Source organism: Neoarius graeffei, chromosome 1 (genome assembly GCF_027579695.1).
Source record: "Neoarius graeffei isolate fNeoGra1 chromosome 1, fNeoGra1.pri, whole genome shotgun sequence".
Classification (NCBI taxonomy): domain Eukaryota; kingdom Metazoa; phylum Chordata; class Actinopteri; order Siluriformes; family Ariidae; genus Neoarius; species Neoarius graeffei.
In genome coordinates, this window is record NC_083569.1 from 25042797 (window position 1) to 25186975 (window position 144179).

The 144179-nt window shown below is 41.9% G+C and overlaps 1 protein-coding gene, 24 non-coding genes, 2 pseudogenes and 1 gene segment (V, D, J or C); 13 read left to right on the forward strand and 15 right to left on the reverse strand.

Moving 5' to 3' along the window:
- Positions 1-2597: 2597 nt before the first annotated feature.
- Positions 2598-2670, forward strand: trnar-acg (transfer RNA arginine (anticodon ACG)). Its single transcript has one exon. It is a non-coding gene; the product is annotated as a tRNA-Arg (tRNA).
- A 21688-nt stretch (positions 2671-24358) lies between these two features.
- LOC132896628 (U5 spliceosomal RNA) lies at positions 24359-24475 on the forward strand. Its single transcript, XR_009656115.1, has one exon. It is a non-coding gene; the product is annotated as a U5 spliceosomal RNA (small nuclear RNA).
- Positions 24476-29935: 5460 nt separating this feature from the next.
- Positions 29936-30126, forward strand: LOC132897640 (U2 spliceosomal RNA). Its single transcript, XR_009656353.1, has one exon. It is a non-coding gene; the product is annotated as a U2 spliceosomal RNA (small nuclear RNA).
- A 1468-nt stretch (positions 30127-31594) lies between these two features.
- trnar-ucu (transfer RNA arginine (anticodon UCU)) lies at positions 31595-31667 on the forward strand. Its single transcript has one exon. It is a non-coding gene; the product is annotated as a tRNA-Arg (tRNA).
- Positions 31668-32986: 1319 nt separating this feature from the next.
- trnar-ccu (transfer RNA arginine (anticodon CCU)) lies at positions 32987-33060 on the forward strand. Its single transcript has one exon. It is a non-coding gene; the product is annotated as a tRNA-Arg (tRNA).
- Positions 33061-33067: 7 nt separating this feature from the next.
- On the forward strand, positions 33068-33139 carry trnam-cau (transfer RNA methionine (anticodon CAU)). Its single transcript has one exon. It is a non-coding gene; the product is annotated as a tRNA-Met (tRNA).
- Positions 33140-37027: 3888 nt separating this feature from the next.
- Positions 37028-37099, reverse strand: trnaq-uug (transfer RNA glutamine (anticodon UUG)). Its single transcript has one exon. It is a non-coding gene; the product is annotated as a tRNA-Gln (tRNA).
- A 1324-nt stretch (positions 37100-38423) lies between these two features.
- On the reverse strand, positions 38424-38612 carry LOC132898582 (U2 spliceosomal RNA). Its single transcript, XR_009656557.1, has one exon. It is a non-coding gene; the product is annotated as a U2 spliceosomal RNA (small nuclear RNA).
- A 5068-nt stretch (positions 38613-43680) lies between these two features.
- trnaf-gaa (transfer RNA phenylalanine (anticodon GAA)) lies at positions 43681-43753 on the forward strand. The gene has a single exon. It is a non-coding gene; the product is annotated as a tRNA-Phe (tRNA).
- Positions 43754-47825: 4072 nt separating this feature from the next.
- Positions 47826-47897, reverse strand: trnap-cgg (transfer RNA proline (anticodon CGG)). The gene has a single exon. It is a non-coding gene; the product is annotated as a tRNA-Pro (tRNA).
- A 3122-nt stretch (positions 47898-51019) lies between these two features.
- On the forward strand, positions 51020-51132 carry LOC132896643 (U5 spliceosomal RNA). The gene has a single exon (XR_009656119.1). It is a non-coding gene; the product is annotated as a U5 spliceosomal RNA (small nuclear RNA).
- Positions 51133-51325: 193 nt separating this feature from the next.
- LOC132898226 (U2 spliceosomal RNA) lies at positions 51326-51493 on the forward strand (annotated as a pseudogene).
- Positions 51494-53926: 2433 nt separating this feature from the next.
- Positions 53927-61071, reverse strand: LOC132884347 (carbamoyl-phosphate synthase [ammonia], mitochondrial-like). The gene is made up of 3 exons (XM_060918191.1): positions 60864-61071; positions 59263-59420; positions 53927-53932 (listed from the first exon to the last, which is right to left on the reverse strand). The coding sequence occupies exons 1-3, from the start codon at positions 61069-61071 to the stop codon at positions 53927-53929; spliced, it is 372 nt and encodes a 123-aa protein (XP_060774174.1).
- trnat-agu (transfer RNA threonine (anticodon AGU)) lies at positions 57413-57485 on the reverse strand. Its single transcript has one exon. It is a non-coding gene; the product is annotated as a tRNA-Thr (tRNA).
- On the forward strand, positions 58030-58101 carry trnah-gug (transfer RNA histidin (anticodon GUG)). The gene has a single exon. It is a non-coding gene; the product is annotated as a tRNA-His (tRNA).
- A 7500-nt stretch (positions 61072-68571) lies between the features above and the next one.
- On the reverse strand, positions 68572-68750 carry LOC132898380 (U2 spliceosomal RNA; annotated as a pseudogene).
- A 124-nt stretch (positions 68751-68874) lies between these two features.
- Positions 68875-68989, reverse strand: LOC132895547 (U5 spliceosomal RNA). The gene has a single exon (XR_009655767.1). It is a non-coding gene; the product is annotated as a U5 spliceosomal RNA (small nuclear RNA).
- A 3210-nt stretch (positions 68990-72199) lies between these two features.
- On the forward strand, positions 72200-72363 carry LOC132896849 (U1 spliceosomal RNA). The gene has a single exon (XR_009656186.1). It is a non-coding gene; the product is annotated as a U1 spliceosomal RNA (small nuclear RNA).
- A 2673-nt stretch (positions 72364-75036) lies between these two features.
- trnag-ucc (transfer RNA glycine (anticodon UCC)) lies at positions 75037-75108 on the reverse strand. The gene has a single exon. It is a non-coding gene; the product is annotated as a tRNA-Gly (tRNA).
- Positions 75109-75195: 87 nt separating this feature from the next.
- On the forward strand, positions 75196-75268 carry trnav-uac (transfer RNA valine (anticodon UAC)). The gene has a single exon. It is a non-coding gene; the product is annotated as a tRNA-Val (tRNA).
- A 1546-nt stretch (positions 75269-76814) lies between these two features.
- On the reverse strand, positions 76815-76886 carry trnag-ucc (transfer RNA glycine (anticodon UCC)). The gene has a single exon. It is a non-coding gene; the product is annotated as a tRNA-Gly (tRNA).
- Positions 76887-84617: 7731 nt separating this feature from the next.
- On the reverse strand, positions 84618-84731 carry LOC132895913 (U5 spliceosomal RNA). The gene has a single exon (XR_009655878.1). It is a non-coding gene; the product is annotated as a U5 spliceosomal RNA (small nuclear RNA).
- Positions 84732-89689: 4958 nt separating this feature from the next.
- trnat-agu (transfer RNA threonine (anticodon AGU)) lies at positions 89690-89762 on the reverse strand. The gene has a single exon. It is a non-coding gene; the product is annotated as a tRNA-Thr (tRNA).
- A 7941-nt stretch (positions 89763-97703) lies between these two features.
- On the reverse strand, positions 97704-97776 carry trnat-agu (transfer RNA threonine (anticodon AGU)). Its single transcript has one exon. It is a non-coding gene; the product is annotated as a tRNA-Thr (tRNA).
- Positions 97777-100226: 2450 nt separating this feature from the next.
- trnak-uuu (transfer RNA lysine (anticodon UUU)) lies at positions 100227-100299 on the reverse strand. Its single transcript has one exon. It is a non-coding gene; the product is annotated as a tRNA-Lys (tRNA).
- Positions 100300-129347: 29048 nt separating this feature from the next.
- On the reverse strand, positions 129348-129419 carry trnaq-uug (transfer RNA glutamine (anticodon UUG)). Its single transcript has one exon. It is a non-coding gene; the product is annotated as a tRNA-Gln (tRNA).
- A 2729-nt stretch (positions 129420-132148) lies between these two features.
- On the reverse strand, positions 132149-132221 carry trnat-cgu (transfer RNA threonine (anticodon CGU)). Its single transcript has one exon. It is a non-coding gene; the product is annotated as a tRNA-Thr (tRNA).
- A 6184-nt stretch (positions 132222-138405) lies between these two features.
- On the forward strand, positions 138406-138934 carry LOC132884353 (immunoglobulin lambda variable 2-23-like). The segment is given in 2 exon segments: positions 138406-138472; positions 138618-138934. Coding segments are annotated over 2 exon segments (384 nt in total).
- The last annotated feature ends 5245 nt before the right edge of the window (positions 138935-144179 follow it).

A 144179-nucleotide genomic window follows, 5' to 3' on the forward strand; every position in this document is an offset into this window, starting at 1 on the left:
GGTGCTGTGGCTTGACAACGCCAACAGATACTGGCAAGAGCATATAGATGAGGCGAGGCGCATAAGGCTTCAGAAAAATTCTCGTAATTATTCTTCTTCCGGGTTTGCGGTGTTTACAGATCCCAGCGCGCTCGCGGGGCGTGTGTGGGCATGTGAGGACACTCCTCCTCACCAATCAGTGCACAGGGGAGTGTCTGCTCACGCCCCCAACCTCAGTCGGCACGGTTTGGCTCGCTTCAGCCCTACCCCAAAACGGTGCGAGTTTTAGGGGCTAAGCAGGGCTGAAACGAGCTGAGTCGTGCTGGTTTTTGGTAGTCGAAACGCGAGCCGTGTCGGGCCGAAGTGAGCTGAAGCGAGCTGAAGTGAGCTGAAAAAGGGTAGTGGAAAAGGGCCATAAGTAGCTCGGCAGAAATCGCATAATCTAGGTCGTGTAGCTCGATTCCAAGAAATCAAGTTCGGTTCAATTTCAGCCGAATTAAGGTGTATACATGGCATTTAGAACTTCGATTTCAGTCGAGCAACGGCAGAAATTCGATTCTCTCTATGTGCATGTAAACGTAGTGAATGAGAAAAAGACATCTGGGTTCCGCTCGTTAAACTTAGGCAGGAACTTTACCATATTGGCCAAGCTGTTGGAAGTTGGTGTAGAGCTGCCGAGGTTCCCCTCAGCCGCCAGCTGGAATTTAGCGGCTCAAACTCGTGTTGCTGCTGTGCATTTTTGAGTTTATTCATCTCCAACTCGCGTTCCCTGTCCTTTTCTTGCATTTCTAATTTGCTGCATTTTCAGTTCGTGTTGCAATTTTAACAACTCCACTTGCTGCTCATACGACAGCGAGGTCACCATCTGCGAGTGCGCAGCCGGCAAAGTTGGCTTCGCATCAAGGCCCAATTCCCCTTTCTGCCCGCGCTCCCTCCCGCCCCTCGGCAGGCAACACCTGCTTCTTAATCAACATCCCCCGAATAAAAAAAAAACAAGTCCTCTTTTAATGTGGTCTTCGGCAACGCTATATCAATTTCATAGTGGTCAGCAACACTATACAATTGATCCTTGGTGAGCATGAGGAACAATGCCTCCGAAGGAGCTTTAAAAAACGCTTCAAGATTACTCATCCTGCTGCAACAAATCCAAGTCACCAATACAATATTCAAACTGGCCACAAATAGGCACCAGCGCGTGCCACCAAACAAATACTAACCATGGCTCAAACAAACAAAACACTTCCTCAAACAATTACCAAACAAATCCGATAACCAAACACAATCAAATCCAAATTATTTTGGCAAAGTGGAATGCCACTCGCGCTACGAGACAGCAGCGGAGATTCCCCCTAAACATTCACCCCCACTAAACTGACCTGTCTTCACACTGGGCCCCAGAGCAAGGATCATTTACTCACCAATACCATTGGACCCGTACTGTCCCGACAGATGCCAATTCAGCTGGATTTCCCAGGCAGTGCCCTCACCCAAGCTTCAGTGACACAGCAGCCTAAACCCAACGCAGCACGTTCTGATTGGGGAAAATGCAGCTCCGCGATCTGCCACCCCGCAGTGCAAGCACAAACACACTGCCACTCCAAACAATCAAAATAATAGGCCAAAAGGCTCCAAATTTCCAAAACAATATTCCAAAAAGTATTATCAAAATGAGGAAGTTTACCAAAACAACTACAATATTTAACCCTGAACCTTCCAAACGATGTGAAACTCCCCACAAACAAAGACAGGAAGTTTACATTACCAAAACGCCAAAATCCAATTCACTATCAAAGGTTTGGACGAGCCCCCATATTGTCGTGCCTACTTGGCTCAAAATAAGCACAACATAAAGGGAGTCCACACCATTGTTCGGGTTAAATAGTATTTTAGTTAAACATAATTAAGAAATAAGAAATAATAAGCATTTAAAGGAAAATAATAAAGCGCTGGTTGGCCCATGCAGGGCCTCCATGGCACAAAGCAAGAGTTACCCAAACCAAAAGCCCCGATAGCCAACTCGCGAACACTGAATGGCCATGTATTTGAACTATCCCAGCTGTCTCGACCAGGTGTTACAGTACCAGACAGCTCCCCCTTTGGACTGGAGGGAGACCCGGACAAGTTCAAGTTCAATACATGCGGAAGGAGTGAGCACTCTCAGCAAGGCAAAGCCGGGCGTGACAGTATGTGCTCTAATTGCCATACCAGTGAGTCTGGCACTTTGGACAGGTTAGCCATAGAGATTCTCTGAAGAAAGCAAAAGTAACATGAACCTGCTTTCCTCCACACATCTCATGCAACCATCTCAAACGTTGAGCAGGATCCTGCAGACATGAAAAGTCAAAACTTTGAAAGATATAATGAAATTCCAGTAGCACATAAGCACTTTTGTGTGGGTCGTCTGGCTTTGTCTGGTATGATTTTCGCTTCGCTTGTGAGAGGTCCAAGGTTGAAATCCTGGATAAGCCCAGGGTTGACCTTAAATTGTTCACCTGTTAGAAAAAAAAATTAAAGGAATGCTGGCTGCATCGTTCTTAAAGTGCTGGTCTCATGAAAATTGCATCATAAAATCTCTGGCTTTCTGTGTGTAATGTGCTCAAATAGGCTGCAAAGTCATAGGGCCAGTGGCGCAATGGATAACGCGTCTGACTACGGATCAGAAGATTCTAGGTTCGACTCCTGGCTGGCTCGAAAATTTTAAAGGGTGGCACAGTGGTGTAGTGGTTCGCACTGTTGCCTCACAGCAAGAAGGTTCTGGGTTCAGTGGTTGGTGGGGGCCTTTCTGTGTGGATCATGTTCTCCCCATGTCTACGTGGGTTTCCTCGAGGTGCTCTGGTTTTCCCCACAGTCCAAAGACATGCAGTTAGGTTAACGTGGGGTGGCCTTGGGCTGAAGTGTCCTTGAGCAAGGTACCTAACCCCTGACTGCTCCCCGGGTGCTCTGGTGTGGCTGCCCACTGCTCCAGGCGTGTTTGCGTGTGTTCACTGCTTCAGATGGGTTAAATGCAGAGGATGAATTTCACTGTGCTTGAAGTGTGCATGTGACAAATAAAGGTTTCTTCTTCTTCTAAGTTAGCGTATAAATAAAAAAATTCATTCAAAAATACATTTTTGCATATGAATTCTGCTCCAAAAATCACTAAAAGCTTGTTCGCCATTATTAGATCACAGCGATTTACAGGTTAGCGGTGCTGCATGCGTGACATCATGTGCACCAATGGCTTTTTTTGTGTCCACATGGACTCTATACTATTCTCTGCAGTGGCGTCTGTTCTTGAAACTAATTCTTTTGAAAGAGACAAAAAGGCTCTTCAAATTCATCCTCAATCTTTGGTTGGTTGTCTGAGGATGATTTAGAACCTATAGCCATGGAGAAAGAGGGGGACAAATATACAAGCCAAGTTGCTCGTGAAGAAGAAGAGCAACAGGGGGGCAGCCAACATGGCATCAGTGTAATATGTGATTTGTGTAGCTCCGCAACATGATGAACGAAACCTAATGTGCTGAATTGCTAAATATGCTTAAGGGCTGATTAGAATGAACCTAACTGATAAACTAAATAGCTACTACAAGGACCTCGCGCAGAAACAATTTTTTAATCCTTGTTTTCTTTCATTTTATTCACTGTTATCCAGCTTGCGCCTTGAGTTAACCATTCAGTGAACCTGCTAACTAAAGGAGAAGTGAACATAAGTTGGTAAGCATACTTGCTACTTTTTTCAGGTTATTCGTCAATATGGAAACAGAGGAAGATAGCTGTGCTGTAATGGATTTGTATGCCAGAAAGTCTCTGAGTGAAAAGTTTGAACCAGATGCTTTACAAGACGGAATGGAACAGTGTTTGGTGCCACTACCAGAAACTCCGAAACCACAACCAGCCAAAAAGTCGAAGACACGTGCCAATGACGAGGATTATAAAGAGGCTGTGCCCATCGTGCTTTTGCTAATAATAATGGAAAGAATTGAAAAGATGCAAGAAGACTCTCTCAAACGGCTGCAGTCACTTGAGGCAATGGTTAAAGATAATACAAATCCCATTAAAAGTGTCACCGACGTCCTTGATTCTATGGGGAAACAGGTAGAAGACGTGACAAATAAAGTCGTCGCCTTACAAAGTAAAGTCCACATCTTAGAAAAAGAGAACAGTGTCCTCAGAAACAATGCATTGACCTGGATGCCTATAAAAGAAGATGGAATCTACGAGTGTCTGGCATTCTGGAGCAAGCAGGTGAGAAAGTGAAGAATATCATTGCTGACATTTTCGAACACATCTCCCTGGACATCGTGGACCAGCTGGCTTACTCAGTGGACATTGCTCACACATTAGGTCCCTGCTCTGCAGAGGTGCGCTCCAGCCATTGCATCATACAGTAGTTCAATTCCTGTCATGAGCACACAGGGACATTGGCAGTGGCATTTCCAAAACCCAAGGGCAGTCCTGAGATCACTGAAATATGCACAACTCACAGCAAACCCAAGGAAGTCTGCAATTTGGTGGGTGGAAGTACAGTATCTGGGCTTTCACTTGGGTCATGGGCAGGTGCGTCCCTAAATTGATAAGAATGCAGTGATTGTGGCCTGCCCAAGACTCAAGACCAAAAAGGGGTGAGGCAGTTCCAGGGGCTGGCTGGCTATTACAGGAGGTTTTTCCTAATTTTTTTGACTTTACCAGCCTGCTGACTGAGCTCACTAAAAAGGGAGCACTAGAGCTCAGCTAGTGAACAGAGCAACTGTGCAATGGAGGACGGAGCCATGCAAACAGGCTTTTTCACAGATTGAAATATTGTTTCTCCAAGACCCTCAGTGTAGACATAAATACACAAACAAAACAAGCATTGATTTTTAAAAAAGCACACACACACAATACCACACAAGCAGAAACAGCGCAAATTGCATTAGTGCAAATGGTAATAGTAACAGTGCAAAATGGCTAAGGATATGGGAGTATCTGCAATATGCAAATCATGATCCATTTACAGGATGAGTCGTGAGCAGATGTTGAGGTGAGGAAGTGTCATAAAGTGACAAGTGCTTTATTACTTGACAATACTACAGATGAATTTTAGTAACAGACTGAGTTATTTGGAGATAGGGGAGAGAGAGAATTCAGCATCCTGACAGCATGGTATATAAAGCTGTTCGCCAGTCTGGTGGAGCTACGGTAGCTTGGAGGCTCTGGTACCTTTTTCCAGAAGGCAGGGGACTGAAGAAGGTGTGTGAAGGGTTAGTAGGTCTATGTTTTGGTTGTACATGGCTGCCTGCATCACGGTCCCAGTCTGTAATGTCAAAACAGTTCTGAAGTGCAGAAGTAGCACCTTCTGGCTGCACACGTACGTGTATCTCTTTCAGAACTGATTCGGTCACTTTCACCCTTGGCCTGTATGCTGGCTTTAGCATAACTGTGATGTGGTCAGAGAGTCTGAGGTGGGGGACGGGGGCAGCCTTGTATGCTCCTTTGTTGTTAGTGAAATCAAGGTCCAGTATATTATTTCCTCTTGTAGGGAAATCAACATGTTTGTGTAGCTTGGGTAAAACAGACTTTGGATTGGCAGAGTTAAAATCCCCAGCAAGAATAAGAAATCTATCTGGGCGGGCTGGCTCTTGCTCACTGATAGCTTGGTACAGTTCATTTAGTGCTGCCTCTCTGTTGCTGTTATTAGTGCTGGGTGGAATGTATACAGTTACTAACAAAATAGCTGTAAATTCCATCAGCAGGTAAAAAGTTCAGCACTTCATAATCATAAACTCCACCAGAGCTGAACAGTGTTTAGAAACCACTATCATATCCTGACACCGAGCATTGCTTGGTCTTACCTCCCACTCCCCAGGCTCCGTCAGCTATGTGGCACATTAGCCAGTCTAGCTGTATGGCGGAATCCGGGATGATGTTATTTAGCCATGTTTCTGTGAAAATACAAACACATTTTCTTGTGTCGCACTGGGTGGCTCTCAGAAGGTGTACATGGTCCAGTTTATTGTCTATGGAGTGAACATTGGCAAATATGATGGATGGTGCTGCCGGTCTATTTGGATGAGCTGCTAGCCTAGCCCGTGTCCCTCTGCACTTTCCCCTTTCCTGCTTCCTCTCACAATGCCTGCAGTGCCCCCTCTCCTGATAGGAAACAGTACTTGAAGTCAGTGACGTTGTGATCTGGCAGAGTAGGCTGAGGCTCTAGAGATTTTGTTCTTGTGCTGCTTGTCAAGCTGTGTTCACTTGTTCTGCCAATATTCAACAGAAACTGGCGACTGTACTTGTGTCTTAACATATACAAACATGTAGACATAGTTGAAGAAACATTTCAAAACACCATGTTATTGGGTTTGCGAGGGACTGCTGCATCCGTACCGTACATGCCACCATCTTGAAACCATCTAATAACCATTAGATAAACCAACTTTTTTTTTTTTTAGTGTGTTGCAGGCATCAAATTCTGAGTTTGTTTATATTTACAAAATACAATTAAGTTGGTGAGTAAAATTTTTGAAAATCTCATCTTTGTCATCTTTGTCCTTTTGTCAGTTAAATAAAGGTTCACATGAATTAACACATCACAGATATTTGTGTTAATTGCTTTTTGGAAAATATCTCAACTTTTCTGGAAATGGGGTTAGTATTAGTCCATATGGAGATTATAACTAGGGGGCGTGTCACTCTGTGTAATCATCTGACAAGGCTGTTCCTGATTCGCTGAGTGAATCTACAGCGCTGGGCTCATTCAGTTTGCCCAAAGCCTAATTTTATATCATTGTTTATTTTTCTTTTCTTCTTCTTTATGATGGTGCTGTTGTACTTGGCTTCACAAAAGTCCAAAATAGCAATCTTTAAAACATTTGAAAATGTAGGAGAATAGACTGTCTAGGTGGAATTCGATTCCACAAATCAAGTCCCAAATTTAAAAAAGCTATTAAATAATAATCCTGTGGCATAGGTCACTTTTGGAGATTGTGTAGAAGGTTATTACAAATTTTTTGACACCTTTGAAATAAATGTTCGACCTTCCTACAATTTTATACCGCAATAAAACCCCTTAAGCCTAATTTCCACTAATTTTGTTGCAATATAGTACCCTACCACCGGGTGGCCATTGTCACAGACTAGGTTCCTGGAATATTCCAAGAACCTAGTTTGTGGAATTTCAGACTGCTTTTTTGGAACTTGCTCCAAACTCAATTCTGATAGGCTGGGGCACCAACCCTGGCCCTAAGCCACACCCCCCCAGACTCGGTTTCTGGGTTCCAGACTAGTTTTTTGGAACTTGCTCCAAACTCCATTCTGATAGACTGGGGCACCAACCCTGGCCCTAAGCCACACCCCCCAGACTCGGTTTCTGGGTTCCAGACTAGTTTTTTGGAACTTGCTCCAAACTCAATTCTGATGTGCTGACATGTGCCACCAGACCATAAGACACTTCACCACACTCTTTTCTTTGGAAAACAGACAACTTTATCAGGAAAAACCCTTATATCTCGCTCCCTGAAAGACATTGGAGGAAACTTTCACCACAGGGTCGTACAGACTGGGCTCCTCTATCAAATGCCATTGCTATTACACTAGACTTGATATCTGGAATTCAGACTTGATATCTGGAATTCAGACTTAATTCCAGATATCAAGTCTCAATTCCATATATCAAGTCTCAATTCCAGATATCAAGTCTGAATTCCAGATATCAAGTCTCAATTCCAGATATCGAGACTCGATATCTGGAATTGAGACTTGATATCTGGAATTCAGACTTGATATCTGGAATTGAGACTTGATATATGGAACAAAATAGGGTTGTGACTTGATATCTGGAACCTGGACACCAAAAAACATTTTATTGCAATTCAATAACTTTAATGCACTTCCATATCTTTAATAAGCCAAAAAAACTTTAAAGAAATACGATAACATCAAACATTTCAAAACACACTTTTAATAGAACAGTATGGAACAGAAGGTCATGGGGACACTTCGGGCTTGTTCTCCCACAGCCCTAAATCCTCCTGGGGAAAGTTGTTAGGAGCATGTTTCAGGCCATTTGGAGTGTATTGGTACCTGTTTTGGAGACATGAACAATTAAATTTGATATTGAACTCTTATACATATATATAATACAAACATACTTTCATACATACATACATACTGTGACAGGGACCGTTCTTGTACTCGCATGAGTGGCCAATGAGCTCCTTAGAGCGTTAAACGTTGGTGGGGGTGCGGGGAAGCCCAGGTCCAGCCAGGTTCTCTTAAAATCCTCCAAGAGGAGTGGCGTCCTCCCCCCAGCACTACTGGAAAAAAAGAAGGGGCCTCCCCAGCCCTGCAGGTCCTCCCTCCTTTTCATCCAGGTCTTCATCATGCGGTAGACATTGGCGTGCACAGGCACCCTGGCATCGCCAAATGTGCGGCGTGTCTTGTGCTCCTTCACCTGTATGAGGACACGATGAGTAAAACAGACATATTACATTACATTACATTACACTTATCCAAAGGGGCGGTTAAGCCACGGCTGCCCCATATGTCCAATATATGAAATATATTGTTTTTAAAATATATGAAAGAGCTTTACTAAACACATGAATGGAGATGAAAACATACGTATATCACGTGGCACTGCCCCGCTTCCCGAGCCTCTAGGACATCAGTCCCCCTCATGTTTTTCAACACTGTGATCCTGTGGCCAGTCTCACTAATTATCAGCCCCGCCAGCAGGGCAAGAAATCTCTGAATTTGGGGCCTTTTTTTGGTTGTCACAGCTTTCTCTAAGAAAACGTAAATAAAATATTACAGGAAAAAATATATGCATAAACAATTGTAAGTCATTAACACCCTTATAATTTTGGATATGTGAATGTATGTATAGACTTACTGAAAAATTGGGGCAGGAGCTTGTTGGCCTTTTTAATGAAGCTGCAGTGTACAGCCAAGGGGAGGACATTTTCTGGAATGCAGAATAGAATAGAACAGAATAGAATAGAATACAAATAGACAACCTTTATCATCATTTCAAAAGTATATTGAGATTTCAAAAGCTTCACGGTACAGTGCACACATGAATAGGACTATATGGGAAATATATCTATTAAATATTAAATGAAATTAATCTATGTTTGCAGTCTACAGATTGGGCCCTGACACAGTAATGACCTTACCGGATTTGTTGCGCCTGACAGACACCACGTGCGACGTCACGCTGCCCCTCAGATTTCGTAGCTCTCTAGAGAGCTCATCTTTGAGACCCTCTATGGATCTCTGTGAGAGCTGGACACCCCCCGGCCACGCCCTTCCCACCCACTTAAGAAAATCCTTGGTATCAATAATTTTCTTTTTGACCGTGGTGGGCTTCAGGCCGGATGCAACCCATGTTCTCACAGCTCTAAAAAAGTTAAAAAAGACAATTTTTTGGGATTTGACACAAATGACAACTTCTTTGACACACATGACCACATAAGTGATCATCACAACATTCATTACATTGACATTACACTTTTTTTATCAGAATAGATTCAACCTTGTGATTGCTCAGTATAAATACAGGGCAATGAAATACTGTTTACTGCACATTTAACAAAACAGTACTTACTCCCGGATCCTGCTGTGGTCGCGCAGATATAACAGGTCAGCATGTGGCACGTCGCCCACCGCACTGTTAATAAGGAACTGGCGCACCGACTGCACGCGCTGCTGCGTGTTGCTCTGCTCTTTGCATGTGGCATTCTCGGTGGTGATGCGTCCCTTATATTTTGAGAGGAGTATTTCTACAAAAATGCAGCAGGAAGTTAACAATAAATTACATTACCCTTTGCTGACAGTTTTTTCCAATGCGATTTACAGTTAGGGTTAGGCCAATAGACTTGATTTGTGGAACCGACCCTATTGCAGGGATAGGTGACTTGGAACCAATCTTGTTACAGTCCCTGGAGCAATGTGGGGTTGGGTGTCTTGCTCAAGGGCACTTCAGCCATGGATCGAGGTGTAGGGAGAAGTAGGGGTGGGGTTTGAACCTGCAACTCTCTGATCTTAACTCCACCTCCCTAACCATTAGGTCACAGCTGCCTCCGTTTAGCAAGGAAATGAATCTTTGGAGAGCTGTGGGGAAAAAAGCATTTAAAAAATATACAAACCATATCCAGGCTCTCCACTGTCATCTTCAGTGGCAGCTTCCCTCCTCTTCTGAAACTTCACCCTCTTTTTTTCTTTTTTCCCCATAAGGAGCTTGATTTTGGCCCGAAGCAGAATGTTGTTATGGCGGAGGTGCCGGATTGCCTCTTCCCTTGCCCGACACCCGGGGCATGAGAGGATGGAGCGTCCTTTTGCGGGTGCCGGTGCAGCAGAGGAGGTGGCAGCAGGACCGGCAGGGGCATCACGGGAGGCAGCAGGACCGGCGGGGGCATCACAGGAGGCAGCAGGACCGGCGGGGGCATCGGGGGAGGCGGCAGGACCGGCGGGGGCATCAGGGGAGGCGGGCGGGATTGGGTCAGCTGGCGCCTCCCTGAGATCTTCTTCTGTGATGTCCAGCTGGCTGACCATTGGAAGAACCGGGAAAGTCAACCTCAGAGCCCTGAGGCCATCAAGTGCTTTTTTTTGTATCCCCTGGTTGTACATGTCCTTCCGTTGTTCAGCCTAATAAAGAATGGTAATAAGTGTGTAGTGATTTAAACAGAATTGTTGTCTCATCTTGTCAGAATTCTTTTGTGTACAATTATATTTTTAAAAAGCTCAATGTCCCAATGTCATGTTTCTTATGTGTGTGCAAATATCTGTGCAAAAAGCTCACCATCCAGTTCTTGTGTGACTGGAGGAAATGTTTGTCCAGCCGGACATATTTTATCTGGCACTCCATACAATAGAGTCTTCCCTTCACTCCTCTGAAGTAAATAAAGAGAAATATAACTTAAAAAACTTAAACTCATAAAAACATATAAAAACATCAAATGCTATTATATCAGACATTGAGTTGATACAATATTGTTAAAAAAAAAAAAAACTCACCGCCCACTCGTGTACAACATTAATAGGTCCAGCTCATCATTGTTTACCACATGATGGCCTTTCCTGAGGTGTTGGCGGAGGTATTTGTGGTCCACATCGCATAATGGACACAGCGGCATGCTAAAATATAAATAAAAAGTAGTTACACATGTGATAACATACGATTCCCTAGTCTTGAAGTCCAACAGATATTCCATTCCAGAAAAATGTGTACACAATAGATTATGTTCCTTACTTCAAGATTAATCTCCTAACTGGCTAAACAGTCCAAAAATATTGTCTACATAAGAGACCCTGTGTTTGACTTACTTCTCCTTTGTTTGTGAAAGAAGTGTGTGGGGGATGGGCAGTAGCAGCAGAGAGCTTCTTCAAAGAAGTGTGTGGGGGATGGGCAGTAGCAGCAGAGAGCTTCTTCAAAGAAGTGTGTGGGGGATGGGCAGTAGCAGCAGAGAGCTTCTTCTAAGGCTACGTTTACACTAGACCGTATCTGTCTTGTTTGCTTCGCGGATGCACTGTCCGTTTACATTAAACCGCCTGGAATCGCCTGGAAACGGGAATACGCCAGCGTCCACGTATTCAATCCAGATCGTGTCAGCTCCGGTGCTGTGTAAACATTGCGAATACGCAGATACGTGGATACGCTTGTGCTGAGCTCTAGCTGGCGTCGTCATTGGACAACGTCACTGTGACATCCACCTTCCTGATTCGCTGGCATTGGTCATGTGACGCGACTGCTGAAAAACGGCGTGGACTTCCGCCTTGTATCACCTTTCATTAAAGAGTATAAAAGTATGAAAATACTGCAAATACTGATGCAAATACTGCCCATTGTGTAGTTATGATTGTCTTTAGGCTTGCCATCCTTCCACTTGCAAGTAGTAAGTGATATGCTCTGGGATCTCACACACAGCGGCTCAGTCCCGAATCGTGGCTTGTGCACTTCACTCGCGCGCTGTGTGAGCTGCGCAGGGCCAGAGTGCGCACCCTCCAGAGGGCACTCGCTGTTCAGGGCAGAGTGATTTGGAGCGCAGGATGCCTGCAGAGCCGAGCGTATCCGCGTATTGGCGTTGCTGTGTGCACGGCTAACGGTTTTAGTGTAAACGCGAATCGTTTTAAGGATGATCCGCTGATTCGACGTAATGTAAACGTAGCCTAAGAAAGTCAGAAAAGTCATTTCTGATGGGATATTGTGTTTCAGCATCCCATATAAGCCCTGGGAGTGGAAAAAAAAAATTTGGATGATTTTAGGCCCACGGTGTCGAGTCAGGGTATTAGGCCTTTGACCCATCCGTAGGGGCTGGCAACGAGGCCAATTTTTTTTTTTTTCAAAAATCCGTTAAATATGGTTACCCTGAGCCCCACGCATCCTTTTTTGTACACATACAACTTTCAGCCTGCAAAAGGGCTCGCTCTGAAGTGAAGGAGTTCCAACAGCCAAATATCGGGTTAGGGAAATAGACTTCATTTCCGGAACGAATCCTAACCTAACTCATTGCTTAGACTTGCAGGTTGGAATTTCATTTTCCCTCCAAAAACGGTCAATTTTTTTGGGCCTAGGTTTCGCGCCTTTGGGTTTTGGTAGAGGAGCCGGGTCTGTCCGGCCCTATGGTAAAAGTTTTCTCGGGTGTCTTTCGTGGACCGAGTTATGGGCCTTTTTCCTGATAAAGTTGTCCGGTTTCCCAAAAAAACACCTTGGGGGCATGGCTTAGGGTCCGAGGGCACGTCCCAGCACGTCAAAATTGAGTTTGGACCAGGTTAGGACATTGGACTTCAATTCCGGAATTAGGCCTATTGACAGTATCCTATACCCGGAACGAGGCCTAACCTTTCAAAAAATTTTTTTTTTAAAATCATGTCTCCAAAATAGGTACCGATAGACTCCAAATGGGCTGAAACGTGCTCCTAACACCTTCCGCTGGGAAGTTTTTTGGCAAGTGGGACTTGGGAAATTTTCACTACCGGCCTTCCATTGAAATGAATGGGTTAGGGTTTGTTTTTGAATAACTCTGAAACTAAAGGTCCTACGGCTTCGCGGATGCCTCAGCCATGATCGGGGACCCCAAATTAGGGTGTGCGACGATTTTGAAGCCGCGGGGACATTCGGGTAATTTTTCACGAATATTTTTACACTTTTTTTCTGACCTTTCACCTTTGGGCGTATCTCGGGACAGGAAGGTGCTAGAGACTCGGTTCCAAGTCAGGCGCGCTCAGCGCCCTCGATTTGGGGGGGGGGGGGGGGTAGACTTGATTCCGAGTCAATAGCACCTTTTCCTGATTTTTTTGTGAATATTTTCAACTATTTTTATGAGGCCTTTGGCCGAGTGCGTTTTGGGGCGCTGTTCCGGACAGGAAGGTCGTACAGATGTCAGACAAGTATCCCCCGTTTCGTCTTGCTAAGGGCTATCTACTGATACCACATTTGTTACGATTTGACCGCGTTTTAGGTGCGAGACGGTAGGCCACGCCCCTGTGGTTCGGCCCCCGAAAAACGTGGGAGGAAAGTTTTGCCACAGGTTCATACAGCCCGGCCTACTGTACCAAAATCCAGCGGCGCGAGACCCTAGCCTGAAAAGGCGGGGCCTTCCATTGAAATGAATGGGTTAGGGTTTGTTTTTGAATAACTCTGAAACTAAAGGTCCTACGGCTTCGCGGACACCTCAGCCACAATCGGGGACCCCAAGTTAGGGTGTGCGACGATTTTGAAGCCGCGGGGACATTCGGGTAATTTTTCACGAATATTTTTACACTTTTTTTCTGACCTTTCACCTTTGGGCGTATCTCAGGACAGGAAGGTGCTAGAGACTCGGTTCCAAGTCAGACGCGCTCAGCGCCCTCGATTTAGGGGGGGCAGACTTGATTCCGAGTCAATAGCTCCTTTTCCTGATTTTTTTGTGAATATTTTCAACTATTTTTATGAGGCCTTTTGCCGAGTGCTTTTTGGGCCGCTGCTCCGGACGTGAAGGTGCTAGAGACTCGGCTCCAAGTCAGGCGCGCTCAGCACCCTCGATTTGGGGGGGGGGGGGGGGGGTTAGACTTGATTCCAAGTCAATAGCACCTTTTCCTGATTTTTTTGTGAATATTTTCAACTATTTTTATGAGGCCTTTGGCCGAGTGTGTTTTGGGCCGCTGTTCCAGACAGGAAGGTCGTACAGACGTCAGACAAGTATCCCCCATTTCGTCTCACTTAGGGCTATCTACTGATACCACATTTGTTACAATTTGACCACGTTTTAGGTGCGAGACGGTAGGCCACGCCCCTGCGGTTCGGCCCCCGAAAAACGTGGGAGGAAAGTTTCGCCACAGGTTCGTACAGCCCGGCCTACTGAACCAAAATCCAGCGGCGCGAGACCCTAGCCCGAAAAGGCGGGCTGTGATTGGACAAAATCAAAATTCCAACAGGCAATGTCTAAGCAATGGAGGCCTCAACTCAAGTTCAATGTCCTAACCAAAATAAGACAATGTTGAAGCCAAAAAATGAAATATTATACTGATTTTTTTTTTTTTTTTGAAAGACAGGAGGGCTTAGGCCGAATCCCATTTCACCCCTTGGACCAACCCCTTAGCCCTTCCCCTCCATTTTGCGCGTTCACGTGAAGGGGTAGGGGCATCCCAATCCCAGTTAACGCGGAGGGGTAGGGGAAGGCGTAGGGCTTCTGTACCCCTCCAAACGGAGATTTTCCTGGAGCAGACTCCGAACGAAGGGGTTTGAGTGATTTCCCACAATGCCATGCGGATTTCAGCGAGATTTCATGCGGATTTCAGAAAGATGGCGGTTCCCGCGGCGAAAGATTGTCATAAATGTATTTTCTCCATTATTTACGTGTTTTAAGTTGTTATCCAGAGGAAACACGCCGCTTGATTCGCTTTCGAGCTGAGAATGAGCAGCGATTTCTGAAATCCAAGCTGCTGCTAAAAAGCTTTGGGAGTGAGTATTGTTTTCGGTTGCTTGACTGCGTACGTTTTGTTCTGTTATTCTCGCTTTTATTGTTTACATGAGTGTTCTGACACCTCATTCTGTCGGATGTGGTGCACGAAGCGCCAAAGATATCCCATTCAGTGGTGTTAGTTAACAAATCACACCCTGCCAGAAGAGATTTCTGCCTCTGGCTCTGACTGTAGCGGCTGGTCGCAGCCAATGACGCGTCGCGTTTTGCTAACGTAAACGCTGACGGAGGTACGCGATGACGTATGCAATCGTTGAAGGGCTATCCCAATACGTAAGGGTTGAATTTCAAGCCCTATCCCTTGTAGCTCAGTTTCAAGGGGAAGGGCCAAGGGGAAGGCGGAGGGGAAGGCGGAGGGGTAGGGGTAGAAATTAGAATTGGGATTGGGCCTTAGTCCTGCTAGTCCACAAGCTGCCGCTGGTGATTATACAGTTGAAGATTACTGGGGAAAAAATTCTCCTCGTCTTTCTCTAAATCTTCAACTGTCCAGTTTCAGTGAGTCTATCGCCATTGTATCCTCAGATTCCGGTTCTTGGCTGACAGGACTGGAACTTGATGTGGTCTTCTGCTGTTGTAGCTCATCCAACTTAATGTTCGATGTGTTGTGCATTTTGAGATGGTTTTCTGCTCACCATGATTGTAAAATTTGGTTATTTGAATTGTCAGAGTGTAACACTTTGGCAGCTTGTGTAATTTCTAACAGCTGGAATACAGATATCACATTTCTGTATGTTGTATATATCAGATACTCACTGCGAATATCTGAAATTCCTCGTGGTGTTTGCCATTCAGTGGGGCATAGTGGTGTTTTCTCTGTTTCAGATTAGGTGAGGAAAAAGTGCAGACATTCTCTTTTCATTTAATGTTTTGGTTTATGATTGTGCTGTTACTCACCTGAAAGCTTTTAGTATCAGCAGCTTGTTTCATTTCCCAATATATAACCAAAAAAAATATATCTGGTGTTTGTTCTAATTAATGTCTATTATGACCCTGTAAATATTGTTGAAATCATGTATGCTGTTTGACATGTCATCTGATATCAACAGTAAATATGCTCTGAGTAATGTAAAAACCCTGCCCCAATATGGTGGTGTGACTAACTGCCCCCTAAAGACATTTTACAGGGCCATGATACGTCATTAATTCTCTGTAGATAGTGAAATACTGCATGAATGGAGGTAGATATAACATGTCTGCATAACTCTAAATAATTTACATTTAAGTCAGGTAATGTGGTTTCTTCACTGCTGTGGATTTTCATGCAGTGTTGGTTGTCCCTGTCTCTTTGTTTCTGTTTCCTTTGCAGCTGTGTGTAATCAAACCCAACCTCCTTGTGTGGAGGCCGCTGTGGTTTTATTTTACACAAGTCTCTGAAAGTGCTTAGATCATCCTTTACCAGATTTTAGTGTAAAATAGATACAGTACATCCAATCAGATTTGGGCTCAAAAATATATTAAACAGACCTGCAAGAGACACACATAAACATATAATATATATATAATTCAGCCACAATAAACAAACAAGAAGACAGAGTCATCTATATCCCCTACCCTCTATACCAACTTTCAAGATATTATTTGTCACAGTTTTCAAGTTCTGCTGCAGGAAACCAACCCTACCTCTTTACACTGACCTGCAGCCCTTGGCATTGGCCCACCAGACCTTTGGTCCAGGTGAGCTAAAAATTAAAATTTCTCACATTTCTTATTATACCTTATAAATTATACCTTATAAAACTAGACATGTTAAATAGTTTACTGTCTAAATTGCATTTTAATATGAGACCGGGAACATGTTCTGTTTAGTTGGTAAAGTTTGGCTCTTTGAATCCGCCATTACACGAACGCGTTCCTGGTAAGTTACTGTTCATTCAATGAAGTGACGTCATATGCAAAACACTTGAAAGTTCATGGCATTTCTGGCTTCGTCTGCTTTGCAAAGTGTAACACGTTTTTAACAATTTTTTTTTATTCTGCAACAAAACTAAAACCAAAGCATGCCCCCTCAGGGGTGTGTCCTTCAAGGCTGTTCAAGTGTAGCCGATTAAAAAAGCAGAATTTTGATCCATTGTAGCCCAAAGTCGGCAGGACACTTGCGGAATGAATGGGTTTGATTTGTACTGACGAAGAGAGGTAACTTCAAGCCAACAGGATGGTTTGGTGTCTGCTCCATACATTTTGAAAAAGATAAATTTGTCATGCAGATTCATATAGAAGGATTTGAGCGATGTCTGGTACACGGAGCAGTTCCTACGGTCTGGAAACAAAAGTCAGAAGCGCCATCCCAAAGAGCTCACTGCACAGTAAGTGTCAAGCTTGCGTTTAGCTTGTTGCTTGAATTTATGAGTTGTCCATCAGCATTGCCAGACCCATTTTACTGGAGCACGTGCCCCAATATATATCTGCTGTGCCCCAGTAAAATTTCCTGATCACATTTCAGAAACAGTAATGTATTTGGCGCTGCGGAATCAGTTACTGCAATTACTGTTATTTTTTACTAAAACCCCGATGCTGTAGTTGAAGGAGAGGGTGTAAAGGCTGTTTGTGTTTGTGCCTGATTCAGTATTTGAAGAAGGAGGAGCTGCTTTTTGTACAACACTAGATACAGATGCTCCAGCTGTTTTGGCTATAGCACACGTGGATGAAATGCCAAAAGGAGAAGAGAGAGGTTGTTGAGAGAGTTTATTGTGTTTCCAGGCAGTATTTGATGGAAGATGGATATGATGTGTTAATAGTAGCTGAAGATACAGTATTAACTGAACAGCACACATTTTGATCATGTTGTGAGAGAATCTCATTCAGAGCCTAAAAATACAGAAAAAGTTCTGTGTAGCTTCCAGTAGTCTGAATGACTATGCTGCTCCACAATGTGAGTGGTAAGATGGCAGTCAGATGGTTTCACTCCAAACAGCGCTCTAAACATGATTTAGTGAGGCTAGTGGAGCTCGTGGCCACATTGCTTCTAAATTGTTGTTAACAACCCTAAAGATGCCGAGTGTCAAGCATTTGGGTGTAAAATAAACCTGATCACTGATCATTTTATGTGACATGCTTTTGTTTTTATTCACGGAGAAACGAGATCTTTGTAGACAGCAAGAATCACACTGCGATGACAACAGGATTGTTTACTAGTATCTGTGTCAGTACTGAACATGTGTTATCGAGCCGAGTAGATTTAAGAAGAAGAAGCCTTTATTTGTTACCCGTACACTCAAGCACAGACTGAAGCACATAGTGAAATTTCTCCTCTGCATTTAACCCATCTGAAGCACTGAACACACACAAGTGAGCATTGAGAACACAAACATACCCACAGCAGTGGCCAGCTATGCTACAGCACCCAAGGAGCAGCTGGGGGTAAGGGTGAAGCGTTAAAAAAAAATGTTAGGAACATGTAACATCACCTTGTTAACATGCATACCAAGTTTCAAATCTGGATCATGAATAGTTTTAGATATATGGTCCAGAAACGAACATTGCTCTGAGAAACTAAGTCAAAATCAATTTTTTATGTAAAAATTTGAAAAATACTTTTTTCAAAAATCCAAAATAGCATAAGGCACCAGTTCACATGTTGCTTGATGTGTCTGACGACACTATTGACCCTTCCCACTCACGTGACCTTCGTAAACGCGACCGCCATTTTGGACATGAAGAAATAACGGTTTATGGCACAGACCCTTTCGGTTCTCGCTCATCTAGCTGCTACAATGACTGCTTAGACTGCAACAATAATACCTAACACACATTTAAGTATCCGTCGTAAAGACGTGAAACTCGTCGAGTGACGAGTGTGTTCATTGATAAGCTAACACAATCTAAAAGTAGACATACCATCACACTGCCCTGGCGCTGTATACAGTTTACCTTCTATGGTTTGTGCACTCACTATTTGCCATTACTTTCTCCAACCCAGTGTTCGAACTATGCCGATATTTTCGGGGGGTCCCTTTTTTTCCCTTGGGGGGTGCTTGCGCTTGTCTCAGAGCGCGGATCTCCAAACACATGAGAAGCCTATCTTATGCACATATCACGCAGACTCCACACATGCATCGCGTCTGAAGTCATAACTCATCAGGGGAAATCGTGTCCACATTGGCATGTTCAAAAAACAACCTCGCGTCAACAATGATACCACACGCAAGAAAAAAAAACAGTCAGGCTACTCAACACATCTGATCCACAGCAGCACCAAAGCATCACTGGAAATCATGTCAACAACCAATCTTCCATTTAAACACGCGTCAACAAACAAATGGCACCACAAACATGAACGAATCGGTCAGGCTACCGATTCCAAACCCACAGCAGATGAATAATTAAATGCATCTTACCTTAAAGCAGAATTGACCACAAAGGAAGTGTGTTGGCACTGTTGGCACACTTCCTTTCTACTAGTTTGTGTCCCCAACCTGGCAGCAGCAGTCGTTGTCATATCGGTTTATTTTATCTTTGATGTAAACACAACACTTCGGATATGCAAATGCTTCCCGTTACACATGATTGCTATGTCAATAAACATCATTTCGCCAATATTTTAGAGACCATCCATCTTCTCCGTCGGTCAGCATCTGTCGGGATCCGATAAAATGATAAATCTTGCCTTGTGTGTTGATGGTTACTACATCCAGGTGCACAACAATATAATGGCATGATGGAAGTCTTGCTGAAAGTAAAAACTTTCTTTGATGGCTATATTCCTTTTGATGCTTCGCCGTCGTTCCTCGTTGTTGGCTGTGGTAGACTACTGGTAGTTCATGTCCAAAATGGCAGCCGCATTTGTCGTGACGTCACGTGGGATGGGTCAATACTATACTATAACACTGGCCACGAGGCGGTGTGTATGACTGGTAATTACTGACACTGGCCACTAGGCGGTGTGTCATCTCATCTCATCATCTCATCTCATCTCATTATCTCTAGCCGCTTTATCCTTCTACAGGGTCACAGGCAAGCTGGAGCCTATCCCAGCTGACTACGGGCGAAAGGCGGGGTATACCCTGGACAAGTCACCAGGTCATCACAGGGCTGACACATAGACACAGACAACCATTCACACTCAATTTAGAGTCACCAGTTAACCTAACCTGCATGTCTTTGGACTGTGGGGGAAACTGGAGCACCCGGAGGAAACCCACGCAGAGAACATGCAAACTCCACACAGAAAGGCCGTTGCCGGCCACGGGGCTCAAACCCAGATCTTCTTGCTGTGATGCGACAGCGCTAACCACTACACCACCGTGCCGCCTAGGCAGTGTGTATGACTGGTAATTACTGACACTGGCTACTAGGCGGGGGCGGCACGGTGGTGTAGTGGTTAGCACTGTCACCTCACAGCAACAAGGTCCTGGCTTTGAGCCCAGCAGCCGACACGGGCCTTTCTGTGTGGAGTTTGCATGCTTTCCTCGTGTCTGCCTGGGTTTCCTTCGGGTGCTCTGGTTTACCCCACAGTCCAAAGGCATGCAGGTTAGGTTAATTGGTGGCTCTAATGGCCCTTTTCCACTACCCTTTTTCAGCTCACTTCAGCTCACTTCAGCTCACTTCAGCCCGACACGGCTCGTGTTTCGACTACCAAAGAACAGCACGACTCGGCTCGCTTCAGCCCTGCTTAGCCCCTAAAACTCGCACCGTTTTGGAGTGGGGCTGAAGCGAGCCAAAGCGAGCCGAGTGAGGCTGGGGGCGTGAGCAGACACTCCCCTGTGCACTGATTGGTGAGGAGGAGTGTCCTCACATGCCCACACATGCCCCGCGAGCACGCTGGGATCTGTAAACACCGTAAACCCGGAAGAAGAATAATTACGAATTACGAGAATTTCTGAAGCCTTATGCGCCTCGCCTCATCTATACGCTCTTGCCAGTATCTGTTGGCGTTGTCGGTGACAACAAGCCACAGAACCAAGACCAGCAACACTAACGACTCCATGTCCTCCATGTTTATTGTTTACTATTCGGGTCATGAGACTACCGCTTAAAAGCTCACTGATGTCACTGTTTGTGCTGCTTAACGACATCACGTGACGTCCACCCACTTTCGCTAACTCCACCCAATGTGTCCACCCACTTCCAGCCAGCACGGTTCAGCGCGGTTGTAGTCGAAATGCAACGCCAACAGCCCCGCTCAGCCCAACTCAGCACAGCACGGCTCAGCCCGACTCAGCCACGTTTGTACTGGAAAAGCGGCATAAATTGACCATAGGTGTGAATGGTTTTTTGTGTCTATGTGTAAGCCCTGCAATGACCTGGTGACTTGTCCAGGGTGTACACTGCCTCTCACCCATAGTCAGCTGGGATAGGCTCCAGCTTGCCTGTGACCCTGTAGAACAGGATAAGTGGCTACAGATAATGGATGGAAGGGCTACTCGGCAGTGTGTATGACTGGTAATTACTAACATTGGTATGGTGGCAGGCACACACAGGACCGTAACCATCGGAAAACAACTTGATGGGTTTCTTTATGTATCCACACTCTATGCCTATGGGGCGCCACTCGCTTTTGGGTGCAGGAGCGCAGCTATTACGTGCATTATTCATTTTGATAACCGTGTAATAAGGACCTGAAAAATATGTTCATCTTTTACGAACAAACTCTAGAAAACTCTTTAATGGTCTTTCATAACACAATTTCTTAATATTAGTATGTTGATAATGACGATGTTGAGTGTTTTAAATATTTCCTCAATTGCACTTTTTTAACGAAACCTCTATTGTCTTTTTAAAGTCAAAGCTTGAATCCCCAGAGCTACATGCACTGCATTCGGACGAGGAGTCCGTTCCCAGGGTATTCATTGTATTATATTTTGTTTTCAAAATGATCTTATTTTTCCAAGATGTTTTTTTTTTTTTGTATTCTTATCTCAGCAATGTGCACGGTGGTGTAGTGGTTAGCGCTGTCACCTCACAGCAAGAAGGTCCTGGGTTCGAGCCCCATGGCTGGCGAGGGCCTTTCTGTGTGACGTTTGCATGTTCTCTCTGCGTGGGTTTCCTCCGGGTGCTCCGGTTTCCCCCACAGTCCAAAGACATGCAGGTTAGGTTAACTGGTGACTCTAAATTGACCGTAAGTGTGAATGGTTGTCTGTGTCTATGTGTCAGCCCTGTTATGACCTGGTGACTTGTCCAGGGTGTACCCTGCCTTTTGCCCGTAGTCAGCTGGGATAGACTCCAGCTTGCCTGCGACCCTGTAGAAGGATAAAGCGGCTAGAGATAATGAGATGATGAGGGTTTTTTTTTGTATTCTTATCTCAGCAATGTGCATGGTGGTGTAGTGGTTAGTGCTGTCACCTCACAGCAAGAAGGTCCTGGGTTTGAGCCCCGTGGCTGGTGAGGGCTTTTCTGTGTGGCGTCTGCATGTGTTTCCTCCGGGTGCTCCAGTTTCCCCCAAAGACATGCAGGTTAGGTTAACTGATGACTCTAAATTGACCGTAGGTGTGAATGTAAGTGTGAATGGTTGTCTGTGTCTATGTGTCAGCCCTGTGATGACCTGGTGACTTGTCCAGGGTGTACCCTGCCTTTTGCCCGTAGTCAGCTGGGATAGACTCCAGCTTGCCTGCGACCCTGTAGAACAGGATAAAGCGGCTAGAGATAATGAGATGAGATCTCAGCAATTGTGAAATCGAATTTGTAAATAAAATCACTGCCCTGACTCTACTCATCAGGCCAGAGCTATTCTCTTTCTGTGTCTGTTTTGAACAACATAAGGAAACAGTAATGTAACTATAATGGTAAAGAAATAAAACAAAAGAGGCTGGCTATGATATAAGAAAATTCTACAACCCAGACACAGATGGGAGCTCTGCTTTTAGGCAGTTCCTCAATCTATATACAGAGGCTCCAACTCTCCCGCCGTGGGCGGGAGATCTCCCGCTTTAGGGAACATTTAGAAAATCCTCCCGACCTCCCGCTGACAACATAAAAATCTCCCACCTGCCCTTACTACACATGATTAGTTAAAAAAATATATAACTTGATACGTTTATGTTGACGAAAATTAATAGTTGACTTTCTGCTTTTCGTGTGTCTGACATTGTATGGATGGTCTCAAGTGTGTACCCCGTGGTATATGCCAATTCCCCGGTCAGTACACTGATTGGTGTAACGGGGGGATTGGAGTGAATGCCGGAGGCATGCGCATGCAGATCAAGCGAGCATATGGAGCGAAATTTGGACGACCCTATATCTGACAAGGTTAGATCACCAGACCAGACGTTAGATTCTAACGAACTTGTCTGACTTTTTTTGTCTGATTTTTACTAACTTAGACTTAGAAATAGAATATTATTAGAAGAGCATCATCAGAGGGTCTACCATTGGCAATTTATAATAGTCATATTTGACATTAACATTGACTTTAGACATATTAAAGTTTGGTCTATAATCACTGGATTTATCTAGATCTGTTACTATTAATAAGATTTAATTGACACAAAATGTGGTGAATCATTCATATACATATGCTCAAGGGCACTTCAGCCCAAAGCCACCCCATGTTAACCCAACTACATGTCTTTGAACCGTGGGGTTAACCAGAGCTGACACAGGGAGAACATGCAAACTCCACACAGAAAGGCCCCCATCAGCCGCTGGGCTCAAACCCAGAACCTTCTTGCTGTTAGGCGACAGTGTGAACCACTACATCCCCCTGCTGCCCAAGTTAATACATTTTTAAAGTCTCCCCATCAGGAAATTGAACCCCTGTCTTCTGCATGACAGGCAGAGATACTGTCCACTATACTAACGAGGATGACGCAATAACCCTCATTTATCAATCTAACGTAGAAACCAGCGCAGATCAAAGTGTAGAAATCACCGTATGACAGGGTTCACATGTGATTCATGAAACGTTTGTATCTTGCCAATCACAGCGTAAGAATGATTGGGCATTGATAAATGTTGTGGGTGAAAACCATTGTCATTTAAATATCACAATCCTAAATATTATCGGTTTAGAGGTGTTGCTCCTTGACTTTACGACATGGAGAGTTGTAATATGGTCAAGAAGAGAAACTTATCTGCCCTCAGAATAGAAGCTTTAACATCACAAATCCAATGGAATAAATTATTTCTATTTGGCAGCCTGAATAGTAGCATCACAGGAAGGCAGGAAAATGTGGTATGGAAAGCACTTACTGCTGTGGTCAACAGTGTTCCTGTCAATAATCAAACTCCAGCTGATGTTTTCATATTTAATTTATAGGCCTACATCCATGATATTGGACAGATCACACAGCACTCAACTGTTCCTTTTCAAAATTCAACACCCCCACACCCCACTTGCTTATCTATCTATCTATCTTTCTTTCTTTCTTTCTTTCTTTCAAAAAAGTTCATTGGTCAGACATTTCCCTGCCTGTGTGCAATCGCTAGCAAAGCTGTAAAGGTGTAAGAGATTGGCCCAGGCCACCTTACCCTATACCAGCTTTCTGCACCTCCAATCCAGTGTCACTAACCTAATCCAGTGTTAAGTGTAGATCAGGTTTCTCTTCATTGACGCATAAATCTTTTGCCTTTTACTAAAGATTTCTGTGGAGGCTTTGCTCTGACAGAGCTGAACATTTCTGGTCAACAAATGTTAGAACTATTGATCTTTTTGCGTTGAAGCACTCGCCTCTCTCACTGTTAGGGTATTGCTGGGATTTGAACCTGGTTCGTTGGTGTGATAATCCAGCAAACCCCCACTAGGCCACCAGGGGGATGACTCAAATGCAGAGGCGTGAGGCGGAAGTAGAAAAAGAATCAAAAGGTTTATTTAAACTATATACACTATATACAGGGCAAAACAAAAGACAAAAAAAAACCAAAGAGTATAATCCAAAAGAAAAGCAAAGTGCAAAAATACAAAAGCTAAGAAGATCAAAAAACACAGTACAAAGGAAACTGGAGATAAACATAACAGCACAAAGACTCCGTGACAAGAGGACTGAACTCAGGGGTATAAATAGACAAACTAATTAAGGACACAGGTGAAGATAATTAGGCAATTAACACAAACACAAAACACAGGAACAGTGGCGGCCTCTAGAGGCCAAAATAAACACGACATGAAAAGGAAATAACAGCGGCCTCTAGAGGCCAAAACAGTCCTAGTCCTAACAGGACCCCCCCCTCTAGGAGCGTCTCCTGACGTTCCCAGGGCGATCCGGATGGGCCGAATGGAAGTCCCGACATAGTTCTTTATCAAGGACATCCCGAGCAGGAACCCAGCAGCGCTCCTCAGGACCATAGCCCTCCCAGTCCACCAGATATTGCAACCCGCCGCGGACCCGGCGGGAGTCAAGCAGGCGATTCACAGTGAACACAGTCTGCCCCTGGAAGATGCGGGGGGGTGGGGGGTTCCTAGGGGCAGGGGCATACGTAGATGTCAGTACGGGCCGTAACAGGGAAACATGGAAAGTGGGGTTGATCCTCAGAGTCCGGGGCAACTGGAGCCGGTAGGAGACAGGGTTCACCCTGCGCACCACCTTGAAGGGGCCAATGTAGCGAGGAGCAAGCTTGCGGTTCTCCACCCGCAGTGGAAGGTCCTTAGTGGACAGCCAAACACGCTGCCCAGGGAGGAAAGCATGTGCAGGTCTTCTATGGCGGTTGGCCTGAGTCTGGTTGGTTCTGGAGGTCTGTATGAGGGTCTTCCTGACCTTGCTCCAGGTCTTGCGACACCGTCTCACATATTGGTTGACCGAGGGCACCCCCGCGTCCTCCTCCTGGTCCGGGAACAGAGGTGGCTGGAACCCGAATTGGCACTGGAATGGCGACAGCTTGGTGGCCGATGACTGCAGGGTGTTGTGGGCGTACTCCGCCCATGGCAGCCAGGTGCTCCACGATGTCGGGTTATCCATAGCCAGGCCTCGCAGGGTGGTTTCCAGGTCCTGGTTGAGCCTCTCCGTCTGACCATTGGACTGTGGGTGAAACCCAGAGGAGAGGCTGGCAGTGGCTCCGATGACCTTGCAGAACCCGTGCCACACTCGGGAGGAGAACTGGGGCCCTCGGTCTGAGACGATGTCCTGTGGAAGACCAAAGACTCGGAAGACATGATTAAACAAAAGTTTCGCAGTTTCAAGAGCAGAGGGGAGTTTGCACAGTGGTATGAAGCGGCAGGCCTTGGAGAATCTGTCAACTAAGACCAAAATGACCGTGTTACCTTGTGACTCAGGGAGACCCGTGATAAAGTCGACTGCCACGTGGGACCAGGGACGCCGGGGAATGGTCAGAGGATGCAGGAGACCCTGGGGACGCTGTCGTGGGTTCTTGGTTCTGGTGCAAACCTCACAGGACAGGACAAATGACCTTACTTCCTTCTCCATGTTAGGCCACCAGAAGCGTCTTTTCAGGAAGTCCAGGGTCCTCCGAGCTCCCGGGTGGGCGGTGAGAGGGGAAGAGTGACCCCACTGGAGAACCTTGGCCCGGGCTTGATGTGGGACGTACAAGAGGCCTGGTGGCCCCGTCCCAGGACCGGGGTCCTGGCGTTGGGCTCGTCGGACAGCCTCCTCAATACCCCAGCGGACAGGGGCCACAATCCGGGACACAGGGATAATAGGCCCGACTTCATTCTCCCTGTTAGTGGCAGAGAACAGTCTGGACAGTGCGTCAGGTTTGGTGTTCTTGGAGCCGGGGCGGTATGAGAGGGTGAAGTCAAACCGACTGAAAAACAGGGCCCACCTAGCCTGTCGAGGGTTCAGTCTCTTGGCTTGCTGGAGGTACTCCAGGTTCTTGTGGTCAGTCCAAACCAGGAATGGATGTTGTGCTCCCTCCAGCCAGTGCCTCCACTCCTCAAGGGCCAGTTTGACCGCTAGCAGTTCTCGATCCCCCACATCGTACCGGGACTCAGCAGGACTCAGGCGGTGGGAGAAGTAAGCGCAGGGGTGCAGCTTTCCTTCCGAACGTTGAGAGAGCACCGCGCCGACACCACTGTCCGAGGCGTCCACCTCCACGATGAATGGTTGGGAGGTGTCCGGGAGAACCAGAATGGGTGCTGTGCAGAAGCGGTCCTTGAGGTCTTTGAACGCCTTTTCTGCCTGAGGAGACCAGCCATAAGATCCACCTGTCCCTTTGGTGAGGTCAGACATGGGTGCTGCCACAGAACTGAAGTTCCTGATGAACTTGCGGTAGAAGTTAGCGAATCCTAAGAACCGCTGAACCTCCTTAACGGACTTGGGAGTAGGCCAATCCCGGACGGCCAGGGTCTTGGCAGGGTCCATTTGGAGTTGGCCTGTCCGTACAATAAATCCCAGAAAGGAGACCTCGGGAACATGAAATTCGCATTTCTGGGCCTTGGCGAACAGATTGTTCTGTAGCAGCCTCTGGAGAACCTGGCGGACATGGTGGCGGTGCTCCTGCACGGTCTTGGAAAAGATAAGGATGTCGTCGAGGTAGACAAAAACGTATAGGTTAATCATGTCCCTTAAGACGTCGTTGATTAGGGCCTGAAAAACAGCTGGTGCGTTGGTGAGTCCGAAGGGCATCACCTGGTATTCGTAGTGCCCAGACGGGGTGTTAAAGGCAGTCTTCCACTCGTCTCCCTGTCGGATACGGATGAGGTGGTATGCGTTCCGTAGGTCCAACTTGGTGAAGACGGTGGCGCCTTGGAGCAGGTCGAAAGCTGTGGACATCAGCGGAAGGGGATATCGGTTGCGCACAGTGATCTTATTCAGGCCCCTGTAATCAATACATGGTCGGAGCCCCCCATCCTTCTTGCCGACAAAGAAGAAGCCGGCTCCAGCAGGTGAAGTGGAGGGTCGAATAAACCCAGAGACCAGGGCATCTTTGAGGTATTCCTCCATGGCCTTGCGTTCTGGCTGAGAGAGTGAAAACAGTCTGCCACGAGGAGGGGTAGTCCCAGGGAGCAAGTCGATGGCACAGTCGTAGGCCCGGTGCGGAGGAAGAACGGCGGCCCTGCTCTTGCTGAATACCTCCTTGAGATCCCAGTACTCTGTGGGAACTTGAGATAACTCGGTGAGATCAGGGGGCTCGGCAGGAGACACAGGAGAGCTAGAGAGCAGACAAGAGGCATGGCATGCAGGGCCCCATTCCACAACCTGGCTTGTTACCCAGTCTATGCGAGGGTTGTGGCGAGTAAGCCAAGGAAGGCCTAGAATAACTGGGAACTCAGGTGAAGGAATCAGGTGCAGGGATATTTCTTCCTTGTGACCTTGAGACTGGAGGAAAACAGGAGAAGTAACTTGGGTGACTCTTCCATCACCTAACGCTTGGCCATCGAGGGCAGACACAGACAGTGGGACTTCAAGAGGTGCAGTCGGAATATTGATGCTTTGGGCGAAGTGAATATCCATAAAGTTCCCAGCCGCCCCTGAGTCTATCAAAGCTTGACAAGAGTGGACAGACTCACCCCAGGAGATGGAGACCGGGATGTAGATTCCTTGGCCAGGGAGTCCGGGAGAGAGGGTAGGCCCCGTCACAACCCTCCCTCGGCTGGACGGGGCGGTCCTTTTCCCAAGAGTTCGGGACATGATGCTCGGAAGTGACCAGGCTTGCCACAGTAGATGCAGCACTTGTCCCTCCTTCTGCGCTCCCTCTCAGATGCGGAGAGGCGAGTACGACCCACTTGCATGGGTTCTGGACAGTCACTGAAGGAGGTAGACGGTCTCCAGGTAGAGGTAGGGAGGCTGGGGGGGCTCAAGGCTTGGTGGCGTTCTCTCATCCTGTTGTCCAGACGAATAGCATGTGAGATGAGGGTTTCGAGGTCACTTGGGCATCCAATAGAGGCCAGACCGTCCTTGATGGGGTCAGACAGACCATGGTGGAAGGCTGACACCAGGGCAGTCTCGTTCCATCCACTTACTGCTGCGAGTGTTCGGAACGAGATGGCGTAATCTGCGACGCTTCCTCCTTGCCGGATGGACATGAGCTTTCGGGATGCGTCGGTACTGATGTCTGCCTGATCGAAGACCCGAAGCATCTCTTCAGAAAACAGCTGGAAATCAAAGCACTCAGGTCCCTGTCTTTGCCAGATAGCAGTAGCCCAGGCTCGCGCCTTACCAGCTAATAAGGTGATCACAAAGGCAATCTTGCGGCGATCCGTAGTGTAGGTGGTAGGCTGAAGCTCAAAGGTGAGTTGACACTGGGTAAGGAACTCTCGGCACTCACTGTGCTTGCCGTCATACCTCTGTGGTGCAGGAAGGCTGGGTTCGCGAGGTGAAGAAGGCAGCATTGCAGGAGGCACTGGAGCAGGAGTGGGAGCTGGATCAGGAGCAGGAACTGGATCAGGAGCAGGAGATGCAGGCAGAGATGTCAGCTGTGCCAGGGTTTTCCCAATTTGCTGAAGCAGTTCCTCGTGGCGAGCGAGGGCCTCACGTTGGCTGGTGAGCGTACGTCCATGAGCGTCCATGGTCGCTCCGAAGCGTGTCAAAGCTGCCATAATTCCCTGAAGGTTGGCCGGGTAGACAGTTGAAGCAGCCTCTGCTGAGTCGGTCATGACGGAGTCTTTCTGTTAGGGTATTGCTGGGATTCGAACCTGGTTCGTTGGTGTGATAATCCAGCAAACCCCCACTAGGCCACCAGGGGGATGACTCAAATGCAGAGGCGTGAGGCGGAAGTAGAAAAAGAATCAAAAGGTTTATTTAAACTATATACACTATATACAGGGCAAAACAAAAGACAAAAAAAAACCAAAGAGTATAATCCAAAAGAAAAGCAAAGTGCAAAAATACAAAAGCTAAGAAGATCAAAAAACACAGTACAAAGGAAACTGGAGATAAACATAACAGCACAAAGACTCCGTGACAAGAGGACTGAACTCAGGGGTATAAATAGACAAACTAATTAAGGACACAGGTGAAGATAATTAGGCAATTAACACAAACACAAAACACAGGAACAGTGGCGGCCTCTAGAGGCCAAAATAAACACGACATGAAAAGGAAATAACAGCGGCCTCTAGAGGCCAAAACAGTCCTAGTCCTAACACTCACACACCCCACAAGCCGATGTATCTCTTCAAAATGATCCAGCTGTTGGTGGCAGAGTCTGTGTTTACCTTTCTGGATTTTAATATTTGGAAGTGGTATATTTAAAGCTATTGACTGCAGTAAATTATCACTTCTCAGCCTTTTGGTTAAGATCAAGTGTAGTAGGTGTTCTTATCAATTTAATATCTGATATGTTCTCTAAATAAGGATATTATATCAAGCGAATTTTTTTAGAATGGTTGGTTGGAATAGGGGCTTGTTCTTTTGGCTACAGCCATCAACATGATGTTATAGTACCTCCAGGAATGGTACCTTTGTTCAAAAAAAGTTTTTTTTCTTTATTTAACACACTCTTTTTAAATGAAATTGATGAATAGGTTTTTTAGAGTAGTGAGTTAAAATAGGAATTTGGTTCTTTTATTCAATATGCTCATGTGGTATTATAGTAGATTTAGGAATAGTTACCTTATTTTAGAAAAGAAAGAAAAAAATCTTTATTTTACCTGCCCTAACTTTTCGCTATTTTCTGGTTTTCTCCATGCTCAACAACACAGGTGTAGAATTGGGTGTGGGTGGTATGGGCGTGTCCCTACCAATATTTCTGATTGAAGAAAAAAATCCCGCCCCGTGCGCGGGACACAAAGGGTTACTGTAGGTTTCCACTGGGCGAAACACCACGCCCAATTCGCTCATGAATATTCACTCTGGGGGTGTGGTCACGAAAACAGCAAGCCCATGTCAATTAGCAAGTGTGGTTGCAGTGCAGTGAGCAGCTGCTCGCAAGCAAACTGTCCTTGAGGAATGTAGCGTTAGATTAGCTTGTAAAATGAATCAGTTTAACAACAGTTCGGATTCAGTGTGTAAAAACGACAACAGATGAATATGACTGTTTTCTAAGTTTGTGTGGCATGTAAATAACAATCCGACTTGATATCTACAACAACTGGAGTTCATTAAGGTCACAAAGACATTATTAAATCATATCAGATTGTGCTAATGTTGGCTAATATTGCACCGAGTCTTGTTTGTGAAGTGCCTGCAAACTTTAGCAGCCCGCTAACCCTGAATTTGAAGCGCTTCAGTTAAGACCTGCAGAGCCCTGACCAAGTTCCTGTAACATGACACATGTAAACAACAACAACAACCCGATGGTGATGTGGACATTGTTCGCGACCCAGACACCTTTTAATCAAATCAAACATTTTCACGGAATCAGCAAAACAGCCTCCGCCATCTTGATCAGAAATGTTTGGTTCCTCCGCCTCTCTTTTGAAAACTTTTTTAAGCGTGTTCTGAATTGAAGAAGCACATTTTACACAATTTCCCTTGACCAGAACACTATGTGTGCTTCAGCAGAACCCTGTCCCTCCCTCCCCCCTGCGCTCTGGGCTCAAGGACACAACAGAAGGGCAATCATATAACAACAACCAATCAGAATTCAGATACATTCTGTTGCCAAGTAAAATTATAACCTTACAACATATCAAAAAAGTTCTCGAGCGCTCGTGCTATTTTACCGTGAGACCAATCACTATAGACATAGTGTATAGTGAATGGTCTAACGGTAAAATAGCACGAGCTATTTTACCGTGAGACCAATATTATGGTCTACCCATAATACTGAAATGTCATTACGTTGCAAGCGTTTGACTTTGGTGCAGACCCAGCAAATTATTTCAAACTGAGCAAACACAAAAGAAGTTTCTATCGCGGAGATGAGAGACGGCCGAGGAACGAGCCTAGCTATTTTTGAGTGGCTGCCCTTTTTCGTCTTGTTGCGGCAGAGCCCCAGTGGCCTAATGGATAAGGCACTGGCCTTCTAAGCCAGGGACTGTGGGTTCAAGTCCCACCTGGGGTGTGAGGTCAGCAGAGTGGCGCAGTGGGAGTGTGCTGGGCCCATAACCCAGAGGCTGATGGATTGAAACCATCCTCTGCTAGTTGGTGGTCCTTTTACTCCAATGTTTTCCAGAACACAGCTTTTGCAGGCTCCAGACCCACAGAAGTGAGAGGTCAGCAGCGGGAGCATGCCGGGCCCAGAGGTCGATGGATCGAAACCATCTTCTGCCGAGTCTGCCAAATTTTACTCCAACGTTTTCCGTGACCCAGTGATTGTGGGTTTGAGACCCCTGTGGGGTGTGCAGAGTGGCGCACCGGAAGCGCGCTGGGCCCAGAGCCCAGATGCCAACACAGGCCGCTGCTCTTTCTAGCCACTTTTCTTCCCAAAATTCCCAGCAGAGGCAATAAACGTCATCTATCTGTCTTACTAGAAATTTGGTTGCTGGCCTCGAAAATTGTCCATCAGGAGGCCTGATTTTCAGTGCTCTGTCACTAGTTTGCCATTGGTCAGTTCTTTGTATCACGCAGACAGGCACATGGGCATTATGGGAGTGAAATAAGGCCCACCGCATCTATCAATTGTTGTCACAGTATGTTACCCATGTGTACGACTCACAGATCAGATCTCTTTGGGCAGCAAAGATCCTGGTCAGTGAATCAGGAAAAATCAGAGTGATTTCATGGTTTTCTAACTTTTTTCCACATGTTCTTCTTAAGCACAAGACATAAAACGTAATTAATCAAGTGCCCTGAATTGTACACGTACAGTCCTTCATTTTCTGTACCCATGAGCTATCTCAGGGGTAACCCAGACACAATCACACCTCTGGGCTATTCAGAGTTTTCGCTTGACCTTCTCTAGGTCTAGGGACTGGGGCAGGAACCTGGAGGACCCGGTGCAAATCCTCACAGGCACGAAGAGAGCGTGCATGCTCCAGGCATAAAGGCTGCCGGTCACCCACTAGGCTCAAGCCAAGACCCTGCTCGGTGTGAGTTGACACTGCTAACCACTGCAACATTATGCGGCCTATGTAAATTCAGTACAAAGCTGTGCTTTCCAGTGTAAAATCGCTTGGCTACGACTGGCAGTGTACATGCTTCCAAATAAAAGTCTACTTACTTAAGTCGGGGTAAAATGCCTTGTGAGCAATTTGTGACTGGAATGAGGACATGCTGACATTAAAGTCAGACGTTGCAAGCGTTTGACTTTGGTGCAGACCCAGCAAATTATTTCAAACTGAGCAAACACAAAAGAAGTTTCTGTCGCGGAGATGAGAGACGGCCAGGGAACGAGCCTAGCTATTTTTGAGTGGCTGCCCTTTTTCGTCCTGTCACGGCAGAGCCCCAGTGGCCTAATGGATAAGGCACTGGTCTCCTAAGCCAGGGACTGTGGGTTCGAGTCCCATCTGGGGGTGTGAGGTCAGCAGAGTGGCGCAGTGGGAGCGTGCTGGGCCCATAACCCAGAGGCCGATGGATCAAAACCATCCTCTGCTAGCTGGTGGTATTTTTGCTCCAACGTGTTCCAGAAGACAGCTATTGCAGGCGAGGAATGGGCAAGGAGATGTTGTGATTATTTAACAGATTGTCAGCTACACAAGAAATCCTGCCTCAGCCAGCCCCAGGATGTTTGTGTGCCGCCACCAGCCTTCCATCCCCTGCCCCTGGCCCAGTGGTTTGAGGAAGTGCATGCTAAGGATGGTTTCGGCCATGGACCTCCACTGTGCGTTTGGATGTGTTCCACTTCATGAGGCGGTTCGCTGACGGTCTCACCACAGAACACCATCCACTATATGGTACGTTCTGTTCTAAATTGTCAAGCATAATTTTTGAGTGGGACAAGCAGGATATCTGTCATCTGAAGGAGGCCAAGCAGGCAGAGCTGAAGAAGAAACACCCTGGCTATGAGCCAACAGATGCTCAGGTGTTGGCAACCATCAGCACAAGTGAGCTAGCGAGGCACTGCCGCAGGACAACCTGGGGGATAGAAGAGACCCGTGCACTCATCAAAAGTCTGCTTGACTCCATGTGGCAGCTGGTGGACAGCACTGGACTGCACCTCATCAATCACAAGAGCATGCCTCGAGTGTGGGAGACACAGCAGAAACACCTTGCCTGCATCCAGGATCCACCAGGAGTGCAACGGTACACCAACACTGGGTCAGGGGTGGAGAAAGGGGACAAGACACTTGATACTATTTTTTCCTCTTTTTTCCCCCCTTTTCTTCTTTCTTTTCTTCCCCCTTTCTTACAGTCCATTATGCCCCTCGCCTTGCCGGGAAGGCAGCTATGCCAGCCACTATAACCTCCTTGGCAAGGCAGTGACAAGCAACTGATCCGTTCCTGCTGTTTCCTCCCAAGTGCCTCGCCATGCTCTCTGCCTTTCTTCAGGGCAACGAAGCGTTAAAGGGTGTGTGTTGGCCAGGAATCGAACCCAGGTCAACTGTTTGGAAGGCAGCTATGCTAGCCACTATACCACCAACGCTGCAGGCCTACCCTGGGGACACATGCCGAAGTGCCATTGCTTCTTTATTTGAGGCCCAGGCAACAGCTGATCAGTCCAAGAGCTGAGGTTTCTGTAGTGTAGCAGTTATCACGTTCATCTAACACACGAAAGGTCCCTGGTTCAAAACAGTGCCGGGTTGGTTTATTTATTTATTTTTTGAACTCGGCAGTGAGTGACTGCTGAGCTGTGATCTCTGCTCTGTCCGTGCCAACTACGGAAGCAAGTATTTGCTTTTGACCAGCCAAGGTATGGACACATTTGCTGAACAAATCTTAAACAGTGACTCTACAGTTCTCTGTTTGTGGACAAATATAAACCTGTCGCTTGTTGCCAATGAAAGGAAAACATGCAGGAGCCCGTGTTCTTCACCGCTTCATGGGTTGAACGTACGCATGGGCAAACTGATGTCATTCAAACCTGCAAACAAGTACTTACGTTGCTAGTGGAAAGACCAGTCTTCAGTCCCCTCCATGGCCCCTCCAAACGAGGCATTTGATTTCTTCCTGTGATGTTGTTGCAGCGCTTTTCGATGCTGAACTTTGTCACACTCGACCACCAGCTCATCTCTACGATGCCAAGGCCGTGCCCCTATTCTCATGACAATTGTTTAAGTGTGACCCACGTTCTTCTTGAGGCCCAGGCAAGAGCTAACACATGCGTGGTTTCCGTATTGTATTGGTTACCACGTTCGCTTAACACGAGAGCGGTCCGCGATCTGAAACTGGGCAGAAACGGTGCTGGTTTTCTTGAACTTGGCAGCGAACAAATGTCGAGCTGCCATCTCTGCTCCGTCCGCGCCTTTTGGAACAATCCCAAACCGAGACGCTGAAAAAGCTTCGCCTGTTTTCTGCTGTGCAGTGGTTTCCCCTTGCACCTAACAAGCGAATAGACGCTCCTGAGAAACCTGGCAGAGCCATGCTTTGCCTTTTGAGCTCTGCTTTCGTTAAAGTCCAGTTCTCGCCTTGCTAAGATCAGGTACTCTCGAAACAGCCAGAAAGACAGACCCTTAACATGACCGGATTGCTTTCTGTGGATTAGTGGTTGTCATGTTCTCCTACATGCAGACGACCATCGGGACAAAACCTCGTTTGAAAGGTTTCCCTGCCTCTCTGGTTTTCCATCAAGGTCCGTGACGGCTGCTTTAAAAACAAAATCGGGCATTATCTACCTGTCTGTTGACTGTGGAAGCATGGACATTGCAATTCGTCACGGGGAGGTGGTGTTCTCAAATACCACTTGGTTGCTCGTTTACAGAGTGAGGTCAGGTCAATAGGGCTGCACACGGCATCAGAACGCTGCAAATTGGCATTGACTCTGGAATGCTTCATCCTGTCTCAACGAGTATTTACCGGCCAACATTCAGACACGTTTGCTTATTAACCCTCAAACCGTGACTGTGCAGTTCTCTGTTTGTGGAAAACAGGCAAAGTCACTTGCCGTCAACGAAAGACAAACACGCAGGTGCCCGTGTCCTTCAAACACGCCCAAACCGACACTACTCGACTACATGCAACGTGAGCGGAAAGCAGAAAGAGCAGCCCTCGGTCACCTCCTCGGCAAGGCAGTGACAAGCAACTGATCCATTCCTGCTGTTTTCTCCCAAGTGCCTCGCCATGCTCTCTGCCTTTCATCAGAGCAATGAAGCATTAAAGGGTGTGCGTTGCCAAGGAATCAAACCCAGGTCAACTGCTTGGAAGGCAGCTATGCTAGCCACTATACCACCAACGCTGCAGGCTTACCCTGGGGACACATGCCTAAGTGCCATTGCTTCTGTATTTGAGGCCCAGGCAACAGCTGATCAGCCCAAGAGCTGAGGTTTCTGTAGTGTAGCAGTTATCACATTCGTCTAACACATGAAAGGTCCCTGGTTCGAAACCGGCCAGAAACAGCGCTGGGTTGGTTTATTTATTTATTTTTTGAACTCAGCAGTGAGTGTCTGCTGAGCTGTGATCTCTGCTCTGTCCGTGCCAACTACGGAAGCAAGTATTTGCTTTTGACCAGCCAAGGTATGGACACATTTGCTGAACAAATCTTAAACAGTAACTCTACAGTTCTCTGTTTGTGGACAAATATACACCTGTCGCTTGTTGCCAACGAAAGGAAAACACGCAGGAGCCCGTGTTCTTCACCGCTTCATGGGTCGAACGTACGCATGGGCAAACTGATGTCATTCAAACCTGCAAACAAGTACTTACGTTGCTAGTGGAAAGACCAGTCCTCAGTCCCCTCCTTGGCCCCTCCAAACAAGGCATTATCTACATGTCTGTTGACTGTGGAAGCATGGACATTGCAATTCGTCATGGGGAGGTGGTGTTCTCAAATACCACTTGGTTGCTCGTTTACAGAGTGAGGTCAGGTCAACAGGGCTGCACATGGCATCAGAATGCTGCAAATTTGCATTGACACTAAATGTCACTTGAACAGCCTTGAAGGACACACCCCTTAGGAGGCATGCTTTGGTTTTAGTTTTGTTGCAGAATAAATAAAAAAAAATTCGTTAAAAACGTGCTCCAATTTGCAAAACAGACAAAGCAAGAAATGCCCACTAACTTTTAAGCATTTCGCATATGATGTCACTTCTTTGAACAAACAGTAACTTACCAGGGACACATTCGTGTAATGGTGGACTCAAAGAGCCAATCTTTACCAAATAAACAGAACATGTTCCTGGTCTCATATTAAAATACATTTTAGACAGTAAACTATTAAACATGTCTAGTTTTATCAGGTATAATTCCCAGGGGTAATATAATTTTCAGAAGACTGGCACTTTAACGGAAACAAAGGGTTTGGGACGTGACAGCTTGCTTGACCAAAAGGAGCATATAGTTGAGACAGTCTGTGCATGTGAGCTCAGAAGCCACAAACAAAGGCATCAGAGGTTCCACTGAGATTTGAACTCAGATCACTCAAGTCAAAGTCCAGCGTGCTAACCATTACACCATGGAACCAAGACATAGCCAAGGGGTTATTTTCACTGCCAAACCTTTGAATGATGTAATGAAATCCCAGCAGCACATCAACACGATTGAAGGTTTTACCTGAAATCGTCAACCTGTTGGAAAAAAAAATTCTCGGAACCCTGACTGCTGGCTACATGGTTAATCATTCTTTGTTGTTTGTATTAATTTCTAGTTTTGTAATTTATCAATCAATGTCAACAGGCAATTGACATTGTAACCACATGATAATCCAAGTCAAATGTCACATGTCATTCCACGAACTAAAACTTTATATTTTTACATCTAAAAACATAAAATACCTACTGATATTGTAATATGTGGCAGATATTCACAACAAACTGAAAAAAAATACAAATTTATCTGAAAAGGCATGCTAGCTGAAGCTTCCATTTTCACCCACGTGCCGGCAAAACTCCCGACAAGCATTCACTAAACGCAAACCATGAGCATAAAACCCATGGCCCGTTAATAACCTGCGATAGCAAATATCAGAAGTGGGATCCAAACCTCCAGAAAAAACTGCAACCTAAACACAGCACCTTACACCACTCAAAATCTAGGTTATACTTAACCAGGTTAGTGACACTGTATTGGAGGTGCAGAAAGCTGGTATAGGGTAAGGTGGCCTGGGCCAATCTCTTACACCTTTACAGCTTTATTAGCCATTGCACACAGGCAGAGAAATGTCTGACCAACGAGCGTTTTTGATGGAAAGAAAGAAAGAAAGAAAGAAGTGGTTGGGGTGTTTTGTGATCTGTAGCCTCGGTCACAACCGGCCTTACGTGCTCCTACGGCCGGTCTACATGCAAAAAACGCAAGAAACGCACAGAGGGCGCGCGTGTGACGTGCTGATTTTCGAGCCGTAGACTGGCCGCAGACCGGCCGCAGAGGTTCTTTGTCATGTCAAACAAACTCTACGGGCGCTTACGTTTTTTTCAGGTTGCAAGACAAACTTACGGCCAACGCGCGTCTTTCTCCATGAACAAAAAAAAAAAAAAAAATGCAGTGATTTGGGAAATGCCAAAAAATCGTACGGCCGGTTGTGACCTAGGGGAGAGAATTACTGCAGACTAACGGTCCAGTAGCTTGTTGAACATGGAGAAAACCAGGAAATGGGGAAAAGGTCAACCCAGCAAAGAAATAACTTTTTTCTTTACTTATTTTTTTAACAAGACAATTTCTAGATCTACTACAATGTCATGTGAACAGATAGAATAGAAAAAGCTCTATTCCCACTCATTACTTTAGAAAACTCATTTATTCTTTTTATTTAAAGAATAAATCAAATAAGAAAGCTGTTTCTTTGTATTGAGAACAAGGCACTACTCCGGGAAATACTATAAAACCAGATTGATGAGTGGAGTAGAAGAAGCAAACCCCAACTCCAGCTCTTTGCTCTAAAAATCTATTTAATATAACATTTTCAGTTAAATAACGTCAGATATTAAAATGATAAAAACAAACACTATGCTTCATCTAAAACAAATGGCAGTGAAACAACAACTTACTACTGTCAATGGCTTTAAATATACCACTTCCAAATATTAAAATCCAGAAAGGTAAACACAGCTAGACTCCACCCCCAACAGCTGGATCCTTTTGAACAGAGACATCGCTTTGGGCTTTGGGCGTGTGTGGTTTCCATGCAAAAAGTTCAATATTTCTAACATTTGACCACCAAAAATGTGCAGCTCTACCAGAGCAAAGCCTGCAAAAATAAGCTGAACTCATTAACATTCCTCTCCCCGGAAATCTGTAATATATAGATTGAGGCACTGCCTAAAAGCCCATCTGTTTCTGGGTTGTAGAATTTTCTTATATCATAGCCAGCCACTCTTGTTTTATTTCTTTACCATTATAGTTACTATACTGTTTCCTTATGTTGTACAAAACAGACACAGAAAGAGAATAGCTCTGGCCTGATGAGTAGAGTCAGGGCACTGATTTTATTTACAAATTCGATTTCACCATTGCTGAGACAAGAATACAAAAAAAATAACATATTGGAAAAATAATATCATATTGAAAACTAAATATAATACAATGAATCCTCTGCCCGGTACGAAACCCCGGGATAAAACCCCAGTGGGATTAGAACCTCCCAGGAACGGACTCCTCGTCCGAATGCAGCGCATGGAGCTCCGGGGATTTGAGCTTTGACTTTGAAAAGATGATTGAGGTTTTGTTAAGAAAAAGAAGTGCAATTGAGGAAATATTTAAAACACTCAGCATCGGCATTATCAGCATACTAATATTAAGAAATTGTGTTATGAAACTAGAAAGACCATTAAAGAGTTTTCTAGAGTTATAGTTTGTTTGTAAAAGATGAAAATATTGTTTTAGAAGTGTGCACGTTTTGCACGAACCAGTGGAAACTCAGGCATGGTTCCAGAGAGCAACGAGCAGGCCAGGAAGGGCAGTTTGGGGGGGGCTTGCCGTAGTTAGTTGGACAAACCCTGATACACAGCAGGGGAGTTAGCTCAAGTGATAGAGTGCTTGCTTCGCATGTAAGAAGTAGTGGAATCAATGCCCACCTTGTCCAAAGCAGCATCTACCATGTTGCTTGCATTTTAGAGAGAAAAACTTTCTTATCATCTGCACTTTCAGCCAAGTCAAGATCAAATTTCTTTCGCCACATTCAAAGCAGCACATCTGTGAAAACAGCCACTATTTGGATTAAACCCACAACCTTGGCTCTTTTTGCAACAATGACCAAATCAACTACCTGCACACTACTTTTCTGCTGATATGCTCCTCTGATGAGCTCCGAAGGTGAGCTATCACAGATTCCTTTCAGTTTGCTTGGCTTTATTTCTTGAATTGCCCACTTACCTCAGTATCACCATATCACATTTTTCAAAAGGGTTGTCATATTCACACCATCCCCTATGAAATTCTAATTCTCACTCGTGTGCAAAGTCAGCTGAGACAGCTTTTACAAACTGAAAATATGATGCTTACCTGCTTGTATTCTTAAACCTGCTGGTGAAAAGCAAGCTGATGTCCTGAAAAGGCACTTTTCACCACCTTCCACCCAACTGGGCTCATTGAACAATGAAGCAACAAATGCTTCCTGAGGCATGCCCCAAAAGTGTGAGAAGCATGCCATGTGAGGAGATTGGGTTGTTTTAGTGGCAAAACTCTTGAAGATCACCAACTGGTATTCATACAAATGGGAGTCAGAATACACTACCCCAGAATAAAATCCGCTTCTGGGCAATCGCTCACTTGAAAATAAACAAACAACCAATGGAAACTCGGGCATGGTTCCAGAGAGCAACGAGTAGGCCAGGAAGGGCAGTTTGGGGGGCTTGCGGTAGTTATGTACACAGCAAAATCAAAAGTGTTAGATTTCCAGTGTTGGTGCTGTTTGTTAAAAATACAGTGTCAATTCAACACTTGTTTAGTCTAATTCAACTACATGAGAGTTAGTTGCTCAAAAGAGTTGGTGTTAATCCGGGGAGTTAAATCTAAGCAACTCCGTTAAGTGTTGATTTTAAAATCAACACTTACCGTAACAGAGTTGCTCCCAGCATTCCAACACATCTGTGACGTGTTTGCCTAAAGAGCGAGACGACTCCGAGCAGGGACAGCGGACGACAGCTTTCTCTTCGCTTCCTCGACTGTACCGAGTGTCTTTGTGTAAGTAAATCAAAGGTATTATGTCTATTTAATAATACTTTCTATGCAGTAGCATTTTATATGTGCCGAAAATAAGTAGCAGGGAGTCCTGGCTGCAGCTAGCATTGTGACTAGGCAAGTTCCATTTTAAGGTTAGCATGATTGTTATATGTTATTTTTTGATGGGTGCATTAATGTTCCTTTTGCACAAGAGTGTTGATGAATATACGTAGTTTGCTTGATGTAAGTATACACGTTTGGATAATGTGGTATATATGTACAACCGCACATTTTTTGTGAGGGGTTTAAGCTAGCTAAAGTGATGTAGCACACGCACCAGGCGTCGCGTTGGTGAACATTCTCTGTCGGAAAAATCAATTGGGAAAAAAGAAAGAGCTATGGTCTAGTCTTGATGAATGACGTTGTTGGCTTTACATGGCAAAATGTCATGGCAGCTGAGTGTCAAGCTATGGAGTAGAGAGCCGGGGCTGGACCGGGGGGGTTGAGCTCCTGCTTGCCAAGGAGCAGCTACTGAAAGCCGGGCAAGCTCTGAGAGCCGGGTGGCATGTTGCTGCTGGAGGAATACACACACACACACACACACACACTAGGCCACCACACCAGCCACACCAAGTCCTTCTCAATCTAACCTTAGCTGGAGCTAACACTGGAGTCACACACACCCTCAGCTGCTGCCATAATAATAAACGTCTGAAATGCGAAATGAGCTTATTTAACTTAACAAGTTACACAGTGTGTAGCTATCTATGCATATAAACAATAATGTCGCTATCATGGTTATGCCTTTACTCGTGAGTAATGCTAAAAATCAAAACAAATACTCCGACGGTCGAACTCAGGCGATTAAAGCCAGGAAAAAATTTTCCTGTCTCTACACATCCATGGTGAACATACTGTAAATTATGGCACAGTGTGGATGTATGGTACTCTCTTCTTTTTTTCTTCATAGTTAATCACGTTGGTGAAGGCGAGATTTGGAGAAACACAGAAGTATGGCAAAGTGGCTGAGACTGAAGATGGCTATGATGACTTCAACACATTTCTTCAGAAAGGTTGGCATCATTTTTCATGCAGCCCAGAATGTTTGTGTTAATTGACTACTTGCTATAATACCTGTTGAATGTATGTGATATTTACATGTCTTATATTGTGGAGTTGTGTTTATGATAGCTAATGGTAATGCCCTGTGTAGAAATCAAAAAGTACTTTTAGAAGTTGACCTAAAATGTTGAAAAACAAGCTTAGCAAATTTCTGGTAATGCTCTTATTGTAATTTTTCATTGCTCTAAATCTAATATTTTTATCAGTCATTCAAAAGCTAGATCTTCCACTTGAGACTGAGCTGCACTTGACAGATGAATCAGGGACAGAAGTCGATGCAGATGTGTTTGAGGAGCTTTTGCAAGCAGGGAACCTTACTGTTAGGGTGACAACTGAAAAGTCAACAGGTGAGACTCAGCCTTGTTAGGGAGGGAGTGGATCATCAATAATGAATATTGTGGAGAACTACTTATTTTTTCATTTTGTGTATACATTTTTTTTAACTGTTTACGGTTGTGCTTCAACATGATCTATCATATACCGTACTTCATTGGAGTCAACCATGTCAGACAACTCATCTGTGTCAGTGTCAGGAGACTCCTTGCCAGTATCCTCTGATTCATCAGATGCAACAGTGATTGTTCAGACAAACGGAGGGAAGAGAACCCATGCTGAACGAGAATCGGCAAAAGAGGTATGCAGCTTTTGTAACCAATGATATTAGTTATCAAATATCAGACACAAAGATATTGTGCAGTTAAACTGTGGTTTTGTTGTTGGACGTAATGATGATGATGGATAATTGCTAACTTTCTGATTCTTTATCTTTCAGATGGTGAGAGATGCTCTCCAGGCTAAACCGGGTGGACAGATTATTTTGGACGAATATGATAAAATGAAAACATTGACAGATAGCACAAGGAGACAGTTGGGAAACCTTCTTGTGGCTGACATGGTTGAAATTCATGCGTAAAACTTAAAAGTCCATATTTGTACTTTACTTAATATAGAAATTATTTTAAAAAGAGCACACTCATTTTACGACATTGCATATTAGTAAAGCAATTTATTACTTCATTTTTCCTATGATAGAAATAGATATTAAATGGCTAAAACATTATACAAAAACTAACAATTTGAGAGAGACTAAAACTCACTGAAGCTAACAATAGTAAAAATTTGTATCTTTTAAACTGAAGGAAATGTAGTAGTAATGTCATGTTTATGTTTCAGGAGGAGCCCACCTGTCTCTGTGTGAAGTAAATATGCTTTGGGCATCATCTCTCTATTTCCCAGCCTCAGAGAGCCATACTCAGCCAATGGATATGTAAGTTTGTAAATGAAAAGCTTGTACGTCAATTTTTGTAGTAGTAATATGTTCTGAACTTACACTACAATTTATTGTTTTTAATATTACAGGAACGCTTCTATGACCCACAGAGTGGATCCAGCTATCAAAACCTCTCTCTCTCTCTCTCTCTGTGTGGCCACTTATAAGGGAGATCATTACCCAATTGGCACTGTGGATAACAGTGAAATAATCAGGACTGCATGATTGGGGGGTAACAGTGAAATGAGCGAGCACAGAGAACACATTTACCTCATTATTTAGCTTATTATTTGCTCATTCTTTCATGTGAACTTTTGTTCATTTAATTAAAAACACGCTTGGAATAAAACAAATTGCCAACAACATAAAAGAGTTTCATTAATCAATTAGCACATTACATATGTCATACTTCCAGATGATACTATATATTATTTTAATCACTTTATATTTCATTAGATTTTGGTTAAAAAGGAACATCATGAGACCTTATCGATTGGATTTAGCAACTACTAATGTTTATATCAGGGATATGACTGCACAGCTGGTAACTGCTCTTGCTGAAATAGCTCAGTAGGGAGAGCGTTAGACTGAAGATCTAAAGGTCCCTGGTTCAATCCCAGGTTTCAGCATTGAGGACTGTGGTGTGTGTTTATTTAAGCCTTTGACCAAGGGTCTGTTTGATTTATTTATTTTATTTTTTTTTTTACCAGGTCGCTGTCAGTATATGCCAGTAATTTTGTGGTGAAAACAACTTGCCCTCTGTTCCATGGTGTAATGGTTAGCACTGTGGACTTTGACTCTAGTGATGTGAGCTTAAATCTCTGTAGAGACTTTGTTTGCAGCTTGTAATATAGACTGCAAAAAATGATCTCTTGTTGAGAGAAAATATCTTTAATATGGGTGAATTTATCTATTATTTCTTATTAGAAGTTTAGTAGAACTCAAATAAGATTATTTAGCTTACTTTGAGACGTTTTTACTCATTTCAAGCCTTAAATTTTCTTATTCTCTTGGCAGATAATTTTGCTCATTTTAAGCATTCAATTCTAGAAAGAAGCAAAATTATCTGCCAATAGAATAAGAAAATTTAAGGCTTGAAATTAGTAAAAACGTCTCAGAGTGAGCTAAATAATCTTCTATTTGAGTTCTAGTAAACTTCTAATAAGAAATAATAGATAAATTCACCCATATTAAAGATATTTTCTCTTAACAAGAGATCATTTTTTGCAGTGTACACAGATTGTCTCAACTACAGGGCCCTTTTGGTCAAGCAAGCTGTCATGTCCCAAACCCTTTGTTTCCGTTAAAGTGCTCGTCTTATGAAAATTATATTACCCCTGGAAATTATACCTTATAAAACTAGACATGTTAAATAGTTTACTGCCTCAATTGTATCTTAATACAAGACCGGGAACATCTTCTGTTTAGTTGGTAAAGTTTGGCTCTTTGAGTCCGCCATTACACGAACGCGTTCCTGGTAAGTTACTGTTCATTCAAAGAAGTGATGTCATATGCAAAACGCTTGAAAGTTCGTGGCATTTCCGGCTTCATCTGCTTTACAAAGTGTAGCACATTTTAAACTTTTTTTAAAATTCTGCAACAAAACTAAAACCAAAGCATGCCTCCTAAGGGGTGTGTCCTTCAAGGCTGTTCAGGTGTAGCCGATTAAAAAAGAAGAATTTTGATCCATTGTAGCCCAAAGTCGGCGGGACACTTGCAGAATGAATGGGTTTGATTTGTACCGACAGAGAGGTAGCTTCAAGCCGACAGGACAGTTTGGTGTCTGCTCCATACGTTTTGAAAAAGGTAAATTTGTGAGGTAGAGTCACATTGAAGGATTTGAGCGATGTCTGGTACGTGGAGCAGTTCCTACGATCTGGAAACAAAAGTCAGAAGCGCCATCCCAAAGAGCTCACCGCACAGTAAGTGTCAAGCTTGTGTTTAGCCTGTTGCTTGAATTTATAAGTTGTCCATTGGCTCGCCAGACCCATTTTACTGGGGCACATGCCCCAATATATATCTGCTGTGATCCAGTAAAATTTCCTGATCACATTTCAGAAACAGTAATGTATTTGGCACTGCAGAATCAGTTACTGCAATTTATTTTTTTATTAGAACCCCAATGCTGTAGTTGAAGGAGAGGGTGTAAAGGCTGTTTGTGTTTGTGCCTGATGCAGTATTTGAAGAAGAAGGAGCTGCTATTTGTACAACAGTAGACACAGATGCTCCAGCTGTTTTGGCTATAGCACACTCGGGTGAAATACCCAAAGGAGAAGAGAGAGGTTGTTGAGAGAGTTTATTGTGTTTCCAGGCAGTATTTGACGGAAGATGGATATGATGTGTTAATAGTAGCTGAAGATACAGTATTAATTGAACAGCGTACATTTTGCTCATGTTGTGAGAGAATCTCATTCAGAGACTATAAATACAGAAAAACCCCGATGAGTTAGTTGAGAGAGATAACAGGATGGCGTGTCCATTCATTTTATATAGAAATCATGCTTTTAGATACAATATAACATCACACCTGTTTCAGTGGACAAAAAGGCAACGACAAGATTCAGAAATACACAGGGAAGTTTATCACAGAGTGATAAATTATAAATTAATCTTGCAATGGCCTTTTCCTTCACACCAATTCCATGATTATTGTAGGGACTTTTCCTTAAAATTTCAAACAGGTTCAATTCACCTTAAAATCAGCTCTCTGTAAAGGGACACCACAAGAAGGTCATAGGGTTTGGAATTTTGGTGAAAAAATATTTTATGGTTGCAGAGATACGATGATTTTAGTAAAAAAGAAATAACAGTAATTGCGCCCCCCCTTCACATTGTAGCACAAAACAGAAAGGGTCTACAGGGTCCTAATTGGTTCTGTTAGAACCAGAAAAGGTTGGTAGTTTTATGAGCAACTTAGTTTTGGAGGTGAATCCGAACAAATTCCTGCCTGTTGTGCGCCACCTGCTCCTGCAGCTCCAGCACTGTAAAGTGAGAGTAAGTGTCTATTTACTGCCATTATTGAGCTTTCTGCCGAGCAAGTGAGCTTACAAAGATGACAATTACAAAGAGACACTGCTGTATCATAACTGTGAAAGTCGAACACCAAATCAGGAAAAAAATAGCAAACTATGATTTGTACCATGTGTTGCCGGGAAATGATGTACACAGAACAACAAATGCATTTCAAGGGTTTTATCTGATAGAAAGTAAATGTAAGTGTATCTTTAGTAAGAGTAAAAAATAGAAAATAAAGAGCACCACACTTGTGACTCAGAAGATCAACAAGAATTACAATTGGAAATAAAATGGACAAGGTTGCTTTTGGTCAGAGTAAAATGTTCCCAGTTCGTGTTACAGTACAACTGCCTCAAAATACCCAAGAGGCTAATCTCAAAACAAAATTGTTAAGTACTACGAGATAAAGCAGCCAAACTGATAGAACATTGAATAAGCTTATGACCCCAAATAAGTCAGAACAAACGGTAGTGGTGATACTGGAGATGAGAAAGGCACATAAGAACATTAGTACACCACAAACCCCATAGTTCACACTCCAAATATGCTTAAGGATTTACAAGGAAACCTTTTCACTTACACAATACACACGACGCCACACCAGCACGTGCTCACTGATCTTCACAGGACACCGAGTCTCCCTGGTTAGGGTTACAGTATAAAATCTATGTTTCAGTAATAGTCACCGTTTAAAACATGGAAGACACATTCTTATCTTGCGACCGGAGTACAAAACAAACTTTACACAAACACACCTACTTACATCAGCTAACATTTTAACTCTATATCCTCTTGTAGCGGCACTACGTTGAGTCACAGTATACCATACTAGTGAGGCAGCAAATCTGCAAGTAAATCTACATTCATCTGTTACATAGGCGAACTCTCTGAAATCATCTTCAGCAAAATTCACCGTGTTAATTACGTGTAGTGATATATTTGAACAGAGGTGAACTTACAACGTTGCTTAGTGCAGATTATTTCTCGTCTCGCTTGGTTTTCAGTCTGGGTTCGTGAACCGTTTCCCCAACCCGAAAACCCCGATCCTCCTCATGGCATATCCCGCCTACAACCTGAAGTCACTTCCTGTTTTGAGTCAATTTCAAACCAGGGTAGTTAAACCCAAAATTAAATAATCAAAAATCCATAAACATGACCCGGTTACACATGTATTAACTTCCTGGGTTCCAGAAAACAGCTGGCGCAGTTGTTGCTCTTCTTCTTCACGAGTGAGTTGGCTTGTGTATTCGTCCGCCTCTTTCTCCATGGCTACAGGTTCTAAATCATCCTCAGGCAACTAACCAAAGTCTGAGGACGGATTTGAAGAGCTTACGTGTCTTTTTCAAAAGACTCAGTATCAAGAACGCACGCCAAGGCAGAGAATAGTATAGAGTCCGTGTGGAAACAAAAGAAGGTTCTGGCGCAAATGAAGTCACGCGTGCAGCGCTGCCGACCTGTAAATCGCTGCTATCTAATAATGGCGGACAAGCTTTTAGTGATTTTTGGATGCGAAAACCTTCTTTTATTTGATTTATCCACCAACTTTACAGTGTATTTGAGCACATCATACACAGAAAACCAGGGATTTTTTAATGTAACTTTCATTAAACCCGCGCTTTTAGAATGATGCAGCCAAGTGAAATCCATGTCCCCAGCAGTTCAGATCAACCATTTAAGGTAAAATCTGGGCTCGTCCGGGATTTGAACCCGGGACCTCTCACACCCGAAGCGAGAATCATACCCCTAGACCAACGAGCCAAACAACCCACAGGAAGTTGTGTCTATGCTGCTGGAATTGCATTATATCCTTCAAAGGTTAAGCTTCAAAAAAGATTTTTGCGTCTGAATTCTGTTCCAAAAATCACTAAAAGCTTGTCCGCCATTATTAGATCGCAGTGATTTACAGGTCAGCGGCGCTGCACGCGTGATGTCATTTGCACCAGTGCCTTCTTTTCTTTCCACACGGACTCTATACTATTCTCTGCAGTGGCGTGCTTTCTTGATACCGATTCTTGTGAAAAAGACACGAAAGCTCTTCAGATTCGTCCTCAATCTGTGGTTAGTTGTCTGAGAATGATTTAGAACCTATAGCCATGGAGAAAGAGGCGGACGAATACACAAGCCAAATCACTCATGAAGAAGAAGAGCAACAACTGCGCCAGCTGTTTTCTGGAACCCGGGAAGTTAATACATGGTACAAATCATCGGGGTTTTTTGTTTGTTTGTTTTAAACTGATTTGGTGTTCAACTTTCACAGTTATGATACAGCATTGTCTCTTTGTAATTGTGACCTTTGTAAGCTCACTTGCTCTGCAGAAGGTTCAATAATGGCAGTAAATAGTCACTTACTCTCACTTTACAGTGCTGGAGCTGCAGGAGCAGGTGGCGCACAACAGGCAGGAATTTGTTCGGATTCACCTCCAAAACTAAGTTGCTCATAAAACTACCAACCTTTTCTGGTTCTAACAGAACCAATTAGGACCATGTAGACCCTTTCTGTTTTGTGCTACAATGTTAAGTAGAGAGGTGTGTGTGTGTGTGTTGTGGGAGTTAGCATGCAATTACTGTTATTTCTTTTTTACTAAAATCATCGTATCTCTGCAGCCATTTTTTTTTTCAAAATTCCAAAACTTATGACCTTCTTGTGGTGTACCTTTACAGAGAATTAATTTTAAGGTGAATTGAACCTGTTTGAAATTTTAAGGTAAAGTCCCTGTGGCCCTCCTGCAGCCTGCTGGTGGGGAAGCGGGTGATGGTGCCTTTGCACGCATGACCATAACTACCATTGAAGACACCGAGGTCATGTCCTCGGTATTTTTTTTTCAGAAATTTCAAATTGGTCTACGCTGAATTCGAGCAGTGATCAATGTAAAACGCAGCGTTCACATCCACATGTCATATGTATTTCCCCCCAATAAAATTCACATTTGTCTGATGTCATCTGAAATCTCTCAGCCTCTATCTCTATCGTTGCCGTGTCTAACGCAGCATCACACGACGTAGCCTATACTAGTGTCGGCCGGGGAAGTTGGGTTTTGGATAAAACAGGCAGGGTGTAGTCTACGCTCTATCACATATGCCTACCTAACCTAACGTAGGCTAATAGTCACATCGCATTATAGAGCTTTACCCGAGTGCAAAATGAAAAAGTTGCAACAAACTAAATTAAGGTTTGGACAGCCAACAGAAGAGCAGGGAAAGAGAAGGAGGGAAGGTGAGAAAATATTGTCAGTGCAGTGGCAGACCGTTCAGCGGTGTCATGCCAACTTTCCGAGGGGAAACATTTCATTGACATTGCCTATTACATTTTAGTTAGCATTTCGAGAAACATTCAAAACTATGTTGTCACAGGCAGCCCTGTGCAGGGCTGACTAAATGGGCTTGTTTGAGTAACTCTCTCTCTTTTTCTCTCATAACTCTCTCTCACTCACTCACACACACACACAGACACACAAATACAGACACGCACACATACACACAAATAATACACTCTCACACACTCTCTCTAATACATAGTCTTCTCACAGAACTAATAGCTCTACATTCTAATGTAATTTAAGATAATGAAATGTAAATAATGCCAATACTTCAGGTAGCTGAGCAATACACTCAGTTCAGTTTTGACTTTTATGTCAGACAAAACTCCACAGTTATGATGGCACAGTTTTAGGATTGTTAAAGTAAATGTGTTGTGAGCCAAACTTACATTACAGGCAATGGTGAGAACACTGTGTTTCAGAGAATGCATGCAAATGGATCTCAATTCAAGACAGCCAGATAGACTGATGCCTTTACATTACTGCTCAGAATGTCTCTACACATACAGACACCCACAAATAACACACAAACTCTCAGTCACTCTCTCTCTCTCTCTCTCTCTCACACACACACACACTCAAACTATTATTATAAGGTGTAATACTGAAGCTTACAATTCAGCAGTTCACACCCTTTCTGTCATGTGTATGCTGCAATGTAAATAATGCCAATACTTTAGGTAACTGGTACTTTAGGTATGTATACTCAGTTCAAGAGTTCACTACTTTTCTACTTTTATGTCAGATAAAACACCACAGTTATGGTGCCACAGTTTTAGAATTGTTAAAATAAATGTGTCCACCACCAAATCTATCCTTGTTTTTTTATTTATTTATTTATTTAAGTTGTGCCGGGGGGCTTCGGTGCTGTCAGGCATGTTTGACCTCGGTATTTGAAAAGTCCTGGTTATGGCCCTGCTTTCACGCACTCGAAAAGCTGGTAAAATCTTCGCTGCAGGAGGCAATGCACGCCCACAATCAGAGGAGGGGGCCGGGGTCACAAGCAGGGGGGTCCCAGCCACCACAGTACTTGGCTCTCATAGATGCCCACCAAAGAGATGTGAAAAACTACAAGGATGGAGCAGTGGGCAAAGGGTGAGGATCTCTGCTGGGTCCTGAAGTGGCAGCTATGTGCATTCTGGGGGTCAGGGGGGAGCCAGCTTGAGAGTGGCTCACAGTCCTGTATGACAGAGGCTTTTATTGTTTTTTTGTATTTATTTTCATTGGCTTTGCATTCTATGCTTGTTTATTTATTCATTTGTTTTTTAATTTATGAGTTAACAAAATCTATTAATATTCTGCATAAAACTGGTTTGTATATATGGGGGGGGGGGGTGTCCATGCAAAAAGCTCAATATTTCTAACATTTGACCACCAAAAATATTATCTATCTATCTATCTATCTATCTATCAGAAACACTTATTGGTCAGACATTTCTCTGCCTGTGTGCAATGGCTAACAAAGCTGTAAAGGTGTAAGAGATTGGCCCAGGCCACCTTACCCTATACCAGCTTTCTGCACCTCCAATACAGTGTCACTAACCTGATCCAGTGTTAAGTGTAATTCAGGGTTCTCTTCATTGTCGTGTAAATCTTTTGTCTTTTATTAAAGATTTCTGGAGAGATGAATGCTAGTTAGTCCAATGTATTTTTGCAGGCTTTGTTCTAGTAGAGCTGTACATTTTTGGTGATCAAATGTTAGAAATATTGAACTTTTGGCATGGAAAACACACACAAGCCCCCAAGACAATGTCTTTCTCTTCAAAAGGATCCAGCTGTTGGGGGTGGAGTCTAGCTGTGTTTATCTTTTTGGATTTTAATATTTTCAAATTTTGGAAGTGGTATATTTAAAGCCATTGAATACAGAAAGTTATTGCTTTTTGATTAAGCGCAAGTATAATATCTGTTCTGATCACTTTAATATCTGATATGCTCTCTAAATAAAGATGTTGAACAGGGAGCTAAAATAGGGGCTTGCTCCTTCTGCTCCACACATCAATCTGGTATTGTACTATCTTCAGGAATGGTGCCTTTGTTTAAAAAAATAATGTTTTTGTGTGTCATTTTAACATTTGATGTGTTTTCTGACTGACAATAATATACCGGTATAAGGCATCATTATAAATCCTTAACGAACTATTAACAAACGCTTAACAAGTCATTAATAACTCATTAATTAACAGTTTACTAATGATCTATTACCTAGTTATAACGGATCGTTATTATAAAGTGTTTCCCAATATTCATATTTCACACAATGAACAGGCATGACATGGCATCATGCAAACTTCATAACACAATCACACCGTGTCAAGCAATGGTGACACATAAAAAATAATGTCACACAATGAACAGGTGCAATTTTGTTAACCACCAACAGTGACTTTAGTGGGTACATTGTACTTTTTTTCCAATTTAGTGATACTCATAACAAAAATGACATGGCATCATGCAGTCTTCATAACACAAAATCACACTGTCAAGCAATGACACATAAAAGAGAACTTCACACAATGAACAAATGCAGTTTTGTCAACCTCACTGTAAACCCGAATAAGTTGAGTTTACTTAAAAAAATTGAGGAAAGTGGTTGCCTTAAAAAAAAATAAGTAATTATTAATGATTGAATTGAGTACCTTAAACTTACCAGAATATTGTAAGTTTAAGGTACTCAATTCAATCATTAATAATTACTTATTTTTTTTAAGGCAACCACTTTCCTCAATTTTTTTAAGTAAACTCAACTTATTCGGGTTTACAGTGCACACGCAATGGTGGTACTACAGTAACATTTACAGATTAGTATAACAAATAGATTTATAGATATAACTCCTTCTTACATTGGTGCCACCACAATTTCTACCACTTCATAACTTTTATCCCCCTTTCCTTCACAATCCACCTGGAATAACATCCATCTCTCTCCATTGCTTTCGTTTCTACTATTCCTTCCCCAGACACTGATTTCCCATCTTACTTTCCAGAAAACTGCCAAAGACCAGACAAAACAAGTTCTTCAAATCACAACAGGGAATCAATAAATATCATCAGAGCAGACTTGACCTCATTCTTGGCATTACAGTAAGGCAGGCCTACTGGGTTTGAATTAAATGATAGCTAACATTAAGCTATCTGATATATCTCCTAACATTGACTAGCCAGCTAAATGCACTAACATTTACATTGGGACAAAAAAACCCTGTCGTGTGCGGAAATTTTGACTGACTTTCCGCTTCTTTGTAAAGAATGTCCTTATGTCCATTGTGTCTGGGGACAGAGCAAATACTGCAAACAATTCATCATCAACCAAGAATACCCCATTAGGCTAAGCTTATTTCACTGTTTAGTTGAACATTAATTTAACGTGGCCTAGGGTTAATTTTGAGGGCATATCACAAAAGAATAAGGTTTTAGCAAAAGCTAGACATTGTGAGGTGGCAGTGGGGCTGACGTCACCTCCTCCACTTTCGAGCAGCTGCACCTTGCACCAAAATGTCTCTGCTTGCACTGAGATTCACTTCACTTGCGGGCGGTGAGTTGTTGTAGGGAACGCCCGGAAAACCCGGAGTGGATTTTCAGTGGTCTGTGTATTCTCTTATCAATCAAGGGGAATGGATTCTTTCACGAAGCAATAGAAATGGCGCTGGGTGAACTAATATTTTATGTTAAATATGGGGGGGGTCCAAATGAAGAATTATGAAATATGAAGGGGACACGCCCCCTTCACATTCAATGGTGGCGATGCCCATGTTCACCGGAATTAAACTCGCAAGCAAAAGTCACTTGACTGAATACAACCTCTGTTCTATTCCAGGTTAAGCACTCGCAAAGAACGAGTGAAAAACTTCTAACTCCGTGGATTGTCGATGAATAAAATAGCAAGATTGTGGCCGCAAACTACGACTGTATGGCAGGCCTTGGAGAGAACTTTTCTCACATGCCATCACTGTTGTGGGCTATCGAAGCTGGAGTGAAACAAAGGGATTCACTGACAGTTACAGATAAAAACTGTCAGTGAAAAACATCTCCTACTCCCAGTTCAGAGATATTTCCTTTCTCAAGAAATGCCTGAGTCAAGTTACTAAGCCACTATCAGAAGTTCAAGACAAAGTTCCAGGGAGACAACCAAAACCAGTGCAAAAATATTTAAGACCCATTAAGCGTTGCTCACAAGAAAGATGGTCTCTGGTTGTCCCCCAGAAGAAATTATCACCTGACGCCACACACAAGGGGTCTATTGCTTAACCACGAACTCATGAGCATATGAATTATTTCTGAATTCATTATAGTCTTAATTTGAAGTCTTTTTTTGTTGACATTATGAACTGTTAGTAAGGGAGCATATGTAACCTACTTTGCAAAATTTGCCAAGTCTGGTTTCTCAGTATTAACCCTTTATTTACATCCCAAACAAATTATTTTTACTTGTTGTAATGTCAGCAATCACCATTTTCACCAAAAAAGGAAATTCTAAATCTGTAAAAACATAAAAAAACAAAAAAAAAACCATATATCTGTATCACTTAAGTCCATTATAACATCTGTTTTTTTAATTGCCCGTTTACTAACTTTATGTGACTAGAAATCATATATTTGCAAGATATTATCAAGGTAAGTTTAAAATGAGACATTTAAGTACATACAGTAGAGAACATTAAAAAGCCAGAAATATTTTACACTATTGCTACAGAACTTGAGAATATTTATAGCTTATCTACATTCCAGAACTCAGCTCACAATCTCTCATTTCATTGAGATTACTAAGCTGCTAGCAGTTTTTTTATGTCCAAACTACATCAAGAAGTAACACTTTGCCTAAGGATTCAAACACAAAACACGAAAATAAAAGCAGTTATTGGTAACACATATTATGACCAGAAATAAAGCTGAATGAGCATTCTCTAAGAGCATGCATATTAAGCTAACTTCAAATGTGTCCACATGTTTATGATGCAATGAACTCTTCATCATTTGATATTCCATATTAATGAATAAGTAAAAAACAAATGATACTTCTAATTCGAAATATTATATTTGACATGTGCAGGTTTCAAATTTTGTCTTATAAAATATTTTATTCAAATAAGGAATCACTTATTCCAGCTTTTTATTGAAGAGTTGGTATGTGGACACATTGTTATTAAGCATTAGCATATTAGCACAAAGCATATTTACAGGATCGGTGCAAGGATGAGGAATCTGTTGTGGTATGTGGTTGTGTATGGAGAGTGCATGGACAGATAAGCATCATACATCAGACATTTCAGTAACTCCATAACTAACAGGTTCACTAGTTATATACAATTTGTAAGAAAGAGTTATATTCTTAATTATGGCAGACATCTGAGATAAGCATGCAAACGTACAGATTGGCAAAGATAGACACACAAAGAAGTGACTAACTTGCTGAAATATTTTTGCAACAAATCTCACAGAGTTATGGGACCCCAACAGAAAATCAGTCACCTTGTTAAACACTTTTTTTTCATCAATCTTGAAATAAACATACTTTTAGATAAAGAATCTATAGAGTAACAAACTCCGAAAAGCAGAAAGTTATGTCAGTTGAATAGACTGAGCAGCACACCACCTCTGAGGTTCTAACTGATCCCACTCAGTAGTTTAGGCCCTTTTAGGGTTAAATGGGTATCTAATGTATGAACCCTGCTTTTGACCTGAGTAAAAAGGTTGCGTGCCACAAATAACACCTATTATGGATATAATAATTGCATATTAATGATGCAATACTTTTATACCAATTTCCTATATGTGGTTTCAGGGCTCTTTTTATGCGCAAAGTTCCCCTGCATAATTAACTATGAAACAGCAGCCTACAAACATTACAACAAGCCCAGATTTATGAATTTATATCTGAACTTGTATATTATTACCAAAAGCAAGACTTGGTAAATTTTGCAAAGTAGCCTCCAAATATAAACAAATACCACCTGACTATGTGCATTGATGGAGACTTGAGTGCAAAGTGCTTTGCAGAAATTGAACACCAAAGACACCTTCAGGTCAGGGCCGTAACTACCATTGAGGACACCGAGGTCATGTCCTCGGCATTTTTTTCCCACGGTATTTTTTTTTTTTTCACTCAGAAATGTGAAATTAATATATGATGAAAATCGTTCTGACTTTGATCGGTGGAAAATTCTAAATTCAGCTTGCATCCCTCTGTTCTCATTTGTTTGTCTAAAAATAAAGTCCACATAATCATTTTTAAACGAAGCTGAAATATCCGACATTGGAAACATTTCATATTAGGCAGCCTCGCGATAATCAGCTAAGCACCACGGGATATACAAGAGTTGAGAAGTGTTCTCATCAAGGTCCGACTCCGCAGCCAGTCAGTTTGTCAATTAGTCATGGAAGCTGAAAATTGAAATAAGATGAAGTCTATTACATTAAAACAAACCAAACTCAGCTTTGGAAAGTCAGCAAGTGAGAGAAAAAGAAAGAGGGAAGAAGGTGAGTTAATTTTGCCAGTCCGGAATGGTTATGATCATTAACAGTGCAATTTTAATTAGCATTTCAAGCAACAACAGTGGAAGCCACTTAGCTAGATAGGATTTTCGTTTTCCAGGCGGCACAAACTCTTTTTTTATTCTGTCTCTCTCGATTTGATTTGGTGCGTTTCAGATCAGAAAAGGCTGGACAGTCGTGACCTGTTGTTTATGAAGTTATTGGGTACTGACGAGACTTGAGCTATTTTTGCTAACTTACCAGACTATAGGCTAACATGAACACAAGACACTATTATTTTGATCATTGGTTGTATTTTTGAACGGAAATGAAAATGGGTAGCAAACTTATTATGTTCACATTTTATTTACAACATGATGTACCACCTCTGACTGCTTTCTGTCAATCATGAACAGCCCAGCCGCGTTCACAGCTCCTCCTCCGATCACCAGCTGGAGATGAGCCTCCTCTCGGGAAGTCTTGTCCCGCCCCTCTTATTGACTCCCATCTCCAGTGAGGCTCAGTCTCCGAATGGAGCGTTTTAGTCGGTTTTGTCCAATAACCGTCTAGTATTCTGCTATTGAAAAGGGCATATATTTTTTAAAAAGCAATTGAAGTCCATTCAGGCTCGGCTAGATTGCGTTGTCACTCTCACTCACACTAACTCACTCACTCACACTCTCTCTCTCACTCACTCATTCTCACTCACACTCTCTCACTCACTCTCTCACTCACTCATTCTCACTCACACTCTCTCTCTCACTCACTCACTCATTCTCACTCACTCTCTCTCACTCACTCATTCTCACTCACACTCTCTCACTCACTCATTCTCACTCACTCTCTCTCTCTCACTCACTCATTCTCACTCACTCATTCTCACTCACACTCTCACTCACTCATTCTCACTCACTCACTCACTCACTCACTCACTCACACTAACTCACTCACTCTCACTCACTCTCTCTCTCATACTCATTCTCACTCACACTAATTCTCTCACTCACACTAACTCACTCACTCCATCACTCACTCAAACTCTCACTCTCTCTCTCTCTCTCTCTCACTCACTCACTCACTCACTCACGCACACACACAAAATACTTTTGTGATCGTGCAGTTTTGAAATTGTTAAAATAAACATGTTCACCTACATGTTCATCTTGTTGGGCTTGTGATTTTGACTCATTTCCAAAATGTATGAAAAGTCACCATATTAGGACTTTTTTTTTGGCAAATAAGATGTATCGCAATGTTTGACCTCGGTATTTGAAAAATCCTGGTTACAGTCCTGCTTCAGGTCCTCAGTCTCATCCACAGTGATCTCACTGATCATCAAACTGTCCATACGGGGCCATTCTCACCAGCAGAAAGTGGTCTTCAGGTGATGAGAAATCATGAGCAGCACATGCTCACCTTCTGGTGTCAGTGTTCTCAGTATCCACTCTTATATCTGGATCATCTGTCCACCCTCAAAATAGCCCTTACAGGCCCCAGTGAGAATTGAACTCACCACCCCTGGTTTACTAGACCAGTGCTCTCACCACTGAGCTATGGAGCCTTAAATCTCTCACAGCTGCTGAAGCTTGGGGCCACAGCAGAACCCTGAAACCCCTGCACTGATCCTCAAAACAGCCCACAGAAACTGCTGTAACATCACTCACAACTTTAGTTCCTAGCTGCAGTTAGCTTCTGTTTACTATTTGCCTCACAAAAAAAGGACACACATTTTAAATAATGCAGTGTGTTAATCGTAGAGTGGGCTGTGGACTGTACATTCTGGCTACTTTCTCAAGTATTTTTCAAATTTTTACATAAAAAATAGATTTTGACTTAGTTTCTAAGAGTTTGTTTCTGGAGCATATATCCAAAACTATTCATGATACGGATTTGAAACTTGGCATACATATTAACAAGGTGATGTAAATGTGCCTTTTCATACTAAGAAATTTGAGAAATTTTAATTGTTCATGTTTCCATGGAAACAATTTCAGACTTTGTCTCTCAGGTTAGTCTGAGGGGGAGGTTTTGTTTCTGGAGCAGAACTTGAAAACTATGAGTGGTATGGTCTTGAAAGTAAGTGTCTGATTACATCTGAGTAGTTTGCCATGATCGTATAGTGGTTAGTACTCTGCGTTGTGGCCGCAGCAACCCTGGTTCAATTCCGGGTCATGGCAAAAGAAAAAAGCTACCTGAAGAGGCATAATCTTGGGTTTACTGTCATTTGCACAGTTTTTATCACAATTCTTGATTTTTGCACTATTAATGCACAGTCACATGTACAAAGTGCATATATAGGTATTTTTTTATCTGTATATTGTAAAGTCAGCTTGTTCTTTTTTAAATTCTATTTTATGTTGCACAGTGTTTCTTTTTCTTTTCACATGTTTGATAACTTGCTGCTGCAACAAAACAAATTCCCAGCTTGGGAGCTATCTATCTATCTTAGTGATTACACAGCCTGATAATCAGAATTCATTTTTTTATACCCCCACTCCAAAGAAGGGGGGGATATACTGGTTTACCTCCATCCGTCCGTCTGTATCTCGGTCCATCCAAAACACCCTTTTTCTCAGCAACCACAAATCATAGCCACTTAGTACCAAACTTCAGCTTGGGGTTCTATACCGTGTATACCGTTTTCAGGTCTGTCCCACATCGACTTCCTGTTTACCAAATGAATGTATTTACGAAACATATAGGGTGGATTTACAAAATTTTTGAAACACTTTTCTCAGCAACTACAAATCACAACTGCTTGATATTTGGTACTGAACTTCAGCTTGGGGTTCTATACTGTGTATACCATTTTCAGGTCTGTCACACATCGACTATCTGTTTACCGACTGAATGTATTTATGAAATATATAGGGTGAATTTAGACGCTATTTCAAGAAGCAAAATGCTATTTCAAAATGACAGTTTACCAGGATGCTATTTGAAATACCTGGGGAGAACACTGCTCTTACCTTACTTGTTTCTGGGTTAATTATTTGTTGAAGTCAACATTCATAATAAGTGTCCTATTCCTTCAATTGCTTGTATTCTGATATAAGCGAGAGCGAGGGGATACGTAAGTGAGCAGTAGCTGACAGTTGATATTGTTTTGTAATTCATTTATTCAAATTGTCATAAATATGTATCACGATTTATCATTGCAATATATCATTACATGCTGAGTAAATATTATCATAAATAATGTTACACATGCAAACATTCGTATAAAAGCACACCCATTTGATCTATATAAGCCTTTAAAAGCAGGTGACTTGGGAATATTGTGTGCTGGATATTGGATATACATGTGTGGAGTGTAACGAGAGAAGAGCAGGGCTCACCGACTCCACAGTCACACTGGGGGCGATCCTCTCATCGATCTCCTTCAGTTTGTCAGCAAACAGCTGTCTGTCCTCTGTGGCAATGATGGACTCTACAGGTGTGCCCAAAACCTTCACACTGTACTGCTGCAGCACGCCAATCTGAAACAGCACCACTCCTACCACAGGGTATCGTAGGTCGTAAGTTTAAGTATCCAGAACTAGAGCTGCGGCTACAATCAGACACCTTAATGATCTTTTGGCCATTGCAAAAGTAGAAGAGACTTTCGTAAATTTTTAACTTATAAATTGTGCATGAATAGTCACTCAAACTTCCACTGGAAAAAAAATAAGTTGATTCACAATTACTTAGCGTGTCAGATGATGTGACACCATTCCACAATTATTGACATCGAGATGAGAATGATTTTTTTAAATGGTATGTGGAATTAAGTTAACAAAACAGTTTTTATTTATTTTTTTCATATAGACTTGTATTAAGTCCAAAATATGTTTTATATAAATATATCGAAGTCAGTGCTTAGGTAAATGAGGAAGTAATCCTAATGTTTGTAAACAAATGAACTGATAATGTTTAACCTGTGTCAGAAAATCTTTTTGTTCCACTTTCTACCCACTATCTAAGTATTTTTGTACATCACATTTTGTTAAATCACTCACTGTTGTTTGTATTAATTTCTAGGTTTGTAGTTTACCAATAAATGTCAACAGGCAATTGATATTATAACCACATGAAAATCCAGGTAAAAGGTCGCATGTCAGTTCTCGAACCAAAACTTTATATTTCTATATCTAAAAATATAAAATGTCTGATATTGTAATATATGGTAGATATTTACAACAAACTGCAAAAAAAATTCAAAATGGAATAGAAATATTTCAAGCATGTAATTTATAATACATATATAAATATATATATGCTAGGAATTTGATTTTGGTCTAATTCTATTTATTTCAATCAGATTCCAAATACTCTCTAAGCATTCCATTCTGTTATGAATCAGGAAAAAATTATGATAAATCACAACACTTATATTTTTTTAAAGTACTTCATCTGCTTCAACAATGCTACACAAAGATCAATCCATAACAGTTGTAAATGTCACTTAATTCCACAAGGTGTCGATAATGGTGGACACCGGTGAAAGTGATCACGATGATCAACACCTCACATGACTTCTCAAACGCGTGATAAGATACAAAATGCCGACTGTCAAATGAAAGAGTAAGAAACAAAGTAGGTTTCGACAAGGATATCATGAAATATCGGTGAATTTGATAAGTAAAAACATGTCCATGATCTTTCCACCATACTTACATGCGATGAGAGCATTCGGGTTTTCCTCAACTTGCTGAACGTGCTAAAAAAAAAAATCCATCTCAGGTAACGAGCTGTGTCATCAGACGACAGGGTCAAAGGGTGAGGGGTGTCTTCCGGTTGATTTATTAATCAATAAAAACTGTTGTAACTGAAACTCACCTTTGTAAAATTGTTTTCAATTGGTAAATCTGAAAAGGTGTCAGTAATTATGTACTGTTGATAATTGTAGCTGTCACTCTATATCTACACATGTAGAGATATAATTCAGAAGAGGTCGCACCACAGTTTAGTTCCGTTTGTCTGCCCATGGAGAGCAGGATGCCATCCGGACTCTCGGCTTTGACCACCTCCGTCACAAATTGGGGTGTTATGGCCAAGAAGTAGACTGTGTATGCCTGCTTGGTTCCCACATCGTTAGTCTGCACCAAGGCGCTGGTCGGGTTCATCAGCACCATCTTCAGGTTCTCCTCCTGCACACAGTGCAACATGGTGGATATTTACTCTGTTCCAGTGCAACAGGTCTAATTAGCAAAAGCTGCATTTCCTCCACAAACTCCATCATGGCAATAAAAGATCATACTAGCATCAAATCTAAAATTCTAATTCTCGCTAGTGTGCAAAGTCAGCTTAGACAGCGTTTACTGATATGCTGCTCTGATGAGCTCCGAAGGTGAGCTATCACAGATTCCTTTCAGTTTGCTTGGCTTTATGTCTGGAACTGCCGACTGACCTCTGTATCTCCAACTCACATTTTTCAACAGGGTTGTCATATTCCCACCATCCACTATGAAATTCTAACTCTCGCTCATGTGCAAAGTCAGCTTAGACAGCTATTACAAACTGAAAATACAATGCTTACCTGCTTGTATTCTTAAACCTGCTGGTGAAGAGCAAGCTGCTGTGCTGAAAAGGCACTTTTCACCACCTTCCACCCAACTGCTCTCATTGAACAATGAAGCAACAAATGCTTCCTGAGGCATGCCCCAAAAGTGTGCGAAGCATGCCAGGGACTCCATGTGAGGAGATTGGGCTGTTTTAGTGGCAAAACACTTGAAGCTTACCACCTGGTATTCATGCAAATGGAGTCAGAATACACTCCCCCAGAACAAAAGTCCGCTTCTGAGCAGTCGCCCACTTGAAAATAAACAAACAACCAATGGAAACTCAGGCATGGTTCCAGAGAGCAATAAGCAGGCCAGGAAGGGCAGGTTGGGGGGGGGCTTGCGGTTGTTAGTTGGACAAACCCTGAAACACAGCAGGGGAATTGTCTCAAGCGATAGAGTGCTTGCTTAGCATGTAAGAGGTAGCGGGATGGATGCCCATGTTCTCCAAAACACCAACTGCCACCTTACTTGCATATTACAGAGAAAAACTTTCTTGTCATCTTGCAAACCATCTGAATCATCTGCACTTTCAGCCAAGTCAAGATCAAATTTCTTTCGCCACATTCAAATCAGCACATCTGTAAAAACAGCCACTATTTGGATTAAACCCACAACCTTGGCACTGTTTGTAACAATGACCAAATCAACTAACTGCACACTACTTTTCTGCTGAGATGCTCCTCTGATGAGCTCCGAAGATGAGCTATCACAGATTCCTTTCAGTTTGCTTGGCTTTATTTCTTGAATTGCTGACTGACCTCAGTATCTTCAAATCACATTTTTCAACAGGCTTGTCATATTCCCACTATCCACTTTAAAATTCTAACTCTCGCTTGAGTGCAAAGTCAGCTGAGACAACTTTTACAAACGGAAAATATGATGCTTACCTGCTTGTATTCTTAAACCTGCTGGTGAAAAGCAAGCTGCTGTGCTGAAAAGGCACTTTTCACCACCTTCCACCCAACTGCTCTCATTGAACAATGAAGCAACAAATGCTTCCTGAGGCATGCCCCAAAAGTGTGAGAAGCATGCCAGGGACTCCATGTGAGGAGATTGGCTTGTTTTAGTGGCAAAACACTTGAAGCTTACCACCTGGTATTCATGCAAATGGAAGTCAGAATACACTCCCCCAGAACAAAAGTCCGCTTCTGAGCAGTAGCCCACCTGACAATAAACAAACAACCAATGGAAACTCAGGCATGGTTCCAGAGAGCAACGAGCAGGCCAGGAAGGGCAGTGTTGGGGGGCTTGTGGTTGTTAGTTGGACAAACCCTGAAACACAGCAGGGGAATTAGCTCAAGTGGTAGAGCGCTTGCTTTGCATGTAAGCGGTAGTGAGACCACTGCTTGTATTCTCCAAAACACCAACTGCTGCCTTGTTTGCATTTTATAGAGAAAAACTTTCTTGTCATTTTGCAAACCATCTGAATCATCTGCACGTTCAGCCAAGTCAAGATCAAATTTCTTTTGCCACATTCAAAGCAGCACATCTGTGAAAACAGGCACTGTTTGGATTAAACCCAAATATTTATCAAAGCTCCCCGGGCTCCACAGAGCCCAAATATCTATCATCCAGCTCCCCAGGCTCCCCCCTGCTGATTAAAGCTATCAGCGGGGGGGGGGGGGGGGGGCGGGGGGGAGCCCAGAGAGCTGGATGTGAGCTCCATGGAGCAACAGGTATCTGCTTTCCTGCAGTCCAAGGGAATTCACCTGGACTGCGATAACATTGAGGCTTGCCACCCGCTACCAAGGAGGAACACCAGTGACAAGCAGACCATCATCATGAGGTTTGTCAACAGGAAACATAAGACCGCACTATTAAAGCATGCGTACAAGCTAAAGGGATCTAGTGTCTACATAAACGAGCATCTGACCAAACAAAATGCAGATATAGCCAGGAATGCACATGCCTAAAAGAAACAGAGGAAAATTCAGAATACTTGGATGACAAACTGCAGGGTGTTTATTAAGCTAAACAGTACACCTGAGGAGGCCAAAGTATTGGTTGTTAAAAATATCGAGGACCTGGAAAAGTATCAGTGACCATCATGAGCGGGACCATAAGCCACACATCTCAGAGGATTACGGAACAGGATTTACTGGAACTACAATCATTTGTGTACACTGATCACAAATCACAGGATTTGGAATATGATATGGACCCTTTTCACGTGACGTCACGACAAACGCGGCTGCCATTTTGGACGTGTACTACCAGTAGTTTACCACAGCCAACATTGAGGAACGGCAGCAAAGAAAGTTTTTACTTTCAGCAAGACTTCCATCCTGCCACTATATTGTTGTGCACCTGGATGTAGTAACCATCAACAAACAAGGCAAGGTTTATCATTTTATCGGATCCCGACGGAGAAGATGGATAGCGGCCATTAACAGATTGGCAGCCCTCGGCATACCAACGCTTGTGTAGTGACCACTTTGTTGGAGGTAAGACGAATAAAATTAGCCAGAAAAGGCATTACATTGCTGTTAACATTCTGTGGCGGCAAGTGTGTAACCAAATAGGCTAAAATAACCCATTGTAACCTCTTTGTTCTTCTGTAGTAGCTATTGTTGACTAGCTAATGTCAACAAGTAGCTGGTATGTTACTGTAGCAATGTTTACGTTCAGTCATTTGGATGACTGTTAAAACCTTTCAGTCTCAAGTTTTTCCTTTACTGTATTTACTAGTTTACTGTAATTATGATCCGGCAGCTATTTACACCAGATCCAGTATAAATAGCTGCCGGAGCCAACGTCCGAGGTTCCGGAGCGCGCTCCGGCTTGCTCTCCCTCAAATTAAGCAGCGCGCGCCGGCTTGCTCCCGGAGTGCTCCGGCCGAGGTTCCCCTCAAATTAAGCAGCGCGCGCCGGCTTGCTCCCGGAGTGCTCCGGCCGAGGTTCCGGAGCACACTCCGGCCGAGGTTGCCCTCAAATTAAGCAGCGCGCTCCGGCTTGCTCCGGAGCAAGCCGGAGCGCGCTCCGTAACCTTGGCCGGAGCACTCCTGGAGCAAGCCGAAGCGCGCTCTGGAACCTCGGCCGGAGCACTCCTGGAGCAAGCCGAAGCGCGCTCTGGAACCTCGGCCGGAGCACTCCTGGAGCAAGCCGGAGCGCGCTCCGGAACCTCAGACGTTGGCGTGTATGTGTATGGCGATGGGTTTTTAACGACATAGGTATACAGATCATGTGGGCCGAAGTCAGGTAAAGACGAGGGCTTCGTGTACTTCCGTATGTCAGTGAACAATCCTGGTGGAAGCAGGTAAACGTCGTTCTCTAAGCCTGCTAACCTCAATTTTTGCAAATATCTCTCCCTCTGCTCGCCCTGTAAATGCCCTACGTCGCTGGATAGTGAAGGTGTTTTCTGCATCTCGCTCCTTTTTCTTTTATATTTTTCGTTTGTCGCCTTCCTCGCATTCAAACTGATTCGAGCCGAAGTCCACTACATGTCCAAAATGGCGGTCGCGTTTACGAAGGTCACGTGACTGAAAAGGGTCTATAGACCGGGACAATAATTTCTTCTCTGCCATTAACAACAACTGCTGTTATTACACTGATGAACAGTTCAATCGGAGCATTAAAGCAGATGGCAAACTCTCAATTATCCACTTCAATAGCAGAAGCATGTATGCAAATTTCAATCTCATCAAGGAATATCTACATCAGTTTTCGCATCTGTTCAGCATCGTAGCAATATCTGAAACTTGAATACATAACGTCAAAGGCATGGACTTTGAGCTGGAGGGCTATGAATTCAACTACATAAATAGACAAAACAAGAGTGGAGGGGGAGTGGCCATATTTGTGGATAGGCACTTGAAATTCAGTGTGATGGAAAGTATATCAACAGTAATTGACAATACACTGAAATGCATAACACTTGAAATTTGCAGAGAGAAACATAAAAATGTAATTGTTAGTTGTATACAATGGTGCTTGAAAGTTTGTGAACCCTTTAGAATTGTCTATATTTCTGCGTAAATATGACCTAAAACATCATCAGATTTTTACACAAGTCCTAAAAGTAGATAAAGAGAACCCAGTTAAACAAATGAGACAAAAATATTATACTTGGTCATTTATTTATTGAGGAAAATGATCCAATATTAGATATCTGTGAGTGGCAAAAGTATGTGAACATCTAGCATTAGCAGTTCATTTGAAGGTGAAATTAGAGTCAGGTGTTTTCAATCAATGGGATGACAATCAGGTGTGAGTGGGCACCCTGTTTTATTTAAAGAACAGGGATCTATCAAAGTCTGATCTTCACAACATATGTTTGTGGAAGTGTATCATGGCATGAACAAAGGAGATTTCTGAGGACCTCAGAAAAAGCGTTGTTGATGCTCATCAGGCTGAAAAAGGTTACAAAACCATCTCTAAAGAGTTTGGACTCCACCACTCCACAGTCAGACAGATTGTGTACAAATGGAGGAAATTCAAGACCATTGTTCCCCTCCCCAGGAGTGGTCGACCAACAAAGATCACTCCAAGAGCAAGGCGTGTAATAGTCGGCAAGGTCACAAAGGACCCCAGGGTAACTTCTAAGCAACTGAAGGCCTCTCTCACATTGGCTAATGTTAATGTTCATCATCACCATCAGGAGAACACTGAACAACAATAGTGTGCATGGCAGGGTTGCAAGGAGAAAGCCACTGCTTTCCAAAAAGTACATTGCTGCTCATCTGCAGTTTGCTAAAGATCACGTGGACAAGCCAGAAGGCTATTGGAAAAATGTTTTGTGGACGGATGAGACCAAAATTGAACTTTTTGGTTTAAATGAGAAGCGTTATGTTTGGAGAAAGGAAAACACTGCATTCCAGCATAAAAACCTTATCCCATCTGTGAAAGATGGTGGTGGTAGTATGGGCCTGTTTTGCTGCATCTGGGCCAGGATGGCTTGCCATCATTGATGGAACAATGAATTCTGAATTATACCAGCAAATTCTAAAGGAAAATGTCAGGACATCTGTCCATGAACTGAATCTCAAGAGAAAGTGGGTCATGCAGCAAGACAACGACCTTAAGCACACAAGTCATTCTACCAAAGAATGGTTAAAGAAGAATAAAGTTAATGTTTTGGAATGGCCAAGTCAAAGTCCTGACCTTAATCCAATCGAAATGTTGTGGAAGGACCTGAAGCGAGCAGTTCATGTGAGGAAACCCACCAACATCCCAGAGTTGAAGCTGTTCTGTAAGGAGGAATGGGCTAATAGTCCTCCAAGCCAGTGTGCAGGACTGATCAACAGTTACCAGAAATGTTTAGTTGCAGTTATTGCTGCACAAGGGGGTCACACCAGATACTGAAAGCAAAGGTTCACATACTTTTGCCACTCACAGATATGTAATATTGGATCATTTTCCTCAATAAATAAATGACCAAGTCTAATATTTTTGTCTCATTTGTTTAACTGGGTTCTCTTTATCTACTTTTAGGACTTGTGTGAAAATCTGATGATGTTTTAGGCCATATTTATGCAGAAATATAGAAAATTCCAAAGGGTTCACAAACTTTCAAGCACCACTGTATATAGAGCTCCAGATTCTAGTATTGAGGTCTTCAATAACTGGATAGAGGAAATGTTTTCAAAAGTGAGTCACAAAACAGTTTTCATATGCGGAGACTTCAATATTGACCTGCTCAATCCAAATAAACACAAAATGACAGACAATTTTATCAACACAATGTACAGTATGGCCTTTTTCCTGAAAATTACTAGACCCAGCAGAATCACCTCACACGGAGCCACCCTCATTGACAATATAGTCACTAACAGTTTTAATGACAATTTAGTAAGTGGACTATTGATAAATGATATCGGTGATCATTTACCAGTTTTCTCAGTTTATGAAACAAAATTTGGGAATAATAAACCAGAAAACACAAAACTTTTCAGACGACTTAGATCAGAGGAATCAATTAACACTTTTAGAAATGACTTGCTGGCACAAAATTGGGATGAAATATACCGACTAAAAGACATAAATAAAGCATATGAGGAATTCTTGAGGATATTTATATCATTATATAATAAAAATTGTCCAATTGTTCAATAAAGTAAAAAGTCAAACATACAGTATGTCCATGGATTACAAGGGGTTTACAAAATGCCTGTAAAAAGAAAAATACATTGTACAGAGAGTTCATAAAGCAGAAAACTAAAGAGGCAGAGGATAGATATAAAAAATATAAAAATAAATTAACTAATATTATAAGGGCTGCTAAGAAAGAATATTATAAGAAATTATTAAACGATAACAGAAATAATCTCAAAGTAATTTGGAGCACTTTGAACAGTATTATAAAAAATGGGTCAAGATCTTTAAATTATCCAAGGTACTTTCTTAATAATGACAAAAACGAATATAATATGGATGTGGTAATTAATAGCTTCAACCATTACTTTGTAAACATAGAACCAAGGTTAGTAGAACAAACCCCAGGTCCAGGAACATCTGTTGAAAATCTGAGTAATTTGATAGATAAAAAATATTTTTCAATATTCTTTACAGCAGTGGAAAAAAAAAAAAAAGTTGTTTTCATTTACAGAACATACCAGATATCAAATTAATAAGAATAGATAACACGCTTGAGTTTAACCCAAAGGCCAAAAAGCAATAACTTACTGCACTCAATGGTTTTAAATATACCACTTCTACATATTAAAATCCAGAAAGGTAAACACAGCTAGACTCCGCCTCCAACAGCTGGATCCTTTTGAAGAGAGACATCGCCTTGTAGAGTGTATGTGGGGATGTTTCCATGCAAAAAGATCAATAGTTCTAACACTTGATAACCAAAAATATTCAGCTCTGCCAGAGCAAAGCCTTCAAAAATACGTTCAACTCGTTAACATTTCTCTCCCACACCGCCCACACCCAATTCTACACCTGTGTTGTTGAGCATGGAGAAAACCAGAAAATAGGGAAAAAGTTAGGGCAGGCAAAACAAAGATTTTTTTCTTTTTCTTTTAAAATAAGGTAACCATTCCTAAATCTACTATAATACCACATGAGAGTATAGAATAAAAGGACCAAACTACTATTTTTATTCTCTACTCTAAAAAAGCCATTTATCAAATAAGAAAAAATAAACTTTTTCTAGAACAAAGATAGAGGTACTACAACATCAGGTTAGTACATGGAGCTGAAAGAGCAAACCCCTATCCCAGCTCCTTGTTCTAAAAAAAATCTGCTTGATATAGCGCTCTCGTTAAAAGAACAAATCAGATATCAAATTGATTAGAATAAATACTACACTCGAAATTGGTTAAAATGCAGAGAAATGATAAACTACTTCAGTGAATGGCTTTAAATATACCACTTCCACATATTAAAATCCAGAAAGGTAAACACAGCTAGACTCCAATGCAAAAAGATCAATAGTTCTAACATTTGTTGACTAAAAATGTTCAGCTCCGCCAGAGCAAAGCCTACAAAAATATACTGAACTCATTAACATTTCTCTCCACGGAAATCTTTAGTAAAAGGCGAAAAATTTATGCATCAATGAAAAGAAACCTGAGTTACACTTAACACTGGATCAGGTTAGTGACACTGTATTGGAGGTGCAGAAAGCTGGTATAGGGTAAGGTGGCATGGGCCAATCTCTTACACCTTTACAGCTTTATTAGCCATTGCACACAGGCAGAGAAATGTCTGACCAACAAGCTTTTTTGAAAGAAAGATCGATCGATCAATCGATAGATAGATAAGCAAGCGGGGTGGGGGGTGTTGAATTTTGAAAAGGAACAGTTGCGTGTTGTGTGATCTGTCCAATATCACGGATGTAGGCCGATAAATTCAATATGAAAACATCAGCTGGAGTTTGATTATTGACAGGAACGCTGTTGACCCCAGCAGTAAGTGCTTTCCATACCACATTTTTTATTGATAAATGAGGGCTATTGTGTTATCCTCGTTAGTATAGTGGACAGTATCTCCGCCTGTTACCTGGAAGACCGGGGTTTGATTCCCTGATGGAGAGACTTTAAAAAATAACTTGTGCAGCAGGGGGATGGAGTGGTTTGCACTGTTGCCTCACAGCAAGAGGGTTCTGGGTTTGAGCCCAGTGGCTGGTGGGGGCCTTTCTGTGTGGAGTTTGCGTTTTCTCCCTGTGTCAGCTCTGGTTAACCCCACAGTTCAAAGACATGTAGTTCGGTTAACATGGGGTGGTGTTGGGCTGAAATGCCCTTGAGCATGTATATATATATATGAATGATCACATTTTGTGTCAATTAAATCTTATTAATAGTAACAGATCTAGATAAATCCAGTGACTATAGACCATACTTTAATATGCCTAAAGTCAATGTTAATTTCAATTATGACTATTATAAATTGCCAATGGTAGACCCTCTGATGATGTTCTAATAATATTCTATTTCTAAGTCTAGTAAAAGTCAGACAAAAAAGTTTTCTGTGTTTTTAGCTTTTAGGTAAATATCAGAAAATTGAGTTAGCTAATTTAATGGATGCCCGTTAACATATCTTTGCGCATGGAGCGTTAGCAAACCTCCCTCGCGATAGTGAGAACTGGCAGCCTGGACTTTTCCATTGGCTCGCACGCTCGACCCCCAATCCAATGTTGCTTTGGTCGGCCAAAGTTATGAGGTTGCTGTGGGGTACTAAGACAAAATTAAATGATTCAGACATCCCTAGTCTCCCAGACACTCTGGGAGTCTCCCCAGGAGCATGTAGACAGAGACACGAAAGGCAGGAGAAACTTGCTCTAAGTCTTATTTGGAAAGTTGTAAATTAAATTGTAATGTGGTGCAAGGACAACAAACTCCATCTGAACGTGGAGAAGACGAAGGAGATTGTTATGGACTTCAGGAGAGAGCACACCCAGCATGCTCCACTATCTATCGACGGTGCTGCAGTGGAGAGGGTGAGCAGCACCAAGTTTCTGGGTGTGCACATCTCTGAAGACCTGTCCTGGAGCAACAACACCGCATCACTGGCCAAAAAAGCCCAACAGCGTCTGGACTTCCTCCGCAAACTGAGGAGAGCAAGAGTCCCGGCCCCCATCATGCACACATTCTAAAGAGGCACCATCGAGAACATCCTGACCAGCTGCATCACCGTGTGGTATGGCGCCTGCACCGTGTCTTGCTGCAAGACTCTGCAGCGCATCGTGAGAGCAGCTGAGAGGATCATTGATGTCTCTCTCCCTTCTCTTATGGATATATATAACTCCCGCCTCACCCGCAAAGCCATCAGGATTGCAGGTGACCCCACCCACCCATCTCACAGCCTCTTCAGCCTTCTGCCGTCGGGGAGGAGACTGTGGAGTCTCTGGGCCAAAACCAGCATGCTCAAGAGCAGTTTCTTTCACCAGGCAGTCAGGACGCTCAACTCCCCCTCCGCCCCCTGCCACAGATTCTGCTCGCACACCCCCCTTCAGCATCTGATATGTCATCCTCACAGTCCCCCCCCCCCCCCCCCCCCCCCAACGCACACACACACACACACACACATACATCTCATCGTTCATTAACACACTGAACTCAGGGACCGCACATCTCACTTTACCTCGCCCATTTGCACTATTCCGCACTACCTCACCTTAACAGCTGCTAGTTTGTTTATACTGCTTATTTCATGTTTCATGTTTACCTGCTATGCCTCAAGTGCCCTTGACTGTTTGGTTATTTGTACCAATTTATATGTGTGTGTGTGTGTGTATGAGTGTTTAGTCTAGTTCATATCTTGAGTGTTTATACTGTTTATATTGTCTGTTTGAGTGTTTAGTCTGTCTTGTTCTTATCTAGTGTTTATACTGTTTATTTATACTGTTTATACTGTTTGAGTGTTTAGTCTATGTCTAGTTCCTATCTAGAGTGTTTATACTGTTTATATTGTTTGTTTTTTTCAATTATTCTATTTTTATTTATTGCATTGCCAGTTTGCACCGTGGGTCAGAGAGGACTGATAGTTCATCTGTGCTGTATGTCGAGCATGTATAGCATATTTGACAATAAAGTTGACTTGACTTGACTAATGACTGGCTATTGCTGATATGTGGTTTGATGTTGTGACATGTAAGTAAGTTTAGCAAACAATTGATTTGATCGATGTAGATTTATGGTGTGAAATGTAAAGAACTATTGTTAATATGTGAATTGATGGTGTGAGATGTAAACAAGTAATGCAAATAATAGTGTAGATTGATGAGATGTAAATAACTATTGCTAATATGTGAATTGGTGGTGTATATTGTGAATAAGTTTTACAAATTACAGTGTAGATTGATGGTGAAACATAGGCTTAATAAGTTAGCAATATGTTCACTGATGTGAGATATAAATAAGTAGGCCATAAGTTGATAAAATATGTATTAAACCAATGGTGTGATAAATAAAAATGTTTTGAGAGATATTGACCACTGTGAGTGTAAAGGCTCCTCCTCCTTACAAAAGGCAATTAAACCACTGTCTGAACCAATGGGTTTTTGACCAAAATGCTCCGAACGGATCAAACTTTGGTGCACGAACCAGAAGGGAACCCGTTCCCTGTTGGTGGAAAAGGGCTACGTGTAGGTCGGTGCAAAGTCTTGTCGGGTCCATATCTTGTCTGACCAGTAGAGGGAGCGCACATGAAATCACCACCAGTGTCTTGTGATAACTTGGAAGGGAGGGGGGCAAAAATTATGCAAAACCCTGCTCGGACGCTTTGGCTGCCCTCATGGAGCAGCCTACACCCTTGCAGGGTTATATCTCAGCCAGGTAAAGAATCTTATATTTACCTGGCAGGGGCAATACCATGATCAAAAAGGTGGTTTGCACAAAGTGAGGCCTAGCCATTGCACGCAGGCTATGTTAACCTTTATGAATTTCTCAAATGCAGAAACCTCAACTGCATAATTTCTGATAGTGGAGGACTGTGTTCGTGCTCTCCTCTTTTGCATAAATCTGTTAGAATCAAAGATAGAGCTGTTTGTCTTTTTGAAGTTTTTCTTTTTTTTTGGTGTTCAGATGTTTTATATCAAGAGCTACTGGCTGCTTGAAGTTTTTGAGGAGCAAGGAGAGCTGTGCTCTTAAGGTTAATGTGTTGAAAAAATCTCTCTGGTTCTGTGTATTGCTGGGTTTCTGAACACTAGGAAACAGGTTTTGTTCAGGCTTTTTTTTATCCTCAGTACCCAGCTAGCATTTCCACGAGTTTTGAGCAGGAAATGGTTGTTGAGGATGCACCGTGGATGGAGGGAATTTCACTGGGGTTGTGCAGATCTTTGTGAATTTCTCAAATGCAGGAATATCAACTGTATAATTTCTGAAAGTGGGGGAATGCGTTCCTGCTCTCTCCTCTTTTCCATAACCCTGACAGAGTCAAAAATAGAGCTGGTGGCTTATCTATCTATCTTTATTCGTCACATGCACACTTCAAGCACAGTGAAATTCATCCTCTGCATTTAACCCATCTGAAGCAGTGAACAAACACACACACACACACCCAGAGCAGTGGGCAGCCCAGAGCGCCCGGGGAGCAGTCAGGGGTTCGGTACCTTGCTCAAGGGCACCCCAGCCCAAGGCCGCCCCACTTCAACCTAACTGCATGTCTTTGGACTGTGGGAGAAACCGGAGCACCCAGAGGAAACCCACGCAGACACAGGGAGAACATGCAAACTCCACACAGAAAGGCCCCCGCTGGCCGCCGGGGTCAAACCCAGAACCTTCTTGCCGTGAGGCGACTGTGCTAACCACTACACCACCGTGCTGCCTATTTATTTATTTCCTTCCTTCCTTCTTTGCCCTCCCCTGACGTTGTGTGCTGGAGTGCAAGTTGCACGATGTGTTTGAAGTCTTATGAAGACAAGTGGGCTCAGGCACCAAAACGCAGCGTGTGGAGAAAATGTAGCTGGCTCCGCATGTTGCTGTTATTTTCACTCTGCTCGCACGGATTTCCGACCACCAGGGAACGAGTTCTTGAACGGGTTTAGGTCAGGCTTCTGGGAAGCTTGGCATGAGCAAGGGTCTCCATGAGTTTTCAGCAGAAATTTGTCATCAAGAATGCGTCATCGACAGAAGGCATTGCACAGTGCGCAGCAGAAGTAAACAGTAGTCCAGAGATGGTGGATCACATTGCTTGCCTGCAAGCTTTGTTCTGTTATTTCTTCCCTGGTGGTCAGAAAGCTGTGCGAGCAGAACGAAAACACCAGCAACATGCGGAGCCAGGTACATTTTCTTCACACGCTGCGCTTTGGTCCCAAAGCCTCCTTGTCTTCATAAGATTTGCAGACATAGCAGATATTTGCTTTCTTCTGTAGTGGCTGCCACGTTCGCTTAACATGAGAACGGTCCCCGATTCGAAACTGGGCGGAATCGGTGCTCATTTTTTGAGCTTGGCGGCGAACAAATGGCGAGCTGCGATCTCTGCTCCGTCCGTGCATTTTGGAACAGTCCCAAACCGAGACGCTGAAAAAGCTTTGTGTGTTTTCTGCTGTGCAGTGGTTTACCCTTTCACCTGACAAGCGAATAGACGCTCCTGAGAAACCTGGCAGAGCCATACTTTGCCTTTTGAGTTCTGCTTCCCTTAATGTCCAGTTATCTCATCTCATCTCATTATCTCAAGCCGAGTTATCCTTCTACAGGGTCACAGGCAACCTGGAGCCTATCCCAGCTGACTACGGGCGAAAGCCGGGGTACACGCTGGACAAGTTGCCAGGTCATCACAGGGCTGACACATAGACACAGACAACCATTCACACTCACATTCACACCTACGGTCAATTTAGAGTCACCAGTTAACCTAAACTGCATGTCTTTGGACTGTGGGGGAAACCGGAGCACCCGGAGGAAACCAACGCGGACACGGGGAGAACATGCAAACACCGCACAGAAAGGCCCTTGCTGGCACTTCCAGTTATCGTCTTGCTAAAATCAGGTACCCTCGAAACAGCCAGAAAGACAGACCCTTAACGTGACCGGATTGCTTTCTGTAGCTTAGTGGTTGTCATCTTCTCCTAGGTGCAGACGAGCGTCGGGACAAAACCTCGTTTGCACGGTTTCCCTGCCTCTCTGGTTTTCCATCAAGGTCCGTGACGGCTGCTTTAAAAACAAAATCGGGCACGATCTACATTTCTGTTGACTGTGGAAGCATGGACATTGCAATTCGTCACGGGGAGGTGGTGTTCTCAAATGCCACTTCGTTGCTCGTTTACGGAGTGAGGTCAGGTCAACAGGGCTGCACACGGCATCAGAACGCTGCAAAGTGGCATTGACTCTGGAATGCTTCATCATGTCTCAACGAGTATTTGCCGGCCAACATTCAGACACATTTGCTTATTGACTCTCAAACCGTGACTGTGCAGTCCTCTGTTTGTGGAAAACATGCAAAGAAGCAGCTTGCCGCCAACGAAAGACAAGCACGCAGGCGCCCGTGTCCTTGAAGCACGCCCAGGTTTGCGCAAACCGATGCCATTCGACTGCATGCAACGCGAGCGGAAAGCAGAAGGAGCGGCCCTCAGTCACCTCCTTGGCAAGGCAGTGACGAGCAATCGACCCGTTGCTGCCGTTTCCTCCCGGGGGCCTGGCCACGCTCTCTGCCTTTCATCAGGGAAACGAAGCGTTAAAGGGTGTGCGTTGGCCGGGAATCGAACCCGGGTCAACTGCTTGGAAGGCAGCTATGCTAGCCACTATACCACCAACGCTGCGTGCCTGGCCTGGGGACAGATGCCTCAGTGCCATTGCTTCTGAACTTGAGGCCCAGGCAACAGCTGATCGGTCCAAGCGCTGAGGTTTCTGTAGTGTAGTGGTTATCATGTTCGTCTTACACACGAAAGGTCCCCGGTTCGAAACCGGGCAGAAACAGCTGTGGGTGGGTTTGTTTATTTATTTATTTATTTATTTTTTGAGTGACTGCTGAGCTGTGATCTCTGCTCTGACCGTGCCAACTACGGAAGTGTTTGCTTTTCACCAGCCAAGGTATGGACACATTTGCTGAACAAATCTTACACAGTGACTCTCCAGTTCTCTGTTTGTGGACAAATATACACCTGTCGCTTGCTGCCAACGACAGGAAAACACGCAGGAGCCCGTGTTGTTCACCGCTTCATGGGTCAAACGTACGCAGGGGCAAACTGATGTCATTCAACCCTGCAAACAACTACTTACGTCGCTCGTGGAAAGCGGAAGGAACAGTCCTCAGTCATCTCCTTGGCCCGTCCAAACAAGGCATTTGATTTCTTCCCGTGATGTTGTTGCAGCACTTTTCAGCGCTGATCCTCGTCACACTCGACCACCAGGTCATCTCTACGACGCCAAGGCCGTGCCCCTATCCTCGTGACAGTCGCTTAAGCGTGATCTGTGTTCTTCTTGAGGCCCAGGCAAGAGCTAACACACGCGTGGTTTCTGTGCTGTAGCGGCTGCCACGTTCGCTTAACACGAGAACGGTCCCCGATTCGAAGCCGGGCGGAATCGGTGCTCGTTTTCTTGAACTTGGCGGCGAACAAATGTCGAGCTGCGATCTCTGCTCCGTCCGTGCCTTTTGGAACAGTCCCAAACCGAGACGCTGAAAAAGCTTCGCGTGTTTTCTGCTGTGCAGTGGTTTCCCCTTTCACCTGACAAGCGAATAGACGCTCCTGAGAAACCTGGCAGAGCCACGCTTTGCCTTTTGCGCTCTGCTTCCCTTAACGTCCAGTTATCGCCTTGCGAAAATCAGGTACCCTCGAAACAGCCAGAAAGACAGACCCTTAACGTGACCGGATTGCTTTCTGTAGCTTAGTGGTTGTCATGTTCTCCTAGGTGCAGACGAGCGTCGGGACAAAACCCCTCGTTTGCACGGTTTCCCTGCCTCTCTGGTTTTCCATCAAGGTCCGTGACGGCTGCTTTAAAAACAAAATCGGGCACGATCTACATTTCTGTTGACTGTGGAAGCATGGACATTGCAATTCGTCACGGGGAGGTGGTGTTCTCAAATGCCACTTCGTTGCTCGTTTACAGAGTGAGGTCAGGTCAACAGGGCTGCACACGGCATCAGAACGCTGCAAAGTGGCATTGACTCTGGAATGCTTCATCATGTCTCAACGAGTATTTGCCGGCCAACATTCAGACACATTTGCTTATTGACTCTCAAACCGTGACTGTGCAGTCCTCTGTTTGTGGAAAACATGCAAAGAAGCAGCTTGCCGCCAACGAAAGACAAGCACGCAGGCGCCCGTGTCCTTGAAGCACGCCCAGGTTTGCGCAAACCGATGCCATTCGACTGCATGCAACGCGAGCGGAAAGCAGAAGGAGCGGCCCTCAGTCACCTCCTTGGCAAGGCAGTGACGAGCAATCGACCCGTTGCTGCCGTTTCCTCCCGGGGGCCTGGCCACGCTCTCTGCCTTTCATCAGGGAAACGAAGCGTTAAAGGGTGTGCGTTGGCCGGGAATCGAACCCGGGTCAACTGCTTGGAAGGCAGCTATGCTAGCCACTATACCACCAACGCTGCGTGCCTGGCCTGGGTTCGAAACCGGGCAGAAACAGTGGTGGGTGAGTTTGTTTATTTATTTATTTATTTTTTTTTTTGAGTGACTGCTGAGCTGTGATCTCTGCTCTGACTGTGCCAACTACGGAAGTGTTTGCTTTTCACCAGCCAAGGTATGGACACATTTGCTGAACAAATCTTACACAGTGACTCTCCAGTTCTCTGTTTGTGGACAAATATACACCTGTCGCTTGTTGCCAACGACAGGAAAACACGCAGGAGCCCGTGTTGTTCACCGCTTCATGGGTCGAACGTACGCAGGGGCAAACTGATGTCATTCAACCCTGCAAACAACTACTTACGTCGCTCGTGGAAAGCGGAAGGAACAGTCCTCAGTCATCTCCTTGGCCCGTCCAAACAAGGCATTTGATTTCTTCCCGTGATGTTGTTGCAGCGCTTTTCAGTGCTGATCATCGTCACACTCGACCACCAGCTCATCTCTACGACGCCAAGGCCGTGCCCCTATCCTCATGACAGTCGCTTAAGCATGATCTGTGTTCTTCTTGAGGCCCAGGCAAGAGCTAACACATGCGTGGTTTCTGTGCTGTAGCGGCTGCCACGTTCGCTTAACACGAGAACGGTCCCCGATTCGAAACCGGGCGGAATCGGTGCTCGTTTTCCTGAACTTGGCGGCGAACAAATGTCGAGCTGCGATCTCTGCTCCGTCCGTGTCTTTTGGAACAGCCCCAAACCGAGACGCTGAAAAAGCTTCGCGTGTTTTCTGCTGTGCAGTGGTTTCCCCTTTCACCTGACAAGCGAATAGATGCTCCTGAGAAACCTGGCAGAGCCACGCTTTGCCTTTTGAGCTCTGCTTCCCTTAACGTCCAATTATCGCCTTGCTAAAATCAGGTACCCTCGAAACAGCCAGAAAGACAGACCCTTAACGTGACCGGATTGCTTTCTGTAGCTTAGTGGTTGTCATGTTCTCCTAGGTGCAGACGAGCGTCGGTACAAAACCTCATTTGCACGGTTTCCCTGCCTCTCTGGTTTTCCATCAAGGTCCGTGACGGCTGCTTTAAAAACAAAATCGGGCACGATCTGCATTTCTGTTGACTGTGGAAGCATGGACATTGCAATTCGTCACGGGGAGGTGGTGTTCTCAAATGCCACTTCATTGCTCGTTTACGGAGTGAGGTCAGGTCAACAGGGCTGCACACGGCATCAGAACGCTGCAAAGTGGCATTGACTCTGGAATGCTTCATCATGTCTCAACGAGTATTTGCCGGCCAACATTCAGACACATTTGCTTATTGACTCTCAAACCGTGACTGTGCAGTCCTCTGTTTGTGGAAAGCATGCAAAGAAGCAGCTTGCCGCCAACGAAAGACAAGCACGCAGGCGCCCGTGAAGCACGCCCAGGTTTGCGCAAACCGATGCCATTTAACTGCATGCAACGCGAGCGGAAAGCAGAAGGAGCGGCCCTCAGTCACCTCCTTGGCAAGGCAGTGACGAGCAACCGATCTGTTGCTGCCGTTTCCTCCCAGGTGCCTGGCCACGCTGTCTGCCTTTCATCAGAGAAACGAAGCGTTAAAGGGTGTGCGTTGGCCAGGAATCGAACCCGCGTCAACTGCTTGGAAGGCAGCTATGCTAGCCACTATACCACCAACACTGCATACCTGGCCAGGGGACAAATGCCTAAGTGCCCTTGCTTCTTAATTTGAGGCCCAGGCAACATCTGATTTGTCTAAGAGCTGCAGTTTCTGTAGTGTAGTGGTTATCACATTTGTCTAACATGAAAGGTCCCTGGTCTGAAACCGGGCAGAAATAGTGGTGGGTTTGTTTATTTATTTATTTTTTGAATATGCCGATCCAGTAGTGGTAGTGCACATGCATTCAGCTTCAACACACTGGAATGGACAGTCTGTGTCGAATGTATACAGTGCCATAGAATGCTGATTTTTCAGCATCTTTTAAGGTCAATTATAGCAGGAGTGAGATTATTGAAGAACACAGAAAATAACCACAGTAAGAAGTGGACTCATCAGGCTTTCAGCATAAACCATCACCAAACACAAACAGCAAAATCCCCAGTGTTGAATTCAGTGGTGTAGCCAGGATTTTTTACATGGGGTGGCCAAAGGGTGGCCAAGGATATACAGGGGGTGGCCATGCTGTGACTAAATAAAGGTGAGGTGAGGGTGTCCGGGGGTCCTCCCTCGGGAAATTTTGAATTAGCTAGATTTGATTTCCTGTATTCTGATGTATCTGGTGGCATATCTGGTGCCTAACTCATGAACAAAACCCATGTGAGCCAAAAGGTCAGAAATTAATGTATTCATTTATTTATGTAACATAAAGCATCTGCAGGGCGGCACGGTGGTGTAGTGGTTAGCGCTGTCGCCTCACAGCAAGAAGGTCCTGGGTTCGAGCCCCGGGGCCGGCGAGGGCCTTTCTGTGTGGAGTTTGCATGTTCTCCCCGTGTCCGCGTGGGTTTCCTCCGGGTGCTCCGGTTTCCCCCACAGTCCAAAGACATGCAGGTTAGGTTAACTGGTGACTCTAAATTGACCGTAGGTGTGAATGTGAGTGTGAATGGTTGTCTGTGTCTATGTGTCAGCCCTGTGATGACCTGGCGACTTGTCCAGGGTGTACCCCGCCTTTCGCCCGTAGTCAGCTGGGATAGGCTCCAGCTTGCCTGCGACCCTGTAGAAGGATAAAGCGGCTAGAGATAATGTGATGTGTGATGTGTGAAAGCATCTGCAAAACAAAGAAACCATCCAACTTGTTTACTCTAGTTAAGCATCAGGATTTTAACGATCACTACTAAAATGCAGAAGTAAAAACTAAAAGATCACCTGCCCCAGGCACCTGGGAAGTAGTAAGGATATTATTCAGGCTTGAATAAAGAGTGCTTTGCTCAGGAAAAGGAAAATACTTGTATACTTAACTCATACATACAACATATGTAAACACTTACAACACGTTGTGATATTGTCCATTGTAAGTACTGTACAAACTAAATGTGTTGAGTTCCAAAATGTGTTTGTGTGTGTGTGCGTGTGTGTGAGTGAGTGAAAGTGTTACACTGATGTAACACATGACATAGATGAGGTGTAGTGCATGAGTGGTGTGTGTGTGTGTGTGAGAGAGACAGGGGGGAAAGTATGTGCACTGCATGTAGATATAGATGAGCTCTGTGTGTGTGAAGATATGTTACATGTAAATACAAAAATGAAGTGCATAAGTTGTGTGTGTGTGTGTGTGTGTGTGAGAGAGAGAGTGTATGTTCAGAGTGCATGAGTGTTGTGTGTGTTATACGTGAATTAGAAATGTAGTGCATGAGTGGTGTGTGTGTTGAGAGTGCACGAGTGTTGTGTATACCAGTGAGTGTGTTACAAGTAAATATAGAAATGTAGTGCATCATGCATGAGTGATGTGTGTGTGTGTGTGTGTGTAAGAGAGGGTGTGTGTTGAGAGTGCATGAGTTGTATCTTATAGTGGGTGAGAGAAAGACATAGTGTGTGTTAAGAGAGTGAAGTGTGTGTTCATATATGAGTGAGAGAGAGAGTGAGTGTTAAGACAGTGCATGAGTGTTACATTTAAATATAAAAATTTAGTGCATGAGTTGTGTGTCTGTGTTGAGAGTGTATGAATGTTACATGTAAATATAGAAATGTAGTGCACAAATTGTGTGTGTGTGTGTGAGAGAGATAGACAGTGTGTTAAGAGAGTGCATAAGTGTTGTGTATGAGTGAGTGTGTTACATGTAAATATAGAAATGTGGCGCATGAGAGGGGTAGGGGGACAGTGTGTGTTGAGAGAATGCATGAGTGTTGTGTATGTATGAGTGTGACAATTATTAATCAATGTGTACTCCCACCAGTAACACACAACATCTCACACACATTACAGTTTTTTTTCAATTGCTAACAAGCGTTTACCCATACTTATGATACTTTTTCTAAACACTTAACACAGACTGACACCTACGGCACACAATTGGCCAAATGGTTAATTTTCTTCTCAAAAGCACATACTGTTAAATATATACCAAAGATTCTTTTCAAAATAGAGCAAATCTTTTTCTGTACATACTAACTTCCCCAAAACACAAGAATTCTGACTCAAAATTAAATACTTATGTCAAACAATAACATTTGTTTTCACTTCACAAGTTACATGGAGTCTATCAAAGTACACCAGGTTTCAAAATACTGGATATTGTTGACATTACAAAAAGTGCATAGACTTTTCTGTTTCAGTTTTACGTAAATGTACTGTATTTGCATGCAAAAATGCAATCCACTGTTTTACCCCAAATATCTTGTATGTTGACATGTAATAGTCACATTCAAAAGAATTTCAGTAAAAAGCAAATAGATTTTTTTCCTTTACTGTTTACAGTACCTACTTCAGTAGGTACATATGAAATACTGTGACAGAACAGAAAAAAAAACAAACAAAAAAATAACACAAAAGATCAATACTTCCAAATAAAAATGCCCAGATACGTAAAGCAGAGAAACAATCAAACAATACAGCAAAAAAATCCATCTCTAATCTCTTCTATCATCTGGGTTTGGCCACATGTTTTCATCTACATCACATCTTATGTCTTCCAAGGCAATACACCTAGGGTAAAAACGCTTTGAGTGCCGGATCCAGCCTTGGCAGTCTTCTGCTGTTATGTCCCTACAGCCAGCATCCATGGCATCCAGGAGGGTCATTTGATCATGTGGCCGATGGTCATACACATTCCACCTCCATGCCGAGAAGAATTCCTCTATCGGATTTAGGAATGGTGAATATGGTGGAAGGAAGAGGCGTACAAATCTTTGGTGGTCCCTGAACCATGCCGTCACTGCCTGTGAGTGGTGGAAAGCAACGTTATCCCACGTGATCACGAAGGTGCTGATGTTGTCACCCTCATCATATTGTTTTGGAACCAGTTGCTGGTGAAGGTCATTCATGAATGCAATGAGGCGCTCTGTGTTGTAAGGCCCGACCTGAGACCTGTGCAGAAGTAAGCCTGTATGTGCTATTGCTGCGCACATAGTGATGTTGGCACCCCTCTGCCCTGGTACATCAACTGTAGCCCTTTTTCCTATTACATTTCTTCCGCAACGACGCCTTTTTGACACATTGAAGCCAGCCTCGTCGATGAAGATAAATTCGTGAGGGACCTGGTTGGCCTCCAATTCCATGACTCTCTGAAACAAAGTTCATTTACGTAAGTCAAATTACAGTATTACTGTATACCATACTGTATTGTAATGATTACAGTAGTGGTCAGCAAACAGAATTGAATATAGAATTGAAAATACAGTATACCTGCACATACAGCCTTCGTAGATCCTTCACTCGATCACTGTTCCGATTGAACGGTACAGTGTAGAGCTGCTTCATTCGCACTCTGTGTTTTGATAGTGTGCGTGCAATGGTAGTGAGACTGATGCTGTTGATGTTCTCAAACACTTCATTTTCGTCAACAATTCTGGCCTGAATTTCGCGCAGTCTGATTTTGTTGTTTGCAACAACCATTGCCACAATGGCCAGCTCTTGGTCATTGTTCAGGAGCCTTCCTCTTCCCCCAGAGCGAGGAAGGCGTTCCATCCTTTACAGTAAAATACAGTAAAGGGAAAATACAGTATGTAAAAACACAAAATTACCACAAATACTTACTGTATACAGTAATTTGCCAATGAAAATAGACACAATCCATGTAAATACGTACCTGTTGGTTTGTTGAAATATGCGAACAATACTGGCAACTGTTGACCTTGGCACATTGGGCTGCACCCTTTCACCTGCCTCTCTTAGGGACAGACCATGATTTACCACATGGTCAATGACAGTGGCACGGATTTCATCAGTCACCACCATTCGTGCAGCTCTTCTAATGCCTCTACCACACATCCTGACCCCTCTACCATGCCCTCTCCTCTGGCCTGCTCCTCTTACTGGGCCCACACCTATTACCGGGGCTGCACCTCTCACTGCACCGGCACCTCTTCTTGCAACATCTGCCCTTCTTCCTGCAGCTACCCCTCTTCCTGCATCCCTTCCTGGGCCTGCACCTCTCCCTTGGCCCCTCACTCTTAGTCTTCCTCGTCCAGACATTCTCTTTCTGCTTACTCCATTACAAGCATTACTCCACAAAGGCCTCCTTTTGTAAGTGTCTACATTTGAGCCATACTATGATCAGCTGTGGTTGGTCCAATTTACCCAATAAATATCTGCTGTCAATTATTCAATTACATATTTGTCAATCAGCTGAGATATATAGTTTTTGAACTGATATCATTGCTGAGGGAAGTGTATTTATGCTGTATGTATAGTTTGGAATATTGTTTTTGCTATTTTGGGAAGTTGTGTGTTAACAATTGTAAATAATACAAAAATAGTCTATCATTTTGTTAAGAGGCATATCTTGTCTGTTATGAAAATGTAAGCAATGAGGAAATGTGTTTACTGACTGCAAATTGTGTGAAAATGTCATGAAACGTCTGAATGGTATGGCCACAAAAGTGTGGTGGTGTGGTGATTGTGTGAAGAGTTTTGAAAATGTGCCAAATGAGTGGAAGAACGCTTGTTAGCAACTGAAAAAAACTGTAATCTAGTGATTTCATAATTTCTTCAGTCAATATTGTTGACAAAACATATTTCCCAGATTTCTTTCTTTATTTTCTTTTTACAACAGGCAGTTTTGCAGATAAAATTGTCCCAATGGATGAAGATGCCAACATTATGGGGAAAGAAACAGACACCGTTAGTCTGAAATGTTCATATGAGTCAAGCAGCAATAACATTGACCTTTACTGGTACAAACAATATCCTAACAGCGCACCACAGTTTTTACTGTATAGCTCTGGGAGCACTCCTACTGACACTCGATTACCTGCATGTCTTTAGGAGAACCCGGAGCACCCAGAGGAAACCCATGCGGACACGGGGAGACCATGCAGACTCCACACAGAAAGGCCCTGCCGGCCACGGGGCTCGAACCCGGACCTTCTTGCTGTGAGGCGACAGCGCACACCACAATTTGCAAATGTCCATTTGAACAAATTATTTCTATTTGGCAGCCAGAAAAGTAGGGACACGCCCATACCGCCCACACCCAATTCTACACCTGTGTTGTTGAGCATGGAGAAAACCAGAATATAGGGAATATAGGGAAAAAGTTAGGGCAGGCAAAATAAAGATTTTTTTCTTTCTTTTTTAAAATAAGGTAACCATTCCAAAATCTACTATAATACCACATGAGCATACAGAATAAAATAAACAAATTCCTATTTTAATTCTCTGCTATAAAAAAAAAAAAAAATGTATCAACTTCACTGAAAGAGTGTCAAATAAGAATTAAAAAAACACCCTTTTCTGAGCAAAGGTACTACTCCTGAAAGTACTACAATATCAGGTTGATAGGAGCAAACCCCTATTTCAGTTCCCTGTTCAAAAAAAAAAAAATCTGCTTGACATAACATTTTCATTTATAGAACATATAAGATATTAAATTGATAAAAATAAATACCATTCTTGATCTTAACCAAAAGACCAAACAGTAATATCTTACTGCACTCAATGCTTTTAAATACCACTTCCACATATTAAAATCCAGAAAGGTAAATACAGCTAGACTCCGCCCCCAACAGCTGGATCCTTTTGAAGCGAGACATCGCCTTGTGGGGCGTGTGGGAGATGCTTCCATACAAAAAGATCAACAGTTCTAACATTTGTTGACTAAAAATGTTCAGCTCCGCTAGAGCAAAGCCTGCAAAAATATACTGAACTCATTAACATTTCCCTCCACAGAAATCTTTAGTAAAAGGCGAAAGCTTTATACGTCAATAAAGAGAAACCTGAGCTGCACTTAACACTGGATCAGGTTAGTGACACTGGATTGGAGGTGCAGAAAGCTGGTATAGGGTAAGGTGGCCTGGGCCAATCTCTTACACCTTTACAGCTTTATTAGCCATTGCACACAGGCAGAGAAATGTCTGACCAATGAGCTTTTTTGAAAGAAAGATCGATCGATCGATCGATCGATCGATAGATAGATAGATAGATAAGCAAGCAGGGTGGGGGTGTTGAATTTTGAAAAGGAACAGTTGAGTGCTGTGTGATCTGTCCAATATCACGGATGTAGGCCTATAAATTAAATATGAAAACATCAGCTGGAGTTTGATTATTGACAGGAACATTGTTGACCCCAGCAGTAAGTGCTTTCCAAACCACATTTTTTATTGATAAATGAGGTTATTGCATCATCCTTGTTAGTATAGTGGGCAGTATCTCTGCCTGTCATGTGGAAGACCGGGGTTCGATTCCCCGACGGGGAGACTTTAAACATTTATTAACTTGTGCAGCAGTGGAGTGGTTCACACTGTCGCCTCACAGCAAGAAGGTTCTGGGTTTGAGCCCAGAGGCTGGTGGGGGCCTTTCTGTGTGGAGTTTGCGTGTTCTCCCTGTGTCAGCTCTGGTTAACCCCACAGTTCAAAGACATGTAGTTCAGTTAACATGGGGTGGTGTTGGGCGGAAGTGCCCTTGAGCATATGTATATAAAGTGTGTGTGTATGACTAACCACATCTTGTGTCAATTAAATCTTATTAATAGTAACAGATCTAGATAAATCCAGTGACTATAGACCATACTTTAATATGCCTAAAGTCAATGTTAATGTCAGTTATGACTATTGTAAATTGCCAGTGGTAGCCCCTCTGATGATGTTCTTCTAATAATATTCAATTTCTAAGTCTAGTAAAAGTCAGACAAAAAAAAAATTCTGTGTTTTTAGCTTTTAGGTAAATATCAGAAAATTGAGTTAGCTAATTTAATGGATGCCCGCTAACATATCTTTGCACATGGAGTGTTAGGAAACCTCCCTCGTGATAGTGAGAACTGGCAGCCTGGATTTTTCCATTGGCTCGCACGCTCGACCCCCAATCCAGTGGCGGCTGGCTCATAGGGGGCGCTCGGGCGCCGCCCTCCCAGATGTGGAGGGGAAAAAAATATAAAATATATAGATATATCCACAGCCAAAAAAGAGAAAAAAAATCTCTGACTAAGGCACTCCAAATTAAAATGTCTTTAATATTTTAGACAAGTCCTACATGGACAAATTAAAAACAAAGCCCACGCGTAGCGGCATGGGTGTCTTCTTCAGGCACCCATGAAGATACCTGAAGAAAGCACCCATGCCGCTACGCGTGGGCTTTGTTTTTAATTTGTCCATGTAGGACTTGTCTAAAATATTAAAGACATTTTAATTTGGAGTGCCTTAGTCAGAGATTTTTTTTTTCTCTTTTTTGGCTGTGGATCTAGAATACCTTGGATTAAAGAGCACCCAAACCTAAAAAAAGACTCTAAACCATTGGAAAAAGAGCACGCCATTAATCTAAAAAAACTAAATATATAGATATATATTTTCACAAATTTTATTATCAGTGTCAGTTTTACTTAATAGTGTGTGCCTACATGCGATCTGAATTATTTAAACAACATTTCCACCAACTGACTCTCATTCAACGGTGAATTTCCACCGACAGACGCGTATCATTTCTCTTCTTGGGCGCTCGGCAAAGCGCCCCAGAAGTGCAGCGGAATAGCCAATCGTGTATGGTTGCTCGGGAAAAATCATAAATATTTGGCCAATCAGCATCGCCGAATTTAATGGTTTTGGGGCGCTGGAAATTTCGCCCCTGCTACAGAAAATGCATCTCTCTCTCTCTCTCTCTGTCTTTGATGTTCAAAACTAGACTTTTGGTTCATATTGGACAATAATCACACATCTTTCTTGTCATAGTTTGTATTCACAACAAGAGTGTCAACACTGTGTTTCGCTCCCCCTCTCACTGTCTCGTTTCACAGAAATACACCTAGCTCAGAACACACACACCTCATTTCATAGTCACTCTCTCACAGAAATCTTACACTCACCTTAGAATCAGACACACACACACACACACACACCACCTCACTCAGTCCCACACTCACCTTAGAAACCTTCCTCCCTCTCTCTCACTCACTCATTCACACTCTCTCACACACACACACACACACAGTTGATTTGTATCGATTCAGCTGAAATCATACCCTTGCTGTAAACTTCTCTCAAGAACTTGAGTATTGTATTGTATTTGAAACCGTTCCTTTCCAAAGCATAAATGGAGCTGTAAATTAAAAAAATATAAAATATAGCTGTAAATTGTTAATTTACTTTATCTGTGAAACTGCTGATTTTGAGAAGGAAATTAAATTATTATTGTGGAATTGTCATTTTCTGACTGTTCATTTGAATGCTTATACTGGACTAGGCAGGGAACTCTACTGGCACACACCAGCCCCACCAAGAATTTTTTTCACCAGCCGCCACTGCCCCAATCCAATGTTGCTTTGGTTGGCCAAAGTTATGAGGTTGCGGTGGGGTACTAAGACTAGACTAAATAACAAAATTAAATGTTTCAGACATCCCTAGTCCCCCAGACGCTCTGGGAGTCTCCCCAGGAGCATGTAGACAGAGACAGGGAAGGCAGGAGAAACTTGATCTAAGGGTGTATTCAGACCAGGATAGTTCGATAGTTCACTTGCTTTGGTCCAGACCAAATGTTTTTGTTTTGTTTTTTTCATTTTGGTGCGGTTCGCTTTCACACTGTACATTTTAGTAAGCGGACCAAAATCTGTCAACAAAGCCACGCGCCCTGAGGTCGTTCAGCTATTGGTCAGAGACGACACGCGCGCACAGCGTTAAGTTCAAAAGTAGTCACGGAGGATAGCGCTGATGAGCGCACATCATGTTGTGACAGTTCTGGCTCTCCACGCAAGTCGCTAGTACCGCCACTTTTTGAAAGAATGTCCCTGATTTTAATGCAGGTCTGACGGAGTTTCTTCACTTTTAGCCGACATTGTTCTGGGGAGCGCGTGAACCCACGTTTGCCCCCTACTCATTTTTTGTACTCTGTAGTCTAGCCTGAATGACTGAGCGATTGTTGTAAGGTTCCCTTGATAACCGAAACAGTGTTTGCACTTTGCGGTGGAGTGTCAAGACTCTGTTTCCCATAATGCTCGACAAACGACGGAAGCTCCCGAGGTACAAAAAAGCAAAATTGTCGGATTAGGTCCGGTCTGCTTTCACACCTCCAAAAGGTCCGTACCAGGGTTCCTTTGGTCCGGACCGAGTCCGACCTTGCAGCTCGGTCTCGGTCCGCTTGTTTGGTCCGGACCAGAGTTCGGTGGTTTGTATTCAGACCAACCCAAAAGGTCCGGACCAAGAGAAATCTGGTTCGTTTGGTCGTTTGGTCCGGACCAAACAACATAGGTGTGAATACGCCCTAAGTCTTATTTGGAAAGTTGTAAATTAAATTGTAATGACTGGCTATTGCTGATATGTGGTTTGATGTTGTGACATGTAAGTAAGTTTAGCAAACAATTGATTTGATTGATGTAGATTTATGGTGTGAAATGTAAAGAACTATTCTTAATATGTGAATTGATGGTGTGAGATGTAAACAAGTAATGCAAATAATACTGTTGGTTGATGAGATGTAAGTAACTATTGCTAATATGTGAATTGGTGGTGTATATTGTGAATAAGTTTTACAAATTACAGTGTAGATTGATGGTGAAACATAGGCTTAATAAGTTACCAATATGTGCATTGATGTGAGATATAAATAACTAGGCCATAAGTTGATAAAATATGAATTAAACCGATGGTGTGATAAATAAAAATGTTTTGAGAGATATTGACCACTGTGAGTGAAGAAGGGCTCCCCCTCCTTACAAAAGCCAATTTAACCACTGTCCGAACGAATGGATTTTTGACCAAAATGCTCTGTTATTTAGATGTTATTAGAGGGTTTTTTTTCTTGGGGGGGCGCCAAAACTCAATCTCGCCTAGGGCAGCCGGCCCTGTCTGAACGGATCAAACTTTGGTGCGCGAACCAGAACGGAACCCGTTTCACTCGGCTGCATCGTTCTTAAAGTGCTAGTCTAATGAAAGTTACGTCAGAAAACCCCCAGTTTTCTGTGTGTGCTGTGCTCAATTACACTGTAAAGTTGGCGAATAAATAAAAAACTGTTTCGAAAAATGCTTTTTTGCATCTGAATCCTGTTCCAAAAATCACTAAAAGCTTGCCCGTCATTATTAGATCGCAGCGATTTACAGCTTGGCGGCGCTGCACGCTTGACGTTATTTGCACCAGGACCTTCTTTTGTTTCCACACGGACTCTATAATATTCTCCTCAGTGGCGTGAATTGTTGATACCGATTCTTTTGAGAAAGACACGAAAGCTCTTCAAATTCGTCCTCAGTCTTTGTTTTTTTGTTTGAGGATGATTTGGAGCCGATAGCCGAGCAAGCAGACTCAAAAGAGAACCCATCCTCATCTGGGTCACATGTTGTTGTGAAGTTGTTTACATACTGAAGGCAAGCAATATTGAAGATGTCAGATGTCTGCAGTTCGAAGAAAGCTACCACTAGAAAAGCTTTACTACCAGAGTGCTTGGATAATCTAAGTCAGAGAGAAGCAGAGGATAGATACAGAAGAAGTTAGCTTATTTATGGTTATGATGTGTGCAAAATTGCTTGAAATTATTGGCGTGATGATGTCCATTTTTGGCCTAGGTTTACCTACATGGATGTTGGAATGTACCTTCTCACTGCATTTTCTCTGTTTTAATATTTTTTTTAAAAAAACATCGTTTACTGAAAGAGAAGGGCAGGGAGGATTGAGAATCCATTAGCTGTGGTTTGTTTACACCCGATACTAAAACTGGTAGCGTCCAGCAAAAGTAAGACTCAGAGACAGTTTCACTAACTCTTTATAGGCTCCAGTGAGAATTGAACTCACAACCCCTGGTTTACTAGACCAGTGCTCTCACCACTGAGCTATGGAGCCTTAACTCTTTTGCAATCATTGAAGATTGGAGCAACAGCAGAACCTTGAAGCCCCTGCGCTGATCCCCAAAACAGCCCCCAGAAACTGCTGTAAAGTCACTCACAGCTTTAGTTCCTAGCTGCAGTTAGCTTCTGTTTACTATTTGCCTCGCAAAAAATGGACACGCATTTTAAATAATGCAGTGCATCAGTCGTAGAGTGGGCTGTGGACTGTACATTCTGGCTACTTTCTCATCTGAGTTAACAAAAACACTGGACAGGCCAAGACCTCAAGAGACAAACCGTAAGCACCATGAGTGACCTCGCTGATCTCCAGGCTCTTCATGTGGGGCCATCCTCAGCAGCAGCCAGTGGTTTTCAGGTGATGAGAACTGCAACCCAAAAAAATTCAACCAGTATTTTTGGTTCTTTTTTGATCGGCTGCCCAAATGAATTTTGGCGCGGGATATAGAAATGGGTTCTGTCCGGCCGGCTGTCCGTCTGGTCACATTTTCATTTCCGGGCCATATCTTTAAAACTACTGAAGATATCTTCATGAAACTTTGTATACATATCAAGCAACATGTGAACTGCTGCCTTTTGCTATTTTGGATTTTTGAAAAAAGTATTTTTCAAAATTTTACATAAATATATTTTGACTTAGTTTCTCAGAGCAATGTTCGTTTCCGGAGCATATATCCAAAACTATTCATGATCCAGATTTGAAACTTGGTATGCATGTTAACAAGGTGATGTTATGGGTTCCTAATTGTTTTATTAACCCCGCCGATAGTAGTCGGAGGGGTTATTATTTTCACCTGCGTCAGTCTGTGTGTGTGTGTATCTGTCTGTCTGTCTGTGTGTCTGCAAGATATCTCAAGAACCAATGGATCGATTTGGACCAAATTTTGTACATGTGTTGCCAATCACCCAGGAAGGAAACCATTAAATTTTGGAGGTCAAAGGTCAAGGTCATGGCAGAACTTCGAAATTTTCGCCCAATGTATTTTAATAGGGAAAAGGCGGGGTTTGTACTCGTTAGAGTGTCCCTGTCTAGTTTTTTTTATTTTTTGACATATCAACGTTTAGGGTGGCACAGTGTTGTAGTGGTTATCACTGTCTCCTCACAGCAAGAAGGTCCTGGGTTTGAGCCCAGCGGCTGCCAGGGGCCTTTCTGTGTGGAGTTTGCATGATCTCCCTGTGTCTGTGTGGGTTTCCTCCGGGTGCTCTAGTTTCCCCCACAGTTCAAAGATGTGGTTAGGTATATAGGAGCCATGGGCTGAGGTGCCCCTCAGCAAGGCACCTTACCCCCAACTGCTCCCTGGGCGCTGTAGCATAGCTGCCACTGCTGTGGGTATGTGTGTGTTCTCTTTGCTCACTTGTGTGTGTTCACTGCTTCAGATGGGTTAAATGCAGAGGAGAAATTTCACTGTGTGATTCCGTCGGTGCTTGAGTGTATGTGAAACAAATAAAGGCTTCTTCTTCTTAAATCTACTTGGCTAGATAACGCATGTTCAGTACTGACACAGATACTAGTAAACAATCCTGTTGCCATAGCAGTGTGATTCTTGCCATCTTAAAAGATCTCTTTTCTCCATGAATAAAAACAAAAGCATGTCACATAAAATTATCAGTGATCAGGTTTATTTTACACCCAAATGCTTGACACTTGGCATCTTTAGGGTTGTTAACAACAATTTAGAAGCAATGTGTCCAAGAGCTCCACTGGCCTCGGTAAATCATGTTTGGAGCGCTGATCTCTACGTAAAAATCTGGAAAGCTCAGAGGCTCATCAGAGTGACACCATCTGACCGCCATCTTACCACTCACATCGTTGAGCAGAATGGTCATTTAGGCTACTGGAAGCTAAACAAACTGGTCAAGTTATTGATGTAGTTGGTGAGAAAAATTACAAGAAAAATGCCTGCATGTGCAGCAGTGAACTGTACAAACTGTCAAGTCAAAGGTGGTGGATGGACATTTCACCTGTGAGTATTGATAGTGTGTGATCATTTTTACACGTGCGTGTGCACAGTGCCATTTGCATGGACCCACCTACAGCATTTTATGATGGTTTGCAAGAGCAAAAAAAACAGAAAATCTGTCTCATTGTTTTGTCTGGTTTTGTTGAAAATCTGACAGTGATATCTGGGATGAACACTGTGACTGTGTCAGATTTTTGATGGAAATGTCCCAGACTAGATCAAAGCCAAAGTCTAGACATGTTTGATATTGAATGTGAGAACTCAAGCTCAACGGCTCAAACTCAAAAAGAATGAACTGAGTAAATTAGCCTCAGCAGCCTAAATGAAAGAAGGACCATAGCCTTAGACAGAAATGGCAGTGAGGGATGCAAATAAAAAGAGATGTTGTTGTTCTAGTTTGGTCAGCAGTTATTTTCATTTACCTCAGGCGAAGCACAAATGACAATGTCGATCATCTACACACGTCACACCCACTTGCACAAATTGACAAAATAGGCATGATTGTCTGTTTTAACATGATTTTAGTTTAAATTGAGTCCAAGTATATTGATAAGTACTCTTAAATCAGGGTTGGTCATATTTCCCGGCCAATGGCTTATTTCCCGGATGGCGTCCAATATATGATTTCCTGTACAAAGAAAAACTGAAATAATCTCTGTAAAAATAATTATAGTAGTAAAAGAGCTGCTCAAAATAATGATCAGAGACTGAACTGGAAAAGGAAAAAAAAACCCTGAACAATTACAGTGAAGGGGAGTGCTATAAAGATATGTAAGGAATGTGGGTAAAGTTGAGAAAATAAGAAGAGGTAATGAAAGGAAAAAAGTCAGGAGATACTTTACTTGGGGCAAATTTGATCAGACATGACAGTTTAACACAGAAGCCAAATGATCACACACTATCGATGTGAGTGGTAAGATGGCAGTCAGATGACTTCACTCATCTCAACAGCAGGGAATTGAAGTATTTCACCCACGTTACCAAGTCACGTGACGCAGCCATTTTGGACGGTACGCTTAAGTCCTTCAGTGCAAGGCGGTATGAGATGGTGGAGACCTTTGCACATTTTAACAAGAAAGTAAGCTGTGATTCGTGTTAAATTGGATCTGTCTTTTATCACAAACACTGTACCCAGCCTTGGTATGGAGCCCTGTTTATTTATTTCTGTGTCCCGTTTCTTTCTAGCCTCTGTTATTGCGTTTTATGTCTGATGTCTGCTACATGCAACCCTCGACAAATTAACACTGCCTTGTTTCACTGCTCAGATGGGTTAACAAACACTGACCCATTTACTTTTTGCTATATATTTTATCAAAATTGCATTAACTGATAAACTAACCTGAAATGAAATGATCACTGCAAAGTCTGGAGTACTCTGTTGGCTCCCAATCCTGTCTCTTCACAGCTGCAATCCATTTGGCCCTCTTGTCTGGGTCAGTAGGAAACCAGTAGTGATGTGTCGGTCGCGAACGATCCGGTTCAAAGAGCCAGCTCTTTGAAGTGAACAACGGGAGCCGGCTCTTCGGTGGGAGCCGAGTTGGGGAGCTGAATTAGTTTTTTGTCCTTAGATGCCTCAGAGAGAGAGACTTTCACAAAAAAAGTTGCTGTCTGATTGCGTCTTTGTGTTGTCTATTACCATTCAAAGGAAAAAAAGTAGTGTACGCCTACTTTTTTTGGTTGGGGGGGTTGATGTCATTCACAGCTGCGAAAATATGAAAATTGGTGTAATGCTTAAAGCTGTGGAGCACAGGGGAGAGGAGTCTGTGAGGCACCTGAGGAGGGGAAAATCAGCTGTGTATTTTATATTGGTAATATAACACAGTTTTGCATTATGTTTGTGAGAAAATAATTTATTAATTGGCAAGTAAGTTTTATTTCTATAGCTAGAACATTGTTACACTGCTATACTTTACAAAGCTTTACAATGGCTACAAAAACTCATTCATTCATTATCTCTAGCCGCTTTATCCTGTTCTACAGGGTCGCAGGCAAGCTGGAGCCTATCCCAGCTGACTACGGGCAAAAGGCGGGGTACACCCTGGACAAGTCACCAGGTCATCACAGGGCTGACACATAGACACAGACAACCATTCACATCTACAGTCAATTGAGAGTCACCAGTTAACCTAACCTGCATGTCTTTGGACTGTGGGGGAAACCAGAGCACCCGGAGGAAACCCACACGGACACAACATGCAAACTCCACACAGAAAGGCCCTCGCTGGCCCCGGGGCTCAAACCCAGGACCTTCTTGCTGTGAGGCGACAGCGCTAACCACTACACCACCGTGCCGCGGCTACAAAAACTAAAAAATAAAATGGAAAACATCCTATTGATAAAATATAAATAATAATGTAATTAATTAACTAGTTAATTGCAGCAATTAAATCAAAAATAAAATCTCAGGAGCCGTTTGGGAGCCGAAAGAGCCGGCTCCTTATAGTAAGAAGAGCCAAAAGAGCCGGCTCCCGAAAAAGACCCGAAATTCCCATCACTAGAAACCGGTAAAAGGAGCGTCCTGCACGCTGTCTCTGTCTGTTGTGGCAGCCCACAGCACAACAAGCAAACACCATGGTTATTTATAGAGTGCTTACTGACAAATTAATCTATTCTAGGTGTCTGTAACACGTTTTTTTTCAAGCTGGTTCTCCCTGTCTGTCTGCAGCGTTAGTATGTAGCTTGACGTTCAAAATGGCGGACACCGGGGCGTCACGTGACCCTGTGACGTCAGGTGAAATACCTCAATAGGCTATGAACGCTCCAGATTTTTACGGAGAGCTCAGTGGTTTGGAGTCGGTGACGTCACGATTTGTCCTCAGAATGTGATATTTGAACCTTGGAGAGAGGAAGATGGCGGTGCACAGGAACACTGTTTTCCTTTTAAAATAAAATCTGTACACAGTATACAGGTACAAATATGAACAAGTGAACACTCAAGCATGTCTTGTATGGATATTATCTGTCAGTATAAAGGAGTTTACTTTTTGGGTTTTGTTTGGCTTTAATTCAAGGCATTTAACAAAAATATTCTTTTAACCATTTAGGAATTATAGCAGTTCATTGTTGCGGTGCAAGGACCCGATTGAATCCACATTGCAACCGTAAGGACTACTATTAGGGCCCGAGAACCCGAGGTGCAGGCTGAGGGCCTGAGGGACTGTACCTCCAGTGGCACATGCATCTTTGGCTCGTATGGAATCGATTTTGTGCCAAAATGTTCATACAATACTTTTGAAATATCAACAAAAACGATAAATCAAAATTCAAAAAAAAAAAAAAGTAAAAAAAAAAGTAAATTGACTGGCAAACAAATTATTCGTGTAATCGTGCAAAATATCAGTCTATTACTCTTCAGAAAACTTTTATTTTTGTTCCACGTCTTTCTCAGTTTTGTTTGACGTAATTGATTTTGGTTGCGATTCCAGCTTTCTCGTTTGCGCTCCCTGACTTTTTGCTTGCAGTTTTGGCACAAACTTCACGGGTGGGTGGGCTGTCCAGGAATGCATTCCCATTGGCTAACTTGTGTTTGACTGACAGCTACGCTCAGCGATTCCCCCGGAAGCTGTTGCGGCCATTTCCTACTCGGATTTTGGCGGACTGTTTGACGAGTGACCAATCCATTGACGGTAAACAAGGATTGCGTGGACTTCAGTGGCGACTATGATACTGAATTAATTCAACAAAGTGTAAGTATGGGACAAATGTGTTGTATGTGTTGCAGTAGTACACATTTTGCAGGTGTTTCATGGCAAGTCAAATGTTAGACTTAGCTCCACTACCCAATATAATAACTGTCTTGCTAACGTTAAACACGTTGACCGAGAGAGGGTTGAAGCAGAGGGTCTTTGACATAAATCTTATTTTGGTGGTCTAACTGGCAGAGCTGTGGATGGTTTTGTTTGTGGGTGTGTATTTGTGTGTAAGAGTGAGAGAGTTGTTTGTCAGTATGATAGATTGCAGTGTTTGTCAGTGAGTATGGGCATTTTTTTTTTCGTTAGCGTTTCATTAGTGGGCATCTCATTGCTAGGCTATGCTAGTAGCCCAAGTACTTGTGCATGAACGTGAACGCAGCACACTTCTCCTTAACTTGTACATGTTCTGTTTTCTTTTAAAAGATAGTTTGCCCTATAAGTTAACGAACATACATATACATGGCACCCATAGTTCAAGTTCTGCTAGAGACATTTCAATCATCTATCGATAGTTATTCTAACGTGATATGACGTATTTTTCAGGGAAGACCTCACAAGCCAGTACCCCTCAGGATGCAATCCGAGGTAACGTTAAGGCAGGGCATGGACTGCTTATGACTCCGTTAATTTAATCAAAATGGAAGTAAATGTATTGATGGCCCAGTGAAACTGCAGGCCTTACTGTAATGTTTTACAATGTTTTGCAAACAAGTCGCTTTGTAATTAAATACTATAAAAAAAACTTGTCACAGCTGTAATACCAGCATGGCTAATTTCACACTCTTGCAGGAGTCTACCCCTGCTGACAAGGCTGCCACAGCAGCGGTGCAGAATATTCTCTCAATTTTGCAGAAAAATCTGGGAAAACAACCCACAGATAGTCAGTGTCAGAGGTCAGGCCAGGGACCAGGGCCAAGCATGGATCATGAGATGAGGAGGTGTGACATTTGAAAACTTGACTGAAATAGGCCTATTTCACAGCAGACATTTTTCAAGAAGTCACAGGGTAAGCACAGGTGTTATTTATGACATCCAGTAAGGATCTGATTCTGCTACACTGAATTGGAATCTTATTGGCTGTCATTAATAACACCTGTGCTTACCCTGCGACTTCTTGGAAAAATGGCTGCTGCCATTGGCTCATTCACCATTCTCCACCCCAAGCTGGTGTGTGGTGAGCACAATACTGCATAATATTTGCGGTGCATCACTCAGACGGGTGCTAGGCATTGGTGTTAGTTAGTCAGGTCCCCTTCCACTGTAAAGTGCTTTTGGTGCCATGTAAATCGCTATATAAATGTAATGAATTGTTATTACTATTGGCAGAGGTAATAAAAAAAACATTATTCATTTATTCTGACATTGAACTGACATTTTTTGATTATATGTTGCATGTCTTTCCCAGGATATTATAAACGGAGGCCTAACCGAGCTGCCATAGGTTTCAAGTCGCCAAAGGTGGCCAAAGTCTGGAAGCCTTTCACTTTCTCAGTTTTTCTTTTGAGCATAAACTCTGATATGACCCCTCAGCTGCACAAAATCTACAGCATATGCAGGCAGGTCTCGGCAAAAGAACTCTGTCAATGGATGTAAACATGACACACTCAGAGGTACAATTCAGATTTCTGACACCTGACAGTCCTTGTCTGACACACAGATCAAAGAACCCACTTAAACCCATTATGTAAACTTTTTAGGCTTCCAATTTATTTGAAAGAGCCTTCCCGAAACTGAAGCTAATCAAAGGAGGATGGCTCTTATACAAAGCATCTGGTATGAAAATCTTCAATTTATAGAAACTCAGACATGTCATAGAATGGGAAAAGATTTGTACAGTGCTCTCCATACTTATTGGCACCCCTGGTAAAGATGACTAAAAGAAAAAGTTATGATAAATAATAATGTAGATAAATACATTTTGATTTTTAAGCCAATATTCCACTTATTTAAGAGTAGACATTCAGATTTATGAATTTATATCTGAACTTGTATATCACCACCAAAAACAAGACTTGGTAAATTTTGCAAAGTAGCCTCCAAATATAAACAAATACCACCTGACAATGGGTGTTGATGGAGACTTGAGGGCAAAGTGCTTTGCAGAAATTGCACACCAAAGACACCTTCAGATCCTCAACCAGTCCATATGAGGCCATTCTCACCAGTAGAAAGTGGTCTTCAGGTGACAAGAAATCATAAGCAGCACTTGCTCACCTTCTGGTGTCAGTGTTCTCAATATCCCCTCTTTTATCTGGATCATCTTTCCACTTTCAAAGCATTCCTTCCAGGCCCCAGTGAGAATTAAACTCATCACCCCTGGTTTACTAGACCAGTGCTCTCACCACTGAGCTATGGAGCCTTACCTGTTGCACAGCTGCTGAAGCTTGGGGCCACAGCAGAACCTTGAAGCCCCTGTGCTGATCCTCAAAACAGCCCACAGAAACTGCTGTAACATCACTCACAACTTTAGTTCCTGGCTGCAGTTAGCTTCTGTTTACTATTTGCCTCACAAAAAAAGGGCACACATTTTAAATAATGCAGTGTGTCAATCGTAGAGTGGGCTGTGGACTGTACATTCTGGCTACTTTCTCAAGTATTTTTCAAATTTTTTACATAAAAGATTTTGACTTAGTTTCTAAGAGCAATGTTTGTTTGCGGAGCATATATCCAAAACTATTAGTGATACGGATTTGAAACTTGGTATACATATTAACAAGGTGATGTAGATGTGCCTTTTCGTACTAAGAAATTTGAGAAATTTAAATTTTTCATGTTTCCATAGAAACAATTTCAGACTTAGTCTCTCATTGCCCTGTACTACGAACGGAGGTTAACCTACCCAGAAGTAACCCAGGGTTCCCCCGCTAAACCGGGGTTGACAAAACCTGGTTATCTTGTTTGGGGTTAAACGGTACTACGACGCCAGTTATGAAGTTGATTTGTTGAACCTGTGTTAACCTAATCAGGGTTAATGCGCGTTCACATTAAAGGAGAGGTTATCAGCGCAAATCACCACTGTTCACAATGGCACGGTCGCCGTACTTCACGGAGGAAGAATGCGCTGTCATAATGCAAAGCTACGAGGAGTTCAAAACAACATTAAGAGCAAAATCTAACACAGCGGCTGCCAATAAGGAGTGGCAAGCATGTTGGCAACGAATTGCCGATCGGGTAAATGCGCAAGTACATTCTCCCTTCTACATGTTCCAGAACAGAAGTATAGGATGAGAGAAAGCTTCATGATCAATCACAAGTCACAGAAAATGGTCCTTCGACGTGGCCCCAGTCATATATAGCTTGTTTAATGTCCGAAAAATCTCATCTCATTATCTCTAGCCACTTTATCCTTCTACAGGGTCGCAGGCAAGCTGGAGCCTATCCCAGCTGACTACGGGTGAAAGGCGGGGTACACCCTGGACAAGTTGCCAGGTCATCACAGGGCCGACACATAGACACAGACAACCATTCACACCTATGGTCAATTTAGAGTCACCAGTTAACCTAACCTGCATGTCTTTGGGGGAAACCGGAGCACCCAGAGGAAACCCACGCGGACACGGGGAGAACATGCAAACTCCACACAGAAAGGCCCTCGCCGGCCCCGGGGCTCGAACCCAGGACCTTCTTGCTGTGAGGCGACAGCGCTAACCACTACACCACCGTGCTGCCTGATAACTAGTTCTTGTGTTATATTTTTGTATCTATTTTGTATCTCAGACTTAAATGTTTTTGTAAAACAAGTGTTTTTCTATAAAATATTCTTGCGTTCAGAAGGTCCTGGGTTCGAGCCCCGGGGCCGGCGAGGGCCTTTCTGTGCGGAGTTTGCATGTTCTCCCCGTGTCCACGTGGGTTTCCTCCGGGTGCTCCGGTTTCCCCCACAGTCCAAAGACATGCAGGTTAGGTTAACTGGTGACTCTAAATTGACCGTAGGTGTGAATGTGAGTGTGAATGGTTGTCTGTGTCTATGTGTCAGCCCTGTGATGACCTGGCGACTTGTCCAGGGTGTACCCCGCCTTTCGCCCGTAGTCAGCTGGGATAGGCTCCAGCTTGCCTGCGACCCTGTAGAAGGATAAAGCGGCTAGAGATAATGAGATGAGATGAGATATTCTTGCGTTCTTGATAACTATGTTCTTGAGTGGGTTTTTTTTTTTTTACAGAAAAGCCGTTCTGCATGGACATTCATTGAAGCCCTCATTGTTTTTTAATGGTTATTTATGAGCGTTTAGGGGTTACAATAATGTAAGTCTAGGTTGCTTTATATAAAAGGTATGTCCAGAAATATTGATGTCACTGTGTAAGCAGAGGGATCTGGCTTCTTTAGACGCTGTCTTCTTAAAACTGAATAAATATTTAAAAAGAGCCAAATGAGCCAGTCTTTTGAACGGCTCTTTTCAAAGAATGGATCACAAAGATGCGGATCCCATCAAAGAGCCATAAATCCCATCTCTAATCTGCGCTCCGATATCGCACGGGTCATCCGGGTATGCTGGCATTGTCTCTAGAGGAAATGTCGGTGGAGAGGTGGTGTTTAAAAAGGGTGTGGTTAATCGGAAACCTCGGGTTAACCAAGAACATAACCTGAGACGAGCAGGTTTGAGATGCAGCGTAAGTTGCCATGGCACCATACCTCGGTTTGAACATAGCCAACTTTCGTAGTATGGGTTAATTGGGAAGTTACGCTGCACATGATCAAGTTACTCTTGAAGTTACCCTGGTAAGCCAGAAAACCCGCTTCGTAGTACAGGGCCCAAGTTTTGTCAAACCCCGTTTACTTCTGGATCATCTTTCCACTTTCAAAAAGTCCCTTACAGGCTCCAATGAGAATTGAACTCATGACCCCTGGTTTAAAAGACCAGTGCTCTCACCACTGAGCTATGGAGCCTTAAATCTTCCACAGCAGAACCTTGAAGCCCCTGCGCTGATCCTCAAAACAGCCCACAGAAATTGCTGTAACATCACTCACAACTTTAGTTCCTAGCTGTAGTTTGCTTCTGTTTACTATTTGCCTCACAAAAAAGGACACACATTTTAAATAATGCAGTGTGTTAATCGTAGAGTGGGCTGTGGACTGTACATTCTGGCTACTTTCTCAAGTATTTTTCTAATTTTTACATAAAAAATAGATTTTGACTTTGTTTCTAAGAGCAATGTTTGTTTCTGGAGCATATATCCAAAACTATTCATGATACGGATTTGAAACTTGGTATACATATTAACAAGGTGATGTAGATGTGCCTTTTCATACAAAGAAACTTGAGAAATTTTAATTTTTCATGTTTCCATGGAAACAATTTCAGACTTAGTCTCTCAGGTTAGTCTGAGGGGGAGGTTTTGTTTCCGGAGCAGAACTTGAAAACTATGAGTGGTATGGTCTTGAAAGTTAATATGTGACTACCTCTGGGTAGTTTGCCGTGATCATATAGTGGTTAGTACTCTGCGTTGTGGCTGCAGCAACCCCGGTTTGAATCTGCGTCATGGCAAAAAAGCTATCTGAGTAGGCTTAATTTTGGACAGCATGGTGGTGGAAGTGGTTCGCACGGTTACCTCACAGCAAGAAGGTTCTAGGTTCGCGGCCAGTGGGGGCCTTTCTGTGTGGAGTTTGCATGTTCCCCTGGTGTCTGCGTGGGTGTGCTCTGGTTTCCCCCATAGTTCAAAGACATGCGGTTAGGTTAATATGGGATGGCCTTGAGCAAGGCACCTAACTCCCAACTGCTCCCAAAAAGGTTTTTGGCTTTGAAAAATTGTTCTCCTTTGTCTTGGGAAATGGGGGGAACACTCTAATCCAACACAGAATAAAAGCTATTTACATTTCATGAAGAGAAATGTCTATGAAATCCAGGAGTAACGTCCCAAAATAAATGTCAGTTATACCCACAGTTTCCAAACATTCACAGCAAATCCAATTATCTGGCATCGAGAGAGAGAGAGAGAAATACGTCCAGAGATGTAACAGAGTCCCTTATTTATTATTTATGTAAAATATGATGAATGTGGTATGTAGACAGTCAACTCTTTTGATTTAAACCATTAATTCCTTTGTGCTGAATTTTACACAGAATGATATGATCGCAAATGATGGTGCGATCTCATAATGAAAAGTTTCATTCTGTCAAGATCTCAAGAAAATGGTTCCAACAAGAATCAGTTATGTTCTGAGAATGAAATAAATACCTTCAGATTGAAAGAAATTAAATTTAACTTAATATAAGAGGAAAATTGAGTCAAGGAAATATGTAAATCCATGGCTTCTTAGGATGATATTTTATTATTCATGGAAAATAAGTTTGTAGTATGTGATGAAGCTGTTATGAATATGAATAAATATACATGGAGTGGGTGGAGCTACTTGTGAGCTTCATGCTATTTCTAAAGCTCGAGGTCTGAACTAAACACTCAGGATAACAATGTCATCCCTCTTGTTGCTTTTCTTCACTGTTGCTGATATTGGTAAGTCATATACATTATGCATGATTCTTTTTATTAAAAGAAAACACAGTTTCCGCTTGAAACTATGATTAAAATAAATGGTCATGATTATTTTAACATCTTTATAGCAGAGGCTGCTGACAACAGCATTAAACCAGACCAAACCACCATGTCTGTAACTGAATACAGCAACATCATACTGTCCTGCACATATACTGGATCAGTTTGGCGTCTCCATGGGTATCAACAAAAGCCTGGATCAAGACCAGAGTTTCTGATGCTGATTGATGAAGTCACTGAAAGTGTCACCAAGGCTCAACCGCCTCGTCCACAATTTTCCATAAAACTTGATAAAACGAGTAAGAAAGTGGATCTGCTCATCTCCTCTGCTGCAGTGACAGACTCTGCACTGTACTACTGCGCTCTGGGGCCCATAGTGACAGGAAACCCAACTACACTGTACAAAAAGCACTACACATGACTGGAGCAGAGCCGTGCTTTTCTCATAAGATGGAGCTCTTTACATGTTCACATGCACATTCTAACTGCCTGTATGTCAATTCGCTTTCAGATGATCAACCATCATTTTTTTCCTGATTATAAACTGTTAATGTTTAATTTGGACTTAGACCTAAATACTAATCCACACCACTAACTTCTTAAAAATACTAATTATTAGTTAAAACTTTACTTGTTTTTTTTTAAATTATTTACTTCATTAACAATAATTATGTGCAAAATATATTCGTGGCCACCATATAGCCTGTAAAATTATTCTCGAAGTTGTAGCACAATAATGATCCACTGAAAGCCTCGCAGTGTTTCTCACACACAGGTGAGACTTGCATGCCCCAGATATACTGATGATGCCCCAAGGATAATTTTTTCTGATTTAAAAAAAAAAAAAAAATCGCATTTTATTTATTAATTGATTCTGCAGAAATGTCTTTATTCTTTTTTGTTGGTGGATGCAAGAAAAAGAGAGCTGAGAGAGAGAGAGGAGGGGCAGAGCAACAGCAACACTAACTGAAAGAAGAAACTGGTAAAGATTCTCCTTTCCTCTTCATGTTTGGATGTTAATTATCCATTAATTTGTTAATTCTGTGCACGTTGTGGCTATGGTACAAGAGAACAAAGACTACAGTTATGTTGCTAAAAACAATAACATAGACTTATCTAATGATCTGGGGTGGGTTTCCTGATAACGTTGCACTTTAGAGCTAAAGAGCAAATTTAAAGATGTTCTTAAGCAACGAACATTGTCTCTGTATGTGGTTTTCCGGAACTCACTCGTAAGAAGGAATCTTAAGCGCAACTTTGTCCAGAGCGTCTTTGCAATGCGCATCCTCACAATAGGCATTAGCAACTGCTAAAGGTATTTGTACTGTAGTTGCTAAAGGCATTATCATAGTTACTAAATCCAGTCGATGAGGTCAGATGGTATTTGTTTTTCTCATCTCATTATCTCTAGCCGCTTTATCCTGTTCTACAGGGTCGCAGGCAAGCTGGAGCCTATCCCAGCTGACTACGGGCGAAAGGCGGGGTACACCCTGGACAAGTCGCCAGGTCATCACAGGGCTGACACATAGACACAGACAACCATTCACACTCACACCTACGGTCAATTTAGAGTCACCAGTTAACCTAACCTGCATGTCTTTGGACTGTGGGGGAAACCGGAGCACCCGGAGGAAACCCACGTGGACACGGGGAGAACATGCAAACTCCACACAGAAAGGCCCTCGCCGGACCCAGGGTTCGAACCCGGACCTTCTTGCTGTGAGGCGACAGCGCTAACCACTACACCACCGTGCCGCCCGGTATTTGTTTTTAATAAAAAAAAACAATGAAATATAAAGTGTCAAAATATTTTTATATATTGTATTGTCGTTAAGCATTACATATATAATGTGGGAATGAATAATTGAAACTTTTTACATTTTTGGACAATAACTTGTTTTTTTATTCCAAGCATTTTTTTAATTAAATGAGCAAACATTCACATAAAATTATGAACAAATAAGTTAAATAGTTCAGTAAAATGTTTTTCCTTTGCCGCCTGCTCATTTCATTGTTACCCAATCAAGAGCTTAATGTCCCTTATACACTGGCATGCAGCTGAGTGGTGTTTGGCATATGAAGGAGGTACAGTATCGATCCCATCACTTCCCCAGACCGCAGTGCCGCTTCCCAGATTGCAGGCAGCCAGATTACAGCTGGCCGAGAGCGTCAGTGCACCCGGGAGCTGATCAACATTGAGAAGGAGCGGCTCCAGTTACTCCGAGACCTGTATGAGTGGCACCATCAGGAGCGGATGGGCCTTAAACAGGCAAAACTAGACCTGCTGGTCAGAGAAGTGGAGCTTCAGAGTGGATTCACGGAGTCATGATTATTTCAACTGTTATTCACAATGCCAAGTTGGCAACAGTCTCCCATATATAAACACACACACACACACAATGTTACAGGTGCAGAAATTTGACACTAAATGAGATAATCACTTGGCTAATGGAATTAAATTTGATTAAAATGTGGTGATATCAATGTGATATTACAATATTCATACATAATTCCATAACACATTGAAATATAGTCATAATGTTTTGCATATATTTATTTAATAAATAACTTGATGTACATGCAATGTACAAGAAAAATAATTTCACACCAGCAGCATATTCAGGGTATCATTAGGGTATTTTAGGATTGTTGTACAATAATTATCTGCTGAAATCTTGTTTATTGGTGTTTATTCCTCATCGGCGATATCTACTGATGAACTGCCAAGGATATTTTGACTTGTTTAAAAAATATATACATTTTACTAACCCATTGTGTGTAAACCTTTTTCCACAGCTTGTTTAAGTCCTGTTCGGAAAAATTAATTTCAGAGAAACTGGCAGAGGTGCTTGTGCCTCAAGTTGTGACAAAAAAAGTCTTCTTTTGTGAAGCTCCAAAAACTCTGAAATAAAATGAAGATAATTCCTGCGACTCGCTCAGTGTGTTCAGGAAAAGGTTCCAGATCCACTGTGCACTTAGTAAAGATAAAGGGATGTGTGTAGGCGGAGATATTCAGTCCTGGATGTGTGCTGTTTTTTAAAATAATGCTGGTTAAGAGTCAAATCATGATCATCCATCAATTTTATGGATAAAATCATCATGAACTACAATTGCGATGGAAAGAAAAGCATGTTTTGGGTTGATCAGCAGCAGGACTTGTTCTGTGTTGTACTGGTGACTCAGTTCACTGTCACTGATGCTGTGAAGTGATGATCTGTGTAACGTTCTGCTACAACAGCTGCACTTCCTGGGTGTGGCCTTCTAGAGACACATGTTCCCTCATGTGTAAACCTTGTTTCAACCTCAGCTTCAGCACATACAGCACTATTATACAGAATCCTCACAGAGCTGTGTTCAGAAATGGCTCAACTATACAACTTACTGTACACAGTGAGATACATCCCACTGATTCTCACTGTAGCAACAGGTAATTAACCTTCATCAGCTCATTCATTGTCTTAACTAATACTCATGTGTGTATTAATCTATTAATTTGTTAATTTTGTAAGTCAGTATTTTGTTTACAGAAATATTTCACAGATCTATTTCTTTCTATTCTTCTTTGCAAACAGGCAGTTTTGCAGATAACATTGGGCCGATGGACAAAGATACCAACATTGTGGGGAAAGAAACAGACACTGTTACTCTGAAATGTTCATATCAGTCAAGCAGCAATAACATTTGGCTTTACTGGTATAAACAATATCCGAACAGCGCACCACAGTTTTTACTGTATAAAGGCGCAAAGTCACGAAGTTCTGATGGGCGCAACCCTTCTGGCGCTCGATTCAAGGCAGAAACATCCTCAGACTCGACTGAACTCACTATTAAAGATCTACAGATCTCAGATTCTGCACTCTATCATTGTGCTCTTAGACTAGTAGCAGCACAGTAATACAGAGTCAATGAGAGGCTGTACAAAAACCTAAGAACAGTACATGTGAAGTTAAAAGGTTTTTATCAAAGATACTTCCTTTACCAACTTGTTATCAGTTAACCACAGATATAAACATTTGTGGTAACAGATGCAGCTGAATAACAGAAAATAAAAATAAAGAGGGAGTGTGTCAGGTGTTACTGCTGCATCCTGTTTTAAATTCATTGTAGTTTACTTTGTTGCCCAGTTTACCCCATGATTTATTCCAATCAACTTTTATTCATTTATAGCAGAGCGTAGCCCCAGACTTAAGAGAATATGGTAATGCATTGGCCTGATTTTTGATGCCTTTGACCATACGACGAGAGTATGTTCATCCCTTGCAGACAAAAATTTCTTCGGGTTCTCTGAATCTTTTAATGATATTATGTACCGTGGAGGATGTGATCCCAAATTCTTTGCAATTTAACTTTGAGGAAAGTTATTCTTAAACTGTTGCACTATTTGCCCACACAGTCTTCCACAGAGCGGTGAACCCCTCCCCATCTTTACTTCTGAGAGACTCAGCCTCTCTGGGATGCTCTTTTTATACCCAATCATGTTACTGACCTGTTGCCAATTAACCTTATTCGTTTTTTAATTATTGTTTTTAATTTTAATTTTTTTATTTTTAAACATTACACAACTTTCCCAGTCTTTTGTTTTCCCTATCCTAACTTTTTTGTGTTGTTATTCTTATGGCTAAAATTATAAACAGTCCATAAGTATTGACGCCTCTTCAGATTTACCAATAAAAAACAGTTTTACAGGCGGCATGGTGGTGTAGTGGTTAGCGCAGTTGCCTCACAGCAAGAAGGTCCGGGTTCGAGCCCTGTGGCCGGCGAGGGCCTTTCTGTGTGGAGTTAGCATGTTCTCCCCGTGTCTGCGTGGGTTTCCTCCGGATGCTCTGGTTTCTCCCACAGTCCAAAGACATGCAGGTTAGGTTAACTGGTGACTCTAAATTGCCGTAGGCGTGAATGTGAGTGTGAATGGTTTTCTGTGTCTATGTGATGACCTGGCGACTTGTCCAGGGTGTACCCCGCCTTTTGCCTGTAGTCAGCTGGGCTCGGCTCCAGCTTGTCTGCGACCCTGTAGAACAGGATAACGCGGCTACAGATGATGAGATGAGTTTCAGTTACAACAGGTATCATTGGTTAATTAATCAACCGGAAGACCCACCTCACCCTTTGATCTTGTCATCTGATGACATGCTCATTACCTGAGATGGAATTTTTTAGCGCGATCAGCAAGTTGAGAAAAACCTGGATGTTATCATCACAGGTAAGCATGGTGGAAAGATCATGTACATGTTTTTACTCATCAAATTCACAGATATTTCATGATATCCTGTCTAAACCTACTTTATTTCTTACTCTTTCATTTGACAGTCGCCATTTTGTATCTAAACACGTGTTTGAGAAGTCACGTGATGTTTCGATAATAGTGATCACTTTCACTGGTGTCCACCATTATCGACACCCTGTGGAATTAAGTGACATTTACAACTGTTATGGATCGATCTTCATGTAGCATTGTTGAAGTAGATGAAGTACTTTAAAAAAAAAAAGTGCTGTGATTTATAATTTTTTTTTCTGATTCATAACAGAATGGAATGTTTATAGAGTATTTGGAATCCTATTGCAATAAATAGAATTAGACCAGAATTAAAATCCTAGCATATAAAAAAAAAGAGGACATGCTTGAAATGTTCAGATTTTTCTATTCCATTCAGAAAATATTTTTTTGCAGTATATATCTACCACATATTACAATATCAGTAAACATTTTATATTTTGGTTCGAGGAATGACATGCGACCTTTGACCTGGAGTTTCATGCAGTTACAGTGTCAATTGCCTGTTGACATTTATTGGTAAACTACAAAACTAGAAATTAATACAAACAACAACAAATAATGAACAAAATGTGATCTACGAAAATACTTAGAAAGTGGGTAGAAAGTGGAACAAAAAGATTTTCTGACAGGTTAAACATTATCAGTTCATTTGTTTCCAAACATTAGAATTACTTCCTCATTTGCATAAGCACCGACATCTATATATTTATATAATATATATTTGGTACGAAATATGTCTATGTAAAACAAATTTTAAATAAGAACTATGTTTTGTTAACTTAATACCACATACTGATTATTTTTTTAAAATAAATAATCATCTGGGTGTTGATAATTGTGGAACAGTGTCGATAACTGTGGACAAAGGTGTCAGTACTTGTGGAACGGTGTCACATGATCTCATACGCTAAGTAATCGGGAATCAACTCATTTTTTTTCCAGTGGAAGTTTGAGTAACTATTCATGCACAATTTATGTATTGAAAATTTTTTCTACTTTTGCAACAGTCAAAAGATCATTAAGGTGTCGATAATTGTAGCCGCCGCTCTACTTCACTGATCCACTTTGTTTGTTTGTTTGTTTTTTATTCTAATCATGGTATTGCTGTGCATATAAATGCCCAGTTGAATTATTGCCATATTCAGTGCATGTACACGCATTCAGCAGGCTACTAGATTAGACACATTTTCAATACTTATGAATTATATCCTTTTTGTGGAAAAACGAATACACATTACTCAGGATTTCCAAAGCAGATTATCTTATTAGATGGTAACATTTCACAGCTAAAGGTCTCAGGTTGCTAAAAGCTTCAGGGATGATCTATAGTGAATATAACTCTCAGGTCAGTCAATAACTGATCTCAAATGCGTCACTTTTATCGCATGGTGGTTAACACATTTTTTTTGGGTGATTGGATTAATGGCACATTTTGACTTACACACTTTAAGTGTAAAGTAGTTGTCTGTGTAAACATGTAAATATATTAATACAATTAAAACAAAATATAGAAATTAGATTTTTATAGACTTGTGCCAAAACTTTCAAGTATAACTTCTGATGTCTGCATGGACCAATTTTCACTGTCAAAATCATAAAGATTTCCTGGTTTTGTGGACACATGAAGACTTTCTAGCTTACTCAGTTCCAGTAGACAGAAGGCTTTACAGAAAAGTCCACAGGGTTTGTGGTTGAGACCAATACTGAACCTGAGTGATGGAGCTGAGGATCTGTACAAGCTCATGAGTTTTTTCAAGTTAGGTTATTTGCTGTAATGATTTGTGAATTGAAAAAAAAGACTTCTTTTTCCCAGCAACACTTTTGTTTTCAGGGTAAACTGGGACAGTTCATTTTAAGAAAACAAAACAACCTTGGTGTGTTAAAGTCTTTCACCTTTCTCCACAAGATGGCACCGTCAGTTATCTTACTGTGGGCCAAGCACGAGGGCCCTGATCACATCCCCAAAGAGTTCAACTTCTTTGATTATGAGTACTACTTTTTACTATAATATAGACTCTCTTCAACCATACATACATACATAGTATTTATAGTACTGTACAAAAAACACTTTGTCCAAATGTGAGATCTTATTGCACTTATTGGAACTTTGTGTTCCAATCTTTGGAGCTTCAGCATCAGATCTGATTATTCGATCGAGCTGTAAAGTATAATTGTCAACTCATCATCAACAAAATGACTTGTTTCTCTTAATTCATGAAGAAAACTGAAATTGCAGTCGGGCTATAAATACAGTTTCTTAATAATGTGTGATGTGTAATATATTTGTCTCCAGCATGGACAAGCACATTACAGCTGCAGTGAATAAAATGGACTCTGGACAGGTTCACTTGTAATGGAGGTGTTTGTGATTGGATAATGTAAAAACTTTATTTTGCTTACAGAGTTTCATGTTGAAATGACAATAAGCAATCATGAGATTTATTTTTTTAGAGGCAAATTAATAAAAAAATAAATAAAAAGAGAAAGAGGACAGGTAGGCCAGGCAGAACACGAGGCTACAGAGAGGAAATAAGAAACATAAAGGAAATAAAACACCCAGTTTCTCTCTCTCTCTCTCTGCAACCTTCACTCGATCCAGCAAACTTGATGTGCAAAATGCATCACCTCCCTTAAGGCCTAATGGCTTACTGGCATCTTTAATATTATTACCAAGAGCAGCAGCTGGTTTGTTCCTCACCTCAGTGAAATAACAGGCTTTGTGATTACAGAGTCAATAAATCTATCACATTATCATAATAGTAATAATAACTTGTGATATTAAATGATTTATCATGACTTATTCACAGCAATTTCTGATAAGGATATAAAAATAATTATGCTGTGTGTTTCTTTGGCCAATGAAATCTGTGTAGTCCTCAAGTCAAGAACTCGAGTCAGTGAAACACACACACACACACACACACACAGGGGAAAGACAAGAGACAGTCAGAGAAACAGAGGAAAGTAATTTCACATGGTGCTCTAAAAAGAGAAACATGAATAAAAAAAAAGCAGAGCTTTTGATGAAGAATGGACAGACCCTGACATGTTTATTCTTCACATGGGAAGTTCAAAACCAGTGTCTCATATGTTCCAAGACCATGCTGATTATTATTATTATTATTATTATTATTATAAATTGATTGAGAGTGCTCAAAGGGACATGCCATACTCTTTTCAATTAATTTATATTATTCTCTGAGGTGCTTTTGTAAAGTTTGCGATATTGTTTTGATTGAAAAAGCACCTTGGTTCTTTTGCCTCATGCTGTTTTATCATGGGATGTAAACACTCCAGGCTGATTATGCAGCTGCAGCTTGAACTCTCAAAATATGTAAATAGCTTCACTCTGATTGGCTAAGATCCAACTCTGCCATCCACACACATAGGGATTCTGTTAGCCAATCACAGTGGACATATTTACATATTTAAATTGAAAGGCACACCCCCAAAATCAGCCTGTTTCATTCTGTCGGTGTCACTGTCATGTGATGCTGTGGGGCGGAGCTTCATCAACCTGCATGATGTGAACAATATTGGAGACACAAATAATAGTTTCATTCAGCTGAGACCGTTCATCATGTTCACTGTTATATTCATGGGTCTGTGGCTTTCATTAGGTGAGTTATACATTTATTCTTTTTTTTTTGTTATTTCAGAAATATTAATTGTAGAATGAGTGATTAATTAGTCTGTGTGGTGGTTAGAAAAAATCAGAATGTGGGTCTGACATGTCGTTCTGGTTTGATGGTGTAAAGGTTAAACACATTATGTTCTCTATGACAGGTGACTCCATGGCAGCGTCAATAAAGCCACATTTCACTCAGACAGTGAGAGATGAAGGCAGTGATGTTACTCTGTCCTGCAGCTATGACTCAACTGATACAAACAACTACTTGCACTGGTACAGACAATATCCAAAATCTAAACCTGAGTTCCTTCTTTATATTGACCAAAGTGGAACTCTAAGTCCCAACCGTCCCCCAAGAATGTCTGCTGAAATTGATGAAAAGAAGAAACAAGTGGATCTGCGCATCTTCTCTGCTGCTGTATCAGACTCTGCACTATACTACTGTGCTCTGGCGCCCACAGTGACAGGAAATCCAACTGCACTGTACAAAAACTTTCACACAGTTTTGTTGTATTGTTGGTTGTTCTGCTGATGATTTTAAGAAACTGACATGCACTTTTGGGGGAATCTCTCTCTTTCAAAATTTATGAAGAGTTTATATTACTGGCACATATTCCATTATTAGTAAACAGTTTTTTTTTTTGGTTACCACTGTATGCTGGTCAGTGTTGTCGTGAACACAAAGCCTGTCCTGGGGTTCCCAGCTGTGAGGTGGGAATTCACCCTGGATGGATTGTCAGGTCTTCATAGAGCAACATGCACAAACCCTTTCACACACTCATTCACACCTTCAGGCAGTTTCTCCAAGCAAACTTCCTACTGCAATGGGTTTTTATTTATGTATTTATTTATTAGTTATATATAACTAACAGCGACATGGAGTAAACATGTAAAACTGCACACAAATTGACAGCAACCTGACCTCAGCATCCAACTGAGAACCCTGAAGCTGTGATGCAGCAATGCTGCCCACTGGGTCACTGTTATCATCCATTAATCCATCCATCATCTGTAGCCACTTATCCTGTACAGGGTCGCAGGCAAGCTGGAGCCTATCCCAGCTGACTATGGGTGAGAGACGGGGTACACCCTCCTCTCTCCTACATATACTCAGCTCTCACTTCCCCACTTTGCAAAGTATCGTCTAGTACCCCCATGTCTAACTTTACCGAGCCGTTTGTTTTCCACCTGATTTCCAGTGTACGACCCGTGTTTACATTTATCCTCGACCTTGTCTTTTGCTTGCTCTCTGTTGCATTGTTTGCTGATTGACTGACCCTCGCTCGTTTCCGGATTATGATTCCTGCTCTACTATTTGGCTCAGGGCACCATACAAGCAAGAACTGCCACTGGATGGATAAACCTCACACACTTTGGCACTTCGGAGTTTACCCATGTAATTTACCACTGCAGTGTGTGTGATTTAAAGTTTTGTCACATTAATTTATATGGCATGGACTTTGATTTGTTTGTTTTAAATATTAAAGCTTTACAGAGGAAACCAATGACTGGCCTGCACTCCACATCTTCTTATTAGCGTATCAGCTAGAATAAACACTACAAACCAATTACTTGTATTTTCACCAAATGAATAGAACTGGCCTATTTACTAATGCATTGTTTGTTTCGCACAGTCTTCAGTATGAAGCATTAAGCAAAGACTAAAAATCATTTTTAAAAGTATGAATGATCAAGCAATTAAGTAAATTTATGGAAAGAGAATTTTGCATTTTTAATCCACAGATAGTTGTTGATGTTTACAATTGTATTCAACAACTCTTTCCTTATAGATTTTTATATACAGTACCAGTCAAAAGTTTGAACACACTGACTCATTCATAGTTTTTTTTTTCTGTATTTTGACTATTTTCTATATTGCAGAACTGTTAGGGATTTGCTGGGATTCGAACCTGGTTCGTTGGTGTGATAATCCAGCAAACTCCCACCAGGGGGATGACTCAAATGCAGAGGCGTGAGGCGGAAGTAGAAAAAGTATCAACAGTTTATTTACACTATGTACAATATTTACAATCCGATGAAAAAAAAATCCAAAAGCTCAGAAGATAACAAAAAATAAAAATATCCAAAGGTACAAAACAAAAGTAAAAAAAAAAACCAGAAAAGCAAAGTGCAAAACAAAGAACACGGTACAGAGGAAACTGGAGATAGACATAACAGCACAAAGACTCCGTGACAAGAGGACTGAACTCAGGGGGTATAAATACACAAACTAAATTGAACACAGGTGAAAATAATCAGGACTAAACAGGCAATTAACACAGACACAAAACACAGGAACAGTGGTGGCCTCTAGAGGCCAAAACAAACATGACACGAAAAGGAAATAACAGCGGCCTCTAGAGGCCAAAACAGTCCCAGTCCTAACAAGAACAATACTGAAGACATCAAAACTATGAAATAACACATGGCACATATATGGAATTTTGTGGTCAACAAAAGTGTTAAAAAAAACAAAAACATGTTTCATATTTTTGATTCTTCAAAGTAGCCACTGTTTACCTTGATGATGCTTTACATACTGTTGGCATTATCTTAACCAGCTTCATGAGGCAGCCACCTGGAATGCTTTTCAATTAATAGGTGTGCCTCATCAAATGTTAATTAGTGGAATTTCTCTTTGCCTGTGATCGTTTGTTCATACCTCACCCGACATTTTGCTTGTTTCCCGTTATTGAGATTGCCTGTTGATTTGGATTGTTTGCCTGTATTTACACCTGATTGTCACTCTGTTTTTAATGAATACTTCTGCGCTTGCATCCGTCTCCCACCGCTCCCTGACAGAATACTTCATCAAACAGTGGCTGCAGCAGAAGGGTTCCAGTACACCATGCCACACCACTTCTGGAATTTTGTATCTCAGCCTCTAGCCTTGTTTTCTGGCAGTGTACCGGCATATACACTCAACACCCTATGATGGAGAGTATCACCCATGTGGCTTCAGCATACGGTGTGGCACCTATTATGCAGACCTTGAAGAACCCAAGCCTCCAGAACCTGTCTGAGTAACATGCATGATTTCCTCGCTGACTGGATGAGCACGCCGATGGATCGAGTCCCTCATGTGATTAGAACACCCGTGCCTTCAGAACTCACATGATTTTCTGGTCACGCTCTGGTTCATTTATGAGCCCCTAGAGAAGGAGAACCCCCATAATTTTTTTTTGGGAGGGGGCTAGTCCATCTGAGGCCGATGTTCTAGAGCGCCTCCTAAAGGCCGTCAGTCCAGAACCAATCCTACAGCGCGTTCCACAGGCAATTTGTACCTGATTATAGAATATGTCTCATGGCAAAGTTGGGGATTTTTCAAAGTTGTAATATTTGTGCTGTAGTTTATAGCAACATAAAGTCATAATTGATTAAAATCACACACATGCAAATAAAGGCTTGTGTATTCTAAGCTGAAGCAGAGTCGTGGTGAATATGAATAAATATGAGTGGGTGGAGCTACATGTGGCGACATCGGAGACAATCTCAAATACACAACACTGGCATTTATTTCTAAAACTAGAGGTCTGAACTAAACACTCATAACAACAATGTTACTCTTCTTCTTGCTTTTCCTCACTCATGCTGACATTGGTAAGTCAGACACATTATACATGAAATGTTTAAGTATTTAACAAACAAAAAGAACAATGTTTTGAATCACAGTTTATTAATAATAAATGGTCATGACATTATGTTAATGTATTTATAGCAGAAGCTGCTGACAACCGCATTAAACCAGAACAAACCACTATATCTGGAACTGAAGGCAGCAACATCACACTGTCCTGCACATATACTGGATCAGATCACCGTCTCCACTGGTACCAACAAAAACCTGGATCAAGACCAGAGTTTCTGCTGTTGATTGTTGAAAGCGGTGGACAGGTCACAAAGGCTCAACCACCTCATCCACGATTGTCCACTAAACTTGATCAACCGAATAAGAAAGTGGATCTGCTCATCTCCTCTGCTGCAGTGACAGACTCTGCACTGTACTACTGCGCTCTGAGGCCCACAGTGACAGGAAACCCAACTACACTGTACAAAAAGCACTACACATGACTGGAGCAGAGCCGTGCTTTTCTCACACGATGGAGCTCTTTACATGTTTACCTCTGCAGGCTCAACCCTCAGTCTATGATGTCAGTTTGCTTTTGTAGATAAACCATCATTTGTGTATTAATCTGCTGAAGTTTATTTTTAAATTAGACCTAAACATCATTCTTACCAAAGCTGTATTAAAAATATTGAGGGGTTTTTTTTTCCAGTTATTTACTAGAACAGATTTGTTAAAGAAAAAAAAAAGACCATCACATTTCCTGTTAAACTGTTATTGAGTTTGGAGCACAATAATGAAATCTTGTTTAAGCACACTGGAATATCCTAGATTGAGGAAGTAAAAGAAGCTAAAACTTATTCTTCTTCTTATTATTATTATTACATGTAATAAGGGCTGTAAGACTGTAATGTTGTTTATATTGGTTGTGTGGTGCAGTCATTATAAATAAACCCCCCTGGTGTCACTATACCCCCTGGTGTCACTATACCCCCTGGTGTCACTATACCCCCTGGTGACACATATTCTGATCAGCAGTGTCAGCTACAGAAAGGGTGGAGCTCCACAGGCTACTACAGTAAACTGCACTTATTCACCTTCATCTTTCAGCAACTTATCATCTCCATCATGCTGCTCTTTCAACTCTTTCTACTCATGCTTCTTCTGGGTACATTCATCTTAATTTTAGTCATATGTTTTCATATTTCATTCATTTATTTATTTCATTTCTTTTCTCTTTTTTTCCCCAGAGAGCACATTACTGCAAATGACTGAGCAGCGTATATCAGAAAAACATGTCTTGGAAGGAAATGATGTCGTTCTGTCTTGCAATTTAAAGGCAACTGCAGGTGATTATATATACTGGTATCGCCAGTATCCCAAATCCAGGCCAGAGTTTCGTGTCTCTGTCTATTCATCTGGACAGCAATCTGCAAACGCTGATAAAAAGCCTGAGGATCTGCAGATTTCCTCTGCTGCAGTATCAGACTCTGCAGTGTACTACTGCGCTCTGAGGCCCACAGCGACAGGAAACTTGCTAACATTGTACAAAAACCTCTTGCACGGCAAAGAAAGTGTTCACATAGTGCTGTAGACTCAAACACTGCATTTCTGTATTGGCAGAAATAACAATGCAATGGAAAATATATTCACATTTTAATGTGTCTCCAATACACATGGCTATGTATCTTGAAGACACAAAATAAAAGAACATGAATTTAAAAAGATTAAATTTTCATGGGTGTTAATTTTATTTTGAAACAGTGCTTTGTGATTATCTGCTGATTAAAACACTATAAAAACAAGCGATACTCATCTCTTCTGAAGTGTAATACACACTCACTAACTCTTCCACACATCCATTCATTCAATGATTATTCAGTGATTATTCTGTTCGGAAAAATCAGGAAGGGAGATCCAAGTCCAGTCGTATTTTTTTTTTTGACAACTCAGAAGGTGTGGTTCTCATTTCATTCCCCATGATTCTGTTCCGACACACCCAGACCCCACCCCCACCGATTTCAAAAACTCATCAGATCTACACATATCACAAAATTTATGCCAAAAGGCGACATGTTTGAATCCCTGTTTGCACCTCTGGAGCTGCTGCACATAAGATTTCCTCATCTTCATTTTCACTCTCAGAAAAAAAGAGCCTTTTTAATGAGGAAAAAAACAAAACATCAATAATTTTCAGCATCTTGTGGCCACTTTTGTGCAACTAGCCAGCTGAGCTAGCAGCAAGGTAGTATTAATATGTTCACTGAGAAATTACCCAAAGAACATACAAATAGATGATCCAGTACTATATTTGGGTCCATTAAAAAAAAAAAGATTTATACATTTCAATTGTAAGACAAATTCCCATCAAACTGAAATTAATAATCCTAAAATAACTTGCATATTAAAATTTATACAATTGAAATTTTTGAGATACCAGAGTTTATTAAATTTATTCATATAAATCTTAATACACTATTAAAAACACTTTTAAATGTATGTGATGTGTTCTCAAATCTAAACAAATTAAAATATTTAATGTTTAATACCATACATATTCAATGTATAGGTAAGAAATTGAGGGTTTTTTTTAACTGAACAATTCAGTATGCTTTAATATGGCTTATATAATGACATGACGTAATTATTACATTAAATTAATGCTGCATTTATTCAACTGACATAATTATGACAATTACTAAATTACCATATTCACCATAAAGTACATAAATTGCGAAATTCACAATCTTAGCTCTCATTTAAAAAGTTACTATAAATCATTTAAAATAGTGCATCAGAATGCAAACAATTAGCACAAAGGTAAAAAAAATCAGATAAACTGCATATTTTCCAAAAATGATTTGAACACATGCACAGTGGTTAACAGTAAGCAGAAACTGTTCCGAGAGTCACTGAAAGCTCTGCCAAATGTTCTCATTGTTCAACTTCAGTGTGCATTGTGGGTATAGGGAGAGGCTGATAGGAGTGGGAGAGAGGGAAGCAGGAAAGATGAAGAAGAAAACTGGGAAGGAGGATGGATGTACATAAGGAGAGAGGGAGGCTCTTAGGGCTCATCCTGCTTTCATTCACCCATCCCTCTCAGCTTCTCTCCTCCCTGCTATCCACCCCTCTCTGATCGCTCATGGGGAGACACATCTTATCTCATCTCATTATCTCTAGCCGCTTTATCCTGTTCTACAGGGTCGCAGGCAAGCTGGAGCCGATCCCAGCTGACTACGGGCGAAAGGCAGGGTACACCCTGGACAAGTCGCCAGGTCATCACAGGGCTGACACATAGACACAAACAACCATTCACACTCACATTCACACCTACGGTCAATTTAGAGTCACCAGTTAACCTAACCTGCATGTCTTTGGACTGTGGGGGAAACCGGAGCACCCGGAGGAAACCCACGCGGACACGGGGAGAACATGCAAACTCCACACAGAAAGGCCCTCGCCGGCCACGGGGCTCGAACCCGGACCTTCTTGCTGTGAGGCGACAGTGCTAATGGGGAGACACATAAAACATACAATCTGAGTGTTCAAATGCTGTTTCTCCAACATATGCAAAATATTTTAACACTGCTTTAAAGTAATCAAGTAAAACTTGAACTCAAACTGATACACTGGATTTATCTTTAATCGCTTAATGGTCTTCTTGATGCCATTTTCCCCCCTCAAATGAGATTTTGAACCCAGTCAACATTTAAAATAACAACAGTTTTTAACAACAGAGGGAAAGAGGAACAAATGACAAGTATACAGTGATGAATATCCTTAAGATAAGGCACATTTTGCTGTAAATAGCTTATTCCAGCTTATTTATTGCATTCTGAAAAATGCATCATCTGGATGGCAGTATCCATCCAGAGGTTTCCAAAACCTGTATGTACCCTTCAGGATTAATGGTGCCTTCACAGATGTGAAGATACCCATGCCATGAGCACTAAAACACCCCATACCATCACAGATGCTGGATTTTTAACTTTGTGCTGGTAACAATCTGGATGGTCCTTTTCCTCTTTCACCTGGAGAAAAACAACATCCATGATTTCCAACAACAATTCAAAATGTCGACTCCTCAGACCACAGCACACTTTTCTACTTTGTGTCAGTCCATCTCAAATGAGCTCAGGCCCAGAGAATTCAGCAGCATTTCTGAATGTTATTGAAATCTGAGTTTTGTTTTGCATGGTAGATGCAGCGATGAAATGTGTTCAACAACAACGGTTTTCCGAAGTGTTCCCGGTCCCATGTAGTAATATCCTTTCCACAATCATGTCTGTTTTAATGACGTACCACCTGATGGATTGAAGGTCACAGATGTTCAGTGTTGGTTTTTGGCCTTGCCCCTTACAAGCAGAGCTTTCTCTGCATTTTCTGAATCTCTTGATGATATGGATTGTAGAACATGAAATCCCTAAATTCTTAGTAATTGTGCATTGGGATACGACCTTAAAGTGGTGAATCTCACTCCATCCTTGCTTGTGAACAACTGAGCCTTTTGAGGATGCCCCTTTCATACCAATCATAATATTTATCATCTGTTACCAATTAAAGGGTGCCTATACAGCATTTTAAACATGATCAGTATCGATACAAGCCCTAATTATATAATGCACACAAGTGCAACCACCTGATTAGCTATCGTAAACAGCTTTAAGTGCTTGAAAGTCCAAAAGCATGTCAAGTCCTGTGTCTGTCTGTCTATGATACATAGGTATCAGCCATCATTATAATCCAGTAATGAGGAGTTACGACTAAATTAGATTAGGGATAAAATTATCTCATGTTTTAAGTCGTTCAAATTCTGTAAAGCTGCTTTGCGACAATGCTTATTGTTAAAAGCGCTATACAAATAAACTTGACTTGACTTGACCTAATCAGCCGATCCCTTGACAGCAGCACAATGCATCAAATCATGCAGATACAAATCAACAGCTTCAGTTAATGTTCACTCACATCAAACATCAGAATGGGAAAACTTGTGATATCAAATTGCGACTTTCACTGTGGCATGGGTGTTGGTTTGAGCCAGATGGACTGGTTCAAATATTTCAGAAATTGCTGATCTCCTGGCGTTTTCACATACAACAGTCTCTAGAGTTTACACAGAATGGTGCGAAAAACAAAAAAACATCAAGTGCACGACAGTTCTGTGGGTGGAAACAAACACATTGTTGATAAAAGAGGTCGGAGGAAAATGGCCAGATTGGTTTGAACTTTTTTGCCAGGAAGGATATAGCAACTCATATAATCACTCTTTACAACTGTAGTGAGCAGAAAAGCATCTTCTACAACAGCAGAAGACCACATTGGGTTCCACTCCTGCAGCCAAGAACAGGAACCTTAAAATTGAGAACAAGTTTCGATTAAAGTGGCCAGTGAGCGTAGATTTGTGTTGTCAAACCACTTGTTTGAGAAGCAAAAAGAAAAATAATTTTGAGATGACTGCTTGGAATAACATCAATCTGACATGGGTGTGATGGTGGACAAACAAACATAACATTTATTAACACGAACATAAAGCATTCATTTGTTCATCCTTAGTAACTGCCTGGTCAGGGTTGATGTGGTTTAAATTAGGCTACTGCTTTATTTTTATTTTGGGAAACATAATCAATGTATTATTAGGGATAGATTAGGGATAAAATTAGTTCATGTTTTAAGTCATTCGAATTCTGTAAAGCTGCTTTGCGACAATGTTTATTGTTAAAAGCGCTATACAAATAAACTTGACTTGACTAAATTGCTCATCCATCCCATGCTATACCTCATGACTCCATCCTGTGATACTCCTTCAGTCTCTCCTGAACCTGTTGTCTAATGCAGGTAACACCTGAGGAAATTTGATGCAGTTAGCTTGATGTAAAATGGAATTTTATTAAAATAAAGTGAAACTAAACCTTTAAATTGTAGTAGTTAAATTTGATGATGCAAGTGATGGCCTCAAGAGCAAGCATTGTGCATTTCCTGTTTTGTTCCTGTAATTGATGCATGTCATGTTTTAGAAAATTTCATGTAATTGCATTTAAATACAATGGAATAGACTAGTTGCATAAAGTGAAAATGAACAGGTTTATTTAAATTCATTAACTGCTTAGTCTTTCAATGCATGTGCAACATTAGAGTCTATAATGCTAAATTGCCACAGAGCAAAGATTATCACACTACATGCTAATATCACTTGAACCACGGTTGGTGAAAACTGTACGAGTTTCTTAAGTAAAGAAAATCACAAAGAGGCAATATCATAATTTAAATCAAAATCATTAATACTTAAGATTTATTTTTGTTTATTTTATCCAAAGAAATATATTATAGGGGGTGGCATGGCAGTGCAGTGGTTAGTACTGTCACTTCACAGCAAGTAGGTTATGGGTTTGAACCTTCCTGTTTGGAGTTTGCATGTTTTCCCCATGCCTGCGTGGGTTTCCTCTGGGTGCTCCAGTTTCTTCCCACAGTCCAAAGACATGCAGATTAAGTCAACTGGTTATTCTTACTTGCCCCTTGGTGTGAATGTGAGTGGAAATAGCTGTCTGTCTCTCTGTGTTAACCTGTCCAAGGTATACCCTGTCTCCCGTCAGCCAGCAATGTCAGCTGGTATTGGTTCCAGCTCACCAGAGACCCACAATGGATAAGCGTTTTAGAAAATAAATTAATTCATATATTATAGTAACTCATATTAGTCTATAACTCTTTTTCAACAATATTACTCAAAATTCAGCAAAACGTACATTTACAGAATTAACATACATCATAAACTATATTATCCACATTTAATGTTTGTTTTAATTAATGGATTTTTAATCCATCTTTGTAATCCTGCTGCACCATCAGACTCTGCACTGTCGTCCTGCACCCTGGAGCTCACAGTGACACAAAACTCAAGCAGACGACCTTCCCTAAACTTGGACAGATTAGGATGAGTTCAGATTTAATTTAAACTTTATTAATTGAAGTCCATACAGTGTTCGACAGCAGCACTTCCTGGGTGTGCACTTCTTACAGACGTGTTCCCTCATGTGGAAAGTTCAGCACATACAGCACTATTATACAGAGTCCTCACAGAGCTGTGTTCAGAAATGGCTCAACCATACAATTTACTGTACACAGTGAGATACATCCCACTGATTCTCACTGTCGCAACAGGTAATTAACCTTCATCAGCTTATCATTACATTAATTAGTACAATCATTAATTATTACAATACATTTTAACTGCTAAATCATTGTATTAATTAATACACGTTTGTTTTCATCTAGTAATTTCTTAATTTCTTAAGTATATCTTTGGTTTAAAAAATACTTCCCTGATTTATTTATTCATATTTTCTTTCACAACAGGCAGTTTTGCAGACAAAATTTGGCCGACAGATGAAGATGCCAACATTGTCAGGAATGAAACAGACACTGTTACTCTGAAATGTTCATATGAGTCAAGCAGTGAGAACATTTGGCTTTACTGGTACAAACAATATCCGAACAGCGCACCACAGTATTTACTGTATAAAGGTGCAAGGTCAAACTCCTACCAGACCACTCCTGATGATCCTCGATTAGAGTCAAAAACAACCAGAGACTCCACTGAACTTACTATCAGAGGTCTAAAGCTCTCAGATTCTGCGCTCTATCACTGTGCTCTTGTAGTAGCACAGTAATACAGAGTCAATGAAAGGCTTTACAAAAACATACAAATGGTATACATGAAGCTTCTAAAACCACAGATTAAAGATACTCTCTTTACCAACTTGTCAGTTAACCGCAGACACAAACAACATTTGTGGTAACACATGCAGCTGGAGGAAATAGAATAGAATATTAATGAGGGATTAACACAACAACTCCACATTAATCACAGTGAATTCACAAACCTACATGTTTCATTCTCCAAAATATTTTAATGACACTTCCAGATCCATTGTGTCAGGTTTTGCTGGTTTGCACTACTGGAATAAAACTAATGAACTCTTTTCTGGGTTTCCCCATAACCTACTGGAGTCAATTTTCATTCATTAATTTTCTCATGTGTTTATTATGCATGAAGGTATATATGTACGAACAGATGTGACTTTGATCATACAGATACAAAAAATTAATGAAATAGAAAATAAGAAAATTCCCAGTGGAATTTGCTTTTCCTTTTTCCATCGCAAGATTTGATTACACTGAACTTTGATGAATATGGGTCATGTATATCATGTAAAACAAAATTATGTGATTAAGAGATGACTCTCGACTTTCATCAAGCACTGTTTTTTTCAATTTATTCTGTGATTCAAACTTTCAAACATGCATTTAGGTGGATTGGTCATGCTAAATTTCCTATACACTCACTGTCCACTTTATTAGGAACACCTGTACTGTACACCTGCACATTCTTGCAATTATGTCATCAGCCAATTATGTGGCAGCAGCATAATACAAAACAATCATACAGATACAGGGCAAGAGCTTCAGGTAATGCTCACATCAAACAGGGGTTTCACTTGGCTGCATCATTCTTAAAGTGCTCGTCTAATGAAAGTTACATCAGAAAATCCCTGGCTTGCTGTGTGTGATGTGCTCAAATACACTGTAAAGTTGGCGGATAAATAAAAAATTGGTTTGAAAAAGTTTTTTTGCATCTGAATTCTGTTCCAAAAATCACTAAAAGCTTGTCCACGATTATTAGATCATAGGGATTGATGGGTAGGCTGCGCTGCACATGTGACGTTATTTGCACCAGTACCTTCTTTTGTTTCCACACAGACTCTACACTTTTCTCTGCATTGGTGTGCGTTCTTGATACCGATTCTTTTGAAAAAGACATGCAAGCTCTTCAAATTCGTCCTCAATCTTTGTTTTTTGTTTGAGGATGATTTCGAACCTATAGCCACGGAGAAAGAGGCGGACAAGGTTGTTTTTTGTTTGTTTGTTTTTTTAAACTTTTTATTGTTGTTGGTCAAGGGGTATGATTCTCAAATAGGGTGTAAGAGGTCCTGTGTTCAAATCCTGGATAAGGCCAGGTTTAACCTTAAATGGTTGACCTGGACTGCTGGCTACATGGATTTCACTTGGCCGCATCGTTCTTAAACTGCTAGTCAAATGAAAGTTACATCAGAAAATCCCCGGTTTCCTACGTGTGATGTGCTCAAATACACTGTAAAGTTGGTGGATAAATAAAAAAATGGCTTGAAAGCTGTTTTTCTGCATCTGAATTCTGTTCCAAAAATCACTAAAAGCTTGCCCGCCATTATTAGATTGCAGCAATTTACAGGTCAGCGGCACTGCACACGTGACGTCATTTGCGCCAATGCCTTCTTTTGTTTCCACACGGATGCCATACTATTCTCTGCAGTGGTGTGGGTTCTTGATACCGATTCTTTTGAAAAAGACACAAAAGCTCTTCAAAATCGTCCTCAATCTTTGTTTTTTTGTTTGAGGATGATTTAGAACCTATAGCCACGGAGAAAGAGGCAGACTGATTTTTAAAAAAATATTTATTTATATTTTTTCAATAATTTTATGAGTTGTTTGGCTCATTGGTCTAGGGCATGGGTGGGGAATATCCAGCCTCCGGGCTGCATATGGCCCGCAAGACTGTTTGATCCGGCCTGCAAGATGATTTCATAATTACTCACACACACACACACACACAAATAATTATATATATGTGTGTGTGGGATTACAGCTGAGGAAATGCTGTCTGTGCAAGCCATGCATGGCACTACCAAAGGTGAGGATTTGTTTGAGCAAGTTGTTTTGGCTATGAACAAATTCGACCTGCAGTTTGACAAGCTAAGTGGACCGGCTACAAACAGAGCGCCAGCCATGGTTGGCGCACAGAAAGGATTGACTGTGTTGGTTAAAAAAGAAATGAGTCATCTCAGTCTGGATCCAAATGACTTGGTTGTCTGCCACTGTATCATACACCAAGAGAGCCTGTGTGCACATTCCCTGAAGCTCAATAATGTGATGACTACTGTTGTTTCCACCATCAACTTCATTAAAAGCAGAGGACTTAACAGTCACCAGTTTAAAGAGCTACTGACTGAGCTTGAGTCAGAGTATGGAAACCTGGTTTACCATTGTGAGGTGCAGATATGCTTGCATGCTTCTACAACTTGAGGGAAGAAGTAAAGCAGTTCATGGAGATGAAGGGCAAACCAGTCACTGAACTCAGTGATAGCAAGTGGCTGTGTGATTTGGCCTTCATGGTGGACATTACCAAGTACCTCTCAGAACTGAATGTTAAGCTCCAAGGTCCCAACCATCTTTTCAGCTCACTGTTTTCAAATGTGAAATCATTTGAAGCTAAACTGAAGCTGTGGCAAGTGCAACTGGAAAGGGGAAACACTGTGCACTTTCCTACTTTGCAAGAACAAAAGCCTGCTGTGACATCTGAATATGCTGGGGAGTGTGCAAAACTACTCCAGGCCTTTGGAGAGAGGTTCCAGCTGATGAGAAGTTATGAGAAGGACCTGAACGCTTGTAGCCAACGAAAGGAAAACATGCAGGGGCCCGTGTTCTTCACCGCTTCATGGGTCGAACATACGCAGGGGCAAACTGATGTCATTCAAACCTGCAAACAACTACTTACGTTGCTAGTGGAAAGAACAGCCCTCAGTCACCTCCTTGGCCCGTCCAAACAAGGCATTTGATTTCTTCCCGTGATATTGTTGCAGCACTTTTCGATGCCGAACCTTGTCACACTCGACCACCAGCTCATCTCTACGATGCCAAGGCCGTGCCCCTATTCTCGTGACAATTGTTTAAGTGCGATCTGCATTCTTCTTGAGGCCCAGGCAAGAGCTAACACACGCGTGGTTTCTGTATTGTATTGGTTACCACATTCGCTTAAACACAAGAACGGTCCCCGATTCGAAACCGGGTGGAAACGGTGCAGGTTTTCTTGAACATGGCAGCGAACAAATGTCGAGCTGCCATCTCTGCTCCGTCCCTGCCTTTTGGAACAATCCCAACCGTGGCGGCAGCTTTAAAAACAAAATCGAGCATTATCTACATTTCTGTTGACTGTGGAAGCATGGACATTGCAATTCGTCACAAGGAGGTGGTGTTCTCAAATACCACTTCGTTGCTCGTTTACGGCGTGAGGTCAGGTCAACGGGCCTGCACACGGCATCAGAACGCTGCAAAGTGGCATTGACTCTGGAACGCTTCATCATGTATCAACGAGTATTTGCCAGCCAACATTCAGACACATTTGCTTATTAACTCTAAAACAGTGACTGTGCAGTTCTCCGTTTGTGGAAAATAGGCAAAGTAGTAGCTTGCCGCCAACGAAATACAAACACTCGGGTGCCCGTGTCCTTCAGACATGCCCAGGTTTGCGCAAACCGATGCTATTCGACTACATGCAACGCGAGCGGAAAGCAGAAGGAGCGGCCCTCAGTCACCTTCTTGGCAAGGCAGTGACGAGCAACCGATCCGTTCCTGCTGTTTCCTCCCAAGTGCCTCGCCATGCTCTCTGCCTTTCATCAGAGCAACAAAGTGTTAAAGAGTGTGCATTGGCCAGGAATCAATCCCAGGCCAACTGCTTCAAAGGCAGCTTTGCTAGCCACTATACCACCAATGCTGCAGGCTGGGGACAAATGCCTAAGTGCCATTGCTTCTGTATTTGAGGCCCAGGCAACAGCTGATCGGTAAGAGCTTTGTGGTTTCTGTAGTGTAGTGGTTATCACATTCGTCTTACATGCGAAAAGTCCCTGGGCCGAAACAGTGGCTGGTTGGTTAATTTATTTATTTTTTGAACTCGGCAGTGAGTGACTGCTGAGCTGTGATCTCTTCTCTGTCCGTGCCAACTACAGAAGCAAGTATTTGCTTTCGACCAGCCAATGTCGAACAAATCTTAAGCAATGACTCTCCAGTTCTCTGTTTGTGGACAAATATACACCTGTCGCTTGTAGCCAACGAAAGGAAAACATGCAGGAGCCTGTGTTCTTCACCGCTTCATGGGTCGAACGTACACGGGGCAAACTGATGTCATTCAAACCTGCAAACAACTACAACCCCGATTCCAAAAAAGTTGGGACAAAGTACAAATTGTAAATAAAAATGGAATGCAATGATGTGGAAGTTTCAAAATTCCATATTTTATTCAGAATAGAACATAGATGACATATCAAATGTTTAAACTGAGAAAATGTATCATTTAAAGAGAAAAATTAGGTGATTTTAAATTTCATGACAACAACACATCTCAAAAAAGTTGGGACAAGGCCATGTTTACCACTGTGAGACATCCCCTTTTCTCTTTACAACAGTCTGTAAACGTCTGGGGACTGAGGAGACAAGTTGCTCAAGTTTAGGGATAGGAATGTTAACCCATTCTTGTCTAATGTAGAATTCTAGTTGCTCAACTGTCTTAGGTCTTTTTTTGTCGTATCTTCCATTTTATGATGCGCCAAATGTTTTCTATGGGTGAAAGATCTGGACTGCAGGCTGTCCAGTTCAGTACCCGGACCCTTCTTCTACGCAGCCATGATGCTGTAATTGATGCAGTATGTGGTTTGGCATTGTCATGTTGGAAAATGCAAGGTCTTCCCTGAAAGAGACGTCGTCTGGATGGGAGCATATGTTGCTCTAGAACCTGGATATACCTTTCAGCATTGATGGTGTCTTTCCAGATGTGTAAGCTGCCCATGCCACACACACTAATGCAACCCCATACCATCAGAGATGCAGGCTTCTGAACTGAGCGCTGATGATAACTTGGGTCGTCCTTCTCCTCTTTAGTCTGAATGACACGGTGTCCCTGATTTCCATAAAGAACTTCAAATTTTGATTCGTCTGACCATAGAACAGTTTTCCACTTTGCCACAGTCCATTTTAAATGAGCCTTGGCCCAGAGAAGACATCTGTGCTTCTGGATCATGTTTAGATACGGCTTCTTCTTTGAACTATAGAGTTTTAGCTGGCAACAGCGGATGGCACAGTGAATTGTGTTCACAGATAATGTTCTCTGGAAATATTCCTGAGCCCATTTTGTGATTTCCAATACAGAAGCATGCCTGTATGTGATGCAGTGCCGTCTAAGGGCCCAAAGATCACGGGCACCCAGTATGGTTTTCCGGCCTTGACCCTTATGCACAGAGATTCTTCCAGATTCTCTGAATCTTTTGATGATATTATGAACTGTAGATGATGATATGTTCAAACTCTTTGCAATTTTACACTGTCGAACTCCTTTCTGATATTGCTCCACTATTTGTTGGCGCAGAATTAGGGGGATTGGTGATCCTCTTCCCATCTTTATTTCTGAGAGCCACTGCCACTCCAAGATGCTCTTTTTATACCCAGTCATGTTAATGACCTATTGCCAATTGACCTAATGAGTTGCAGTTTGGTCCTCCAGCTGTTCCTTTTTTGTACCTTTAACTTTTCCAGCCTCTTATTGCCCCTGTCCCAACTTTTTTGAGATGTGTTGCTGTCATGAAATTTCAAATGAGCCAGTATTTGGCATGAAATGTCAAAATGTCTCACTTTCGACATTTGACATGTTGTCTATGTTCTATTGTGAATACAATATCAGTTTTTGAGATTTGTAAATTATTGAATTCTGTTTTTATTTACAATTTGTACTTTGTCCCAACTTTTTTGGAATCGGGGTTGTACTTACGTTGCTCGTGGAAAGACCAGTCCTCAGTCCCCTCCTTGGCCCGTCCAAACAAGGCATTTGATTTCTTCCCGTGATGTTGTTGCAGCGCTTTTCGATGCTGAACCTTGTCACATTCGACCACCAGCTCATCTCTACGATGCCAAGGCCATGCCCCTATTCTCGTGACAATTGTTTACGTGTGACCCGCGTTCTTCTTGAGGCCCAGGCAAGAGCTAACACACGCGTGGTGTCCGTATTGTATTGGTTACCACGTTCGCTTAACATGAGAGCGGTCCACGATTCGAAACCGGGCGGAAATGGTGCTGGTTTTCTTGAACTTGGCAGCAAACAAATGTCGAGCTGCCATCTCTGCTCCGTCCGTGCCTTTTGGAACAATCCCAAACCGAGACGCTGAAAAAGCTTCGCGTGTTTTCTGCTGTGCAGTGGTTTCCCCTTGCACCTAACAAGCGAATAGATGCTCCTGAGAAACCTGGCAGAGCCATGCTTTGCCTTTTGAGCTCTGCTTTCGTTGATGTCCAGTTATCGCCTTGCTAAGATCAGGTACTCTCGAAACAGCCAGAAAGACAGACCCTTAACGTGACCGGATTGCTTTCTGTGGATTAGTGGTTGTCATGTTCTCCTACGTGCAGACGACCATCGGGACAAAACCTCGTTTGAACGGTTTCCCTGCCTCGCTGGTTTTCCGTCAAGGTCCATGACGGCTGCTTTAAAAACAAAATCGGGCATTATCTACATGTCTGTTGACTGTGGAAGCATGGGCATTGCAATTCGTCACGGGGAGGTGGTGTTCTCAAATACCACTTGGTTGCTCATTTACGGAGTGAGGTCAGGTCAACAGGGCTGCACACGGCATCACAACACTGCAAATTGGCATTGACACTAAATGTCACTTGAACAGCCTTGAAGGACACACCCCTTAGGAGGCATGCTTTGGTTTTAGTTTTGTTGCAGAATAAATAAAAAAAAATCGTTAAAAAAGTACTCCAATTTGCAAAACAGACGAAGCCAGAAATGCCAACAAACTTTTAAGCATTTCGCATATGATGTCACTTCTTTGAACAAACAGTAACTTACCAGGAACGCGTTCGTGTAATGGTGGACTCAAAGATCCAAACTTTACCAAATAAACAGAACATGTTCCTGGTCTCGTATTAAAATACAATTTAGACAGTAAGCTATTAAACATGTCTAGTTTTATCAGGTATAATTCCCAGGGGTAATATAATTTTCAGAAGACTGGCACTTTAACGGAAACAAAGGGTTTGGAACGTGACAGCTTGCTTGACCAAAAGGAGCATACAGTTGAGACAGTCTGTGCATGTGATTTCAGAAGCCACAAACAAAGGCTCCAGAGGTTCCACTGAGATTTGAACTCAGATCACTGGAGTCAAAGTCCAGGGTACTAACCATTACACCATGGAACCAATACGTAACCAAATAGTTGTTTTCACTGTCAAATCTTTGAATGATATAATGAAATTCCAGCAGCACATGAACACGATTGAAGGTTTTACCTGAAATCGTCAACCTGGTGGAAAAAAAATTCTCGCAACCCTGACTGCTGGCTACATGGTTAATCATTCATTGTTGTTTGTATTAATTTCTAGTTTTGTAATTTATCAATCAATGTCAACAGGCAATTGACATTGTAACCACATGATAATCCAAGTCAAACGTCACATGTCGTTCCACGAACTAAAACTTTATATTTTTGCATCTAAAAACATAAAATACCTACTGATATTGTAACATGTGGCAGATATTCACAATAAACTGCCCATGGTCACACCGAAGCTGCCATAATTCCCTGAAGGTTGGCAGGGATAGTTGAAGCAGCCTCTGCTGAGTCATTCATGACAGAGTCTTTCTGGGATTCAAACCCAGGTCGCTAGTGTGATAATCCAGAAAACCCCCACTAGGCCACCAGGGGATGACTGAAGTACAGAAGCGTGAGGCGAAAGTAGAGTATCAAAAACAGTTTATTTACAATATATACAATCCAAAGGAAAAACAAAAGGATAATCCAAAAGCTCAGACGATATACAAAAACACAAACATCCAAAGGTTCAATGTCCAAAATCCAACTCAGAAAAGAAGAGGCAAAAACTCAAACGCTCAGAAGATCCAAAGGTCAAAACAAAAATCCACAAAGTCCAAAAGAAAGTAACAAAAACCAAAAATACTAAGACACAGGCAAGATCCATGGGCCAGAGAGAACTAGCACTAACAGCATAGCATTAAGACTCCATGACTTGGGACTGAACTGAGGGAGTATATATACACAAAATAAATGGGAAACTGGGCCCTGTACTACGAACAGGGTTTTCTGGCTTACCAGGGTAACTTCGAAAGTAACTTGATCACGTGCAGCGTAACTTCCCGATTAACCCATACTACGAAAGTTGGCTATGTTCAAACCGAGGTATGCTGCCATGGCAATTTACGCTGCATCTCAAACCTGCTCGTCTCAGGTTATGTTCTTGGTTAACCCGAGGTTTCTGATTAACCACACCCTTTTTAAACACCACCTCTCCACCGACATTTCCTCTAGAGACAATGCCAACATACCTGGATGACCCGTGCGATATCGGAGCACAGATTAGAGATGGAATTTATGGCTCTTTGATGGGATCCGCATCTTTGTGATCCGTTCTTTGAAAAAAGCCGTTCAAAAGACTGGCTTATTTGGCTCTTTTTAAAAATTTATTCAGTTTTAAGAAGACAGTGTCTAAAGAAGCCAGATCCCTCTGCTTAGACAGTGACATCAATATTTCTGGACATACCTTTTATATAAAGCAACCTAGACTTACATTATTGTAACCCCTAAACGCTCATAAATAACCATTAAAAAACAATGAGGGCTTCAATGAATGTCCATGCAGAACGGCTTTTCTGTAAAAAAAAAAAAAAAAGAACCCACTCAAGAACATAGTTACCAAGAACGCAAGAATATTTTATAGAAAAACACTTGTTTTACAAAAACATTTAAGTCTGAGATACAAAATAGATACAACTACAATAAATATAACACAAGAACTAGTTATCACACAAGAACATTTTAATAGAAAAAAACACTTTCTATATTAAAAATATTGAAATTGTAACAAAAATAGATACAACTATAAACAGTCAGATAAATAGATAAAGTTATAACAAGAACACAAGATTATTTTAATAGGAAAAAAAACTATTAATGCAAAAAATATATTATTATTAGAAAAATAGATACAACTAGACAAACAGATAAATAAATAAAATACACAAAAATAGAACAAACAAAATGACGATAGAATAAATTAAATGAACGTCCGTGCAAAGTAGTTTTCCCACAATATTATCATTAATATCACACAACAACATTATAAACTATATACAAAACAATTTGAACTATTAGGCAAACAGATAAAACTTGAATAAATAAAAGGCAAATGAATGCTTGCTTGCACGCGTGCACACACCCCATTATGAATGATGTTTTTATATTTCATTTTCACCTGTTGCCAGGTGCGTTTGGCACTGCTGTTGCCTCTGAAATGTTCACAGGACATACAGCAACTTAGTCAAAGGGACTGAACAGTCAGTCATCCTAATTCATGTGACTCTGTGCACATATCAGCTTAAGTAGGCTACTCCATGAATTTACCATACCAAATTTTATTCGGGATTTTTCGGACATTAAACAAGCTATATATGACTGGGGCCACGTCGAAGGACCATTTTCTGTGACTTGTGATTGATCATGAAGCTTTCTCTCATCCTATACTTCTGTTCTGGAACATGTAGAAGGGAGAATGTACTTGCGCATTTACCCGATCGGCAATTCGTTGCCAACATGCTTGCCGCTCCTTATTGGCAGCCGCTGTGTTAGATTTTGCTCTTAATGTTGTTTTGAACTCCTCGTAGCTTTGCATTATGACAGCGCATTCTTCCTCCGTGAAGTACGGCGACCGTGCCATTGTGAACAGTGGGGATTTGCGCTGATAACCTCCCCTTTAACGTGAACGCGCATTAACCCTGATTAGGTTAAACCAGGTTCAACAAATCAACTTCATAACTGGCGTCGTAGTACCGTTTAACCCCAAACAAGATAACCAGGTTTTGTCAACCCCCGTTTACTTCTGGATCATCTTTCCACTTTCAAAAAGTCCCTTATAGGCCCCAATGAAAATTGAACTCATGACCCCTGGTTTACGAGACCAGTGCTCTCACCACTGAGCTATGGAGCCTTAAGTCTTTCACAGCAGAACCTTGAAGCCCCTGCACTGATCCTTAAAACAGCCCACAGAAACTGCTGTAACATCACTCACAACTTTAGTTCCTAGCTGCAGTTAGCTTCTGTTTACTATTTGCCTCACAAAAAAGGACACACATTTTAAATAATGCAGTGTGTTAATCGTAGAGTGGGCTGTGGACTGTACATTCTGGCTACTTTCTCAAGTATTTTTCAAATTTTTACATAAAAAATAGATTTTGACTTTGTTTCTAAGAGCAATGTTTGTTTCTGGAGCATATATCCAAAACTATTCATGATACGGATTTGAAACTTGGTATACATATTAACAAGGTGATGTAGATGTGCCTTTTCATACTAAGAAACTTGAGAAATTTTAATTTTTCATGTTTCCATGGAAACAATTTCAGACTTAGTCTCTCAGGTTAGTCTGAGGGGGAGGTTTTGTTTCCGGAGCAGAACTTGAAAACTATGAGTGGTATGGTCTTGAAAGTTAATATGTGACTACCTCTGAGTAGTTTGCCGTTATCATATAGTGGTTAGTACTCTGTGTTGTGGCTGCAGCAACCCCGGTTTGAATCTGCGTCATGGCAAAAAAGCTACCCGAGTAGGCTTAATTTTGGACAGCATGGTGGTGGAAGTGGTTCGCACGGTTACCTCACAGCAAGAAGGTTCTAAGTTCGCGGCCAGTGGGGGCCTTTCTGTGTGGAGTTTGCATGTTCCCCTGGTGTCTGCGTGGGTGTGCTCTGGTTTCCCCCATAGTTCAAAAACATGTGGTTAGGTTAATATGGGATGGCCTTGAGCAAGGCACCTAACTCCCAACTGCTCCCAAAAAGGTTTTTGGCTTTGAAAAATTGTTCTCCTGTGTCTTGGGAAACGGGGGGGGGCACTCTAATCCAACACAGAATAAAAGCTATTTACATTTCATGAAGAGAAATGTCTATGAAATCCAGGAGTAACATCCCAAAATAAATGTCAGTTATACCCACAGTTTCCAAACATTCACAGCAAATCCAATTGTCTGGTATCGAGAGAGAGAGAGAAATACGTCCAGAGATGTAACAGAGTCCCTTATTTATTATTTATGTAAAATATGATGAATGTGGTATGTAGACAGTCAACTCTTTTGATTTAAACCATTAATTCCTTTGTGCTGAATATTACACAGAATGATATGATCGCAAATGATGGTGCGATCTCATAATGAAAAGTTTCATTCTGTCAAGATCTCAAGAAAATGGTTCCAAGAAGAATCAGTTATGTTCTGAGAATGAAATAAATACCTTCAGATTGAAAGAAAAATAAATTTAACTTAATATAAGAGGAAAATTGAGTCAAAGAAATATGTAAATCCATGGCTTCTTAGGATGATATTTTATTATTCATGGAAAATAAGTTTGTAGTATGTGATGAAGCTGTTATGAATATGAATAAATATACGTGGAGTGGGTGGAGCTACTTGTGAGCTCCATGTTATTTCTAAAGCTCGAGGTCTGAACTAAACACTCAGGATAACAATGTCACCCCTCTTGTTGCTTTTCTTCACTATTGCTGATATTGGTAAGTCATATACATTATGCATTACTTTTTTTTATTCACAGAAAACAGTTTCCACTTGAAACTATTCTTAAAATAAATGGTCATGATTATTTTAACATCTTTATAGCAGAGGCTGCTGACAACAGCGTTAAACCAGACCAAACCACCATGTCTGTAACTGAATACAGCAACATCACACTGTCCTGCACATATACTGGATCAGTTAGATATCTACACTGGTATCGACAAAAACCTGGATCAAGACCAGAGTTTCTGATGCTGATTGATGAAGTCACTGAAATTGTCAACAAAGCTCAACCGCCTCATCCACAATTTTCCATAAAACTTGATAAAACGAGTAAAAAAGTGGATCTGCTCATCTCCTCTGCTGCAGTGACAGACTCTGCACTGTACTACTGCGCTCTGGGGCCCACAGTGACAGGAAACCCAACTACACTGTACAAAAAGCACTACACATGACTGGAGCAGAGCCGTGCTTTTCTCACACGATGGAGCTCTTTACATGTTCACATGCACATTCTAACTGCCTGTATGTCAATTCGCTTTCAGATGATCAACCATCATTTTTGTCCTGATTGTAAACTGTTAATGTTTAATTTGGACTTAGACCTAAATACTAACCCTCACCTCTAACTTCTTAAAAATACTAATGATTAGTTAAAACTTTACTTGTTTTTTTTAATTATTTACTTCATTAACAATAATTATGTGTAAAATATATTCATGGGGGTGGCACGGTGGTGTAGTGGTTAGTGCTGTCGCCTCACAGCAAGAAGGTCCTGGGTTTGAGCCCCGTGGCCGGCGAGGGCCTTTCTGTGCGGAGTTTGCATGTTCTCCCCGTGTCCGCGTGGGTTTCCTGCGGGTGCTCCGGTTTCCCCCACGGTCCAAAGACATGCAGGTTAGGTTAACTGGTGACTCTAAATTGACCGTAGATGTGAGTGTGAATGGTTGTCTGTGGCTATGTGTCAGCCCTGTGATGACCTGGCGACTTGTCCAGGGTGTACCCCGCCTTTCGCCCGTAGTCAGCTGGGATAGGCTCCAGCTTGCCTGCGACCCTGTAGAAGGATAAAGCGGCTAGAGATAATGAGATGAGATGAGATTCATAGCCACCATATAGCCTGTAAAATTATTCTTGAAGTTGGAGTACAGTAATGATCCACTGAAAGCCTCGCAGTGTTTCTCACACACAGGTGAGACTTGTATACTCCAGATATACTGATGATGCCCCAAGGATATTTTTTTCAGATTTAAAAAATAAAATCACATTTTATTTATTAATTGATTCTGCAGAAATGTCTTCATTCTTTTTTGTTGGTGGATGCAAGAAAAAGAGAGCTGAGAGAGAGAGGAGGGGCAGAGCAACAGCAACACTAACTGAGAGAAGAAACTGGTAAAGATTCTCCTTTCCTCTTCATGTTTGGATGTTAATTATCCATTAATTTGTTAATTCTGTGCACTTTGTGGCTATGGTACAAGAGAACAAAGACTACAATTATGTTGCTAAAACCAATAACATAGACTTATCTAATGATCTGGGGTGGGTTTCCTGATAACGTTGCACTTTAGAGCTAGAGAGCAAGTTCAAAGACGTTCTTAAGCAATGAACGTTGTATCTGTATGTGGTTTTCCTGAACTCACTCGTAAGAAGGAAGCTTAAGTGCAACTTTGTCCAGAGCATCTTTGCAATGTGTATCCTCGCAATAGGCATTAGTAACTGCTAAAGGTATTTGTACTGTAGTTGCTAAAGGCATTATAGTAGTTGATAAATCCAGTCGATGAGGTCATGTGGTATTTGTTTTTAATTTAAAAAAAACAATGAAATATAAAGTGTCAAAATATGTTAATATATTGTATTGTCGTAAACCATTACATATATAATGTCGGAATGAATAATTGAAACTTTTTACATTTTTGGACAATAAAGTTTTTTTTTTATTCCAAGCATTTTTTTTTATTAAATGAGCAAATGTTCACATAAAATTATGAACAAATAACAAGCTAAATAGTTCAGTAAAATGTTTTTCCCTTGCCTGCTCATTTCATTGTTACCCAATCAAGAGTTTAAAGGTCCCATGGCAGGAAATTTTCACTTTCTGAGTTTTTTTAACGTTAAAATGAGTTCCTCTGACCTTCTTAAGTCACCCCAGTGGCTAGAAATTTCATAATGTGTAAACCAAACTATGTCCACCCTTTGTCAACATTTGAGAATGGCGCGTCAAAATGGCGCGTTGATAGGCTCTTCCCTTTACTACGTCAGCAAGGGAGATGATCCCCACGCCCCCCCCTCTGGATTCCCACCCACTGTATGGATTGCCCGCCCAGCTCAAAAGTTGCCACCATAGATACGTCACTTCAATTTTGTAGTGAGGAGACCATAGAGGACACAACAACATGGCACCACCTAAGCGAGCGAAACATGGAAATTGCGCTGTACATGGATGTGACAACACAGAAAGGAGTCTGTTTTTACTGCCGACGGGAGAGCCCCTGAAGACGCAGTGGCTTAATTTTATTTACTTCAATAATACGCCGTCGAGTCTACCTAAGACGGTGTATGTTTGTCGGAAGCATTTTCCTGAGGAATGTTTCCACAACTTGGGACAGTACAGGGCAGGTTTTGCACATCAACTGTCACTGAAGCCTGGGTCCGTACCAAGCATCCCTGCCGCATCAGCCACAAACACCGAACAAGTAAGTGTATAACTGTTAAGTCATTTTGCCGTGTTTTAAAATCGGTGCGTTAGCCTTGCAATGGCTACATTAGCTGTGCAGCTAACTGCATCCTGCAGTTAGCCAGGTACTCTGCGCTACAAAACCAAAAAGCATGCAGCATGCTCTGTTATAATAGCCAATCAAAACAGTTTTTACAAAGACACCCACATTCTTTTTTTTAAGTCACTCGTTCATTTTATTTGTTCAGTAAAAACCCAAACATTTGTTGAATTTATTTTATTTCCTCGCGTCGCACCTTAATGACGTCAGCGCGCGGTATTTTTCCCTTCGCGATTTGTTCCTTCTCTCTCGCCATAGTAAGACACCCACATCCGCTTGTTCTGACCCACTGGAGGTAGCGTCACAGTGCTGTTAGCCACTCAGAGGTAACACGTCTACATGTCATGAATATTAATGATAAGAGCTGAAATCCTGTCGCTCTCCTGCCACCCGCTCCTCCACCAAACTAGAACAGCCTGAAACAGGAGAACCACAGCATTTTTTTCACCAAAACCGGCTCACAGGGCATTCATTCATACTAGAGGCCACCGCACAATTAATGTAAAAACGATGCCATGGGAACTTTAATGTCCCTTATACACTGGCATGCAGCTGAGTGGTGTTTGGCATATGAAGGAGGTACAGTATCGATCCCATCATTTCCCCAGACCGCAGTGCCGCTTCCCAGATTGCAGGCAGCCAGATTACAGCTGGCCGAGAGCGTCAGTGCACCCGGGAACTGATCAACATTGAGAAGAAGCGGCTCCAGTTACTCCGAGACCTGTATGAGTGGCACCATCAGGAGCGGATGGGCCTTAAACAGGCAAAACTAGACCTGCTGGTCAGAGAAGTGGAGCTTCAGAGTGGATTCACGGAGTCATGATTATTTCAACTGTTATTCACAATGCCAAGTTGGCAATGGTCTCCCATATATAAACACACACACACACACAGTGTTAGAAATTTGACACTAAATGAGATAATCACTTGGCTAATGGAGTTAAATTTGATTAAAATGTGGTGATATCAATGTGACATTGCAATATCCATACATGATTCCATAACGCATTGAAATATAGTCATAATGTTTTGCATATATTTATTTAATAATTAACTTGATGTACGTGCAATGTACAAGAAAAATAATTTCACACCAGCAGCATATTCAGGGTATCATTAGGGTATTTTAGGATTGTTGCACAATAATTATCTGCTGAAATCTTGTTTATCAGTGTTTATTCCACATCAGTGATATCTACTGATGAACTGCCAAGGATATTTTGTTTTGTTTAAAAAAATATATACATTTTACTAACCCACTGTGTGTAAACCTTTTTCCACACCTTGTTTAAGTCCTGTTCAGAAAAATTTATTTCAGAGAAACTGGCAGAGGTGCTTGTGCCTCAAGTTGCAACAAAAAAAGTCTTCTTTTGTGAAGCTCCAAAAACTCTGAAATAAAATGAAGATAATTCCTGTGACTCGCTCAGTGTGTTCAGGAAAAGGTTCCAGATCCACTGTGCACTTAGTAAAGATAAAGGGGTGTATGTAGGCGGAGATATTCAGTCCTGAATGTGTGCTGTTTTTTTTTTTTAAATAATGCTGTTTAAGAGTTAAATCATGATCATCCATCAATTTCATGGGTAAAATCATCATGAACTACAATTGCGATGGGGGAAAAAAAAGCATGCTTTGGGTTGCAGGACTTGTTCTGTGTTGTACTGGTGACGCAGTTCACTGTCACTGATGCTGTGAAGTGATGATCTGTGTAATGTTCTGCTACAACAGCTGCACTTCCTGGGTGTGGCCTTCTAGAGACACATGTTCCCTCATGTGTAAACCTTGTTTCAACCTCAGCTTCAGCACATACAGCACTATTATACAGAATCCTCACAGAGCTGTGTTCAGAAATGGCTCAACTATACAACTTACTGTACACAGTGAGATACATCCCACTGATTCTCACTGTAGCAACAGGTAATTAACCTTCATCAGCTCATTCACTGTATTAACTAATACTCGTGTGTGTATTAATCTATTAATTTCTTAATTTTGTAAGTCAGTATTTTGTTGACAGAAATATTTCACAAATCTATTTCTTTATATTCTTCTTTGCAAACAGGCAGTTTTGCAGATAACATTGGGCCGATGGACAAAGATACCAACATTGTGGGGAAAGAAACAGAAACTGTTACTCTGAAATGTTCATATCAGTCAAGCGGTGATTACATTTATCTTTACTGGTACAAACAATATCCTAACAGCGCACCACAGTTTTTACTGGTTAAAGGCGCAAAGTCAGCAAGTTCTTATGGCTACAACCCTTCTGGCTCACGATTCAATTCAGAAACATCCTCAGACTCGACTGAACTTACTATTAAAGATCTACAGATCTCAGATTCTGCACTCTATCACTGCGCACTGAGAGCAGCACAGTAATACAGAGTCAATGAGAGGCTGTACAAAAACCTAAAAACAATACATATGAAGTTAAATGCAATGTATCAAAGATACTTCCTTTACCAACTTGTTATCAGTTAACCACAGATACAAACAACATTTGTGGTAACAGATGCAGCTGAATAACCGAAAATAAAAATAAAGAGGGAGTGTGTCAGGTGTTACTGCTTCATACTGTTTTACAACCCCGATTCCAAAAAAGTTGGGACAAAGTACAAATTGTAAATAAAAACAGAATGCAATGATGTGGAAGTTTCAAAATTCCATATTTTATTCAGAATAGAACATAGATGACATATCAAATGTTTAAACTGAGAAAATGCACCATTTAAAGAGAACAATTAGGTGATTTTAAATTTCATGACAACAACACATCTCAAAAAAGTTGGGACAAGGCCATGTTTACCACTGTGAGACATCCCCTTTTCTCTTTACAACAGTCTGTAAACGTCTGGGGACTGAGGAGACAAGTTGCTCAAGTTTAGGGATAGGAATGTTAACCCATTCTTGTCTAATGTAGGATTCTAGTTGCTCAACTGTCTTAGGTCTTTTTTGTCGTGTCTTCCATTTTATGATGCGCCAAATGTTTTCTATGGGTGAAAGATCTGGACTGCAGGCTGGCCAGTTCAGTACCCGGACCCTTCTTCTACGCAGCCATGATGCTGTAATTGATGCAGTATGTGGTTTGGCAATGTCATGTTGGAAAATGCAAGGGCTTCCCTGAAAGAGACATCGTCTGGATGGGAGCATATGTTGCTCTAGAACCTGGATATACCTTTCAGCATTGATGGTGTCTTTCCAGATGTGTAAGCTGCCCATGCCACATGCACTAATGCAACCCCATACCATCAGAGATGCAGGCTTCTGAACTGAGCGCTGATAATAATTTGGGACGTCCTTCTCCTCTTCAGTCCGAATGACACGGCATCCCTGATTTCCATAAAGAACTTCAAATTTTGATTCATCTGACCACAGAACAGTTTTCCACTTTGCCACAGTCTATTTTAAATGAGCCTTGGCCCAGAGAAGACGTCTGCGCTTCTGGATCATGTTTAGATACGGCTTCTTCTTTGAACTATAGAGTTTTAGCTGGCAACGGCGGATGGCACGGTGAATTGTGTTCACAGATAATGTTCTCTGGAAATATTCCTGAGCCCATTTTGTGATTTCCAATACAGAAGCATGCCTGTATGTGATGCAGTGCCATCTAAGGGTCCGAAGATCACGGGCACCCAGTATGGTTTTCCGGCCTTGACCCTTACGCACAGAGATTCTTCCAGATTCTCTGAATCTTTTGATGATATTATGCACTGTAGATGATGATATGTTCAAACTCTTTGCAATTTTACACTGTCGAACTCCTTTCTGATATTGCTCCACTATTTGTCGGTGCAGAATTAGGAGGATTGGTGATCCTCTTCCCATCTTTGCTTCTGAGAGCCGCTGCCACTCCAAGATGCTCTTTTTATACCCAGTCATGTTAATGACCTATTGCCAGTTGACCAATTGATTTTTGTACCTTTAACTTTTCCAGCCTCTTATTGCCCCTGTCCCAACTTTTTTGAGATGTGTTGCTGTCATGAAATTTCAAATGAGCCAATATTTGGCATGAAATTTCAAAATGTCTCACTTTCGACATTTGATATGTTGTCTATGTTCTATTGTGAATACAATATCAATTTTTGAGATTTGTAAATTATAGCATTCCGTTTTTATTTACAATTTGTACTTTGTCCCAACTTTTTTGGAATCGGGGTTGTAAATTCATTGTAGTTTACTTTGTTGCCCGGTTTACCCCATGATTTATTCCAATCAACTTTCATTCATTTATAGCAGAGCACAGCCCCAGACATAAGAGAATATGGTAATGCATTGGCCTGATTTTTGATGGCTTTGACCATACGACGTGCGTACGTACATCCCTTGCGGACAAAGATTTCTTCAGGTTCTCTGAATCTTTTAATGATATTATGTACCGTAGAGGATGTGATCCCAAATTCTTTGCAATTTAACTTTGAGGAAAGTTATTCTTAAATTGTTGCACTATTTGCCCACGCAGTCTTCCACAGAGCGGTGAACCCCTCCCCATCTTTACTTCTGAGAGACTCAGCCTCTCTGGGATGCTCTTTTTATACCCAATCATGTTATTGACCTGTTGCCAATTAACCTTATTAGTTTTTTTAATTATTATTATTATTTTTTAAACATTACACAACTTTCCCAGTCTTTTGTTTTCCCTTTCCCAACTTTTTGTGTTATTATTATGGCTACAATTATAGACAGTCCATAATTATCAACACCTCTTCAGATTTACCAATAAAAAACAATTTTACAAAGGTGAGTTTCAGTTACAGCAGTTATTATTGGTTAATTAATCAACTGGAAGACCCGCCTCACCCTTTGATCTTGTCACCTGATGACACAGCTTGTTACCTGAGATGGATTTTTTTTCAGCACGATCAGCAAGTTGAGAGAAAAACCCAGATGTTATCATTGCAGGTAAGGATGGTTGAAAGATCATGGACATGTTTTTACTTCCGAAATTCACCGATATTTCATGATATCCTGTCTAAACCTACTTTATTTCTTACTCTTTCATTTGACAGTCGGCATTTTGTATCTAAACGCACGTTTGAGAAGTCACATGAGGTGTCGATAATAGTGATCACTTTCACTGTTGTCCACCATTATCGACACCCTGTGGAATTAAGTGACATTTACAACTGTTATGGATCGATCTTTGTGTAACATTGTTGAAGTAGATGAAGTACTTTTAAAAAAATAATTAAAAGTGCTGTGATTTATAATAATTTTTTTTCTGATTCATAAAAGAATGGAATGTTTATAGAGTATTTGGAATCCTATTGCAATAAATAGAATTAGACCATAATTAAATTCCTAGCATATGAAAATTACATGCTTGAAGTATTCAGATTTTTCTATTCCATTCAGATTTTTTTTTCAATTTGTTGTAAATATCTACCACAAATTACAATATCAGTAGACATTTTATATTTTGGTTCGAGGAATGACATGCGACCTTTGACCTGGAGTTTCATGCAGTTACAATGTCAATTGCCTGTTGACATTTATTGGTAAACTACAAAACTAGAAATTAATACAAACAATGACGAATGATAAACAAAATATGACCTACAAAAATACTTAGAAAGTGGGTAGAAAGTGGAACAAAAATATTTTCTGACAGGTTAAACATTATCAGTTCATTTGTTTAGAAACATTAGAATTACTTCCTCATTTGCGTAAGCACCGACATCTATATTTATATAAATATATATTTTGTATGAAAGATGTCTATGTAAAACAAATTTTAAATAAGAACTATGTTTTGTTAACTTAATACCACATACTGATTATTTTTAAAATAAATAATCGTCTGGGTGTTGATAATTGTGGAACGGTGTTGATAACTGTGAACAAAGGTGTCAATACTTGTGGAACGGTGTCACGTGATCTGATACGCTAAGTAATCGGGAATCAACTCTTTTTTTTTTTTCCAGTGGAAGTTTGAGTAATTATTCATGCACAATTTAAGCATTGAAAGTCTTCTACTTTTGCAACGGCCAAAAGATCGTTAAGGTGTCGATAATTGTAGCCGCCGCTCTACTTCACTGATCCATTTTGTTTGTTTGTTTGTTTTTTTTTAATTCTAATCATGGTATTGCTGTGCATATTAATGCCCAGTTGAATTATTGCCATATTCAGTGCATGTACACACATTCAGCAGGCTACTAGATTAGACACATTTTCAATACTTATGAATTATATTCTTTTTGTGGAAAAACAAATACACATTACTCAGGATTTCCAAAGCAGATTATCTTATTAGATGGTAACATTTCAAAGGTAAAGGTCTCAGGTTGCTAAAAGCTTCAGGGATGATCTATAGTGAATATAACTCTCAGGTCAGTCAATAACTGATCTCAAATGCATCACTTTTATCTCATGGTGGTTTACACATTTTTTTGGGTGATTGGATTAATGGCACATTTTGAATTACACACTTTAAGTGTAAAGTAGCTGTCTGTGTAAACATGTAAATATATTAATAAAATTAAAACAAAATATAGAAATTTGATTTTGATAGACTTGTGCCAAAACTTTCAAATACAACTTCTTCTGTCTACATGGACCAATTTTCACTGTCGAAATCATAAAGATTTCCTGATTTTTTTAGACACAAGAAGACTTTCTAGCTTACTCAGTTACAGTAGACAGAAGGCTTTACAGAAAGGTCCACAGGGTTTGTGGTTGAGACCAATACTGAACCTGAGTGATGGAGCTGAGGATCTGTACAAGCTCATGAGTTTTTTTCAAGTTCGGTTATTTGCTGTAATGATTTGTGAATTAAAAAAAAAAAAGACTTCTTTTTCCCAGCAACACTTTTGTTTTCAGGGTAAACTGGGACAAAGTTCATTTTAAGAAAACAAAACAACCTTGGCGTGTTAAAGTCTTTCACCTTTCTCCACAAGATGGCACCGTCAGTTATCTTACTGTGGGCCAAGCACGAGGGCCCTGATCACATCCCCAAAGAGTTCAACTTCTTTGATTATGAATACTACTTTTCACTATAATATAGACTCTCTTCAATCGTACATACATAGTACTTATAGTACTGTACAAAAAAACAGTTTGTCCAAATGTGAGCTCTTATTGCAGTTGTGTTCCAATCTTTGGAGCTTCAGCATCAAATCTGATTTTTCAATCGAGCTGAATAGTATAATTGTCAACTCATCATCAACAAAATGACTTCTTTCTCTGAATTAATGAAGAAAACTGAAATTGCAGTCGGGCTATAAGTACAGTTTCTTAATAATGTGTGATGTGTAATATATTTGTCTCCAGCATGGACAAGCACATTACAGCTGCAGTGAATAAAATGGGCTCTGGACAGGTTCACTTGTAATGGAGGTGTTTGTGATTGGATAATGTAAATACTTTATTTTGCTGACAGAGTTTCATGTTTAAATGACAACAAGCAATCATGAGATTTATTTTTTAGAGGCAAATTAATAAAAAAATAAATAAAAAGAGAAAGAGGCCAGGTAGGCCAGGCAGAACACGAGGCTACAGAGAGGAAATAAGAAACATAAAGGAAATAAAACACCCAGTTTCTCTCTCTCTCTCTCTCTCTGCAACCTTCAGTCGATCCAGCAAACTTCACACACAAAATGCATAACCTCCCTTAAGGCCTAATGGCTTA

Excerpts from the sequence above, each read along its gene's own strand:
- LOC132884347 (XM_060918191.1), bottom strand. The coding sequence starts at position 61,071 with ATGTTGCACTGTGTGCAGGAGGAGAACCTGAAGATGGTGCTGATGAAC. Across the intron at positions 59,421-60,863 it reads ACAAACGGAACTAAACTGTG|GAGTGGTGCTGTTTCAGATT; the intron begins GTGCGACCTCTT and ends ACCCTGTGGTAG.